General features: G+C 44.0%; 3 protein-coding genes and 1 non-coding gene across 4 annotated transcripts; 2 read left to right on the top strand and 2 right to left on the bottom strand.

Annotated features, from left to right (window-relative positions):
* Positions 1-15,555: 15,555 nt before the first annotated feature.
* TBC1D22B (TBC1 domain family member 22B) lies at positions 15,556-81,159 on the bottom strand. Its single transcript, XM_059076373.2, has 13 exons — positions 80,935-81,159; positions 68,090-68,146; positions 60,283-60,590; positions 57,800-57,979; positions 57,182-57,252; positions 55,648-55,776; positions 54,322-54,387; positions 50,405-50,519; positions 32,333-32,439; positions 31,567-31,642; positions 28,928-29,055; positions 28,567-28,662; positions 15,556-17,558 (listed from the first exon to the last, which is right to left on the bottom strand). The coding sequence occupies exons 1-13, from the start codon at positions 80,988-80,990 to the stop codon at positions 17,430-17,432; spliced, it is 1,518 nt and encodes a 505-aa protein (XP_058932356.1). The 5' UTR covers positions 80,991-81,159; the 3' UTR covers positions 15,556-17,429.
* Positions 45,745-45,863, bottom strand: LOC131764677 (5S ribosomal RNA). The gene has a single exon (XR_009337888.1). It is a non-coding gene; the product is annotated as a 5S ribosomal RNA (ribosomal RNA).
* Positions 81,160-106,486: 25,327 nt separating the features above from the next.
* On the top strand, positions 106,487-107,086 carry TMEM217 (transmembrane protein 217). The gene has a single exon (XM_059076483.2). It carries the CDS (start codon positions 106,511-106,513, stop codon positions 107,084-107,086), a length of 576 nt encoding a protein of 191 aa, XP_058932466.1. The 5' UTR covers positions 106,487-106,510.
* Positions 107,087-116,686: 9,600 nt separating this feature from the next.
* Positions 116,687-117,816, top strand: TMEM217B (transmembrane protein 217B). Its single transcript, XM_067043135.1, has 2 exons — positions 116,687-116,713; positions 117,236-117,816. Exon 2 carries the CDS (start codon positions 117,262-117,264, stop codon positions 117,814-117,816), a length of 555 nt encoding a protein of 184 aa, XP_066899236.1. The 5' UTR covers positions 116,687-116,713; positions 117,236-117,261.
* The last annotated feature ends 15,461 nt before the right edge of the window (positions 117,817-133,277 follow it).

Genomic DNA, 133,277 nt, shown 5'->3' with positions numbered 1-133,277 from the left:
ATGCAGGATCTAGTTCCCTGACCAGGGATCCAACTTGGGCCACCTGCATTGGGAGCGCTGTCTTAACCACTAGACCACCCGGGAAGTCCCTATATGTTCTTTTCTTTTCTTTTTTTTTTTTTTTGCTGTATGTGGGCCTCTCACTGCTGTGGCCTCTCCCGTTGCGGAGCACAGGCTCCGGACGCGCAGGCCCAGCGGCCATGGCTCACGGGCTTAGTCGCTCCGCGGCACGTGGGATCTTCCCGGACCGGGGCACGATCCCGTGTCTCCTGCATCGGCAGGCGGATTCTCAACCACTGCGCCACCAGGGAAGCCCCCTATATGTTCTTTTTCATATTCTTTTCCATTATGGTTTATCACAGGGTATTAAATATAGTTCCCAGGGCTATACTGTAGGACCGTGTTGTTTATTTTATACATAATAGTGTGTATATGTGAATTCCAAACTCCTAATTTATCCCTCTCCCCCCCTTCCCCTTTGGTAACCATAAGTTTGTTTTCTACATCTGTGAGTCTGTTTGTTTTATAAACAAGTTCATTTGTGTTATTTTTTAGATTCCACATGTAAGTGATATCATATGGTATTTGTCTTTGTCTTTCTGATTTACTTCACTTACAATAATCTCTAGTTGCATCCATGTTGCTGCAAATGGCATTATTTCATTCTTTTTTCTGGATAATATTCCATTGCGTATAAATACCACATCTTCTTTATCCACCAATGGATGAATTTTATGGTGTGTGAATTATCCTCAATAAAGCTGTTAATTAAAAAAAAAAAAAAAAAAAAAACCTCAGACTCTTTCCTTTGATTCTGCAGTATAGTCTGGTAGCTGTTCCCTGTAGCAACTACTTCTGTTAATAACTCAATGCCCCATTTTGTCTTTTCAATTTTCCAATATGTGGTTAACAATTTTCTCTAATTCTGTTGGCAGAAAATATATATACTAAATGAATCATACAAAGTGCAATAGTAAATAGCTAAATGCCAAGTACTAGGCCAAGCACCCTACATACTTTATCCTATTTGCTTCTCACAAACAATATAATGATGGTGGTTACAAGTATAATTTCTACTTTAGGGTTGATGAGAAAAGAGGCACAGAGAGGTTTAGTAATCTTCCCAAAATAACAAGTTAAATAGTGGAGGAGGCTGCCAATTCAGGTCTGTTTCCTAACCATGGTTGCAATCCCAGCTTGGAACATTTTGTCTGTGTGGCATTGTCAGATCAAGAATTTCAGCCTCTGAGTCAGGAAAATTGGTGGGAGCTGTACCTGCACTCATGGAGATGCTTCCCTAAGCTTTGGATGAGTGTCTGCTATGCCTCCACCCTACCTTAGTGTTCTGTCCCAGGAACCGCAAGTGCACCTAAGACCATTTAGTTGGCATGTCTCCTTAGGCTCTTCTTGGCTGTGACAGTTTCTTGGACTTTCCTTGTTTTTGATGACTTTGACAGTTTTGAGGAATACTAGCCAGGTATTTTGTAGAATACTTCTCAACTGGAATTTGGCTGATATTTTTCTCATGATTAGACTGGGGTTATAGGTTTTGGGGAGCAAGACCACAGAGGTAAAGTGCCATTCTCATATCACATTAGGGGTACATGCTATCAATGTGAATTATCACTATTGATGTTAATTTTGATCACCTGGCTGAGGTGATGTTTGTCAAGTTTCTCTACTCTAAAGTTACTCTTTCCCCCCTTTTCCATACTGTGCTCCTTGGAAGGAAGTCACTGCACAACACACACGAGTTGAGAGTTACGCTCCACTTCCTTAAGGGCATGGTAACCACAGAAATTATTTGGAATTCTTCTGCATGGGAAATTTGTCTCTTCTTCCCCATTTATTTACCAAGTCATTTATTACATCAGTATGAACTCATGGATGATTATTTTATACTTTGTGCTATAATCCAATACCACTTTATTTTGTTACTCAAATTGTTCCTACTTTGCCTGTTGAGAGCTCTTTCAATTGGCTACATTGTCCCTTTGGCATACTCCCATCATTGTGTTTTACTGAGCACTTCCTTACTTTCTAGACCTGGTATGAGCCATTTCTCTAAGGAGCCCTGGTTCCTTTTATTGGAAAATGGTATTAGAAACCAAGATCTAGCCACTGGGTGTGCTCATTGCTACTGGGATGTTACTGGTTTTCTCAACAGGCAGAGCAGTGAATACATGTGTGAATACTGACCCCTTTATATCCATACATTGATTAATATTTATGTAGGTATGCATGCATGTATATTGTATGTCTGTATGTAATAACATGTGTATATATATAAACATACATATATACATAAACATACATATATATCTCCACCTGCAAACTAAACATGTGCATACTGATGTCTTACAACCCTAATGCATTATTGCTGGATCATTCTTGCTTACCTGTGACCTTCCACCACTCCAAAAGTGAGAAACCTGGCTCCCACCATCTGTCATCCATTTACTTAGTCATCATTTCCAGTATACATGTATGGTGGTTATAGTATTGATAACCCATACACTCATGGAAAACAACTTTATCAGTTAGAGTACACAACTTATACACAGGTCTTTTGCCTTTAGTCATACAGATTATTTCCAGACTTACTTAGGTCAGCACCCTTTTTCCCCACCCCCTTCAAAGAGGTTGTTTCATAGTTATATTCTTTTGCCACTATCTGCATTCTATCTGAAATCCCCTGACTTCCTAAATGGTTTTTTTAAATTATATACATTAAGCTTCATTCTCTTGAATGTAAAGTTCTATGGGTTTTGGCAAATGCATAGTGTCATGCACAGTATCACAGAGAATAGTTTCATCACCCTGAACAAATCCCCCATTCTTTACCTATTCAACCCTCCCCCACGCCTGCACCTTGCTTGTTTTATTTAACAATATATCATGGGCATCACTCCATAGCAGTATAAACATATAGTCCTCCTTCCTCTTTTCAGATGTATATTACTCCATTGTGCTGATGTACTATTGTTTATTGAACCAGTCCCTTATTGATATATGGTTGTGTTCTTTTCAGTCTTTCGCGATCACAAGTACCCCTCCAATGAATTAGTAGGTACCACTTTTTCGTATCTATTACAAAATTTTCACATATTATCTTACTTGATTCTCACACCATTCTGCATCCATTTACCTGTGAGGAACCTGAGACTACTGAGTTGCCCAAGGTCTCATTACCATGAGCTTCTTGAGGGTTATGCCTTGTTTTCCATTGCATTCCTGGCGTTTTTATTGAAGGAATGAATGAAACTCTATAGTAAATGGCAGCACAGGGAACTGAAGCCAGGGCTGGAGACCGGATCTTTCTAGCCCCAAAGTTGCATCCATTACTGTCTGGCAGTGGTCTCTAAGGTGGAATGGCCATATCCCAGGGAGTGCACAAGGTGGCCCATTTGCTTGTGGAAAGAATATGTCAGGATGTCTAATTAGGATTTTATCCTGTTCTTTTTAAAATGTCCAGTTTTGTGAATATTTTTTACTTACATAAAAGAACATAGAGAATATGTATAGACTTTTATGAATAAATAAATATTCATATATCAGGCTGTATGCTCAGACTTTATTTTGACGCCAAGAGTGCATGATGAAAACAGTTTGGAGTTACTGCCTTCTCAGATTTGGGGATTTTATTAACTCCACCTCCCCATATCTTCCCTTATAACAATGATTCCCAACCGGGGGTGATTTTTGAGCCCCAGAGGACATTTGGCAAAGTCTGGGGACATTTTTGATTGTCATGACAGGGACAGGGGTGCTACTGGCATTTAGTGAGTAAAAGCCAGGGATGTTGCAAAACATCCTACTAATCACAAGACAGCCCGCACAGCAAGAATTATTCAGTCCCAAATGTCAGTAGTGGTAAGGTTGAGAAATTTTGCCTTATACCCATCTCAAGAGGGAAAAATGGAGGCACAAGAAAGAGCAGGATGCAGAAAAGGAAGTAGGTTGTTATCTATATCTGTAGATCTAACATCTATCTCATTACATATGCCCAATTAATGTTAATTGAAAAGAGCCAAGGCATGTTAGAGTTGGCAAAGGAGAGGCTTGGGGAATGGGAAAGGAAAATGGCAAGCAGAAAAGGAAGCACAGGGCAGGAAGAAGAAAGGGAAAAGGAGATGAACAATATGGGGAAAGTGCAGCAGATCATTTTCCAAGATGATTGCAACAAGATCCCCATGCCACATGCTCTCACAGTGTGACACTGACATTCCTCACATTGCAAGATGGCATCTGTATTTCCTACCCTTGAATCTGAGTGGGTATATGACTCCAGCAGAATTGATGCTATGCCATAAAAGGTGATAAAGTTTCCACATGGCTTTTTTTTTTTGCGGTATGCGGACCTCTCCCTGCTGTGGTCTCTCTTGCTGCGGAGCACAGGCTCCGGATGTGCAGGGCCAGCTGCTCCGTGGCATGTGCGATCTTCCCGGACCGGGGCACAAACCCGTATCCTCTGCATCAGCAGGCGGACTCTCAACCACTGCGCCACCAGGGAAGCCCCCACATGGCTTTTTTGGGATGCTCTTAGAGCCCAGTCCACCACGACGAAGTGGAGAGGTCACATGAAGAGGCCACATGTACATGTTCTGGCCAATAGTCTGAGGTCCCAAATAACATGGCAGATTTATGAATGAAGGTACCCCTAGAGGATACCAGCCTTTGAGTCATTCTGCTGAGGCCCCAGACATCGTGGAGCAGATCTAAACCATTCCTGCTGTGCCCCATTTAAGTTCCCTACCCATAGAGTTTGTGAGCGTAATACAATGGTTATGTTAAGCCATTTAGTTTGGGGATGGTTTGTTACACAGCGATTAAGAACTGGAACAGGAAGGGTGTGTGTGGGGGGACCCTTGGAGAGTTGTTGGTTGTCTGCTTTATATACTAGTTAGGGTAGTGCTAGCTGCTGTAACATACAAACACCAAATTTCAGTGGCTGAACACAAAGAAGTTTATTTCTTACTCACATAATTATTCAGAGCAGTGTTCCTGGTTGGTGGACAGCCTTCCATTAAGTCACTCAGGAACTCCGACTACTATCATTCTGTGGCTTCTCTATTCCCCAGGGCTTGGAGTCCTCTTCATCCAGAAAGCAAAACAGGGGAGGAGAGAATGGAGAAGGCACACCTGCTTCTTAACTGTCTTGTCTCAAAAGTGATATATATTTTATCGGAGAGAACTAGTCACACGACACCACCTAGATCCAAGGAAGTTTGGGAAATGTAGTGCCCGGTTAATCAGCCAATTCCCAGAAACAGCTGTATACTATGGAAAGGGGAGCATGGATTTTGGTAGATAGCTGTCTCTGCAGACTTTAGAACTGAAGTTAATGAATTAAAATGATGATCATGACAAAGCTTTCTCTTTTCCTCTCTCCCATTTCCTTTCTTTTTATCTCCCTGGAATAGAGGTGGCATAAAGGGATGGAGTACAAGTGATCACATTTTGCTCACTCTGTGATTTTTGTGGGACCAGCCCTTACTCAATTCAGTGGTAAACCAGAGGCTACTGCAGCATGGTAGTGAGGTGTGTGGAGTTGGAGCTAAGTTGCCTGGGTTCAAATCCCAGCTCTGCTACTTATGATATGAGATCATGAGCAAATTACTTGACCTCTCCAAGCCTGTTTCCCCATTTATAAGATAAGGGTAATGATAAGGATAGCATTTAACTTATAGGATTGTTGTGAAAATTGATTTGGTTAATTCCTGTAAGATAGTTATGCTCGGTACATAGTAAGTACCCAATAATTGCTAGCTACTGTTGAAGAATGGATTGTCAGCTTCTGCAGAAGCTACCTCCTGCAGGTATAAACTCTATCTCCCTATGCCTCTTCTATGCTCCCTTGTCCAGGCATGAAAACAAGATGTTTTCTTCTCTTTAATTTGGTGAAGTTTTAAAGTAGAAATCCCTTCAATCAATTTTAAACTCTTTTATTACCTGTCTCCAAGCAAGATGGGTTTTTAAAATGTCTAAACAAGACAGCTCCCTCTGTGAGCAAGGGTTGATTCAATCTGGGGGCACATCTCTGCCAATTGATTTGAAGCATGGTTCCTCTTTGTGAGGTACAGTAAAGGTGAGGTGGGACTTTTTCACTGTGTTTTTTTGAAAGATAGAGCAGAGAAGAAAGGTGTCTTGATGTAGCATCTCAGGTGAGGTCCTGTGTTTCTCCTTAAGCACTCTCTAACCTTGAGATCACAGACTAATTTTTCAGTAGACTGCTACAATTGGGGGTGGGGTGGGCAGTGAGTACACAGATGGGTCTCTTAGACTTGGAGGAATTCAGGGTAACTGAAGGGAGGTAAAATCCCAGAAGGGGTGATCCAGCCTTTGCATCTGGGGGTGGGGGTCAGAGGTGGAGAGTTGAGGCTGACGCTCCACATTCTTGTTCATTCTACCCTTTCTCGTACTCATTTATCCTCCCACCTTCTCTCCTCTGCCCATCTCCAGAATGGAAGACTCTATGCTGAAAGAATCAAGGAAAGATGTCTTTTATTTTTGAAAGAGAACTGTTTTAGAAAACAGGAAGTAGGTGAGGAGGAAAAAAGGGACCAGCTGCTTTGAACAGCTTGTTTACTAAGTGCTATTTTATGTAAACATAGGGTTTCAAGTATAGAGTCGTAAGATATTTCTGATACCTTCAATTAAGTTTATTATATTTTGGAAGTACTTATAAGTCATCGAATTTATTATATTCTGGAGTATCTGTAATCAGTAATAAAGGTGGATGATTTGGAGGTACTTGAAATTAGTACTGTAGGAAACTACCTTCTTCCTTTTTTGTTGGGGCCCTGGCTATTTCTTTCTTTTTTTTTTTTTTTAAACATCTTTATTAGAGTATAATTGCTTTACAATGGTGTGTTAGTTTCTGCTTTTTGTTATACATATACATATGTTCCCATATCTCTTGCGTCTTCCTCCCTCCCACCCTCCCTATCCCACCCCTCTAGGTGGTCACAAACCACCGAGCTGATCTCCCTGTGCTATGCGGCTGCACCCGGCTGTTTCTTTAAGCATTTATATCCTTTAACTTGCCAAGGATCAGTATCCGGTTCAAATATTTATTACCCATCTGATTTTATTAAAGGGGGTGCGGGGTGAGGAGGTAGGCAAGAGGGAAGGAAAGAAGGCAATGGGAATCAGGTAACAATAATTACTGCCTTGTTTTCCTCGCATTGCAGAGTTGGCTTCAGACTGTTTATTTTGCAAGTAATACATGGTATCAAGCACCTAATATAAAATCAGGCTTAGGGTGACTTACAGTTGAATCATATCACTATGAATTGGCTACTTTGGGACTACAAAAACCACAAAGATCCCTAACTCAGTTCACTTTCATCCGGGGTTGGGGAAAGGGGAGAGAGTGGGGCTATTTCTCATTTGGAGAACCCTGAGTTCTACAATCCAAGGTAATAATGCAATTTTCATCACATTGCTTTGACTCATAAATTCATTGCACTATCAGCTTTAGTATTTATTATTCAGGACTTGTTGAAATGTGCTTACATTTATTACAGCTAGTAGAAGCCTTCTCTCTCTCATTTCCGTAATAATGTTTGGACCTGTGTTTTTCAAACTCAGGTTAACTCAGCATTTTTGAAAAATGGAATACAATAGAACAGGTCAGAGGCCATCACGCACAGGGAGGGTGGGCACTCTTTGTGAAACGCTGTTCATATTTGTGTGTGTGTCTGTACTGAGTCTCAGTGTAAAATGTGTTTTTTGTTTTGTTGTTTGTTTGTTTTTTTGCGGTATGCGGGCCTCTCACTGCTGTGGCCTCTCCCGTTGCAGAGCGCAGGCTCAGCGGCCATGGCTCACGGGCTCAGCCACTCCGCGGCATGTGCGATCCTCCCGGACTGGGGCACGAACCCGCGTCCGCTGCATCGGCAGGTGGACTCTCAACCACTGCGCCACCAGGGAAGCCCTAAAATGTGTCATTTTACTGTAGGTTGTGATCAAAACGTTTGAAGGGTTTTGGGTTCTGGACAAGATGAAATAAGCCCATTGCAGACTCTCTGCCAACAGTTACAACTAAATATTCTCGACAAAATACAACTACCTGAGAACTCAGCAAAGTAAACAAGCAGGTAAATTAGGGAGCTTGGAGAAGCTATCTGTATTGAGTAAGTTTCTCAATTTTTTTTCCTTTTTTTCCTCTCAGCTTTGACCGGAGAGTAGGCCCCAGTGGGGAGCTTCACAGTAGCCAAATCAGCAAAAATTGAGAGAAACCTAAAAGAAAACTCTTGTTTCTTCTACTCTACTCACAACTCCACTTCTGACACCAAAAGTGTATGGGTTTTTTCCACACCAACCAATTCTCTTAACTCTTCAGACACCGACTGTGTGTCCTACAGCTCAATTCTGACGTTAACTACCTGGAGTTAGTGCAGACCTCAAAGGTTAAGGGCAGGCTTCCCTGGTGGCGCAGTGGTTAAGAATCTTCCTGCTAATGCAGGGGACGCAGGTTCGAGCCCTGGTCCAGGAAGATCCCACATGCCACGGAGCAACTGAGCCCGCATGCCACAACTACTGAAGCCCACGCGCCTAGAGCCTGTGCTCTGCAACAAGAGAAGCCACCACAATGAGAAGCCGGTGCACCGCAACAAAGAGTAACCGCCGATCACCAAAACTACAGAAAGCCCCGTGTACAGCGATGAAGACCCAACACAGCCAAAAATTTTAAAAAATTATTAAAAAAAAAAAAAAAATCGTTAAGGGCTCAGTCTCGCAAGATTGCCCGTTTCAGATGCCAGTCACAAGTCCCAGGTTGTCACCTATATTCTGACCAACTAGCTATAAATTGGGGGTTCCCATAACCTACCTCTTCCTCAGGTTCGATAATTTGCGATATCAGCTCACAGAACTCAAGGAAACACTTACTTACATTTACCGGTTTATTATAAAGGAAGATGAAGAGGTACATTAGGTGAGCTCTGGAAGGGTCCCTGTGAAGTTGGGGAGAACCACTCTCCTGGCATACCAACTGGAATCTCTCTGAACCTCTTTGGTAAGGGTTTTTTAATGAAGGCTTCATCATGTAGGCATAATTGATTATCAGTTCAATCCCCAACCTTCCTCCCCTCCCCAGAGGATGGGAGGTGGGGCTGAAAATTCAAAACTTCTAATCATGGCTTGGTCTTTCTGGTGACCAGTGCCCCCATCCTGAAGCCACCCAGGAGCCCACTAAGAGTCACCTCATTAGAACAAAAGATGCTCCTATCACTCAGGAAATTCCAAGGGATTTAGGAGATCTGTGTCAGAAACGGGGCGGGGGGGGGGGGGCGGGCAAAGACCAAATGCTAGAAAAACAGATACTCCTAACACCCCTATCCCTCAAAAAATTACAAGGGTTTTAGGAGCTCTGTGTCAGGAACTGGAGACAGAGACCAGATATATATTTATTATGTCACAAACCCCATCTCTCTGACCAGAGGACTTGGGAAAAGGGTTCTTCCAAGTCAGAATTCTCATTAAAAATGTTTTCTCTCTCTCCCAGACCTGTCCCAAGGGCAGACCTCAATTGTGGGGCAGTGGTGGCAGCAGTATAGGCAGCTAAAATTTCAGGAGAAACACTGTCATTCTGGTTAATTGACTAGGAAATGGAGCCCTAGTGAACCAGAGAGTATAGGGAGAATCCCTGAGAGGAGCCAGCCAGAAAGGGAATCCCCTAATTCTGTGTATGAACTAGCACAAGCTTTACATGGTCAAAACAAACCCTAAGCAGCACAGAAAAGCCTCTGAAAAACTGAAAGACATCAGAACTACAGCTCATAGAAGATGAGACAGAACTTGCAGTTTGAACCTAACTGGATTGCCTGATAAAACAAAACAAAATCAACGCAGGGGTCAGCAAACTTTTTCCATGAGGGAACAGATATTACATAGTTTGGGCTTTGTGGGCCATACAGTCTAACACAACTATTCAACTCTGCTGCTGTAATGCCAAAGCAGCCATAGACAATATGTAAACAAACAGGCAGGGCTGTGTTCCAACAAAACTTTACTTATAAAAGCAGGAGGGGGGCTTCTCTGGTGGCACAGTGGTTGAGAGTCCGCCTGCCAATGCAGGGGACACGGGGTCGTGCCCCAGTCCGGGAAGATCCCACATGCTGCGGAGTGGCTGGGCCCGTGAGCCATGGCCACTGAGCCTGCGCGTCCAGAGCCTGTGCTCTGCAACGGGAGAGGCCACAACAGTGAGAGGCCCGCGTACCGCAAAAAAAAAAAACAAAAAAACCAGGAGGGAATTCTCCGGCGGTCCAGTGGTTAGGACTCTGTGCTTTCACCGCTGAGGACCTGGGTTCAATCCCTGATCAGGGAAATAAGATCCTGCAAGCCATGCAGCGTGGCTAAAACAAAACAAAACAAAACAAAACAACAGGAAGAGAGCTAGATTTCAATAAGACCCAGTCTCACACACAGTATTCTAAATGTCCAGGATACAATCCAAAATTGCTCAACACAGAAGACTTAGGAAATGTTAGAACCGAAAACCACAATATCTGAAATTAAAATTCACTGTATGGGTTTGATAGCAGAATGGAGATGACAGAAAAGGAGCCAATGAACTTGAAGATAGATGAAGACAGATCTGAAGAACAGAAAGGAGAAAAAAAAGATTAAAGAAACAAATGAACAAGAGCCTTAGAGACTGTGGGTCCAACATTCCTATAATCAGGGTCCCACAGGAGGAGTAGGAGATTGGTGCAGGAAAAAAAACAAATTTGAAGACATAGCTGAAAGATTCTCAATTTTGGTGAAAGACATAAAATTACAGATTCAAGAAATTCAGTGAACCCCAAACAGGATAAATGCCAAAACAAACCAACCTTCCAAAAACCAAAGAAAGAAAACAACCTACACTCAGACGCAAAAACCCAAAGAAAAAGAAAAAAAATCTTAAAAGCACTCTGAGAAACAATATGGTGGTTCCTCAGAAAATCAAAAATAGAATTACCATATGATTTGGCAATTCCGCTTCTGGGTATATACCCCAAAGAACTGAAAGCAGGGTCTCAGAGAGATATTTATATACTCATGCTCATAGCGGAATGTTCACGATAGCCAAAAATGGAAGCAAGCCAACTGACAGATGAATGGGAAAACAAAATATGGTATATACATACAATGGACTACTTAGCCTTAAAAAAGAAAGTCTGACATATGCTACAACATAGATGAACCTTGAGGACATTATGCTAAGTGAAATAAGCCAGTCACAAAAAGACAAATACTGTGTGATTCCACTTACATGAGGCACCTAGAGTGGCAAATTCATAGAGACAGAAACTATAGAGAATGGTGGTTGCTAGGGGCTGGGGGGAGGGGAAAATACGGAGCTATCAATGGGTACAGAATTTCAGTTTTGCAAGATGAAAAGAGTTCTCGAGATGGATGGTGGTGATGGCTGTACAACAATGTGAATGTACTTAACACTACTGAACTGTACTCTCAGAAACGATTAAGATGGCAAATTTTATACATAAAATTTGCAGCTTGCAAGATCTTAGCTCCCCAACCAGGGATTGAACCTGGGCCCTGGCAGTGAAAGTGCCAAGTCCTAACCACTAGACTACCAGGTCACCCTTCCAAAAATGCTCAAGATGGCAAATTTTATATTATGTACATGTACATATTGTTACAATTTTTTTAAAAAGCAGTCTGATAAAAATGATTAATTAGATATAGAGCAATGATTTCAATGGCTGTGGGTTTCTCATTAGAAACTGTGGAAGCAAGAAGACAGTGGGACATCTTTAAAGTGCTGAAAGGAAATAACTATATCCAGAGAGAATAAATTCAGGAATGAAGGCAAAATAAAGACAATTCTCAGATGAAGGAAAACTAAGAGAATTAATTAGCATACTTGCTCTAAGAGAAGTGCTCAAGGAAGTTTTTCAGGCTGAAAGGAAATAATAGCAGAGGGAAACTTGGAACTTAAGGAATTAAGAAAGAACATAAATTGTTAAGTATCTCCTCTTAAGTTCTTTAAATTATGTATAACTATTGAGATCAAAAATTATAACAGTATCTGGGGTAAGGTTTTCAATGTACCTTGACATAATTTATACAACAACTACAGTATAACATAAAAGGGGGAGGGTAAAAGGATCTACATAGTTGTGAGGCATCTACATTTTACTTGAAGTGATAAAATATTAACTGTAAGTAGTTAGATATGTATATTATAATCCTGAGAGCAACCTCTTAAAAAGTATAGAGATATAACCAAAAGTCAAGATATATTAAAATGAAATACTAAAAAATATTCAAAGAATCCAAAAAGTTGCAGGAAAGGGGACAGACAGGAACAGAAAACAAATAAAATGGTAGACCTAAATCCAACCACATCCATATCATTCATAAAGTCTATTTTTAAATTTTTTTGGCTGCACTGTGTGGCATGCAGGACCTTAGTTCCCCAACCAGGGATGGAACCTGTGCCCCCTGCAGTGGAAGTGTGGAGTCCTAACCACTGGACCTCCAGGGAATTCCCTGTAAATGGTCTAAATGCAAAAATCAAAAACAAACAAAAAAAGAGAGATTATCAGACTGGATTGGAGAATAAGACCCAACTATATCCTATCTCTAAGAATCCCACATTAACTATAAAGACATAGGTTAAAGGGATGGAGAAAAATTTTGGAGACCAGTGGCTTGAGGAGAAGATCTGGGTTTTCCTCTCTCGGATAGCTGGGTGGAGTAGGACAGGTGTGTTTCGGCCACTACAGAGACAAGTGTGGTATCCCAACAGCAAAAGCAGTGAGTCCCCAGAGTCTGGCTCCCAGACTCCCCACCTCAGCTATCAGTTCAAGCAGGGACTTTCACATTCATCACCCAGAAGCCACAGTTCACAAACCACCTGCTGAATCAAACTCAACAGGGAATTCTCCTTGCTTCCAATAATTCTAATTCAGCCTTTGCCAAAATAAGGGCATGCTCTGATCGGCTGTAGCTGTGGCTATCTTGGCAAGCTGGCACAGGCTCCAAAGAGTCTGGTCTTGTACAATGTGCTTTATGTTCTCTGATCCTCTGTGAATCTCATCTTTTCCATCGTGAGTCTAATAAATCAAAACTGTCTCCAACTGGTAAGGGAATATTGGAAGTCCTGAAGAGAGGTATGAAGAGCTCAGTTACTGGGCCTTAGGCTCTGACTCCAATCCTTGAAGCTTTACAAAGCTGTTTGACATGGAAAGTCCAATCCAAGACAAGCCAAAAGCTCAAAATGAGATTCATGCCTCTAGGAGCAAATGAGGTCACTATTCCAAGAATCTGTGCCACTGTCCCCTCACAGATGAATAAAAACAGAGGTAAGGCCTACTTAAGTAGAACCGTAGAGGTTTTGATCGCAGAAATAATAGATAAACTACAGGACAAAGTATGCCAGGATTAGTTTGAAAGTTTTCACCGATTTCCTAATCATGATCAAACATATTTCAGGGGCTTCCCTGGTGGCGCAGTGGTTGAGAGTCCGCCTGCCGATGCAGGGGACAGAGGTTCATGCCCCGGTCCGGGAAGATCCCACATGCCACAGAGCAGCTGGGCCCATGAGCCATGGCTGCTGAGCCTGCGCGTCCGGAGCCTGTGCTCCGCAACGGGAGAGGCCACAACAGTGAGAGGCCCACGTACCGCAAAAAAAAAAAACAAAAAAAGAAAAACAAAAAAAAAACATATTTCAGAAAATGATTAACTTCCTACATAAATGAAGAACAGAATTTTTGAATGAAGGCTAGTCCAGGTCAGTTATTTTCTCTACCAGCCTCAGAAACAATTAATGGTCTTGTCCAAATAACACCAAGTAGAAATACTGTCCATGTTTTGTTTCGTTTTGTTAATTTTTATTTATTTATTTATTTATTTATTTATTGGCTGTATTGGGTCTTCATTGCTGCGCACGGGCTTTCTCTAGTTGCAGCGAGCGGGGGCTACTCTTCTTCGCGGTGCATGGACTTCTCATTGCTGTGGTTTCTCTTGTTGCAGAGCTAGAGCTCTAGAGCGCAGGCTCAGTAGTCGTGGCCCATGAGCTTAGCTGCTCTGCGGCATGTGGGATCTTCCCAGACCAGGCCTCAAACCCGTGTCCCCTGATTGGCAGGCGGATTCTTAACCACTGTGTCACCCGGGAAGTCCCGACTGTTCATGTTTTACGAAAAAGTTTAAATTCTAAGATTAATCGTGAACAATCACTTGAATTTCAGTCAGATCTACCCCCCACCCCCATATGCTTATGGGAAAGTCTGGTCTCCATTTTCAACTTATTTTCGTAAGTTCTTATTGTACAGATTGCTACCTGAATCCTAGTATCTGTTCTCCCCTTCCTCCGTGGTATAGAATCCTAATTCTGCGTCAGGCAAATGGTGGCCTGGAATAGACTAATCCCCCAACCTCCCTTGCAACTAGGTGTGACCTACCATGGGACTAAGTCCTAGCCTGTGAGTTGTAAGAGGAGATATTACAGAGCAGCCTTCAGAAACCTTCTATAGAACACTGCTCACACATTTCCTGCACTCTTTTTTGTCTCCTTTCTTTAAATCCATCTAGTTGCTTGGAACGTGGATGTAGTAGCTGGAGTGCTAGCTGCCACCTTGACCATGAAGACCTGGAGGAGTCCAGGTTCCTAAAGACTTTGTGAAACAGACTCATCACACCAGCCCTGGGTTGCCTACTTTTGGACTTTCATGGTAGGGAGAAGTAAATTCCCATGTTGTGTAAACCCTGCTGTTATTTTTGGTCTGTGTTACATGTAGCTGAATCTAATCCTAATATAGCTCCTAACGACTGAAGCCAAGAAACACTCTCCAGGGATTCCCGGGAAGACGTTCTAGGTGGAGAAACCACCATTCCAATCTATTCTTTGTAGAAGAAAAGTGCCGTCAACTGCCTTTCTTGAGACATTTCACAGTAAGGTTACCAAGAGAAAAACCAACCAACCAACGAAACAAAACAAAACAAAACACAAACAAACAAAAACCACCGACAACCCCCAAACCAAAACCTTAATGAAAACCCTAAATGGAGGCCCAGTCTTTGAAAACATTTTACTTCTGCATGATTTGGTCGGAAAAACACAGGGCAGGTAAGCTGGAAGGCCTGTCCTCTAGTTCCCATTCTGATGTCCCCTTCCTTGGCCTTGGGTTGGGTTTTCCTCTGTGAACAGTGAGGGTTGTTGAGCTAGATATCTCTAGGCTTTCATACAGCACTGAAATTCTAGTCCATTTTCTAACCTCCATTATGTTATATACTCCTTTTTGGATAAATTAAATAATCCTCAAGTGTTTTTCACAGTGCTTGGCACACGGCAAGGCGCCCTATAAACGTCAGCTAGGAGGGACCACGTTACTCACCGGTGTAGTTTCCACAGTGTCCTGCACAGAGGAGGTGCTCATCGAGTGTTTGCCGCATCCTCCGAGGCTGCCTTATCTTCTCTTGGTCCCCTGCCTGCCCTACAGAAAGCTTGTCCCCCGTACTTACTGGCGTCAGCACGGAGAACCTGAGAAAAGGAGACGTTAGGTTCCAGGTTACACAAATCCATGGCAGAAAAATCAGCAGTGGAGGAGGAAATACACTGTTTATTTACAATTCTTTCACTTTATCCACAATTTCCCATACAAACATAAAAACTAAAAAAATAAAACCACCACTTGGGAACACAAGTGTCTTTCTTTAATTAGTCCATCGAGGGAGGGTCACAGCCCTCTCACTCTGTGAAGGAGACTATTGAGGCACACTGAAGGGGAAAAGGAAAGGGCTAGAAAGAATGCCTGAGAAACAGCTCCCGATGAGAAATGTAACATGCCAGCGTGGTGGGCTTTGCTGGCAGACTCAGGGCGTTACCCACAGGGGAAAACTGCCTGGCTTTCCAAGAGGGTGCCGGCTGCCTGCCACCTCTTCACTACCAAACACCCAACATCCAACACAGGTCACACATCTCATGAGCTGTGTGGGGTGTGATGGTGACAGTGGGGGACACCGAACACCTCTCTCTGGGAAGAGCCCCAAGCCCCAGGGACACACAGGAACCCCTCTCCTTGGCACTGACAGTCAGTCATAGCTTCTGTCTTGAATACAATGCTGACTTAAAAATGTAAAAACAAAAGCCCTCCCCAGCTTCCAGGGGAAAGGCAGGGGCTAAAACATGCAGAAGGGCTTCTGCCTCTGTAGTCCTCTCTCTGGGAGGCTGCTAGGGGAGAAGGGTGGGGAGCTCTGACCGCTGAAGACGTGTAAGGAGCACGGCAGATGCTCCACAAAGGCCTGGGGCAGGATTGAGGCGTGGGGGGGGGCGGGGAGAGAAAAACTCTGAGACACTGATGCTTGGGTTGGCTGCCACCCGGTCTTCAAAGCAGCTCCATATGCTTGGCTGTGCTCACTCTAGCAGACTCCCATTCACTTCCCTCACAGGAGGGCACCCAGAAACCAACCTGGAGGTGCTGAAGCCACCTGCCTGGCAACTTCATTTGTGCTAGTGACCTAGATTGCTTTCACATGTTGATGCACATTATAAATATAAAATCATATCTGCTACAAAGAGGACATATATTTATACATCTTTACCCATATACATAATAACACAATTTACACATAATATCTTGGAGTGGGTCATCATGGAAAAAGGGTCTGGAGAGGTAAAAAGCCCCTTCTCTCTCCCCTGCCCTGATCCTTCTCCAGGGATGCTTGTGTATGTGGTCACTGGGGCCCTTCCCAGCTGGTTGCAATGGGGATAGTCTGGACACAGACATTCAGACATGTAACTAAATGCTGATGGGTGTGTATACCCACATACACACACAGACGCAGGCACACATACAGATGTCTGGTGAGAAAAGGAAAAATGAAATTCCTAGCCCTTGGGTTAGGCCTCTTCCCAGAGTTATAAGCATCAGTGCCTCCTCTATCTGAGAACAATGGTCTTAAAAAGCTGCCCCTCACTGGCTCAGACTTGGGCAGAAGGGGAAAGGCTAGGAATTGGCGGTAGAGGGGAGGGGCCAGGAGTCTTTTGAAAACATAAGGCGTTTCTGACCTGTGAGCAAATCAAACTATGTCACAAAAAAGCAACAGTATCAGTTGGAGCTGGGAGGCAAGAGATAGCCAGTGCATGTAGGGCAATGTGACTTGAGACCCTGAGCCTTCCCCTTCTTCTGTCCAGTTTCTTTTAAAGGGGCAGACAACCCTGTAGCTCCTTTTCTGTCCTCTCCCAGAGCTGGGCCCATCCACATGTCATGGAATACTGATAGTGGTCCAGGAGAGCCATCTGGAGACATGGAGTGGTGGACAGGCACGCCAAAAAGTTAAGACCTGGGCGGCGGATGTGAGCTTTTTACAGCAGGAGTGGTTCCTGGCCAGGGTCCACGGCTCGCACAGTGGCCACAGTGATCAGATTGCCATCAGAGATGGGGGCAGTCTGGGTCCCCATGGGGAGACAGCACCTATCGGCGGTAGTGATTGGGGGCGTCGGCAAACATGTACTTGAGTCTATACGCCTCAGCGAGGAGCAGCCCAATCTCTTCGTTGCCCCAGTGTATCGTAGGTAGGTTTTGTAGCAGCATGAGGAGACCCTGGAATGCAAGAAAGGACTTTCATCATTTTATTACTGACTAAGGGACCGGCAGGCCCTGGAATGGAGCCCCTTCTCCTGGGTCATGCATCCCAAGGGTCTGATCTCCCTCCTCCCAGGCGGCACATAGCCCTTGGCTCCTAGTTCACCTTCAGGAAGCCTTGAATAGCCTCTGCTGAGTCTCTGATCCACTAACACCTGCTTCTTTAATAATATTATAAATAGAGAATGACAACAATAAATAAGGATCTTTAAAAGAGAAAAATAATCACTCATCATCCAAATATACCTCTCTTAATTTCAAAGTATTCCTTTCTAGTCTTTTTTCACATGCGTATTTCTTTAAATAGTTGTGATCATAATTATGATTTTACATGCTTTTTAACCATCCTTTTTTACTATAATTTTTGTGTTTTCCCATGCAGCCTTCAAAAGTGATTATTCTCAATGTCAGTATTCTAGTATGTGGCTATACCCTAGTTGACTCAACCGTTTCCCTTTTTCCCTTTTATTAGATACTTAATTTGTTTCCTTTAAGGAAAAACAAAACAAAACAAAACCTTCATTGATAAGGCTGCTATGTACCCTTTTGCATTTGACATCTTTCTCTGAATCCCAATGTTCACTTGTAATCACTTTATTTATCCTCTGCCCTGTTCTCCAAAGACTCTCCTCAACCTACCTGTCCAGCTGATTTCCCACTGTTCCCAACATATGAGCCTCATCCAGCCAGGTCCACTTCAGCCACATTTATCTGTGCCTTCAGGGTTTAATTTAGGTTGTTCCTTTCACTTGAAACACTTCCTCTTTTCTCCTCTCCCTATCTAAATCTTATTCAGTTTTCAAAGCCCAGGTCCCTCAAACAGCTCCATGGAGATAGCCTATTAAAGAGGATATTAGAGTAAAAGATGAATGTGAGGATCTCCCCAGTGGCGCGGTGGTTAAGAATCCACCTGCCAAGGCAGGGGACACGAGTTCGAGGCCTGGTCTGGGAAGATCCCACATGCCGTGGAGCAACTAAGCCCGTGCACCACAGCTACTGAGCCTGCGCCCTAGAGCCCGCAAGCCACAACTACTGAGCCCATGTGCCACAACTACTGAAGCCCGTGCGCCTAGAGCCCGCGCTCTGCCAACAAGAGAAGCCACCTCAATGAGAAACCCACCTGCCGCAACAAAGAGTAGCCCCCACTCGCCACAATTAGAGACAGATCGCGCGCAGCAACGAAGACCCAATGCAGGCAAAAATAAATAAATAAAATAAGTAAATTTATAATAAATAAATAAATTAATTAAATTTTAAAAAAATGAATGTGAGACTTTAGGTTATCTCTGTAATTTAGCTACCCATGCTTCTGCTGCTACTTTGTGTTCTTTCTCTGTCTTCTTTCTGAACTGGATATTCCTCTTATTTTTCTGATTATTAAAGAAATAGTAGCAAGACAAAACCCAGAGACAAAAAGAGACAGACAGATTTGATACAATTTTGAAACCTCAATATGTGGAGGCACAAAAACAAGGTTAAAATATAAGAAACTGACTATAAGAAAATGTAACACTTATAAAAGCCAAAAGGTTAATATCCACAATAAAAAAAAGGAGTACCCACAAATCAGTAAGAAAAAAAGGAAAACCACCAAATGGAAAAAAACGGATGCAAATAGATATATACAAAATATCAGTGGCCCACGAACATGCTAGAACCCCGCCTTTGGCTGATTTGTACCATCCAACAATGCTTTGTAGTTTTCAGTGCAGAGGTCCTGCATATCTTTTATAAAATTTCTTCCTTTAGTAATAGAAATTTAGTGGGGCACAAAACTGCCTCAGCACATCAAGGCTATGTATGGCCAGCATGATTAAGTTCTGGCCAATTTTGGAAACAGTGTAACTCCTGGGATCTGCCCTAAGCTTATCCTTCTCTCATTCCTAGAAAATGGCTATGAATGGAGGAGTGGAAGTGGTCATCTTAGACCGTTAGAATAAAGCTATGTGTTGAAGATGGCAGAGCAACATGAGAGAAGAAATCCAAGTCCCTGCTACTCTGGAGCCCTGTTAGCCCTGGACTCTTACACTCAGACTGTTAGTTGAAGAGAAGTAAACAACTACCTTGTTTTACGCCACTGTTACTCTCTGGTCTTGGTTTCAAGAGACAAGTTTACATCAGCTTAACAAACACAGGCCACATCTATCAAAACAAGAAATGCAGGGAATTCCCTGCTGGCCCAGTGGTTAGGACTTGGAGCTTTCACTGCCAGGGCCCGGTTTCGATCCCTGGTCAGGGAACTAAGATCCCACAAGTTGTGGCAGTACGGCCAAAACAAACAAACAAACCAAAAACCAAACAAAACAAAAAACCAGAAATGCACATGGTCTCTGATCCAGCAACTCAACTTCTATGTACCTCTCCTCAGGAAATATTCCCACTCCTGTACAAGGGTCTGCACTGCATCATCGCTTCAAATAGTGGGGAAAAGGACACGAGGGAAGTGTCTGTCAGTATGGGGCACTTAGATAAACCAGTTATCCAAATCATGAAACACAAGGCATCATCTGTAAAATGAAGTAGGCCTACATGTGCCAAGGTGCAAAGATATCAAAGACATTTTAGGGGGGCGGGGGAACAAGCAAGTTGCAGAAAAATACTCATAGTACTATCCCACTGAGGTAAAAGAAAAAACACAACTATATGTTTGTATAGGTACATAGGTATATAAAATTTTTAGAAGGCTAGGTGGTGGTAAGCTGTTAACAGTGGTTACCTTTGGGGATGGGAGACTTCCACTTTTTCTCATCATACGTCCCCTTGATTTCATTTATTACAATAAAGTCTTTGTATATTACCTACTTATAAAATTTTTTTTGAGTAATACACATTCTCTGGAAGTTTAAAGTTTTGTTTACTTTGTAAAAAGTAAAAAATCAGAAAATAAATTACCCTTAACTTTATAATCAAGAGGAAGCCACGTTTAAATGTTTTGGCATATTTCCTTCTAGTCCTTTTTCTGCACATTTTACACAGTTGAAATACTTGCTCTAAATAATTTTGAATCTGTTTAGCATTTATCATAAGCATTTCCTCTAATATTAAAAACTCCTTTTAGACATTTTCAACAGCCAAAGAATTTTCCATGATGCAGATATACCATAATTTACATCTTCCTGCTTTGAGTATTTAATCATTTCTGGTTTTTCACTATAATGAAATTATAATGAACAGCCTTGTGCAAAAAGCCATATTTTAGATGATTTCCTTGGGCTAAATTCCTAGGAATGCAATTACTGTATCAAAGGGCATGAACATTTTAAAGGTACTTAAAGCTCATCCAGAAAAATGCTCATTTCCCTAGATCTCTACCAGCACTGAATACTCCCATTCAATAAACTTTGTTAATTTTAACTCCTGTCCCTGAGAATTCCAAGCCTGAGAACAGAACTCAAAGCCATAAGTCAAGGAAATTCCCTGGTGGTCCAGTGGTCAGGACTCCGCGCTTTCACTGCCACTTTCACCGCCAAGGGCCTATGTGGCGCAGCGAAAAGAAAAAAGATAAATCTGTAAATTGGAAAACCCTGCACTCAAGTTATTATTTTAATGTTTTCACAATTTTTGTACAAGCATGTACATGTATTCATGTAATGTGAAAAAAATACAAAAATGGGGAAAATCATATAGATCTATGCTTTCTGACATTATAAACACCCACTATATTTTGCACAGTGATAAAAAGAGGTTACAAAAACAACGTATACAAAATGTTTCCATTAACAGTTACGTACATACAATATGTTTTTATTCCTATGGATTTGCATGGCAAAATGTCTGGAAGAAGATATATCACCTTTGTGTGGTAAGATTTCAGGTAACTTTTTTTTTTTCTTTTTGCTTATTGGTATTTCTAATTTTTCTCTAATGGTTACACACACTTGCGTAAATGACAAGCAAAAATAACCAACAAAGGGGTGGCCTCTCTAGAAGAGAATATTCTTTGATAGGAGAAGCTCTACCTGTAATTTCCAATTCTTCTAGTCTTGCTAGAAACCTCCCAGAAGCCTTGAAATATTTCTTCCCCTGACCAAGTCAACCTCCCACCTCTCCCAAGGGCAGGGAGGCTTAGGCTTAGGTGGAGGAACCATTCTGCCACCTGGTGGCCATGCCTAGGAACTGCACCGTCCACACAATGCTGTAACAATGGGAACCCTGCCCGTGCATTAATAAATTAGGGATAAAGAAGTAGAAATCAAATTATCACGTGTGGGGAAAGAAGGTGTTAATCACAAATCAGGTGCTTTAACCAAAGGGTAGAGAAGAGACGCTGCTAGAGTGGGGAACAACTGAACATTTGTTACAAAGCCAGCTCATGGGATCACTAAGCATAGCATGCAGTCAGGTGAAACACCACAGTCGTGAGAAGACAGCTTGTGGGGCAAACAGCAGAGAGTGTTTCCATGTTAACAGAAGGGGGCAACGGCTTTCAGAAAAGAAAAACTCGAAATGGCTGAAAAAGGTACCTTCTGAGAATCCACAGATTCCAAAGGCAATGGAATATTGCAGAGGAAGGATCTGAGCCATGTGTGAGGGGGTGGGGGGAAGACAACAATTAGACAAGGGGGCCAAAGGAGAAGGGATAGTAGGTAACAAGCAAAGAGGCGTTGGTAAGAAAAAAATGCAGGGGAAAGTCATTAGAGAATGTCCAACAGACGGAAGAATTGATGAGGAAGAGGGGGACCATGAAAGATAACAGTCTTCATAATGGTAATTATCATTTTCTGAGCACTTACTACTCACCAGATGGGGTTCTTCACACGTACTCTACTACCACATTTAATCCTCACATCAACTCTATGAGGTACATATTATTACCTCCATCTTACAGATGAGGAAACTGAGGCACAGAAGTTAAGGAAGTTGCCTGGGGTCAAGAGCCTACATAGTGCTAGGCTGGGATTTGAACCCAGGCAATTTGGTTCTCGAGCTTGTGCTCATAACCACTATACTATATGCTGCATGCCTGGAGTAAAAGAAAAGTGGGGCATGATGGAGAACGAATGAAAAGAAAAGAAGTCACAGAAGAGGCTGTTTGAAGGAAATCTGGAAGAGCTGATTAATTTTACTCGGTAATTTTACTCAGTAATAAGGACAACCAAAGAGGATGAGTAATAATTAACAGCAAAGAACCTACAGGTCACATTAAAGATATACTATTAAATATGACACTGTGTACAGAATCACCTAGCAATACTAGAACATTCTTTGCAAACGTTAAGTGCATTCAGGCATGTAAAAATACTTTCCTAGTCAAATAAGTATTTTGAAACAAATCCCTCTGTTTTGAGAATCAGTGAGGTAGCAAAACAATTTCCTTGGTCTCAATAAAAACTTTCAAAAACAGGTCCTTGTATGTAAACATTTTCAGTCAAACGTATTCATAGGCTTCCCTGGTGTCAAAGCACCTAGTACTTTTAGCAAGTTCCCCCACCACAGAAAGCCAAGTCCCCCTCTCCAATGTTTGTTTTGTTTACATGTTGAGGAATCGTGCCCTTTCTCACACACACCAGCTTGTTCTTGGTGGAAGATCTTTAGGTCCCAGGGTTGTCTCTGAACCCTTCTTCTGGGCAGGATTCAAACTGGCAATTTACTGGGTATCTGTGAAGATGGGGCCTGCATTTGGGCAATGTTTCACAATCCTACCCTTGAGTTCCTGCAGAAGTGGTGGGTGGACGCCATCTGGTTCAAGGGATTTATTTACATTTAGTTTGTTATTTAGGCCTGGAACATCCCACGGGCTTAGCACTATTTCATTTAATAACTCTGACCTATCTCCTACAAAAGTCACTTTCAGAGTGGGAATCTCTCCAAGGTTTTCTTCCATAAGATGAAAGCAAAGGATTCTGAGACCAGCTGCTACTCTAGTTTAGAGTCATCTCCTCTGCCAGTTCCCTTTTTATGTATTTAAAGGAACTGTGGTTATTAGTCTTAGAGTTCGCTGTGCGGGGCTTCTCAACATCACTTCTGAGCCCTCTGTGGGGTCCCACACTCTCCTAGACTCTCAAAGATGCTGCTTCTCCCGAGGGGACATTTTAGGCTGCAGGTGACCAGGCATTTGCTCAAGTGCCTGTTCTGACTTACATAAAATAATGTATCTAGGAAATTATTACCTCCATAATAATGGAGGAGGGGGAGGGGGAGGAAGAACCATGCCCATGAGCAGGTACCACATAAACCGAGCTCACATGCCCCAGGAAGTGCCTGGCCAGGCCCTGAGGGAGAGGCATCAGAGCATAATCCATGCCCAGAGCACAGATTCCAGGTCTCTACACTTACTCCCTGGGTGATCTTGGCCTAGTCAATCTCTCTGTGACTCAGTTTCCCCATTTGTGAAATGGAGGTAGGAATTACAACTTATCTTGTGGGACTGTTGCAATGAATTAACACAGAGAGACATTTAGGATAGTGCCTGGTACATTAAAAGTACTAACAGGGCTTCCCTGGTGGCGCAGTGGTTGAGAGCCCGCCTGCCGATGCGGGGGACACGGGTTCGTGCCCCGGTCCGGGAAGATCCCACATGCCGTGGAGTGGCTGGGCCCGTGAGCAACGGCCTCTGAGCCTGCGCGTCCGGAGCCTGCGCTCCTCAATGGTAGAGGCCACAGCAGTGAGAGGCCCGCTATTAGATTGAACCTTATTAAATTGCCAATACTTGTTTTGACCTATAAAAATAATTTCATAAGATGCAACCTAACATTATCACCATTATTCTATTACGCCAGCCCAGGCTGAGGGCCATCTACCATGAAAGAGTCTTGGTGCAGCTCTGCTGGAAGCTCTCATCTGAAGCAGCCTATGGCCCAGAGGATGGGGCCACTCTGCCCCTACAGTGCGTGTGCATGGACACGCCTGAGGTTCCTTTGCTCAGAGGTCTCAGGAAGGAAACATCTCTTTGTTGTTGTTGTTGGCCATGCTGCGATGTGGAATCCTAGTTCCCTGACAAGGGATCAAACCCGTGCTCCCTGCAGTGGAAGTGCAGAGTCCCAACCGCTGGACCACCAGGGAAGTCCCAGAAACCTCTTAAGGTGAGCCTCCTGTGTCAGTTTTTGGTCCCCTCTCCCAGGCAGACTCCAGACAATCGGCCAGCTAGGGAGAGGCAGATGCCTTTCTTCTGGGTACTCTCACCACAGCTGGGGCACCGCCCTTTGCCCCTGCACCCTCTGAACACCTCCTCTCCAGACCCATTTGGTCATCCAGCTTGGTTTCACCCAGGATTAGCCTAGCACGGTTTACTCAGGTAAGTTTAAAACCACTTAGAGACTTGCTGTCTTCACTTCACTGCTCCCCGGACTCACAGAGTACACTGCGGGAAGTAACATTAGTGATAATAAGCTCACTGTTTTGAGGGCCATATGCAAAGTACACCAACAGCTTCGCATGTAGTGATTTGTATAATCCTCAAAATAATCCTAGGAGGTAAGTACTCTCATCCCCATTTTACAGATAAGAAAACTGAGGCATAGAGGGCCAATTTACTTGCTTAAGGTTGCACACCTAGAAAAATGGCAGAGCTAGGATTTGACCCCAGGCAGACCGGCCCCGGAGACCATGGCTTAACCACTATACTATTCTGCATAGTCCCCAACTTTAGAAGGAGGGTTGCTGCTTCACCCTATACCCTCAGCTGGCTCCCCTTCTCTGCTCTTTAAGGGTGATACATCGCCAGTCTGCTGAAACTGCCACAGCTCTAACTTTTATATCTGCAGCTACTTCACCTGGTTTTTCTTCGAGTCACTCAGCTTTTAGTCCTAAAAGCTTCTCTCCCACAGGCTAGGCCTGTTTGGCTCTCTGGGATACCTGTATTCACTGACAGAGCTTCCTCTGCAGTGATTTAATTGCAGGCAGCCCTTTAGCAGTTAGGATTAGTTAGCCTTCTTTCTCTACAGAGGTCACAGAACAGCATCTCACAACCCCACACAACACTCTTCTGCCCTTGTTCCTCACACCCATGCCATGCTTCTGTCTCCTAAGGGACACCGCTCGTCTATCCTAACACAGCCAGGTGCAGTTTTTCTTTTATTATTCATAGAATTACAGAACTATGGAGTTGGAAGGAACTTTAATCACCCATTCTGTTTTGTCTAAAGGAAAGAGGGGAGACTCCTCTATGAGTAGGACTAGCTGAGGTACTAATAAGCTGACAAAAAGTCCACTGTCATTCTGTGGGTTAGTGCAGAAAGACCTCAGGTCCATCAGATAATCGAATATGCTACCCAGCATAGAATACCTCCATGTCTACCAGAGTTTTAAAGTCACAGACTACTGTCCTGTACTCTATCGATATTGTGAATCGCTAAAAGCCATTCCAGAAATCACGTCCACTTCCCTGAGCTAATCTCGGAAGCACTTTTATCACATATGACAAGGCCCTCTGAGGCTGGCTCATGATAACCAAATTCGACTTCGTGCTCTCGATATCCTGCTCCACCTCAACCACATTATCAAAACTGACAGCTCGGGCTTCCCTGGTGGCGCAGTGGTTGAGAGTCCTCCTGCCAATGCAGGGGACACGGGTTCGTTCCCCGGTCCAGGAAGATCCCACGTGCCACGGAGCGGCTGGGCCCGTGAGCCATGGCCTCTGAGCCTGCGCGTCCGGAGCCTGTGCCCCACAACGGGAGAGGCCGCAACAGTGAGAGGCCCGCGTACCGCAAAAAAAAAAAAAAAAAAACCTGACAGCTCGCCCAGTACGTGGCCAGTCCAGGCCCTTGTCCTCATTTATCCTAGGGCATCACACATGCTGCTGGTTGGCAGAAGCTGTGGCTCTTTATCCGCTGCCTGCAGCCTCGGCCCCATGGCTACCACCTACTCACAGAAGCCCACTCTTTGCTTTTTTCTTCCAAAGCCATTTCTTGGGCAAATTGGGTCCTGTCTTTCCTTTTATCTGCTGAACAGGATTCTGTGCTTTAACCAGCTAACACCAATTATAGAGTGGGACTTCCTCGGGGGTCACTTGGAGATGCTGCTGTTCTTGAGAACACCTACGGTATCAGTTAGAACTTAGAAAAACATTCAACCTCCTCTGGCTTTTTCCCCTCCTGTTTTTAAAAGGAATATATACCCATTAAAACAAAAACAACCCCCAAACCCCTCAGTTCAGCAACGTACAAAGCAGAAAAACAAAAGCCCACTGCCACCTCCAGAGATTATGACCATGAACTGCCTTCAGGCCTCTCTCTCTGCAGATGGCAGAGCCTGGCTACCTGTACCTTCAATCCCCACTCCCTGTCCCCCTGTCCTGGGCCCCCTGCAGCAGCTGCCTGGCTTCTGCCACCTCTTCAGTCTTCTTCACATCCCCGCCTCAGGTCCCAGGACGCTGGGCTCCCACTGGTCACCCCCCTGCCTCCTTGCCTGTCTGCCTCGCCTCCCTGACCTCTTGTGTAGGAGGGTGCAGGGCTCAGGCCTGGCCCTCTTCTCTCCTCTGTCCACTCCCACCTCCTTTGGATCTCATGTAAGGCGCTGGCTTTAAAGACCATCTAGCCAAAGGCTCCTAAACATACATGCCCAGTCCAGATTGCTCTCTCTTTTGACTCCAGACCCCTAAGATTTATCTCCCTATTCTACCTCTCCATTCAGATGTCTAATGGCGTTTAAAATTCGACATGCCCAAAACTGAACTCCTGATCTTCCTCCGTAAACGTGCGTAAAGCCACCCTGACTCATCCCTTTGTAATACTCGACACACAATTCCTCAGGAATTCCTGTTGGCTCTATATCCAAGCTTGGGCCGCTTGTTACACCTCCACTCCACCATCCAGGTCCAAGCCACTCTCATGTGTTACCTGGAGGACTTAACACTAGCCTCCTGGGTGGTCTCCCTGCTTGCACCCTTGCCCACACCTGCAGCCCACACCAGAGTGAACCTCTGAAACCGTAAGTCAGATCATGTCCCTCCTCTGCTCAAGACCCTCTTGCGGTTCCCCTTCCACTCAGAGTAAAAGCCAAAGTCCTTACTCTGGCTACAAAGTCCTCCATGATCTGGGTCCCTTGTGACTTCTCTGGCCTCACTTCTTCCTACTCTTCCCTTTGGGCCACTCTGCTCCAGGCCACACTGGCCACCATCATGGTTCCACCAACAGCCCAGGCACATTGCGACCCCATGGCCTCTGCAAGCCTGTTCCTCCTGCCTGGACGCTCTCCCCGCAGATCCCCAGATGTCCACATGGCTCGCTCCCTCACCTTCTCCCAGACTTTGCTCAAATGTCACCTTCTCAGTGAGCCTATCCTGACTACTTTGAAATTGTAACCTGTCCCTCCCCTACCACCTAATAATCCCTTTATCCTGCTCTACCTTTAAAAAAATTATATTTCTATCTCCTTCTAACAGTCATTTTAATTTACTATTTACTAGGATTTTTTTTTTTTTTTTTTTTTTTTTTGCGGTACGCGGGCCTCTCACTGTTGCGGCCTCTCCCGTTGCAGAGCACAGGCTCCGGACGCGCAGGCTCAGCGGCCATGGCTCACGGGCCCAGCCGCTCCACGGCATGTGGGATCCTCCCGGACCGGGGCACGAACCCGTGTCCCCTGTATCGGCAGGCGGACTCTCAACCACTGCACCACCAGGGAAGCCCTACTAGGCTTTTGTTTACTTTAAGTCTCTCCCCAACTAGTATGTAAGCTCTACAAGAGCAGACTTCTCTGTTCTACTTTCTGTATGTCCTACTCCCTCAGTGGTGCCTAGTATGTTGCAGGCATTCAACCAGTGCTGGTCAGTGAATGACTGAAAGGTCTCTTAGACCCGCCCAGCTGCTCTGCAGCCTTTCTGGCACTAAGACCCGTTCACACGGAAGAACTCTGGGCCCCAGTGCCTTCCTGCCAACTGGGAAGGGCACCCTCTTGGGAGCATCCTTTCTCCTTTGCTCTTTCCAGCCAGGTACCTGCTGTGCTAGCTTCTACGTGCACAGCCCCGCTAGCGGGATGACTCCCATTCTGACACTCATCCCCAGTGCAGGCTGAGCTCCAGGCCACTCACCTGAAAGTCCTCCTCATCCAAGATCTCTTTCCTCCACTTGATCAAGAAGGCTGCACACACGTAGAGATGAAAGTGGGAAAACCCTTCCGGTTCAGACTGGGAAGGGAAAAAACTGTTAGGTCTCCAAGCCCTCTCAGAGCCAACCCTTCTGCAAGGTGGGAAAGCAGAACAGCACCCCTTTAATGGCTGGGTGAGCAGAGGCCTGAAAAGATTTAGCAGAGGTCCTGCCTATGAGGCTAAGGCAGACACAGAGGTAGAAAGGAGGTGGCGGGAACTTCCGAGCAGCTATACTGCACACCCGGCAGGGAGCTGGGTGCCTCAGGGACAGCCTGGCATGCAGAGGGCAGGGATCTCCTCATACCTGGTATGTGTCCCACAGGCGGATGGTGCAGCGAAGGGGAAGCTCCCGCATAAGCAGGTTGTTCATCCAACGAAAGGCAAACTGTAGGTATTCGACCTCGTACCTCCTGAAGTGATTATGTACCTGCTCTGAAACAGAAAGTGTCATTGGCCCCCTGAGAGTAACCTAGGGGACTGGACCCTGAAAGAGTCACATGAGCCAAAAAGGTGGTTTCCATTTCTTTTCAGCCACTGTCCCTGGAGAAGCCAGACACAGAGGGGCCAAACTGGCATCTGACCATCCTTTACGTTTGATTCCACCACCTCACAGCAACACTGCATGGTTACTACTCAGCCCTGCATGTAGTAGAACTATTTGAACACCCCATAGTGACATTCTAGGGACTTTTCTTCCTTCGCACGGCTGCTCGAGCCATAGAGCAGGAGACATAAGGCTCACGTGGCTGCTTGACCTTGTTACTCATCAGAGAAGAACCCAGAATAGAAAAGAATGGTGCGGGTCACCTTGGCCATCCTCCCACCAGTGAGGATTCCTCTTCAGCACCCCTGACAGATGGCAGCCAGCAGGGACTTAAACCGCCAGTGAAAGAGGTTCACCGACTCCACTCAAGGGCAGCCTCACCCACTGATGTATTAAGTGGTTCATCAGAAAGTGCCTCGTTGACACTAGCAGACACTAGCTCCCTCCCCACTCCCACCCCTTGGTATTGGTGTAGTATTCTGGAGCAACCCAAACAAACCTGACCCCTGTTCTACATGACAGCCCCTCAAATACGGCTTGACAGGATTAAAAAAAAAAATCACTATCCTCCTCAGTATCCTAATCTATAAATGGAGATGATCATCCATATCTCGGAAAGTTTGGGGGAGAATAAAATGAGAAAATAAAAGTGCTTACAATAGCACCTGCATGGGGCAGATACTTAATACAATTTTTGAAAGAGTAACTATCAGTAATGGTTATTTCTGGGGAGTAGAATTTAAGGAAGGGGAAGGATTTTTACTTTTTATTCTGTGTTTTTCTCAAGTGTCTAAATGTCTATAATTCAAAGCATAAAGATATATACATTTGGGGCTTCCCTGGTGGCGCAGTGGTTGAGAATCTGCCTGCCGATGCAGGGGACGCGGGTTCGTGCCCCGGTCCGGGAAGATCCCACATGCCGGGGAGCGGCTGGGCCCGTGAGCCATGGCCACTGAGCCTGCGCGTCCGGAGCCTGTGCTCCGCAACGGGAGAGGCCACAACAGTGAGAGGCCCACGTACCGCAAAAAAAAAAAAAAAAAAAAAAAAAGATATATACATTTTAAAATCCACCATCCTAAAGCACTGTGCCTGTATTTTTCAGGTATTTTTGAGGGCTGGAAAAAGGAAACAAACAAACAAAAAGGACAGGCCAGACAGTGGCAAAAACCACAGCTCAGACCCTCTGGAACCTGGCCCTTGTCAGACAGCTTGGCACAGGCCCTGTACCAGGATCCAAGTGAGGGATGCAAGAGAGCTGGATGTGGGCCCCACCATGGAGCTAACAGCTGGGCCAGAGCAATAAGGCAAAGAGGCTAAAAGTATCCCACATATGATGCACAGGATAAAAATAGTAAATAATCAAACATGCTGGGAAGACTGAAATCCTAAGTCATAAAAGGAAGCTGGAGTGAGTAGAACAAATCAGGGAAGGTTTTCATGGAAAGAGAACCTGGGAACAGAGAAAGATATACATATCTCTATACTGGCGAAGGGAATGCTTTGGTGAAGCAGAAAAATCCGTGATAGAAAACCAGACAATGGGACTTAACAGTTGTGTAGTAATTGGTGGAATTAATTGGTGCTAGAGATTCCTCTTAACAGAAGACCTCGCTGTCAGACCTCTACGTGATAGTAATTCCGACTTCTCTCCCTAGGCCTCAGTTTCCTCATCGGTCAACAGCAGGGCTTCCTGAGTTGCCTTCAGTTCTAACACTCCATGATTCCATGCCAGAGCCAAGGACTTACTGTAGGGCTCCTGTTCCTCAAAGACATTCTGCTTCAGGAAGCCACGACTCATATTCCCCACCCAGACAAGGTCACAGGGAGCTATGGGACGTCCTGCTGGGGTATCAGCCAGACCTGGGGACCCGGCATGAAGCCCAGGAGTCCTGAGTCACATCACAGCATGAAGGACAAGGTCAGACTACAGACTTGATGCTAAGAGCAGTGGAGAGCACAGTAGGTCTCAGAGCAAAAGAGGGACATGACCAGAACAGTGCTTTGGAAAGATGCAGGTGTGTGATAGATGGTGTGGAAGAGCAAAGAGTATGGAGGAGGCAAGTCCTTCTAGGAGGAAGCTGCAAAAACCCAAGCAAGGCTGGACCAGAGCTGTGGCTATGGACATCGAGAAGAAAGAGTGAATTTGAGGAGATATGCTGAAGGAGGACTGAGAGACCTCAGTGGTAGAAAACTAAGGAGAGAAAAGAACTTGACATAACAGCAGAGTTCTCACCTCGCCTTCCGGTTGAGATGCGGAAGGATGCCAGTGCCGCCAACAGCACAGAGTGAATTGAAAAGGGTCGTGGCTAGGAAGGGGGCTGAGTTATGCCCACAAGCATAACTGGCTTGTGTCAGAATCACACTGTGCTATTGCTAGAGAATTCTTCCTCTGAACCTACCATCAATCCGACTGACAAGCTCTTCTAGTGCCTTGACCTTCTTCTGGATCCCTGGTTGTGCAAAGGTGTAGTTATCCTGCAAACAACATAGGACTCAGGATGAACAGGGATACCAAACAGTCGTGCCACCATCCCTCAAATTCACTGAAATACATTTATAAAACACAAGCTGGGCTTCCCTGGTGGCGCAGTGGTTGAGAGTCCGCCTGCCGATGCAGGGGACACAGGTTCGTGCCCCGGTCCGGGAGGGTCCCACATGCCGCGGAGCGGCTGGGCCTGTGAGCCATGGCCGCTGAGCCTGTGCGTCCGGAGCCTGTGCTCCGCAACGGGAGAGGCCACGGCGGTGAGAAGCCCACGAACGGAAAAAAAAAAAAAAAAAAAAAAAAAAAAACAAGCTGTTTTTCCGAAGCTGGTGCCAGTCTTTTGGGGAACAAAGGAATCTCACGGAACAGCAGAGTGTGAGGAAAGCCTAAAAGAGCCCTGTGCTGTGGAGGCAAACCGCAGGGCCCGGGAGCACAGAAGAAAGGAGGGGCACAGTCTGATGACAAAGGCAGGGCAACATGGAGACTTCCTTAGGCTCCAGGGGACACTAGACCATTGTCTTTTGAAAGCTGTAAAGCTAATGAACGAGGTAAAGATGGATGGACCAAAAAGGGGAGGAGCCATGCTGGGTGGGGGGCCCTGTCTGATGCAGAAGAGCAACAAGGAACCCAAAGGGCTGCAGGAAGCCCCAACCCAGGTGTCCCACAAGGGCAGAACCACTCACCTGTATCCCATCCAACAGTTTGCTCATGCACCAAAAGCTGTCGGCTTCTATGCTTCGCAGCATGTCCTGAGACAAATTGGTCACATCAAAGTTCTCCACGTCCTCTTCTGTAAAACAAAAGGTGAAGAAAATCCAGAGGTCTTCTCCAAAAAATGGAGAGAGACAGAGTCTAGTATCTTCAACAGGGTCCTTAAGGCCAGGAGAGAGCCAGGCTAACGTGATGCCAAGGAACAGGGGCCTGCCCTCCCCGTCCCCTCGTCAGGTGGGCAAACGTGTCCCAGAAAGGCTCTTGAGGATCTCCTTACAACGCCGAACAGGCCATTTCTCATACCAGTTTTGCTGGGTCCAACGTATCTTCCTCTTCCACTGCATTTGTTCATTTAGTTTGAGGAAAAAAATACTTCAGGCCTCCTGTTCAAAGAGCTATATCCAGGGGCTTCCCTGGTGGCTCAGTGGTTAAGAGTTCACCTGACAATGCAGGGGACACGGGTTTGAGCCCTGGCCTGGGAAGATCCCACATGCCGCGGAGCAACTAAGCCCGTGGGCCACAACTACTGAGCCTGTGCTCTAGAGCCAGTGAGCCACAACTACTGAGCCCGTGTGCCACAACTACTGAAGCCTGTGCACCTAGAACCTGTGCTCCGCAACAAGAGAAGCCACCACAATGAGAAGCCCGAGCACCGCAACGAAGGGTAGCCCCCACTCGCCACAACCAGAGAAAAGGCCGTGCACAGCAACGAAGACCCAAAGCAGCCAAAAATAAAATAAATAAAATAAAAATAAATGAATTTTTTAAAAGAGCTACATCCAGCCCCCTGGAGATGGTCTGGAAAAATTCTTTGATTTCAGAAATTCACTGAACTGTCTAGCACACTCACACAGGTAGTGAGAAAAGATGGGATCAGGTAGCCCCAATAGTTCATTTTAAAGATGGGATCCCCCAGTTCTGACAAGGAAGACCTATGGCCTCACCACTCAGAAGTGAAGATGAGTGTGTGAAGGAAGATGGCCCAAACTCATGAAAGCGCCCAGGATTTAATCTCACCAATCTGGTAGTTATCGAGATGGGTTCTGCAAAACCTCAATCCTATAGGATACTCAAGAAAAAAGCTTTCACAGACAAATATGATTGAGAAATGCTGCATTATATATCCTCGTCTTGGAGATTCACGAAGATCATAGCACACAAAAGGATTTGAGAAGTTATTAGACATTCTGCATTAAGTAAATCTCCTTAACCTTGCTTACCCAGCATTTCCCCAGCTTCTTTAGCCATGGGACCTCTTTTAAAGAGGATCGCCTATTAGCTTCTCATGGAAATCCCACACTAAATGACAAGAGTGAGAGGTTGTCTATCTGGTCTGAGATACAAGTGGGGAGAACGTAAGAGTCTTCTAGAAGAAGGAAGAGGCCATGTGATGTTTCCTTCCTGCCAGAGAGAGGTGGACAAGACAGGGCACTTCAACCTACAGGTCCCTGCATGCCTGTCAGAGGCCACACATGGAAATGTTCAGGCCCTTAAGTTCTGTGCCAAACGCAGCTTATCACCTTGGAGCCCTCTTTTGAAAACAGGGTGTTCACTGCAGTCCCTGGTGCTGCAGAGAGACACAGGCATATGATGAAATGTATTCTCTTTCATTTATGAGAATTATTACTCTATTTAGACCTACATCTGGACCTTCTTGGGGGAAATGTGTAACAACTCTCAGATTCTCATCCTATATAAACAGCGTTTTTCTTTCTTTCTTTTTTTTTTTTTTTGCGGTACACGGGCCTCTCACTGTTGTGGCCTTTCCCGTTGCAGAGCACAGGCTCCGGACGCACAGGCTCAGCGGCCATGGCTCACAGGCCTAGCCGCTCCACAGCATGTGGGATCTTCCTGGACCGGGGCAGGAACCTGTGTCCACTGCATCGGCAGGCGGACTCTCAACCACTGCGCCACCAGGGAAGCCCCAACAGCGTTTTTCTAATGGACATCAAGGGCTGTAATAACCCTTTTGGGGAGGGCGGGGTGCTTTGGTCAGAAAAGCTATGACCCTGGGAACAGTGTAAAAGCCCACAGTTAATACAAGTAAAGTGTCAACAACAGCGCCTGGCACACAGTAGGCACAATATAGTTTATTTTAGATGAAGTTTACTAGGAATTTGTAATGATATGGGAAAACATGTCACAGCATTGAGGGAAAGGAGTAAAGTACAAAATTATTTATAGTTTACTCTCAACTACTGCACATACAATATTTATGTGTTTAAATAATCACAGAGGAAAGACAAAATATATCACAAAGGTTTACAGTGCTTATTCCTAAGGTGGTAGGGATAAAGAATTTTTATTTTCTTTAAGCCTTACTGTTCAAAATTTCTACAATAAGCATAATTTTTATAGTCAGGAAAAAATGCACATGATTTTAGAAAAAAGGGGCTACCATTGACTACATCTACCTTTCACTACCAAAAAACAAACAAGATTTTGTAAAACAACACTAAGCCTGAAGAAATGAAGACTTCAGATAATATATAAAGGTCTGTGTGAGAAACCACGCAAAAAAAAATCCTTCCAAAAAATACCATCTTTCTATTTTTCTAACTTAAACACTTATTGTATAGTGGGGGCTTGTGTGTGTGGGGGGGTGGCCATATATACATACTATTAATTTAATTAAGTGATACTGGGCTCTAAGACCCAGCTCAGAAACTTCCTTTTTCCTGTTGTTTCATCTTACATTTCTAAGATCCTTCCGTGTTGCTGTGCAGGCCTCTAGTTCACTGCCCCACACAGAGCACCACCCCTTTACATATCCATTCCCCCCATGGATGGATACTCAGGTGCCTCCAACTCCCACTACCGTGAACAGTGGCCAGAGGAACCATATGAGAACCACTCTGGGCCACAGGTTCACGTGATCTAACCTCAGGTACCACCAGACCACTCTCCAGGACCAGACCCCCAGGAGTGCGCTAGGGAAGCATGTGTTTTCCTTTTTAGTGAGCGAAACTGATCACACCAACCGTCCAAGGCAGTAGTTTCCTCTTTATGAAAATAGGGTTGTGGAACTTCCCTGGTGGTGCAGTGGTTAACAATCCGCCTGCCAATGCAGGTGTCAGGGTTCGATCCCTGGTCCGGGAAGATTCCACATGCTGTGGAGCAACTAAGCCCGTGCACCACAACTACTGAGCCTGTGTTCTCGAGTCTGTGAGCCACAACTACTGAGCCCATGAGCCACAACTACTGAGCCCACATGCCACAACTACTGAAGCCCGCACGCCTAGAGCCTGTGCTCCACAACAAGAGAAGCCACTGCAATGAGAAGCCCGTGCACCGCCACGAAGAGTAGCCCCCGCTCGCCGCAACTAGAGAAAGCTCGCGTGCAGCAATGAAGACCCAACGCAGCCAAAAATTAAAAAATAATAAATTTATTAAATAAAAAGAAAATAGGGTTGTAAGAAAAAAAATGAAACCCACAAGGAAGGCTCAAGACAAAACCACTCCCACTAATTCTTACATATTTCCCAAAAGAAAATCCAGAGTGCCACAATAATTTGAAGGGTCTTTTCCTACCTAGGCATTCTACCATTCCGGAACATTGCAGCGGGAATGTCACTGGGAATGGAAACCACACACAGCAGAGTAACAAGGGAGAAAGAGTCTGGGTCCCCAAGTAGACTGGGGAGCACAGCTGCCACATCAGCCCTGGTGACCTGTGGCTTTTCTGTCAGACAAAAGAGCACGTGGCTAAGCACAGACTCTGGAGCCAGACTGTGTGGCTCAAATCCTGGCTCTGTCACTCACGAGCTATGTGGCTTTAGGCAAGTGACTTTACCTTCCGTGCCTCAACGCCTCATCTGTTAAGGTGGTAATATCTTACCAGTGTCAATGCACATTGTAAGGATTAAACAAGTCAATAAATGGAAAGTGCTAACAATGCCTGTCATAAAATAAGCATTATGCAAATGATAGCTAGTATTATTGCTATTATATGAGGAACAAATAAACTTCTACCTTGTTTAAGCCACTGTTATTTTAGATCTCTGTTATTCACAGCCAAACTTAACCTAATTCCAAACGTACCTACAAAATAAAAGTCAATTTTCAAAGCTTCCCATTTCCACCTTCTGGTCTCAAGGAAGAAAACTGAACATGAGGTTTAAGTTGGTAAGATACAGCTCTCAGTAACTGTGCCAGTTCCAAACCTTTAGCTGTCCAGGGGGAAAAGGGACCAGACAGGATGCTGAACCCTCTCTTGGGGCCTCGAGTTGGGGGTTGTTGTTTCCCCATGTTCTGCCCTTACGCCTGGCCTGCCCGTTAGCCCATGGCTTTCACAGTCAATGGCAGAGCTCACCAGCATTTCAGAGAGTGGGAGGAGAGTTTAGTTTTAGTGTTCTGGCTGCTGGGAGGATAAAATTCACACATTCAGTCAAAAACTGTGAGCTGAGTGCACCATCAAAAAGCAGCAGAGAAAGGGAGGCCCAAATGCTCTCTGAAGGGCTTCATTCAGCATAAACAGTCTGTTCAGAAGGATCATTAAACGTCCCACTTGAGAAAATTCAACATATAATTGAAGCTGGAACGGGAAACCATGCCAGCAACACAGTCTCCAATGAGGGCAGCGTCTCTGGTTGTCATTATGCAGTGTTCGGCAGCCAGGACTCAGACTGGAGGGAATGAGATTTTAAGGGATATTTTATGGCTGTTTTAAGAGGCAAAGCATCCAAAAAGAGGAAACCCAAAAGCTCTCTATAAAAATCAAATTGCCCCTTCTGGGCTTGACAAGAACATGCTGTCAAGCCCGGCATTATTAGCTGATAAAATGTACCACCTGAGTGGTAGCCCCAGTCAAGTATTTATTTTTCTGAGAACTCCAGATCTCGGGCCTAAAATCAGCCTCATCTATGCCTCAAACACTCCCTTACAGCTTCAGGAAGAACGGCTTTTGCTTAAACTGACAAGAGTTAACTTGTCCATTAACTGCTTTAGGCATTTCCCAGGAACCATCTGTGATCGCAGGGCAATTTCTAGATTTTGTGATCTGTTGGGTCAGAATTAATCAGCCCGACTGGCAGGCATGAGAGGATTCAAGGCATCAGACTACAGACAGCTCTTCTATTTTCCAAAGCCTCTGGCTTACCTGATTCCTGTCTTTCATTTTTTTTTAAACTGGACTCAAAAGAATACCTTACATAATATTTTCTGATCACAAAAGTAAACTGATTGAGAAAAGGAAAAAAAAATCTTTTCAGCTATACATCTAAAGAATTTCATAAAATAAGAGTTAAATATTTCATCCAGAAAAACACAGTTTTGGGCTTCCCTGGTGGTGCAGTGGTTAAGAATCTGCCTGCCAATGCAGGGGACATGGGTTCGAGTCCTGGTCCGGGAAGATCCCACATGCCGCGGAGCAATTAAGCCCGTGCGCCACAGCTACTGAGCCTGTGTTCTAGAGCCCGTGCGGCACAACTACTGAGCCTGCACACCACAACTACTGAAGCCCATGCGCCTAGAGTCGTGCTCTGCAACAGAAGCCACTGCAATGAGAAGCCCGCACACCACCATGAAGAGTAGCCCCCACTCACCGCAACTACAAGAAAGCCTGTGCAGCAGTGAAGACCCAACGCAGCCAAAAATAAAAAGTTAAAAATATATATATATTAAAAGAAAAAGAAACACAGTTTTAAGAAAAGTGTCAAGGAATTCATCTGATCACCTGTATGTAATAATTTTTAAGTGGTTCAAGTGGTATAGAAACTTATTGTTGGGTGTTATTCATCTGGTATTTTCAGGCAAGTATTTGATAGCAGCAGCTGAGACAAGGTCACCACAGCTGAGCATGGACAAAGTAGAGGGGCCCCGGGACTTCCCTGGTGGTGCAGTGGTTAAGAAACCACCTGCCAATGCAGGGGACGTCAGTTCGATTGCTGGTCCAAGAAGATCCCACGTGCCGTGGAGCAACTAAGCCCATGTGCCACAACTACTGAGCCTGCACTCTAGAGCCTGCAAGCCACAGCTACTGAGCCCACATGCCACAACTACTGAGGCCCACGTGCCTAGAGCCTGTGCTCCACAACAAGAGAAGCCACCGCAATGAGAAGCCTGTGCACCACAAAGAAGAGTAGCCCCTGCTCGCCGCCAACTAGAGAAAACCTGCGCAGCAGCGAAGACCCAATGCAGCCAAATAAACAAATAAATATTTAAAAAAAAAAAAAAAAAAGTAGAGGGGCCCCTCGGCTAAACCCAGAAAAGTCAAAACACCTGACAAAGAAAGGGCAGTGAGGACAGGGAAGAGGTTAGAGGAAAGACTTCTGAGGTTCCTAAAGAGCGGAGACCCATGCGGGGCCTTTCTGCTTCATGAGGACCATGTTCCAGTCTGAGTGAGAGGAGACGTGCTGTTTCTAAGACACAGAGAAGCAGCTGACCATGGAGCCCTTCCCGACGCTGTGCCTGTCAATCAGGGCAGTGACTAAAAGGTAAATATTAACTCAAAATGATCCCTGGCCGTCCACCACTCAGTGTGGGGCAGCCTGGCTAAAATTAATTTTTAAAACCAACATATCACTAAACCATCTCTACTTTCCTGAGGTTCCTGGATTACTTTTACTTTTATTTAACAAACACGAGTGGCTGCTGGCTATGACCTCAGATTACATGAACCTGAACTATATGAGTACTCAGGTTATGAGGCAAGGGAGGGGCCAGGTCCAGCACGCGCTTCACCTCCTAGGACCTGCCCAAAGACTACCCACAGAGCCAGGCAGCATGTCACCAAGACACTGTGTATGTGAACAGGCTCTAGGGAGTCCAAGGTCCCCAGTGCCAATGTCAGCTGCCCAGAGGCTCCTCATCTAGGCTCAAACATCTTGACTATGTTGCCTACCTCAATTTCTCCTCTGTTATAATTTCTCATTTTTTGCGGGGGTCAGATGAGAGAGAGAGCAAGTGAGCATGCATGTGTCACTTGGTTTACCACCAGGAAGAGAGCAGGCCGGGTCCTACAGTGCCGGAGATGACAAGCTACAACTCGCCCTTGGAGAGCTTACCTCCTACAGGGGAGAAAATCCAGCACTGGACATCCCACCAAACGCTCACATTGCTCTCAACTGTCCGCTGAAAGCAGCTCAGCTCAGCTCAGCTCAGCACTCTGACTGGGCGTCTCCACATAACATGTCTGTTGCTGGAAAGAGTCTCATATTCTCAACTATCACATATAAGGCTGCTGCATCTATGAAGACGGGGCCAGGAGGCACCTTGAAGAAAGGGGTAAAGTCCCAAACAGGGTGAGTGCTAAAAATTCAGCATCGGTCTCACTCCCAGTTCCCTCCAAACCAGTAGCATGAAAATGCAAAGTGGAATATCCTTACTCTATGATTCAATTTACATAAAGTTTAGAGATAGGCAAAACTAATCGAGGTGTTAGAAGTCAGTAAAATAGTTACCCTTGTAGGGGTGAGGGGAGGGACTAGAAGGGAACACAAGGGAACTTCTGCAGTGCTGGAAATGTTCCACTTGGGTGCTGGTTATTTAGGGGAAATTTATTGAGCTGTGCATGTAATGACATATGTACTTTAAAAAGTGTATGTTATACTTCAATACGAAGTTTACCTTTTTTTTTCTTTTTGTGGTACACAGGCCTCTCACTGTTGCGGCCTCTCCCGTTGCGGAGCGCAGGCTCCGGACGCGCAGGCTCAGACCATGGTTCACGGGCCCAGCCGCTCCGCGGCATGTGGGATCTTCCCAGACCGGGGCACGAACCCATGTCCCCTGCATCGGCAGGTGGACTCTCAACCACTGTGCCACCAGGGAAGCCCACAAAGTTTACATTTTAAAAGGAAAAAAAGGAACGTCCTCTTAAGACAATGAAAGACTATGGAAGTCTGTCCAGTTTCATCTTTGGCCTCCACACTTTGCCAGGTGGGGAGGAACAGGATCGGCAGGGCAGAGCTGGGTGTGAGATAGACAATGAAGCCTCCCAGGATCTAAGAGCACGGAGCTGGAGTAAAATCCACAGCAGCCCAGGAGCAAGACTCGGCAACAGGGGCCATGGTACCTGGGCATGTGGAGAGTTATTAACAACAACTCCTTTCCTCTGAAAATCTGAGTGTGAACTACCAAAAATTAACTGCATGGCTCACCCCCTCTCCTCCTTCAGGACTTTGCTCAAACATCGTCTTCTCAGTGTGACCCCGGCTCACTACCCTGATTAAAACCTGCTCCTGTTCCCACTCTTGCCAACAGGGCACAACTGTGTCCTTCTTTCCTCCTTTGTTCTCCTGCATAGCACTTATCACAGTCAAGGTAACAAATACCCTACTTATTTTTCTATTTATTGTCAGTTTCTGCTCATCAGAATTTACACTCAGTGGAAGGGATTTAGTTTTATATATAATTTACATACATTAGACTACACATAAGCACACGGTTCTGTTTTGACACATGTATACATCTGTGTAAAAAAGTGTCCCAGTCCAAATAGAGAACGTTTCCATCACCCTATAAAGTCACTTCTTGCCTCTTCCTAATCAATCTCCCACCAAGAGTCGACCATCATTCTGACTTCTAGCACTGTAGACTATTTATGAACTCCATTTAAATGGAATCATACAATGTGTACTTTTTCAGTATCTGGCCTCTTTTGTTCAACATAATGGTTTTTGAGATGATTTCTTCCATGTTCTTGCTTTTATCAGTAGTTCATTCTTTTTTATGGCTGAGTACTATTCCATTGTGTGACTATCCATTCTCCTATTAACAGATATTTGGGTTGTTTCCAATTTTTGTCTATATTAATACAGTTGTTATGAATTCCTATGCAGCCTTTGGGGGACTATACGCTTTCATCTTCCTTGTATAAATACCTAGAAGTGAAAGGCAGGGATTTTCATCCACTTTGTTTATGGTCGTATCCCCAGTGCCTAGAGCAGTGCCTGGCATTGTGTAGTTCCTCAATAAGTATTTGCTGAATGAGTTATGGAACTCCATCTCCATCCCTTACAAAAGAGAAAACTTTTGACTTTCTCAGCACAGTAGCAGAATACTGTAATTCACTGCCCTCCAGTGGCCAAGCCCAGCAAAACTGCACTATTTCCTGAATATCTAGCAACGTTATGAAATTTTCATTCTTTCATTCATCTAGACATGTATGGAACGCCTATTTTGGACACCAAAATAAAAGCACTGGGAATATAAAGATGTTTAAAATAGTCTCTGGCCTCAAAGAATCATACAGTCTGGTGGGAGAGGGTAGGAGGGAAACACACAATAATTGGTGTGGTAAAGTCCTACAAAGGGGAAATGCACAGGGTTATGGAAAGAGTACCACTGGGGTGGTGGGGGCAGGGAAGAAGTCTCAGGGCAGGCTTCCAGGAAGAAGGGGTGTCTTAAAGGATGCACAAGGATTAGCCCAGGGGATAAAGAGGTGGTACAGGACAAGGCTTTAGATTAAAACTGTCAATTTGGGATTTCTGAGTTTAAGAGGTGAGACAGGAAGTAGAGCACACAGGGCCTTGCACAAGCTAGAGAATCTGGACTTTTTTTTTTTTTTTTTTTTTTTGGCTGTGCTGTGTGGCTTGCAGGATCTCAGTTCCCCGACCAGGAATTGAACCCGGGCCATGGCAGTGAAAGCCCAGAATCCTAACCACTAGGGCACCAGGGAATTCCTGAGAATGTGGACATTTTAACTGTAGGTGATGGGATGCTAGTGAAGGGTTTTAAGCAAAGGAGCTGCACCGACAAGTCTGTGTTTAAATGGTGTGAAAGATGGGAAGAAGGGGACAAAAACCAGAGACGGGAAAACACACTTGGCCATTTCAGCAATCCAGCGCTAAGCTAGGGTAGTCATAGGAGGAATAGAGAAGGAAGCAGATTCAAGAAATATTTAGGACGTGAAATCATCAGAGCTCTGTAACTGATTGGATATGCAAGAATGAGAAAAAAGAATTATGAACAAGTCTTAGCATTTCTGACTTAAGTGACAGGAAATGCTGGCAACTGAGAGAAAAGGGTGGCTGGGTATGGAGGAGTTAGTAAAACACTGAGTCTGAGGAGCCTAGGGATAGCAAAGATTGTCACTATGCATAAATAACTATAACCCACTCCTCCTTGGTGAAAGGACCCGTAAGGGTACTGGCCACCTGGGATACAGACTGTGTTTTCCAGGCTCACCTGCAGATGGGAATGGCCGTAAGACTAAGTTCATACAAGAGAGATTCAAAACCAAGTGTCATATACTTGGGAAGTGTCCTTCAACAGAAGGAGTATGCCTTTCTTCCTTTCCCCCTCCATACTGGCTGGAATATAGATGTGATGGCTACAGCACAAGCAGCTATCTTGGATCATGAGTACAAAAACACATGCTGAGAATGGCAGGACAACAGAGAGAGGAGGCTGGATCCCTGATACCATGGAGCCCCAGACTACTTACCTCCTGACTTTTAATGGGAGAGAAGTAAGCTTTTCTCTCTTGCTTAAGGTCTTGGTTCCCTGTCAGTGCAGACAAGCTAATCCTAACTGGTCATTTATGACATATCTGAGTGTAAATGTCACGCAGGGAACATGAGTCAGGGGTATGGGAAAGACTTCCCTTCTGGGAGTTATACTGCTGTAGAACCTAAGTAAAACCTGAAATGAAAATCCTGCTGTACTACTTCATGCAGAGGAGAAGGGGGAGAGTTATTTGACAGTGTTTCATTTTGTAACGAAAGGAATCACCAGGCACCACTCTTCTTCTGAAAACAGGATATGTCATGAGCCCCACTTTTCTATACGATTTCCTCATTTGCATCCCTTAAACAGTTGCTGTTACGCAGCTTAATTTGGTGATGGCCACATCATCAATTACATTTGACCTTAATATGTTCCAAGCTAGATCAATAATGTCATCTAAGTCCAAAAGGTTTTGGAGAGGAGAGTCTAAAGGCATTCCACCATCTCAGGGGTCACAGTCCAGAGACTGTATCTCCCCACGGGTGACCCTCCAGCATTGTCACCTCTGGACCCAGACATAGCTGGCTTATCCACAGAGGACCCACTTCTATGTGAGCAGCTGGTTTCAGCAGATAAAGAGGCTACTGGGGGGCTAAGCCAGCTACAGAAAAATCCTCTAGCAACTCAGAGGGGAATCACTGGTTCTCCCCGTTTTCAACTATTTTACCACAAACATGACACAAAGCATGAAGCCAGCTCAGGTACCAATTTATAAAAGTAATAAAGAACAGATAGGGGAGGAGATAGGAGAGAGGCCAAACAACGTCCTGGTGGTATGTGGATCCCACAGCTCTACTAGGACACATCCACGCTACAGCTCAGTAAGATGGGGCAGTGGGCTAAGGCTGCCTGATGATACCTGCCTGGGATGATGAGGGCAACTGCCTGGCCTGTTCCATGGCTGAAGGATACCTGAGGCCTCCTGTGGTAGGGAGAGTCATATCAGAGAGGTCATAACAACACACCTCTCACAGCAGCTGCCTTACTAGGATATGGCACTATTAGAGAAGAGAAGAAAAGCAGCATTATTACTCAGACAAGAGAACTATTCTTGAAGGCCACAAACAATGTTGAATCTATGTTCAGGAAAGGTCTTGAGGCTGGAGGGAAGTCTGTATGCCTTGTTTCTTTGAAGCTTAATTTATACGCAGCAACCGATAAACAGACAAATAAAATGTGGTATATTCATACAATGAAATATTTATTTGACCATAAAAAGGAATGACCATTTTTATGAAATGTCCAGAAAAGGCAAATCCATAGAGACAGAAAGTAGATTAATGGTAGCCTAGGAATAGAGGGGGTGCAGAGGCTTGGGGGTGATGGCTAAGGGGTACAGGGTTTTGTTTTTGGGCTGATGAAAATATTCTAAAATTGACTGTGCTGATGGTTACACAACTCTATAAATATACTAAAAACCACTGAACTGTACACTTTAAATGGGTGAATTGTATGGTATATGAATGCCATCTCAATGAAGCTGCTATCAAAAAAAGAAAAAAATACCCCACCAAACTAATTTGTAAATTTACTGCACCTCCAATAAAAATTCAAAAGGGTTCCCTACATCCTGAATTTGGCAAGTTGATTCTAAAGTTCACCTGGAAGAAGAGCCAAGATAATTTTTACAAAAGGATGATGAAAGAGACTGGCCCTGAAGTAATAAAACACACTACAAACGTCAAAAATCCAAGCTGTTGGTACATGCATAGAAATGGAGATACAGGGAACAGAAATAAGTAAACCATATAAATAAAGAAATTTATATTATTTTATGAAAAGGGATTTCACATGAGTGAAGAAAAGATGTCCTATTTATAAATAGTGTTGAAAAAATGAACTATCCAGTTGGAACAGTAACTTTAAATCTCAGCCCCCACTGTACAGGAAAATAAATTACTAATGGAATTTAAAAAGCTAAATGTAAAATCAAAACCACAAGCGTATTAGAAGAAAACATGGAAGAATATTCTTATAATATTGGGGTGGGGAAAGACTTCCTAAGCAATATACCAAATCTAAAAACCATAAAGGAGGAGGTATTTCCTTTATGTCCTTCTCACACTTTGCAATGACTTGTTTAATTTTTGTGAGCCCCTTAACCCCAACACTAGATGGGAGGCTGCATAAGGGCAGGGCCCACATCTGTTATCTTAGTCACTCTATCCTCTGGCACATAGGAGGAGCTCAATAAATACCTGTCGAATGGACAGATTTGACCACATAAATATTAGGAAGTGCTACATAAGGAGACACAATAAACAAAGTTGAAAAGACAAATGATGGTCTGGGAGAAAAAAAAAAGAATTAGCTTGAACTATATAAAATTCCCATGGAGGGATATGTCAAAAATTGTTGAATATTAGCAATTTCATGTGGTTTGACCTAATATTTTTAACACATAGCAGATGAAAAATGAATGTATCTAATCCACATAAAGCTCTTACAAAACAAGACAAACAGTCCAACAGAAAAAACTGGATAGGACTTCCCTGGTGGAGCAATGGTTAAAAATCTGCCTGCCAATGCAGGGGACATGGGTTTGATCCCTGGTCTGGGAAGACCCCACATGCCACAGAGCTACTAAGCCCGTGCACCACAACTACTGAGCCTGCACTCTAGAGCCCACGAGCCACAATTACTGAGTCCACGTGCCACAACTGCCGAAGCCCACATGCCCTAGAGTCCAGGTGCAGCAACTGCTGAGCCCGTGTGCTGCAACTACTGAAGCCTGCGCAACTAAAACCCGTGCTCCTCAACAAGAGAAGCCACCGCAATGAGAAGCCCGCACACCACAACGAAGAGTAGCCCCCGCTCGCCGCAACTAGAGAAAGCCCGCATGCAGCAACAAAGACCCAACGAAGCCATAAATAAATAAATAAATAAAGTTATTTTTTAAAAAACGAATTAACTGGATAAAAGAATTCTCTTTCTTTTAAGCCTACAGCACCCGGTATTCCCAGGCGGTTTCCCATCCGGGTACTAACCAGGCCCGACCCTGCTTAGCTTCCGAGATCAGACAAGATCGGACGCATTCAGGGTGGTATGGCCATAGACTGGATAAAAGATTTGAACAAGCAGATGACAAAAGAAACAAATGCTAATACACAAAAGAAAAGATAAACCACCTCACTGATGAGCAAGTGGAAATAAAAACTGAAACACAAACCATGGTTTATTTGCCAAATTGGTGAAACAGAGTTAGACTAAAATACCCAGTTTTGCTAAGGATGTGAAGAGTGCACCCAAACATTAGTGGCTGGAGTATAAACTGCTGTAAACCTTTTTGCAGTGTAATTTTGGAGCGCTACCTATTTGGCATGCTTTTAGGACTAGTAATTTCCGTTCTATGGGCTCTCTTTCAGCGAAACATGTATTTTAACACAAATGCATAAGAAAATATGTAAGAGGATATTCACTGAAGTGTTCTTTATAATAGCTAAAAATTGTAGATTATTTAAATGTCCTATTATAAAAGAATTGTTTACTAAACTATAGTAAAATTTGATGAAAGTAAATATAATTGCTAAAAATGATGAGGTAGATCCATATGTCCAAACTTGGAAAGCTGGCCAGATATTTGTGAATGAAAACAAGCAGGATAGAGAAAAGTATGGATAAGTTTGATCCCAGTTTTCTGGATACAACAAAGAAAAATATAATATATGCAGCTCTATCCGCACACAGGAAAAGGACTGGAAAAACACACACCAAGAGGTCAATAGTAGTCATCTCTGGTGATGGGGGGGTGGGGTGAAGTAATAACAATTCTATATTGTTTTTATTTTTTTAAATAAATTTATTTATTTATTTATTTTTGCCTGTGTTGGGTCTTCATTGCTGTGCGCAGGCTTTCTCTAGTTGTGGCGAGCTAGGGCTGCTCTTTGTTGTGGTGTGCAGGCTTCTCACTGCAGTGGCTTCTCTTTGTTGCAGAGCACAGGCTCTAAGCACCTGGGCTTCAGTAGTTGTGGCATGTGGGCTCAGTAGTTGCGGCTCACGGGCTCAAGAGCACAGGCTCAGTAGTTGTGGCACACAGGCTTAGTTGCTCCGCAGCACGTGGGATCTTCCCAGACCAGGGCTCGAACCCGTGTCCCCTGCATTGGTGAGAGGATTTTTTTTTTTTTTTTTTTTTTTTTTTTGCGGTACGCAGGCCTCTCACCGTTGTAGCCTCTCCCGTTGCGAAGCACAGGCTCTGGACACGCAGTCTCAGCGGCCATGGCTCACGGGCCTAGCTGCTCTGCAGAATGTGGGATCTTCCCGGACCAGGGCACGAACCCGCATCCCCTTCATCGGCAGGCAGACCCTCAACCACTGAGCCACCAGGGAAGCCTGCAGGTGGATTCTTAACCACTGCGCCACCAGGGAAGTCCTTGAATTTTTTAAATGAGTATGTACCTCTACTGTATTTTTTTTTTTTTTTTTAAGAAAAGGAGCAATAAGAAATGTGCTGCCTGCTTTGGAGCAGGGAATGGAGAAGAGGGAGCCACTAGATAGATCTAAGTTGAGATACCACCAATTCTTATAAAGAGCACAGGTATTTAGGTCAAAAGACCTAGGTTTGAGTTTGGGAAACTCGTTTAAAATAGGTTGATACATCTACCTTAAAGAGATACTGCGAGCTACTAAATGAAATCAGGTAAGTCAAAGTACTTTGAAAACAGTAAAGTGCTTTAAAAAAATCAGGGTTATATTACTGGTTGGCCTGGCAAGTCCTAGTTTGAAAACTGGAAAAATAAGGGCTAAAGGTACAAACTCCTAAGGAAAAGAGACATGGATGGGAACTGATAGATTAAGAGAGACTTAAGAGACATATCAACCAGTTAGTAGAATGTGTGGACCTCATTTGAACCTGATTCAAACAAACTGTTAAATATATTTACAGGAATCAAGAAAATTTGAATAGTGTTATATATTAGATTATATTAAGGACCTATTATAACTTTTTAGATGTAATAATTGCATTACAGCTGTGAGTTTCTTTAATCATTATCTTCAAAAGGTACATATGGAAATATTTTTCGATGAAATTATATGGTGCTTGACACTGAGATGTGCTTACTCACAAAGATGAGTGGGTGAAGAATGGACAGAGTTATGAAGTTGGGTGGCAGGTATATAAGGATTTATGGTATTATTTTTTCTACTTGTACATATGCTTGAAACTGAAAAGTTTTTGTAAAAAAAAAAAAGAATGGGCCCCACCTTTCTAGTTCTAGGAGGAGGTACCAAACACCCATCTGAAGTCTGCTGCAGAGGTGAAACTGAGTACAGCCTTGCCAAGAAAGGCTTCCTTGCTGAGGAGGGGCAGAGAAGACCACGTTTCACTGTGTAAATGCTGTGGGTCGGCAATGGTTTCACTGGTCAGCAGGTGAGACTGACAAACCAAACACCCAGATCAGAATGCAGTCATATCTATCAAAGAAAGGCGGAGTGGACTTCCCTGGTGGCGCAGTGGTTAAGAATCTGCCTGCCAGGGCTTCCCTGGTGGCGCAGTGGTTGAGAATCCGCCTGCCGATGCAGGGGACACGGGTTCGTGCCCCGGTCCGGGAAGATCCCACATGCCGCAGAGCGGCTGGGCCCGTGAGCCATGGCCGCTGAGCCTGCGCTCCGCAACGGGAGAGGCCACAACAGTGAGAGGCCTGTATACCAGAAAAAAAAAAAAAAAAAAAAAAAAAAAGAATCTGCCTGCCAATGCAAGGGGACACAGGTTCGAGCCCTGGTCTGGGAAGATCCCACATGTCGTGGAGCAACTAAGCCAGTGTGCCACAACTACTGAGCCTGCGCTCTAGAGCCCTCGAGCCACGACTACTGAGCCCGTGAGCCACAACTACTGAAGTCCACACGCCTAGAGCCCATGCTCCGCAACAAGAGAAGCCACCGCAATGAGAAGCCCGCACACCACAACGAAGAGTAGCCCCTGCTCATTGCAACTAGAAAAAAACCCGTGCACAGCAACGAAGACCCAGTGCAGCCAAAAATAAATAAATAAACAAATTTATTAAAAAACAAAAAAGAAGGCACAGTGCTTGGTGGGGCTGATGGTAACAATGGGATGGGCACCTATAGAAGGTAAAGGAAAATTTGGTACAAAATATAAACGACAGCTAGCAAGATAGTTAATATACAATTAGAACTGCAGCTGCTGAGGATTTCCCTTAATTGGCATAAAAACTGGCAATGCCAGTGTTCAGACCTCAAATGTAGATTAATGAATGGATTAATACCTTCCTAGGCTCATCCTTGAATACCATTTCAGAAAAGCACTACTGCAAGAATCAACCCCCAAATCCCAACAGACCAGCTGCACGCACGCTCTTTAATAAAGTTAAACCACACAGAATTAAGGTGCCTCTGAAAACTGACCTATTAATGTGAGGGGAAAATGAAAGTTCTCCAGCAAAAGCTTTATTTATATGCTTTTGCTTAGGGTAACTGGACAGAGTGGACAAGATAGAGTGTGACCTTCCACCCTTACTCCCAGTTCTGCCCTGGCTGCTGTCACTTAAGGGGAACAAGGAATGGCATCATTAGGTTGCCTTACGTTTTGAGTAGTGAAAAATAAAAAAGGCTGCCTCATGAAAGACCAAAACACCACGCCTTTGAGTCCCACCAGAAAACCTGAATGGGAAGGATCACGTGAGACATTTCTTATGCCCTTCCCCTCCAAGGGGCTCCACTCCAGTCCCCTTCTCATTACCATCCTACCCCCTGCAATGGCTTTCTACAAAAAGAATAACCCACCACCCCCAGAGTCTGAAGAAGAGGGTTCTGGTCCTAGCCCTGCCACTAATAAGGAGGCAAGGAATCTCACAATCCATCTGTGAAATGAGGGGAGTAGACGGATAGTTTTCTAAAATCCTTTGCAATGTTCTTACTCCCACATGAACCTCTCTTTGACTAAGAGAACAAAGCATCAGGCCATGACAGGCAGGTTTTCCTATGAGTCTTGAAGCACAAGTGACTGAGGAAACCAAAAAAGTGGAGGATCCTCAATGCCTTTTAAGACTCTGCCTGATTTAGGCCTGGCTGGAGCTGTAAGAAAACCTAACTGCTGCCGTGACAGCGAATCACTCTGTTCAAAGTGACAAGAACCCAGTGTGGTAAGAGGTGAAGGAAGAGGAGGAGAAACCAAGGTCCCGGAGTTCTCCTCGGCCCATTCCATTACCTCCAGTGTGAGCTGGATTCTGGCACCTTTCCTGCTCTATACGTCCACATCCTGCTCCTAAGATACAGCATATGAACTGAAGTGTGAAGGCCTGATGTACAATCTAAAATTCCAGCTTTCACAGATGAGGGCCTGCATTTGAGATGAGTTCAAGATAATCCAAAAGGAACCTCAGTCAAACCATCAAACCATCTGTTTATGGCAGAACATAAATATATCAATTTGGTCATTCTTTGGCAAAGGTCTTCTTAGGTGAGATCTGTGACCATCTCAAGAGAGAAATTCCAGGCTACTGCTGCGGCTGCTGTGTATTCTAAAGCCACTATCTCTTTTTCAGCAAGACGTGCCCACTGGCTGCACTCTTGGGAAAAACAAACAGACCACAGATAAGAAAGAGCAATAGCTTGTTCAACTTCGTACTCATGCTTCTTACCGACATATTCTGAGAGGAAGACGACAAAGAACGGAGTGACCAGGTCATTAATTCCTTGGACATACCCACTGGCAGGGTGTCGGATGGCCCAAATAAATAGAATTCTTTCGAAGATCTAGGAAAATGAGAAAAAAAGACGACATGATGTTAAATCACGGGGATACTCTCCCTCCCTCCATTTACCTACCTCACAATTTAACTCAGCGTTGCTACAGAATTTGTAGAAAAATATTTAAAATATTGTGGACAAAGGCAGTCAACAAATATAAAAAGTTTCTGAGACACTAACTGTTTTTAAACAGGGGTAGGTGCTTCTTGCCCTTTCTCTTTTCAGTATCTAGCCAACGTGATATAAAATTGGGAAACGCAAAGGTGACACAAATGGCTTAGAAAAAGGTTTGTTGTGGATGTCATTAATTCAGGCCACCATGCTCATTTGTAGATGCTGTTTCTCTATTTCCAGGAGGAAGATATCAGAATATCTAAGTTCTGATACATTTTCTAAATCTCTTTTGGTCATTACAGGATTTAAAGAGGAAATGCCTTCTTTACCACACTCCCCTTTCTCCCTGCTGAGGCGGAAGGAGATCTAGATCTGGATTTAGTTCTAACCCAGCTTGACTAGGAACCAGTGACAGACTCTAAATGCAGGAAGTCATTTCACACATCAGGATGGAACCCAGACGTTTACTGGGGACAGGAAGTCAAATAAACCAAATCCTATGGACTCCTACAGCCAGGAACTTGAGAACAGAGAAGTCAGCCAGGGCCTCCATGGGGAAAGCCTCTGGGGTTAAGTACATTAGCCACAAGAGGCCAGAGGACTAGAGTGGGGAGAAAGAAAAACTCGTTTTTTTTTTTTTTTTTTGGCCGCACTGCACAGCACGCAGGATCTTAGTGCCCCAACCAGGGATCAAATCCCTGCTCCCTGAAGTGGAAGCATGGAGTCCTAACCACTGGACCACCAGGGATGTCCCTGAAAAGATCCTTTTACAGAGTCCGGCCCTGTCGCATTCTGTTACTCTCCCCTCTGTTTTCACTATGCCCTTGGAGCTTTTCCCCTGTCTTCTCTCAGCTTGCTGATATTCATCCCCTGGCTTCATCCTGCTGACCACAACTCCTGGGCCCAATACATTCCTTAGACAGGCTTTGACTGGGCTGCCTCAGGTCTCTGAACCACACCAGAGGGATGACAGAGGTGTTAATGACTACATGTGGGGGACAGGAGATTAGGGGCCTCCACAGCACCTGGCTCTGCAGAGCCCAGAGTCAGTCAGCTCTGCGGGCAGATTGAAGAGGCCCTCTTGGAGGTCAGGTGCAAGAGAGAAAAAACCTCCCATGGGGAAAAGTAAAAAGGAAGTAGTCGTATGGTTTTGGAGTTGGTTAGCCAGTGTAGGAGAGACGTGGAGAATCTAGATACAATAAAGGATGTTTCCCAGCCCTTGTGTTGAGTCTGCCTTCCAGCTGGCAGAGAGAGCCGAGAAACACTCCCACCGTCAACACCCCTGCCCTCGCAGGCAGTGAGAGCAAAGCCCAGCCTGGAAGGAGCTGGCCTCTGCCTCCACTAGATGGGCCCACTTGCTCCCCAGGGCTGAGGGAAGGGTGTGGCGTCCTCATTTGTGTTAGGCCCAACACTCCAATGGGACCCCACTTACATTCTTTGCTGCTAAATACCCTCCTCCCTCCCTTGAAACTGTGGCTCAAGCTAGACCCACCACATTCAGGGAGATCTCAAGAGTCCCCTGCTCCACTCTGTCTCCTCACACCTCCTGTGGCCTGTGTCTGTCTGGATGTCTCTGTTAAAAGCTCTTCCAGATCAATCCTTCTGAAGGACTTATCAGGACTTCTACTTCACACTATCAGCTCCTTGTGAATACACAAATCCCTGGTGACTGGCTTAAACAATGGCCAAGCGCATGGAAGCTAACCATTCAGAATCAGGAGACCTGCAATAATCCCTCTCTAGTAAGGATGTGACAGTGCAGACACACTCACACTGTACAAGTGAAAATGCCAAAGAGATGGAAATAGATGAGCACCAAGCCTGGTTACCAGGGGAGACCTGGAATCTTCCCTACAGAAAAAGCCTGGGACAGTCTTGTCTACCTCTGAGACACCTCTTCTACTAGTGTGGGTAATTCTCACTTACGATGGTCAATTCTCAAGTACATTTAGGTTTATAAAACAAGTCTTTCAATATTCAGTGTTACTTAATTTTCTGCTCCTTGGTTGGCAATTTATTCTGTTTATGATAACTACAGTCTGCTAGATGGAAAGGTGATTCAAGAAAAAGTGGAAAGTCTACAGTTTGAATTTCTTTCTCTGTAGGCAGGTTCCACTACTAGGAGAAGCCTTTTAAATAAACTACTTTTCCTGTCTCCAAATTTAAAGTAACCATGCACAGGTCAGAGAGAAGAACCTGAACATCTTCCAGTAAAAATGAGGAATAAGCAGGGCTGAGCCATGGGAAACTGAACAGGAGACACAAAGGGACCCTGGGTGGTTTTTAGCTTCCTCTGAGCTGACTCTTACAGGTAAAATAATGGTGTCACCCTCAAAATCTTCTTTATGCTAGTGGTAAATTATGAGGGATCCCATCAGTAGACACATCTATATTTAAACAGAATTATGAGTATAATCTAAAGTCAAACAAATTATTTTGAGCATTTTTTATCACATTTTCTCTATTATGAGGATGAGTGAAAATATAATTCAAAGAACACTTACATCCAGTATCCTAGCTACTATGAAGCTGCAAAGGAAATCCCTAATCTTGAGGAGTTTATATCAATACTCACTGCTTGGTCAAAAGATTAACAATCCCACTGAAACCTTTCATGTGCTTTGCCAACTTGTTAGGTCTCAACATATCACTACTAATTTGACTTCTGGGTAGGTATCCGAAAGAATTTAAAACAGGGACTCAGATCTTTGCACACCCACATTCACAGCAGCATTACTCACAATACCCCAAAGGTGGAAGCAACTCAAGTGTCCACTGAAAGATGGCAGATCAACAATATGTCTTACACACATATAATAGAATATCATTCAGTCTTAAAAAAGGAAGGAAGGGGACTTCCCTGGCGGTCCAGTGGTTAAGACTCCGTGCTTCTGATGCAGGGGGCACAGGTTCAATCCCTGGTCGGGGAACTAGGATCCCGCATGCCGCGTGGTGCGGCCAAGAAAATAAATAAAGGAAGGAAATTCTGACACATGCTACAACATGGATGAACCTTGAAGATATTATGCTAAGTGAAACAAGCCAGTCACAAAAGGACAAATACTGTATGATCCCACTTATCTGAGGTACCTGGAATAGTCAAATTGATAGACACAGAAAGTAGAATGGCCGTTGATAGGGGATGGAAAGTTATTGTTTCATGCGTACAGAGCTTCAGTTTGGGAAGATGAAAAAAAGTGTAGAGATGGACTGTGGTAATGGTTGAACAACAATATGAATGTACTTAATGTCACTGAACTGTACACTTAAAAATGGTTAAAATGGTAAATTTTGTTACCTACGCTTACTACACACACACACACACACACACACACACACACACACAACACTACCAGTTACATAAAGCAGAGCAAACACAGGACAAGGAATTCTAGGGTGTAGTTTCTGTCTTCATTCTGTCACCAGATAGACTCAAGATGCTGGGCCAGTCCCGTAGCCTCTCAAAGTGCTACTCAGCCCACAGGTTTGTTACGAGGATCGAATGAGAACGCGTAAGAAAGTGCTCTGAAAGGACCAAAGCTCCATATGCGAACACAAGGTACTATCACGATTAACCATAAACCTGCCCATGCCTGGAGGGAGGGCTAAGCACACATCCACACAGATGGTGCCACAGAAGGATGGGGGGGGGCGGGGGGCAGTGGGGACCGAGAATGTTGAGCACTTCCCTCACCTCCTGTACAAGTGGTTGCTGGAACAATGGAATGAGAGGATTCGTCCTTGGAATGTCGATGTGAATCTGAAAAAGAGAAGCCGTATCCAAAAACACAAATGCCAGTTTGTTCTTTTGAGAAGTTATTTTCTTAGGAACCGGAAATCAAGGGAGTAAGAGTGAGAGCACAATTTATCTTTAGAAAAAAATGGACTGACATACAAAAATAGTCTAGTTAAACCTACCTACCTGTGCATCTGGAATACATTCCCATGACAGCAATAGCTTTTTGAACACTGAGGAAACCTTCCCAAAGAAAAACCACTTACACCAAACAGCAATAGGCTTCGCAACTTAAGAGAATCACCCACTTCTTTTTCCTATTGTCTGGAATCTGTTTTACTCTGGGCCGGTACTTATTTAACAGGTATGATCAAAATGTGTACGCCTCTTTCAGATTCTTACTCAGCATTTCCCAAGAAGTAAAAAAGCTCTGAAAGCTGCAAAAACATGCCAGGATAGAGAATTAGAGGGAGCTGGCCTTTAATAACTGGCACTGAAAGTTCTGACTTCTGTTACCAAAGAAGTCACGATGACTGGTTTTGGCTTCGGGATTTCCCAATGTCTAACAATGCTAAGGACTGTGTCAATAGCCGCAGAGGCTACTTCAATTCTTGGAGCTTGTTGTAGACAGTTGCCTCCCCCAGTATTTTCCCCTCTGCAATCACGAGACTCCCCTTCACACCCTCCACCTTTCCGCAGGCTGTGGGGACCACTATGTGCAATGATAGAACACTCCCTGATAAGGCTGCTGATGGCTACGGCTCCTGCAGACAGACAAACATGGTTGCGAAAGAGGCACTGCAGCTGCCAGAAGGACACACTGATGTTACAGTCCAGAGGGATGGACCACAGAGTGAACTCATCTTTCAGCTTGTGTCCCATAACCCTTACTACTCTCTGTGTGGTCTGTGGACCAGCAGCAGGTGGCATCACCTGGGAGCTCATTAGAAGCGAAGGTCTCACCCCAGACCTCCTGAATTAGAGTCTGCATTTTACCATAATCCCTAGATGGGATTTTATCATAATCCTAGGTGACGTGTATGCACATTAAAATCAGAGAAGCACTGCCACTGACCAGGACCCCCCAGAATCTATCTATTTAAAATGGCTAAGATAAGAGCTACTGAATTAGAAAGAGGGGAAGTAGTTCTGGGAATAAATTCAATTCCTAACCAGCACACTGTAGCCTGAAGACTTGGAAAACTCGCACCCCAAGAGCACTTCCAGGAGCCAAACCTTAAGATTATGACTAGAGAGCAAAAGGGCAGCAGGCGATGACTGTACCTGTCTGTAGGTATCCTGGTGATGTTCCTCATTTCGAGAGTCATAATACTGTTCAATGAAGCCAAAATACTCCTCCCGCTTCCGCTGCAAGGTCAACTTCCTCCTCTCGGTGTTTGCTGGGAGATAGCCCTGTAGACAGGACTGCTAGTCAGATGGGGACAGGCACTGGCTGGATGAATCCTTAATTTTTATTTTAGCCTGAGCAGTGGCTTGGAAACTATCAAAGGAACCGAAAGAAAGCTGCCAAGACACGAGCGTAAATCCCATCTTGGTTCTGGCCACCCAGTGTTTGCCCTCTCCTCATTCAATGAGATGCACATGTGGGCAGATGAAACACGGCCAACCAGGGTTGGCCTGCACCCCCTGCACTGCGCTAGGAGCGGGTACTGCTGGAGCACTGCGGAGCTCCGGAGCTGGCACAGTAGAGAAGCGAATGTAGGTCAGTGGGAGGGAACTGGACCCGAGTTAGGACCTCCTGGGGCTGCGTGTGCACGAGGCAAACCTTCCCAGGGTCACAGGGAGGTGGCCGCCTCTGTGGCATATCTCAGTGGTGTGCCACGTGAGTCGGTGCCGGTTACACATTCTTTTCTACGGTAGCATTCAGAATTACCAGCTTAGGAACCTGAATGGAATCTGCGACACAGCAGCTGCAACGTCCAGACACAGAACTGCTGGCAGCGGCCCCCCTCCTGGCCCCAGCTCCAGGCCAACTTACATTCTTATCCCTGGTCTAGATCCCACTCTCAATTCTTACATCTCCTGTTCCCCTTCCATTCTCACCACATCAACTTCTAATAGCATTCAAACTTAGAAGAAGCAGGGGCAATGATTACACGGCTGCAAGACTGGGGGTGGGGACAGTCAGGAGAGAGCCACGTCCTCTTGCAGGCAGCTAAGGGATACATTCCACAGCGAGCAAGCAAGCAAGCGCCTGGAGAGCAGGGGCTGTGCCGTCTTCACTTCCATATATCCTCACAGCACCTGACACCATGCCAGGCAAACAGCAGGCCCTCAATAAATCCTTATAGGATTTATTGAATGAATGAATGAATTTTACAGGCTCAGGAAATCAAAGTGTTCCTATCACAGTGACAGGCACAGTGCTCCGTTACTTAGTGAAAGTGGGACTAGTGCAGGCTTCTGAGGGAGGCCCGTTTATCAACTCTTCACAGTTGCAAAGTGGGTTTCAAACACCTTGGTTATTCCTACTGAAAAAGGAGGGAGGCCCAGGGAATGTGGGAGCCTGTTCAAACAAGTGCTGGCTCACCCAGCCTCACTGTGTTCTTCCTCCTCGGTGCCGAGAAGGCAAGATCAGGACTATAGGCACAAACGTGTGCTCTTCTACATGTGTGGGAATAAACTCTCAAGAATGTGTTTCTTTATGCAAAGAAATAGGACTACGGTCCCACAGGTCTGCCACATCCGGAAGGACTAGAGAAGTCTACGGAGCAAGACTCATGTGACCAGACTAACCTCAGCAGGTAAGAAGGGCTGTGTGAGGTTCACGCTTCTCTACACAGTGGGTAGAACTCACCGACAGGAGTCTCCAGGTTACAGGCCGAACCTCCCTGGGAACCCCTGGCCAGCTACACTTCCTCAGTTCATCTGCAAATAGATAAAGGCTTTGTTGGATTTAGCCCTTCCCACAGATGCCCTAAGACAAGCCTCAGCCAGCGCTGCCTGGTGCCTCCCACCGTTCCAGTAGGACGATTGCCATCGCCACCGCCACCACTGCCGCTGCCACGACCGCCACCAGCTACCGACAAGCACAGGGAAAAAGCCCAAGACACAGCCCTGAGCAGCAAAGTGCCAAGGTCACGGCTCTGCAGCAGTGATCCAGTCAGCTCAGAGATTAGAGTTAGAGGGGAAGGGAAAGGCCAGTAGGTGTGGATTTCAGTAAGAATCACCTGGAGGTAGGGGAGACCAAAGCCAGAATAGCTACAGGCCACAGAATCCAGTCCCACCTAATTTAGTCCCTAATTCCTAGTAACACATTTCTGACTTAATACCTGCATGTCACTTCAATGGGCACCAGATCAGGAGATGCTGGAAAAGTAAAAGAAGGAAGAATAAAGAGCAATAGCTTCCAGGTCTCTGAGAATTCCAGTCACCAAGGGGTCCTAGCTTTTGCCCAGGGCTCACGGGGACTCACCTAAGTCGGTGTTGTGGCTGGAGAGAAGCTGACGGAATTTTTCTAGGCGGGTTTTCTCCCGGACAGTCATCGGGGGTGCCCCAGAAGCATTCTGGTCTGAGATCCGGGCAACAAGGGGGATGATGGGTCGGAGAGGGAGTGACTGCTGTTTGTGGAGTGGGTTCCTCAGGCATGTATCACCTAAGATAATTTGAAAGAGAAAGAGAACAAGCTGTGTGAAGAGCACAGATTCTGAGAAACCTTAAACCTGACTGTTGAGCACTGGTCTCCACCACCAGAGCTGTGGCTTCATGGTTTGTGCGCTGCCTGAAGGTGCTCGGTGTGGAGCAGCCAGGGGATTGGAAACCCAGCTGCGCTCCATTCAGCCGCCCAGGGGAAGGGCTGCATTTTTATCATACGTACCAAGGCACCTTATGTGCAAACAGAGACTCCAGCTGCGGTAGCAAATTTGACAACTTTTTTTTGTGACTTCAGAGGAATATCAATTGTTTTCTTTCTGCCCCAGCCTGGAACTTTTCTTGGTGCCAAATAGCAAGTTTTGGGGCAACGCAGTCAAAGGCAGTGTTTGCCTTCCTTTTCCACGTCACAGAGCACAGAGAAAATGTCACTGTAAAGCACACCGCAATGAAAGGAGGTGGCTGCTCTCCTGAAGCCCCAGCCCTAGCCAGCTGCCCCAAGGGCCGAGAAGGCCAATACCTCTGGCACAACTCTCACCTGTTCTTGGCCCACTAGTTGTGCTCTGCACACGGGTGAGAGGCTCTGGCCTAAGGCAGGCTCCTCTGTGCTCCCATACTTCTCACCAGCCAATCACATTTCTCTAATTGAAATAACAGGAACACAGACTCAAGCTGAACTCTGTGTCCAGTTCTAGATACTTCTAAACTAGACGGTAGGTAGGAGAAATGAGCAGTATAGGACTAACGTTTATTGAATGCTTATTAAGGCACTGTGCTGGTCACAGTTACCTATGACCTCTCATTTGATCCTTACAACATACAGTAGGAATTTATCACTATTTTAGAGATTAGGAAACTGTAGCTCAGAGAGGTTAAGTAATTTGCAAGAGAGAGCTGAGATACCACCTTAGGTCTGCCTGACTCCAAAACCCTTATTTATTTTACTACCCCAAATGAAACTCAGTTTCAAATTCTGACTGTCCTTTCATGACTGTTTCATATTCTTTACATATTAGGGCCTTAAAAAGTAGTAGTCACAGTAAGAATAAAACAGTGAATACTCATCAACCAGCATGACAAGAAGGTTTACAGAAACAACTGCCACGGAGTACTTGGCTTGGATGCCTAGTGTAACACGGGGCCTAGAAAACGCAGACCACACGCTGCAGAGCTCAGACCAGTGTGCACTTTCGGAATCGGTGACTGACAGACAGATGCTCCCAGGAGGGAACCTCACAACAGGAATGCTCTGGGCAGTCCCGGCTGCACAAGGGCAGCTCATTAGGGATTGTGGTGGGGCCTTCCCTCACACTGGGACCCTGTGGAGACCCTCAATCACGTGTGAAGACACTTTCCACAGCCTGTAGCTGTGGCCACCCCGTCAATGGACACTGAATGGCTGTCCTGGGCACGTCATTGAAGGTTCGAGCTGGGGCCTGAATCGGCAACGGAAAATGACTATGGAATGATTTTAAAGGCCTTTCAGCCTAATTTCCTGACCACAACCTTAGTCCGAAACTGTAAAAGAAGTTCTCTTAGAACATGAGCCAGGACACATGCCAGGGCTCTGACATTCTACTGTCTTTTCATCCTTTACCAGTCAGCTGTTTTAACTTTCACTAGCTTGAGGGCACTTCCCCCTCCAGCTCAGAATAAGTGGCTTCCATAAAACCCTTCAGGGCAACATTAAATACAGCAATGGATACTTAAAAGAGTACACCCGGCATCCCCAAACATCTGATAAAACCACCATCATCTCAACCAGTTACTGCTGCCTGTTTCCTGAAAAGATGGGGTATCTCCTCCCGCCCCACCCAATCTGGTGGGCAGGGAGCTGTGACACAGGGATTCCGTACCTCAGGAACACGAAAAAGACAACCTATGCTAGTGGCTGTTTCCCACAGGTGAGGAGGTCAACCAACAGTGCCAAACATTTGTGAAATTCAGCCACTAACAACTGTAACTACATATAGTCAATAGTCTTCAACCTGACCAGGCCTAAAGCAGTGTGAAGCAACCAAACCATAGAGGTTTTGGACCCCACCACAGGTAAAGGAAGAAGAGAGTGGCAGGCAACACTCAGGTGTCAGGAAGTGAAACCCCGGGTCCCAGGACCAGGCAGCCATCCAGGTGGGAGGAGCAAGTACAGCTCAGGACCAGGTAGGCTCACTGATGTCCCTCAGGCTTGAGCTCGCCTATTTATCATCCAGTGGAACATCTAAGGGAGGCCCTAAAAAAACCTGCTTTTATTTAAAATGCACTCTGCTGAAGAGGCTGGGCCTAAGGAGGGGAGCTGGACAGACTTACTGGAATTTCTGGACAGCTGGGCGTCACTGCTGGACTTTATGACCTTGTAGCTGGCAGGAACATCGGATGTCGTTGACTGGGACCGTTCTGGTTTCACCCTCAGCTTGCTATGGTTTTCTAACACTTGGGCAGCAGTTGCCAAAGCAACTTTTGAGTTCAGAGTTTGGAAAGAAGGGGAGGAAAAGTCCTCTTCCTCATCATCGCCAATGTCCCAAGCATCACTGGTGTTCTGGGCAAACTCATGAAAACTGGAGGCCTTCTTATTCTTCAGAGGAACCGTGCTGACTTTTGACCGTTCTTTAATGAAGCTTTAAGAAAGGAGACACCGTTACGAAGGAATGGTCTGACACATCTGACCATCTTCACTTGCTTAATATAATATTAACAGTATTATAAACTATCTCATGCACAATCATTACCTTCTTCAAACAAAAAATATCCATTTCCATTCCTCATCTGATGCATCCAGACCACCCCTATGCTGCAGAGCCAGACAAAACAAGGACAGCAACGCTCTCCAAATATTCCATGAGCTCCTCTACACTTTCCAGCCCCCTGCACTTAGGTGACGCTACATGACTAGTTCTGGCCAACGGGCTAAGGAGAGATATGAGGCAGTCCCTTCGGAGCCAAAGTATAAAAGAACAGGTGTGAGTTCTCTATAAGCTTTCTTCTATCATGACAACTCCAGATGGTGGCGCCCCCCTCAGCCTGGATAACAGAGTGACTACGTGGAACAGAGCCTGCCCTCCACACCCACCTGACTCTACTTTGGACCGGTGGTGTGAGTGAGAAATCAGCCTTTGTTGTGTCAATCCACTGAGATTTCAGAGTTAATCTGTTATGACAACATAACCTGAACTATTTTTTAAAGCAGGACATCAACTCCTGGTAGAACAAGAGACAATTTTAGGTAGCCCACATGTACTATGAAACACTGAGTTCCAAAATGAACAAGTTGTTCCCTCTTTATTCTGTTAAAGTCCTGCTGCCCTTGAGGAGAGATCTGAGTTTGCTGCCACTCTGTCTTTACGACTATTTTTTAACAAAGTGAGGGCAGTCTCAGGATCAACATTTTGTAAGAACAGAATCTGGCTTAGAATTGAATTAATAAGATTGTTTTGTGTTTCACTGTATTTATTTTTAAGGTTACTTTCTGTTTTTGGCAGATGATACTGGTTTTCCACTTAGGAAACTAATAAGGTTTATTTAAAAAATAAATCTAACTGAGTACATATGAGTTTATTTTTTCAAATGTATTTAATAAATAATAGTGTAGAATACAGCAAAAAAATCGTGGAGACAGTACATGACTGAATAATAGAAATAAAGTGCACAATAAATGTAATGCGCTTAAATCATCCCCAAACCATCTCCCCACACCGCCCCCCAGTCCATGGAAAGACTGTCTTCCATGAAACCAGTCCCTGGAGCCAAAAAGGTTGGGGACTGCTGATGTAGACCTTTCCTACTTTCCTGCACTTTTCCTCTTCTTTTTTTTTTTTTTTGGCTGCACCATGCGGCTTGTGGGATCTTAGTTCCCTGACCAGGCAGGGATCGAGCCCGTGCCCCCTGCAGTGGAAGTGTGGAGTCTTAACCACTGTACCACCAGGGAAATCCCCCTGAACTTTTCCTCTCTGTGAACTCCTTAAGGTCTGGGGGCCCTTATTCTGGTTCCAGGGGCTAAGTAGTTGGGACATTTCTAATTCAGTCTTAATTAGCATCCCTGAGGACTGGAATGCAAGGGGTAAAAACATCATTAAAATGCCTCACTGTTTCCCTCAGCAAGGCAGGACAACTCTAGACTAAAAACAAGGCTCTGCTGGAAGAGCTGAAGTTCCCCCATTTCTGAGAGATGTTTCTTCCCTTTGGGTAGAGGTGGGTGCTCTAATACCCATCCCATCTCCCTAGATACGTCCAATAGTTATTCTGAAAGATAATTGTTCCTAACACTGATAAATACAGACTCATAACTCATACAGGTCATCAGAAAGTCCCTATTATTAACACCAAAAAAGATTCAAAAAAGATATCACTGAGGCATATTTTCAAACACTAGTCTCGCACAGAGTAAAGGAAAATATATCACTCTATCACTCAGGATGCAGGAGATAAGGTAAGATTACAAGAAGTAACAGTTCAAACGTGAAGGAAACAAGATACCATTCTCCACCCACTAAATCAGTAAAGATTTAAAGATGCATCCTCTTTGGTGCTAACTAAGGTGTGGTGAGACCAGCTCTCTAATACTGCAGGTGGGGGTGTATGTTGTATCACCTTCTGGAAAACAATCTGGCAACATACACACCATGAGCCTGAAAATGATTCATAATTTCTGACCATAAGAAAATAATCAGAGACTCAAACAAAGGTGATCTAAAACAGTTTATAATGGTATTATTTATTTTGGTTATAAACTGCAAACAACATAAACATCTAGAAATTGCAAATGATGAAATATGTTATGTTTCAGCCACCAGATGGAATGCTATACTGCTTATCGAAAATCACATCTTGAAGGCTATTTAATAACACTAGAAAATGATCTCAATAAAGTGAAAATTGAACCAAAATTATATATTTTTTATGATCTCTATATTTCTTAGAAAGTATATGCACAGAAAAGACCAGGAATAAAATGCATCAAAATGTTAATATTGCTTATCTCTGGGCTATGGAATTATAGGTGATAAATTTAATTTTTATACTTCTCTGAATTATTCATGTTTTCTACACTGAGCATATTATTTTTATTAATCACTGGAAAAGGTTGTTTTGTTGGCTTTTGTCAATCCCCAAAGTAAGAGTACTGAATGAACAATCAAAAATGAACAAGAGCCCAAATCAAAGAAAACAAAACTGAGGCAATGCAACGCAAAAATCTGCATGTCAAAAATCCATGAGCCAGTAAAGCAATTATACCCCAGTAAAGATGTTTTTTAAAAAAAAAAAGCCTCTGGAAATATTTTTTAAAAAATCCATGAGCCAGAGGCAAATTACTTCTCTGCAGACCTCTTGAGGCTGTATGTTCTGGATTCATCACTATGCTTCTCCTCTGTGAAAGGGGATCCAGGATCCACAACCTGCAGTACTCACCTCAGTGGGTTCACTGTCAAGAACAAACAGGCGGATATGTAAGAAAGATGTGCCATCAAAAAAATGCTGCATAGGAGTATGTGGCTATTGTTATTGTTTTCCTCCTTAGAGACCACGTGTACCTCAAGATTGCACACTACGTGGGCTTCCCTGGTGGCGCAGTGGTTGAGAATCCGCCTGCCAATGCAGGGGACACGGGTTCGTGCCCCGGTCTGGGAAGATCTCACATGCCACGGAGCAGCTGGGCCCGTGAGCCATGGCCACTGAGCCTGTGCTTCCGGAGCCTGCGCTCTGCAACGGGAGAGGCCACAACAGTGTGAGGCCCGCATACCGAAAAAAAAAAAAAAAAAAAAGATTGCACACTACGATTCCAATGGAGTGATATAGAGTACTTTGGATGCCAAGGTTTTTTTTTTTTTTTCCTTGGTTGATGTTTCTTAAATACCCTCTTGATGTCTTTAGAATTCTTTAAATAAACCATGAATCAAGAAGCTGAATTTTAACTCAGGTCAAAGAATTGACTAGATGCTATTAGTCTAACATTGGGTGAAGCATATGCACACCCTGGAGTGGATCAAAACACTGCACCAGGGACTTCCCTGGTGGCACAGTTGTTAAGGATCTGCCTGTCAGTGCAGGGGACACAGGTTCGAACCCTGGTCCAGGAAGATCCCGCACACTGCGGAGCAACTAAGCCTGCAAGCCACAACTACTGAGCCTCCGCTCTAGCGTCCGTGCTCCGCAGCAAGAGAAGCCACGGCAATGAGAAGCCCATGACCGCAACGAAGAGTAGCCCCCCTCGTTGCAACTGGAGAAAGTCCGTGTGCAGCAAAAAAAACCCAATGCAGCCAAAACTAATAATAAATAAATTTTAAAAACAAACAAACAAACAAAAAATACCGCACCAAGAGATGGGCCATGGTGAGTGTCAATAAAATATTAATCCAAGTAATTCTAGCTGGGGGTGCCTCTGGCTTATAGACTGCCTAATTTTAACATGGTCCCAACTATTCTATAAATAACCTGAGACACAATAATGCCACAGTGTGGCTGGAAGTTTAACCAAAATTACTTAAACAGAACTATATCAAAGTTACAACCAACCTGGCCTCACATAGACACCTTCACCATACCTCCTTACATCTGTATGCCAAATTATAGTTTGTTTGTTATATGGGTTAGGAAACAAAAGATCAATCATTCTGTGATTTGATTAATACTATGTTGTTTTACTGAGACAGCTGTTCACTTAATAGAAATACAACACAAATTTATTCAGAAAAATAACGTTTGACACTGGTAAGGGGTGTGAAGCAAGTGGGGAATATGCTAAATCCAGTCATATCAATGACTAGTGTGGTTTCACATGAACTAGATTTATAACTCAGAACTAGGATATCAATTCAGAAAACAATAAATTTAGAAGTTTATCATACCATCAAGTGGCCAATGGGGCCGCTCTGCAGTAAGACTAGTTTTATCTGAGCTATAAAAATTACTGCAGGCAATATTATCACTAATGGTAATAATGTGGCAAATGGAAGTCAATATATACAGACGGGTAATGACTTGCTGTGCTCGTGCAGTTTAGATATTGAAGACCCAATGTAAAAACTTCCGCTGTGATGTGGATTAACCACACAGTAATTAATGGTAGCCAGAAGTGGAACGGTAATCAGGTAGCAGAGAAAGTAATAAAAATGTCCCAACAAAGGTACTCAAATAAGGGCAATAAATGTTTTATAGCAACAATCTGGAATTGTAAAATGGTCCAGTGCAGACCTAGATGTTGTCCCAGATTGTAGAGTGGTAATACCAAACCACCACATGCACGAAAAAGGGATGCAATTTATTCAGTGACAATTATATTCCTCCCAAATTGCAGAGCTAAATAACTACTTCTACTGAAAGTATGAATGCAACTCTGCTGAATGACCAGTGGAAACATTCATGGTTTTATATCATTAACAGGTGGGAAAAAGGAACTTCCCTGGTGGTCCAGTGGTTAAGACTCCGCGCTTCCACTGCAGGGGGTGTGGGTTTGATCCCTGCTCGGGGAACTAAGATCCTGCATGCTGCGGCACAGCCAAAAAATGAACATAAAAATAAATTTAAAATAAAATAAAAATAGGTGGGAAAAACAAGAGTATATAAAGTTTGCCTTGGCAGTTTGGGATATGGTGATATTCCTCAAGACCTGCCCTAAATACAGAATCAGGGAAAACTCAGTTGATGACAGATGCAGAGTAGGTATGGTGACTCTGACCCAAACATAAAATAGGATAGTACATCCCACTGCCTTATGTACAGGTGGATGGCAGATTTTACGTTAGCCATGTGTTTATAAAAGGCCATTATAAATTATGCTGTAATGGATCTGTTACCAATCAACAAATCCTGGCTGCGAACAGAACTGGCTACAAGGAACAGAATACTCAACTATGATGCTTAAGTTGTAAAGACCATGATGTCAGGGCACTGAGCTGGTGTCTCTGCAATTCTCTTGTCTTTCCCTCAGGGTACAAGTTAACTGTTACAGTTCTTTGCACCTCATTTTCTTTATTTTTTTCTTTAAATTAATTACTTTATTTTTGGCTGCGTTTGGTTTTCGTTGCTGTGCGTGGCCTTTCTCTAGTTGTGGCGAGCAGGGGCTACTCTTCATTGCAGCGTGCAGGCTTCTCATTGTGGTGGCTTCTCTTGTTGAGGAGCATGGGCTCTAGGCGCATGGGCTTCAGTAGTTGTGGTACATGGGCTCAGTAGTTGTGGCATGCAGGCTCAGCAGTGTGGCTCGTGGGCTTTAGAGTGCAGGCTCAGTAGTTGTGGCGCACGGGCTTAGTTGCTCCGCGGCATGTGGGATCTTCCCAGACCAGGGCTCAAACCTGTGTCCCCTGCATTGGCAGGCGGATTCTTAATCACTGTGCCACCAGGGAAGTCCCTCGCATCTCATTTTCACACTAACACATTGAAAAGCAGGAAATTTGAGTGGAGGCAAAACGCAGCTTTCTTCACAAAATGATCTCTCTCTGGTCAAAAAAAGAAAATCCTTCCAAGAACCCTCCTTCAGGAGATTTTCTTTTACATCTCATTGGCCAGAACCAATGAGATGAGCCCATCATAGACCAGTCACTGGTTATTACCAAGGTATTATTATGAAAGGCTTAAACTAACCCAGATACCTACTCTAAGTACACTGTCACCTGCTCAAGAACTGAATAGAACGGTGGTTCCTGAGCGAGGACGAAGCAGGTGCAGGGAAGACTGTTGGGAAGGTAATTAACAGTGCCTGTTACACTGGCCAACAGACCAGAGAGTCCACGGATGGTAAAACAAGGAAATAAAATTCATTATACTTAATGAAAATATCACAAAAATACCGCAGAAAACATGTTTCCCCTTAAGAAGATCTAATACAAGTACATACTAAGAAACGTTAAAGAAAAACCCATTGTCTAAGTAAATGCAGGGACTTCATTTCTTCATTCCATAAATATTTACTCAGTGCCTACTATGTGCAACCTGCTGGTCTAGGTGCTAAGGGTACAGTGGTGAACAGAGAGCTTACACTCTAGCAGTTCCTGATATAAAAATTGTGCATTTTACAGAAATGAACAGCAGTCATGCCTCTATATCTACACATTGGCCAAACTGCAAAAAGAATGAGTTGGTAGAATTATAGAAAGTTCACCACACATTAAGTTATTAAAAGAATATTAAAATATTGATAACGCACATTTGATAAGGTATTTTTCTAGGTATTCAAAATATTTTAATGTACATTATCTTTACTTCCCCGTTGACTATGAAGAAAGAAAGAGTAGATATTATCACACAGGTCCCCGAAGGATGAGAACCTAGGTCTCCTATACCTCTCAAATCATTCAGCTTTCACTACAAGCAACAACTTTCCTACAAATAAGTCTCTAAGATTAAGCCTGCTCAAAGACAGAGGCAAAAGTTCTTAGAACATGCGAGAAGACGACCCATCTCCCCATTTAAATTTATTGTGGCTGAATGATGGCCTATGAGAGAAAGAGGTGATAAAGTGATAATTGGGGGTACAAATACACACCCACACATATTGGATTTAATTAGGGTCTCTGTTGTGTTAGAAAATAATTTACTAGAATTTTATTAGAAGAAATAGCCTTCAGGACAGGGGGTGGAGTGGGATTAAAAAAAAAAGAAAGAAAAAAGAAAAAAAGAAATAGTCTCCAGGGAGCTTTTAACTCCATTGTCTGGCTGGGTTTCCTTGAGTGTGTCAAAGAGAAAGAGGACATGTAAACTGCCAGCCCCACAGTTATGTTCTATTTGCCTCAATTCTCAGAGAATAAGGAAGAGGGCAGACCTATATATATATATATATATATATATTCAGAAGCAATGGGCCCCAGAAACCAGAAGAAGGTCATCAATCATTCAATTTCAGGACAATATTTAATCAATAAAGACCTTCTCACAGAACAGAGAATCCAACACCAAACCCCTACATATACCAGCTTCCAATATAAGAAAAAAATCTCTGATGTAAGTTAATTTTCTACTTAATAATGTACTGCTTAGAGGTAAGAAGATTGCTCATCTTCTGATCCAAAATAGAGCAGAGGAGACACTAGAAAAGGTCCAAGTGGAAACTGTCATTTCAACGAAGTAGGGGAGGGTTTCAGGGTTTTAGGAGAAGTACATGCATGAAAGGAAAAATATCTTGACTTACTTTTTGGTGAGCCGAGGGTCCAAAGGAGGGTGCTGTGCTCCATACACAGGCTGGATGCTAAAAGCAAGGAAAAAAGGAAGAAGCAAGTTGTCAGGAAAGTAAATATGTTGGGTGAGTACCACCTGAATCACAACGTTGGAAGGGACTTTGAGAAGCAGGTTGCCTCCAAGAACAACTATACCCAAGCCAAAGGATAGCACCCTACTCTTTAAAAAAAAAAGTTCATCTTCCCTGGTGAGGTTTCAGGGCCCTACATAACTGACTGTCAGGAAGTTCTATCTGTAAAGAAGGCAGCATGAAAAGGCTTCAGAGTTGGAGAGAACAGAGTTCAAATGCCAGTTGTGGCATCTACTACCTCTATAAACTTGCATTAAATTACCTGACCACTTTGAATATGCGTTCTCATCTATAAAATTGGAATATCACCTACCCCAGAGGACCACTTGGACTACAAGACAGTGAAGCAACACCACAAATCAAGAGTAGGGTGACCCACGGGACTCTCACACACTGCTGGTAGGGGTATAAAGAGATACGACCATTTCAAAAAAGTTTGGCTGTATCTAGGAAGAACAAAATATGCATACCCTAAGACCCAGTATTTTCACTCCCAAATATATATCTTTAGAGAAATATATAGATATGTATATCAAGAGATACATATAAAAGTGTCCATAGCATTATGGATCATTTTAGCCCCAAACTAGAAATAAGCCAAATGTCTATCAACAGAGAAATAAACCATCATGTGTTCACATAATAGTATTTTACAACAATGTAAATAAATGGAGTAAGACTGAAAGTAATGTGAATGGATCTTACAAATGTCATGTTGAGCAAAAAAGCAAAGAATAAAAGAGTAGATAATGTATAATTCTATATATACATATACACTTCAGAAACTGACAAAAATGATTTCTGTTGTTTAGGGATGCATCCATAGTAGTAACACTATAAAGAAAGCAAGGAGTGATTAACATAAAATGATGTGGTTATCACTGGGAGGAAGGAAGGTGGTGTGAGAGAGAACAGACACAGGGGGATTCTGGGGTGTTCACTTTGAGGTTATTTATCAAGTATTATACCAAACAATTGTTTCATGTCCTTTTCTGTAGTAGTTCACAGTTTTTTTAAAAAAGAAAAAAAAGAGTGACCTGAAAATAATTGTTTATCAAGCCAAACTGTTAAGTACAAAGGTGACAGAAAAACATGTTTCAATATGTAAGAACTCAGGGAATATGGTCTCCCTGACTCCTTCCTGAAGAAACTACTAGAGGAAAAACTTCTATTAATAATGAAATAAATGGAGAAACTATGGCAAAAGGACTGATGGAGAGCACTTAATTGATTTTACCTTAAGCATGAGTCTTAAATTTGAGGCTTTATGGTTGCAGAAGAGAATGTAAAAATAATGTAATTGGCAAATGTTAAAGTGGGATGGAGGAAAAAGTAGATTGAAATAAGTAGACTGATTTCCTCATCTTTTACTGACAAGGCTCAAAAGATATTTAAAGCTGATAGCTCAAGTAATATAGGTATAAGTATGTTTCAAGATACAAAATAAAACTAAGAAAAATAATATAATCAACTAAAAGCAAGTGAGGAGGAGGCAGGAAATATAACTACTAATTTCATCATTACTCATGGCAGGGAGTCAACAGGTACTGTCTGAAGGAATATGGTAAAAAGTTATATGCAATCACTAGAATAAAAAGATAAACCTTTCAAATCATCAGAATATACACACGCACACCCACCTCCCAAAGCAAGTACTGTCCTGATAGTGAACGATTTTTTTAAAAGAAAATATTAAAAATAGAACTAAAACTAAATATACCAGTCTTTCCAATAAATATAAATGGGCTAAACTTTCCTATTAAAAGAAAAAGGATTATTATCAATGGGCCTGGTTAAATAAATTACAGTACATCTGTTAAAAAGAATTAGGCAGTTCTATATCCACTGACATGAAACATTCATTGAAAAAAGATGCAGAGGGATCTTCCCTGGTGGTGCAGTGGTTGAGAATCTGCCTGCCAATGCAGGGGACATGGGTTCGACCCTTGGTCTAGGAAGATCCCACATGCTACGGAGCAACTGAGCCCGTGTGCCACAACTACTGAAGCCCGCGCACCCTAGAGCCTGTGCTCCACAACAAGAGAAGCCACTGCAATGAGAAGCCCGCACACCACAATGAAGAGTAGCCCTCGCTCTCCGCAGCTAGAGAAAGCCCACATGCAGCAACGAAGACTCAATATAGCCAAAAATAAATAAATAAATAAATTTGTTTTTTAAAAAAGATGCAGAATTATATGCATAATACTTCCATTTTTGTAAAAATCTTTAAAATAAAATATATCCACATAATTATATATGATTATGTCTATGTATTTATAGACTATCTCTGAAGGAACACACAAGACACCAGTAGCAGTGGTAAGGAAGTAGAACTGATGACTGGAGGGCCCTGTGAAAGACTTAGTTTTCAGTGCAAACTTTTCTGTACCTTTCTGAATTAGTATTGAGCACATTATCACCTTTTTAAGAAATAAATTAAGCAATCTTAAGAGGGTTGGGAGGTTTAAATGGGATAATGTGTAAAAATCCCTTCAGCACAGTTCCTGCAGGTAGTAACACTAGCAAGTAGTGAGATGAACGCTGCCTGGCACACACTCAGCGCTTAAGAAATGTTGGTTTTCTTCCTCCTTCCAATTTTTGTAATTTATTCCTTACCTAACATTTAGAAAATAAAACAAGTACCTACTTTGACATAACAGATGTGATCCTAAAGTTGCTTTTAAATAAAAATGTAGCCAATTCACATTGATTTCCACTAAGATTCCAAAGGGAATATTCTTTATTTTTTAAAACATCTTCATTGGAGTATAACTGCTTTACAACGGTGTGTTAGTTTCTGCTGTATAACAAAGTGAATCAGCTATACATATACATATATCCCCATATCTCCTCCCTCTTGTGTCTCCCTCCCACTCTCCCTATCCCACCCCTATAGGTGGTCACACAGCATGGAGCTGATCTCCCTTTGCTATATAGCTGCTTCCCACTAGCTATCTATTTTACATTTGGTAGTATATATAAATCCATGCCACTCTCTCACTTCCTCCCAGCTTACCCTTCCCCCTCCCCACGTCCTCAAGTCCATTCCCTACATCTGCGTCTTTATTGTGTTAGCATGCGGTATTCGTTTTTCTCTTTCTGACTAACTTCACTCTGTATGACAGACTCTAGGTCCACCCACCTCAGTACAAATGACTCAATTTCATTTGCTTTTATGGCTTAGTAATATTCCATTGTATATATGTGCAACATCTTTTTTATCCATTCATCTGTCGATGGACACTTAGGTTGCTTCCATGTCCTGGCTACTGTAAATAGAGGTGCAATGAACATTGTGGTACATGACTCTTTTTTTTTTTTTTTTTTGTGCTAGGTGGGACTCTCACTGTTGTGGCCTCTCCCGTTGCGGAGCACAGGCTCCGGACGCACAGGCTCAGCGGCCACGGCTCACGGGCCCAGCCGCTCCGCGGCATGTGGGATCTTCCCGGACTGGGGCACGAACCTGTGTCCCCTGCATTGGCAGGCGGACTCTCAACCACTGCGCCACCAGGGAAGCCCACATGACTCTTTTTGAAATATGGTTTTCTCAGGGTATATGCCCAGTAGTGGGATTGCTGGGTTGTATGGTAGTTCTATTTTTAGTTTTTAAGGAACCTCCATACTGTTCTCCATAGTGGCTGTATCAATTTACATTCCCACCAACAGGGCAAGAGGTTCCCCAAAGGGAATATTCTTGTGTACAATCTTTAGTTATGACTATGTCCCTGACCTTTTTAGTTGTAAGATTCCCTACTCCCTAAACTTCTCTGGAAGGTTAAGTAATTTGTAAATTAACCATCACATGCAGGACCACAGAAATACAAACAGTACTACTTGAATGTATTTATAGAGTTTCCTAGGCAGAGGAAAAGAAGAGAGAAAATACAAGGGATTAAAGAATACAGGAAAGTTTGGCTTAGAGAGAGAAAGCTTAGACAAAACAAAAAGCACAAACAAACTAAAAAACCCAAAGGGCCACTGATTTCTATTTTAATGTTTGCAGATATTCCTGAGTACACCTGAACTCTCCAAGTCCATAAGCCTCTATGTTAGTAAAATACAAAGATCAGAGAATAAACTTTGCAGGAAGATCTCAATGGGCAAGTTGGGTTGGGTGACTGAGTAGAAAAATATGAGAGAATCCTTAGGTTTTCTCCATAAATGAGTATTACCACCTGCTAGTAATCCATGCAGAAAAAAACAATTCTAATTGTGCAGGTTTAAAGGCCAAAGGCCATCAAATACCATCCAGGAAAGGGATCTTAAAATCATGGTAGGCTATTTTTTAAAGATGTCAGCTGGCACAGCCAGAAAGACCAAGATAAATGATGCACTTCATCAGCAAAGGTATCAGAGCATAAATTGAACTTGTTAACATATTCTTGAACTAAACCATGATGTATCTGTACCGGGAACACTTTGTATAATTTATCAGTTTACTGAATCTCAAAACGGAGAAGCAAGAAGTTAGAAAAGGAAGAGACGCCCAGATGATCACAGAGACTAAATGAAGACAGACGGAAAGAGCCTGGTGATTAAGGTGCTCAATTTCCTGGCATGTATAACTCACCTATCAACCTGTACCATCCACTCCTCCCAAACCCAAACTCAACTCTAGAGCAGGCTGGTCTCCACTCCACCTTCCAAAACACCTTAAATACTAAACTGGGCTCTTCTGCCTACGCTATTTTCAAAATCTTATCCATCCTATAATATTCCTTCAAATTCTACACCCACTGCCCCACGAGACCTTCTCTGAGCATCCACTAACCCATTCCTTCTCTGATTCCCTAAAATGCAGACATCAGGGCTTATATTGCTTTAAAAAAATAAGCTATTTTTAAAAGTAAACTAGATTTAGATCATAATATAGGGTACACCCAGGTAGGTGCTTAACACCTACATAAGAAATAAGACATTATCGGACTTCCCTGGTGGTTCAGTGGTTAAGACTCTGTGCTTCCAATGCAGGGGACGTGGGTTTGATCCCTGGTCAAGGAACTAAGATCCCACATGCCGCGTGGCGCAGCCAAAAAAAAAGAAAAGAAATAAGACATTATGGTGTTGAAACCCCAACACAACCCTTCCTCCCTTCCTAGGAAACCATTTTATTGAATCTGGCATTTTTCACCCTCATTTTTGTTTTTACATTTTCTATGTATGTATCCCTAAACAATATATAGTGTTGCTTTGCATGTTTTAAAGACTTTATATAAATGACATCATACTGTATTTATGACTTACTTTGACGCTAAATCATAAATGCTACTTTAAATACTACTTAATTTCATGGCTGGCTGGCTGATTTCTCCAACCCAACTTTAAAAAACATTTGCTCTACCACAAATGTAAAAGGTATTTAATTCACATTTTCAAACACAAAGAAAAGTACAGAGAAAGATATAACATCCATGAACCCATCACTCTGACTTAATAAATATTAACACTTGTCACATTTCTTTTTTTAAGAAAATAAAGCGTTAGAGAGACTCCTGAAGTCCCAGTTGCAGTCCCCAGACCCATTCCCCTGCCTCCCCAAGAGATAACCACTATCCTGAAGTGGGTACAAAATCCTTCCCATCTGCTTTTATACTTTACATATATTCATGTATCCATAAACAACATATAGTATCTTTTTTATGTTTTAAAACTTTACATAAAAGACTACATGTACATATTGGTCTACGTCTTGCTTTTCTCACTCAACAATGTGTTTTTACCCAGCTCTGCTTTTTAAGTTTTTCTGATTACAAAAGTAACATATGTTAAGTGGAAAAACTGGAAAGGCAATAATATGCAGCATCCTCACCAGGGGAAGCTGTGCTGCCAAGGAGATTCTCAGCTTCTACTGAGCAGTGGTGGCACCATGTCTTTTTCTGTAGTCCCCTCACCACCTGGCAGAGCATGACACACACCAAGCAGGCACTTAACAATCCTTAGTGAGTCAAGGCTGGAACTATACAAAACCCAGGCCTCTGTTTAAGCTGACTCTTGTCTAGCTAGACCTAAAAACAAGAGGCAATCACACTACCTCTCAGAGAAATCACACTGCACACACAGAGAAAAGAATGCCACAGGCTGTGCTACAACGAAGACAAAATGAAGCAAAAATCTCGGTCAACCTCCGTTGTTCTCTTCAATAAACCAACGCCAAAGGATGTATTGGCATAGCTGGTTCACGTAGTTGGAACGGTGCAAAAAGTTTGGCAGGAAAAAATCAACAGGTGTTTGTTCAGCACTGACAGAGGAGCTAAAGCAAACATGGGAACAGAGCTATCCAATTTAAAGCCAAACATGCTGGCAATCAATGCAGGGTCACACACTCACTTGATGGAAGTCTTCCAGAACTGGCTGTTTCAGGGATAATTCAGTATCTCCTAGTCACTGACTTTATCAATAAAGCATTTCCAAGCTAAGAATAGGTTGTAATGTACCTGCCCAGATAGGCTGGGACCATTACACCGAGTCTACTATCAGATTCATTAGTGTTATGAAAAATGACCAAATGACAGAGACGGTTTCAGTTAAAAATCCAAGGGCTCCTAAGTAATTCAAGTGATTAGACACTTTTCTCAACTTCACTGAATGTTAAAAGAGCTCCTTGACTTTCACAATAAACACTTTTGCTTAAAAAGAGGGAGAAGCCCTTCCCAGAAGGATTGGAAATAAGAACGTGGGAAATGAGCCAGGCTTTGGCTCACATTTGTCTCTCCTACTCCAAGTCTCATCCACATGTTTTCAATGGCAGCGTCCACACCCTTGGACTGGATGGGGTGCTTGGACAGATGGTGTCTAAATCTTAGCAGAGATTGAGGGAAGGAGGAAGCAGCAGCAGAGTGTGGACCAGGAGTCAAGAAATTTACAGTGTCCTTTGGGGCAAGTCACTTTCCCTCTCTGGCCTCAGTTTCCTCACTGGCAGTGCTCTTAGGGTGGAATTCGAACATTCTACAATTTCGTGACACTCAGATGTTCAGTGGGGTCAGTGATACACTGCTTTCAAAAGCACAAGATAGAAAAACCCACTTTCGGCGCCCCCCACTCCACCCAAATCTACTCTTACCTATCAATCATGCTTTTGTGAGTGACAGAGCAAAAGAGAAATATCCAGTGACACGAGTTGGAGTTGGCAAGTTTAACATTCAACATCAGAACTGGTAAGAGCCTCAGAGCTCACTTAATCCAGACTTCTCATTTCATAGATAAGAAAACTGAGCATGGAGTAGTTAGTACGTTGTCCAAAATGTGGCTTTTTCTGAGGATAGGACACCACAATCTTACCTGACCGCCCAAACCAGAAACCTGAAGGTGACATCTCTTTGGCATGTCCTTCTCCCTTACTCCCCAAATCCAATGATTTAACAAGTCCTGTGGATATTCCCAAACTTGTCCTTTATTGCCATTGCCCTAGTCCAAGCCCTCTTAACCTCTCCCTCTACTAACTGCAGTAGCCTCCTAACTACAGCTGACTTGAACAACAGGGATTAGGGGCACCGACTCCACTCACAGCAGGGAGACCAGTTAGCAAGGTATAGCAGTGGTCCAGGCAAGAGAGGACTCAGTCTGATCCTGGTAGTAGGGGGAGAAGTGGTGAGAACAGCTCATATTCAGGATATATTTTGACAAGCCAACACAGGACTTGCTAATGAATTGGATGTGGCAGGAAGATAAAGAGAAGGATGAAAGACATTAGGATTTTTGGTCTGAGGAACTTGGTCAATGGGTCATTAAGTGAGATGGACAGAATAGCTTTGCAGGAGTGGGCAGATGTGGAAATCAAGAGTTCTGCTTGGATGTGTTATGTGAGAGATGCTATTAGACATCAAAACAGAGATGCATTAATTGTTCAGTATCCAGGGACTTCCCTGGCAGTCCAGTGGTTAAGACTCCGCACTTCTACTGCAGGGGGCACAGGTTCGATCCCTAGTCGGGGAACTAAGATCCCACACGCCTCATGGTGTGGCCAAAAAAAAAAAAAAAAAAATTGTTCAGTATCCATACTGCAAAAGCATCCAGCACTAGGAATCAGGTTTCTTTCCATCTAATTCAGTGCTATTTTTCTCAGTGGTTCTCAAAGTGCAGCTCCCAGATTAGCAGTAGCGGTATCCTTTGGGAACTTCTTAGAAGCTCAACTTCTCAGGTTCCACCTCAGACCTACTGAATTAGAAACTCTGTAAGTGGGCTTCCCTGGAGGCACAGTGGTTAAGAATTTGTCTGCCAATGCAGGAGATATGGGTTCGAGGACTGGTCCAGGAAGATCCCACATGCCGTGGAGCAACTAAGCCCATGAGCCATGGTCGCTGAGCCTGTGCTCTAGAGCCTTTGAGCCATAGCTACTGAAGCCCGCGTCCCTAGAGCCTGTGCTCCGCAACAAGAGAAGCCACTGCAATGAGAAGCCCGCACACCACAATGAACAAACATGCAATGGAGCCAAAAATTAATTAATTAATTAATTAATTTAAAAAGAAACTGGAAGTGGGGCCTGGCAATCTATGTTTTTTTTGTTTTTTGGGTTTTTTTTTTTTTTTTTTTGCGGTACACGGGCCTCTCACTTTTGTGGCCTCTCCTGTTGCGGAGCACAGGCTCCGGACGAGCAGGCTCAGCGGCCATGGCTCACAGGCCTAGCCGCTCTGCAGCATGTGGGATCTTCCCAGACCGGCGCACGAACCCATGTCCCCTGCATCGGCAGGTGGACTCTCAACCACTGCGCCACCAGGAAAGCCCTGGCAATCTATGTTTTAATGAGCCTTCCAGGTGTCTCATTAAAGTTTGAGAACCATTGCTCAAAATCATACTCTTCATCGCTGATGAACACCTGACAGCCACAGAGACCCTGCATTAGGCTTCTCTGTGCCTCCGTAAACCCTCTGCCTAATTAATAGGTGGTATTTTTTTCCACCCAGGACTCACTGGGGGCTCCAGACACACCACTGATCAAAGTTTCTCAATTCCAGTTTCAGAAACTAGAGCAAGTAGGAGAAACAAATAAAAATAGGAGCTACTGTAATCACAACTATCATTTTCATAATGGCTAATATTAGTGAGTACCTTCTATGCATTATCTCATTTAATCCTCATAACAGCCTTATAAGGGTAGACAGTCTGTTCCCATTTTACAGATGAGGAAACTAAGGCACAAAGAGGTTAAGTAACAGCCCAAGGTCACACAGTCAGAAAGTGGCAGAGCTGGGATTTGAAACCAGACAGTCAGGTTCCAGAGCTTGCATTCTTTTTTGTTTTTTCTCCTTTTTTGGAGATATAATTGACATATAACATTGTGTAAGTTTAAGATGTACATTCTGTTGGTTCAGTACACTTACAGTTGCCCTCCTAAGTTTGATCCATGGTTGGCTGAATCTGCGGATGGATGTGGAACCCACAGATATTGAGGGCCAACCATACTGCCATTTCATATAAAGGACTTGAGAATCTGCAGATTTTGGTATCTGAGGGGTCCTGGAACCAATCCCCCGCCAGACACTGAGGGCTGACTGTACTGCAGTATGATTACCACTGTCACATTGGCTAACACCTCTATCATGTCACATAATTACCATTTCTTCTTTGTGGTTAGAACAATTAAGATCTAGTCTCTTAGCTACTTTGAAGTTTATAACAGTGTTGTTGACTATAATCACTATGCTGTCCATTAACTCTCCAGAACTTATTTACCTACTAGTTTCAAGTTCCCAGAGTCTGTATTCTTAACCACATGATACATACTATGTCCTGTCTTCCTAGGCATCCACACAAGGACCATTTGATGTATTAAGTACATGGGGCTCTTACGACTAACTGAAAGAACTTTAAAAAGATGTTTAATTCCATCAAAATACCATATGACCCAGCAATTCCACTCCTACATATACTCAAAAGAATAGAAAACATACTTTCACACAAAAACCTGCACATGAATTTCATAGCATTATTCATAATAGCCAAAAAGTGGAAACAACCCTAATGTCCATCAACTAATGAATGGATAAACAAAATGAGGTACTTCCATACAAGGAATATTATTTAGCCATTAAAGGAATGAAATACTGATACATGCCACAACATGAATGAGTCTTGAAAACATTACACTTAATAAAAGAAACCAGGCACAAAAGGCTTCATATCACATTATTCCATTTACATGAAATGTTCAGAATAGGTAAATCCATAGAAACAGAAAGATTAGTGGTTGCCAGGGGCCAGAGGGAGGAAGGGATGGGGAGTGACTACTAATGGCTATGAGGTTTCTTTTCCGGGTGATGAAAATGTTTTGAAATTAGTGGTGATGGCTGCACAAAACCATTTATACTCTAGATGAATATACTGAATACCATTGAATTATACACTTTAAAAGGGTGAATTTTTATGATATGTGAATTATCTCAATAAAGCTATTATTTTACATAAGGATGTTTAATTCATTTTGAACTTGAGGCTATTTTACTACATAAAATTCCTATTTGTTGTAATTAAGGTTGCTAGATCATGATAAAAGAAACTGAAGGTAATCTGCCATCTCTGAATTTTTACCTTTCAATTTGCAAAGAGTAAACTAGTTTCACTTCTAGGTTGCCATGGACCTAGACACAGTTATCTGTGTCATTTCCCCAACCAGAGAAAGTTTTTCTTCAGTATGACTGAAAGAGTACAAATGCAAAAGTTCTGTTCTTGAGAAAATGTCCTAATACTTTCCTTAAATCAAAGCACTTTCTATCTAAAAGAACTTTAGTTTTCTCCCATAACCGGGGGCTCCTGGGGCTTCCCTGCTAAAAGCACACAGCTGAACAATATTTGTCTTCAACAAGCAAGGTACTATTATGAATTTTGGCAACATTTTAATGTCTTAAGATAAACAATGAAAATAAATACCTAGCACTGGAGTAAGGATCAGAGAAACATTCTTTTAAATGTTTACTTTATCTAATAATAACAGTAATACTAATAACTAGTATTTATCGAGTAACTATAATGCGCCAAATAAACACTGTCCTAGGTTCTTTACAAATACAGTGTTTAATTCAGTCCTCACAGGAACCTTTAAGAAAGTATTTTTATCCTCATTTCATAGATAAGCAAACTGAGGCCTAAAGAGATTAAGTAAATCATTTGCCCTTGATCACACCATAACAGTCCCATAATAATCCAAGTCTTTCAGAACTCAAATGTTCTCTCTTCTATTCCTGTATATTCCTCTTCAAAATGAAAAAGGAAGCCAGAAACTTGAAGAAACTGAAAAGACTCCTCTTCCTATCTCACGAAAGTAGTGCTTTGCAAAAAAGATGACTGTTTCTACAATCCAAAAGAAGAAATATGAAAACAAAAATGGTTAATAACGACCAGCAGTCAGTAGGCACAAAATACTTTGCCATGTCCCACATCTCAAACACTGCTTCCTGATTTAACAGTTTTCCCATAGGTTCTGATTATAACCTGCAGATGTCAAAATTTAATGATCTCACCATGGAAATCCCCAGAGAACAGCAGTTAGCGAGACTGGAGAGCTCCCTAGACCAGGAAGGAAAAAGAATCAGTTGGCAGGAAGTGGTGCCTATCTAAAAACATAGAAGTCTTTAGCATTAATATTAACACTGTGATTCCACAGCACTTTAACCTGAAGCTATTTCTGCATTCCCTTGTATTACTTAAAGTTGATCCCCAGATATCTAACAGGATCCTAAATAAAATAAGACTGCTGTATAGCAACCACTGACTCTCATTTCTCTCTTGCTATTAAAAAAAAAAAAAAAAAAAGCCACAGGTTTAAAGGATTATCCCTGAATCAATCAATAAGGAAGGGTAGCACGTGGGGCACAACCAAACATGAATTTCATTATCAAGTAGACTGTGGCTGTCAGAAATCTTAAATTTAAGACTGAAATATACACTCCTTTTACTCCTTAGGACTACCCCCAAACAAATTTAAACTATAAACCAACAGTAGACTGACCAATGTACAACTGCTAAGAGACTCAACATATACCAAAAAGGGGGTGACGGTGGGAGTGGAGAGTAACTTAGAAAGTCTGTTCTCCTACTAAACAATTCAATGCAAGAAGTACATTACCAGGCAGAGGGGAAGAGGTCACTTGGGGTTGATCAAATCCTTAGAAAACGCTAAAGAAATATTCTCAACTCTAGGTCACCCTGTAATAATTCCTAACGGGAAAGGGCCAACTCAAGATAAAGTAAGGTCGAGCTTAAGAATTTTCCTCACTTTTCTTGTCCCCCCGCAGACGCTCCCACCAGAACTTTTTTGGGAGTCCAGGAGAAAAATTCGTACTCGCAGAGCTGGGGGAGCAACGGAAGGGGCCATCCTCGTGCAAACAACCACCTGTGCACGGTGGAGACCCCCCCTCCCCCCACGAAGGAGTTCTGTTTAAAGTGAAAAGCAGCTCTGCGGATGGCCTTCCAAACCCAGGACCGACACTTGATTATTCACCCAATTCCACTGTCCCCTATCCCCGAACTCCGGCCACCTCCCGGCCGAGGGGAGCCCCTCCAGAGCCCTACGCCCCCAGTCCCGGGTCTGCTCCCACACCCAGCCACCTCCAAAGCTCGGTGCCCGCTCCTTTGCCTGACAGCTGTCCTCCCACCATCAGGCAGCCCCAGCTCCCCCCGCCCAGGTTCCGCAAACCAGGCTTCTTGGGTTGCTGACGCCCCAGGCCCGCGGGATTTAGGGCTTAGGATCTGGAAGGGTTTGGTCCAATCCCCTCTTCTCAGCGTCCTAGGCTCACCTCCCCGGTAGCTTGGCACTCCTCTTCCAAAACTGCTTGCTGTTCTCGGCGGCCATTGCTCCGGCCCGGGGAAGGCCTTGTAGGCTGGCCAGGGGGGTACCCAGTGAGATGCCCCCAGGACCCCGCAATCGCAGGGCCAGCCCAGGCCGCTTCCCCGCTGCCGGTCACCCTCTCCCAGCTCCCGGGGGCGCCATCTTGGATGTGGGCACCCTCCCACCCAGCGCCGCTGCCATTGGTGGGCTCCGCAGGCTGTGGTCAGACAGACCAATCGGGAGCTGGAATCCTGCAGGCCGCTGAAGCCGAACGGTAACGTCAGGGGCTGGGCACACAGGTGAACCGGGCAGGCGGAGCTTGGACGAGCCGGGAGGCGGGGCTGAAAGTTCCTTAACCCAGGCAGGAGAAGAAGCAGGTAAAGACAGGGACCTATGGGAAGGAGGAGAGGGTGCTGTTTTCTTTGAGGGTAATGAGGTTCCGGAGTCTAATATTTTTTGGAAAGAGAGAGCATATATATTTACATACATAAATCTTTGACCTAAAAATAAAGGCCCATGTGTTGGTTGCAGCCCATTTTTAACATCTCCCAACTCAACGACACTCTAGTTATTACCTTCTCCCCTCCCGCGTTCCGTTCGGACCCTGATATATTTTAATCTGTGGAGGAAGATCGATACTGACCCAATGGCCCAGAGTTGCTAACTGTTCAACACGTGAGTAACGGTTGGTTCACAAGAGCCTCGCTCTCCTCAGGTAATTGATCACTATTAAAGGACTTGTGCTGTAGGTGAAATTCAAATGATCAAATCTCTGTTTCAACCAATAACTGTCACTTTCTGACTATGAGAACCCAGATGCTGACAAACTGTTTAGGAAATATTCTTATTTTATCTATCCAGTTCAGACTACAAAGTAACATTTCTTATTTATTTACTTATTTATTTTTGGCTGTGTTGGGTCTTCTTGCTGCGCACAGGCTTTCTCTAGATGCAACAAGAAGAGGCTACTCTTCGTTTCAGTGCGTGGGCTTCTCATTGCTGTGGCTTCTCTTGTTGTGGACCCTGGGCTCTAGGTACGTGGGCTTCAGTAGTGGTGGCTCACAGGTTCTAGAGCACAGGCTCAGTAGTTGTGGTTCACGGGCTTAGTTGTTCCGCGGCATGTGGGATCCTCCCAGACTAGGGATCGAACCCCTGTCCCCTGCATTGGCAGGCGGATTCTTAACCACTGCGCCACCAGGGAAGTCCCGGAGTAACATTTCTTGAGAGGACATAATGCATCTCCAAGGCATGAATCACAAAGATTAAGGATGTACCCTCAAACATCCTTAATGTCCCTTATTAATCAATTATAAATCCTTCACCCTTGAATTTATTTTCAACCTAGTTTTGACTCAGAATGAGATTTAATATTAGCATTTTGAATCCTTTGAATGTCTTGTTGGTGTTTTTTGCTCTTTTTGAGTTTCTGTGGTTGTATACCACAGTGACTGAGGTGGGGCTGGGGAGGGTGCGCAGGGAGCACATCCTAGTCCAGAGTAGTTTTTGTCCCAAGGAAGGACTGATGAGATAGGCTCATCGTTCCCCACCCCCACTCCTGGTTACTGCTAGCACAGTCCTTCCACATGTTGGAAGGTCTAAAGGACCTTCTTTTATATGCCCTCTGATGGCCCCTTTCTACACAGAAATACCTCCATTTTCAAGCTTCTTTTGTCCCCTGATTTTACAATCATGAGATTGTATGAAAAGGGCTATTTTAATTTTCTCTGAATTTCTCATCTTTTTATAGACTTTCATCTTATTTTGTCTCATAGTCACCTTTATGGGCATTTGCTCCATCAAACAAAAGCTGCTCTATCCTTTTAATCCTTTAAGCTGCCTTTCTTTGGCTCTTTTTCTTAGGATGCGGTGGCTAGCACTGCATACTGAGATCCAAAAGGGATTTCCTGAGGTTTTTGTTGAAACTGATGTTTTGTCTTTACTCTGGACCACCAGAACTTTTACTGGCATTTTGGATTTTACAAAAGCTGATGTCTTGAAGGGCTAATCTACAACAACTTCTGATCCCTTTCCTCGGTGGCAGCTGGCAGTTCAGAGTTCATTATCTTAAAGATGTCACCTGAATTGTCTCCCCCTATGTGAGCTGCCTTACACTTGTCCACCTGGCAAGGGACCTGCCACTTTCCAGCCAATTCACATAGCTTTAGAAATGTTCCAGGAGATGCCCCCTGTTGACTTGACATTTTCCTATGTGGAAAGCAGAGTATAATTTGTGTATCTAGAAATGTCTCAAAGTATTCCTTTTTCTTAATCATTTATGAAATGTTAAATAACACTGATTCTCAGGGGATGCCTTAACATCGTTCCACCCAGAGAAGCCCTTAATATTCTTACTCTTTATTTTTTACATCTAAGCCATTTTCCCATCCAAGATTTTTAAAAGTTTACTTGTCTAGCGATAACTTTAAAAATACTCTTTGTTAGGGAAGTTGAGACTGTTGGGCCTTTTTTCACCACCACCATGACCACCCAAATTGAAACCACCCACATCTTTACAGCAGCCTGCTATTAGGCCTCTTGCTTCCACTCTTGCCCCCTTAGAGTCTGTTCCCCACACAGCAGAGAGAGAGCCTTTTAGAATGTCAGTCAGATTATGTCACTCCTCTGGTCAATATCTTGCAATGGCTCCATCACACTTGGCATAAAATTCAAGCTCCTTAAAGACCCTATATGATTTGGTTCCATAATCTTCCTTGCTTAATCCGCTCCAACCACACTTATTGCCTTTTTGCTATTCCTTGAACACTCCAAGCATGTTCCTACCTCAAGGTCTTTGTATATGCCATTCCTCTGCTTGGAATTCTCTTCCCCCAAATATCTGGATGGCTTGCTCCACATTCCATATTCCCAAGTGTCTTCACCTTGGGGATACCCTCCCCTACCACCCACCTTAAATAGCGGGCTCCACCACTCTATTTTTCTTTAAAGCACTCTCCCTACCTTCCGTACTATATACCTGTTTCTTGTCCATCTCCACCCCCTAGAATGTAAATTCCACTAAGGCAAGGATTTTGTCTGCTTTGTTCTCTGCTCTTCTCTGCTATTCTCACCTAGAATAGTGCTTGGCACACAGTAGGTGCTTAATATTTACTGAATGAGAGAATGAAGAGTATAAACTATTCTTGTCTTTGGGTACTATGTTGTTCACACACATTTTTTGTTGGAAAAGATGATAGGAACCATTTTTCTCACCCCTAGCAGGATGTGTCCACTTTACCAAAGAGTCTATAAGCTTACCTAGGCTCTTGGTTGAAGAACAGTCTTCCTTTCTTGGGAAAGATCGTCCTCTTCAAACCCTTTTGCATCTTCACAGGGATAAACCTGTACCTAAAATGATGAAGGAGGGAGGCCACACACCTAGCCACCTGTCCATCAAAGGGTGATAGCTGTGACAGCAAGATCACCGTCACACCAAACTTTGCCCAACTAAAGGTGAAAATCATTGGTTTGAGGTTCCCAAGGGGTCCTTGGAGTACTTTTGATGGAGACTCTTAGTGATAGGCACTCACTGGTCCACTATACTGGTGCTTCTTATACGTTAATGTACATGTGAATCACCTGGGGATCATGTTAAACATCTAGATTCTGATTTAGTAGGCCTGGGATGGAGCTTACAGTTATGCATTTCTAACAAGCTCCCAGGTGACACTGATGCTGCCGATTTGTGGACCTCACTTTGTAGATCTTCTGTTACTTGGCACAATATGGCCTATGATCCTTAAATTTATCACAAAGGCTTGATTATTTTGAAACTATAAGTAGAAGACTCTCAATATTGTCTGCCTGCAAGCTCTTTGGAGCAAAGGGAATGAGCTATGTCTGGGTTGAATGCCCACTCAAAAGAGTGGGCGTAACCCAATCCTTAGAGAAAGTTCTATGGAAGAGAGAAACTGTGCCTGGAGACACATGCAGGCAAAGAAAGAGAAAGACCTAAAGGACCTTTCAGAGTAGCAGCTCCAGGGGGAGATAAAAATCAAGAAAAAAGCCTTGGGACTAAGTTACAAAGAGATCACTGGCTGACTTTAACCTCAGTGTAGGAGTGGAGTGGACCCTGTGCTAAGAGGAAGGGTTAAGAAATGAGAGCAAGAAGCAGCCCTCACAATGCACTGCAGAATGTTGCACCACCAAAGGGACGGTGAGGTCCAGCTGGGATCTAAAAGCAAGAGAGCTTTTGCGGTACCTAAACAACCACTAGACAGAGCCAACTGAGAGAGATCAGTTATGTTAGGGAAGGCAAAGGGCTAAGCAAAAAGACTGAAGAAGCAAGGTTATAGGAGTAAAGAAAGGAAGAGAGAGTAGTTTGAAGGAGTGGAGGGCAGGTTAAGAATTTCTTTCCTAAGAACTTATTCTAAGAAAGTAAGTCAAAAGGAGGGGGGAAAAATGCTCTGTGTACAAAGGTATTCTTTGCCTAGTAACCAATAATAAACGGGACAAATCAAAAGAATATAAAGGTTTAAACATGAGAAGGCAGTTACACAAATTACTGCATGTGGTTGTAAACTTGAAGCATGCTAGGTCATTAAATCGTGCAAATTTGAATGCTACATTGTGCGTCAAAAAGGTTTATGAAGTGAGGTACAGCAGGGAAAAAGCAGAATGCAAAATGTCTTTGCCCGATTTCAATAAAAATATATGGGTTTTGTCAGAGTAGAAGAAAACATGGAGAAATTTAGAAAATTTTGTTAGATAGTAGAATTATACATCATTTTATTTCCAGAATTCTTCTCTAATGCTACCATATTTTTTATTATTATGAAATATATGTCACATAATAAATTAGGGGGTGGCAAACATTTTTCTATAAAGGTCCAGGCTGTAAATGATTTTCGGCTTTGCAAAACTAGCAAGGCTGTGTTCCAATAAAACTTCATTTGTGGGCTTTCCTGGTGGCACAGTGGTTGAGAATCTGCCTGCCAATGCAGGGGACACGGTTTCGAGCCCTGGTCTGGGAGGATCCCACATGCCGCAGAGCAACTGGGCTCGTGAGCCACAACTACTGAACCTGCGCGTCTGGAGCCTATGCTCCACAACAAGAGAGGCCCGTGCCCCGCGATGAAGAGTGGCCCCCGCTCGCCGCAACTAGAGAAAGCCCTCACACAGAAACGAAGACCCAACACAGCCAAAAATAAATAAATACATTTTAAAAAACAAAAAAAACTTCATTTGTAGCTACAAAAATTGGGATTCTATATGATTTTCATGTCACAAATTATTCTTCTTTCAGTTTTTTTCCCAAATATTAAAATATGTAAAAAATATTCTTAGTTCACAGACCATACAAAAACAGTACACCAGATTTGGCTCACGGGTGGTAGTTTGCCAACCCTGCAGTGAAGACTAAAGAATAGGGAATTCCCTGGCTGTACAGCAGTTAGGACTCCACACTTTCACTGCCGAGGGCCCAGGTCCAGTCCCGGGTCAGGGACTAAGATCCTGCAAGCCGCAGGACTTCCCTAGTGGCGCAGTGATTAAGAATCCGCCTGCCAATGCAGGGGACATGGGTTCAATCCCTGGTCCGGGAAGATCCCACATGCCGCGGAGCAACTAAGCCCGTGAGCCACAACTACTGAGCCTGTGCTCTAGAGCCCGCGAGCCACAACTACTGACATCCACACTCGTAGAGCCCGTGCTCTGCAACAAGAGAAGCCACTGCAATGAGAAGCCCGTGCACCACAATGAAGAGTAGCCCCTGCTTGCCTCGACTAGAGAAAGCCCGTGCGCAGCAACAGACCCAAGGCAGCCAAAAAAAAAAAAAAAAAACAACAAAGATCCTGCAAGCCAAGTGGCCAAAAAAAAAAAAAAAAAGAATAAGAATAAAGAATAAATAACAAGATTAAGAAAAAAAAATAACAAGATTAAGAAACAAAAAATCTTGTAAGTGCCCATTTTGCCCCTCCTTGATCCCATTCCCCTCCTTCTCCAGTGGAAACCAGGATCCACTCTCATCCATGTTGTCGACTTTTACTATATATGTGCAAATCTATAAACATGTTTTTCGTGTTTTGAAACTTTATAAATAGCAACACACTGTACATATGGCTTCAGCAACTGGGTTTTTTCACGCTGCATTCTATTGACACAAGGAGCTCTAGTTTGTTCATCTTAACTGCCCTATTGTGTTCCACTATGTAAATATTCCTCAATTGTCATCGCCAGTTATTTTTACTTTGAACAGTGCTCAGTTAACATTCTTGCACATTTACCATGTGCAAAATTTTCTCTACTGTGGTGTTTTTCAAAGTACAGTTTGTCAACTACTAGTGAGTTGACATTAAAGGTTGCGACCTTTAATGAAATCAAATAGACAGGAACATTTATATCTTAAAGTTACATAATGTGTCAATTATATCTCAATTTTTAAAAATAGACAGGATTAGAAAAGATCAGATCGTGTTACATGTAACAGGAAAAGGCACTGTTGTGCAAAATTTTTATTTCAACTTTACACGCACTTATACATACGTGTGTTTGTGTGCGTTTATGTGTACTTGATTGTAATGTGAAATGTATTTCTTAGTAAGCGGTTGTCACAAAGTTTGAAAAACCCATTGCTTTAAGGCGCCTAGGGACACTCAAGAAAAATATTGCAGGATCACAGAATATGCCCAGTTTCCACTTAACTAGACTCTGCAAAATACTCTCTGAAATGGTTTTTCCAATTTATAGTGGTCCTCACAGCAATGAATGAGTTTCCATTGCTTCACATCCTCACCTGTAGTAGGTTTTTCTCATGGAATGTTAAATATACCACATACACGAAAGAATGTATAAAACTAATGTGTATCCGCCTGCCAATGTAGGGGACACGTGTTCATGCCCTGTTATGGGAAGATCCCACATGCCACGTAACAACTAAGCCTGTGAGCCACAATTACCGAGCCTGCACTCTATAGCCCACGAGCCACAACTACTGAGCCCACGTGCCACAACTGCTGAAGCCCGCATGCTTAGAGCCTGTGCTCCATAACAAGAGAAGCCACCACAGTGAGAAGCCAGTGCACCACAACGAAGAGTAGCCCCCACTCTCCACAACCAGAGAAAGCCCGCGCAGCAATGAAGAACCAACACAGCCAAAAATAAAATTAATTAATTAGTTAATTAATTTTTTAAAAATTAATATGTATAGTTTGATGAATAATAATAACATTTGGGGCTTCCCTGGTGGCGCAGTGGTTGAGAATCTGCCTGCCAATGCAGGGGACACGGGTTCGAGCCCTGGTCTGGGAAAATCCCACATGCCGTGGAGCCACTGGGCCCATGAACCACAATTACTGAGCCTGCGTGTCTGGAGCCTGTGCTCCGCAACAAGAGAGGCCGCTAGAGTGAGAGGCCCGTGCACCGCGATGAAGAGTGGCCCCCGCTTGCCACAACTAGAGAAAGCCTTCACACAGAAACGAAGACCCAACACAGGCATAAATAAATAAATAAAATAAAAATTAAAAATTAAAAAATAACATTTGCCTGCATGTACCCACTCCCCACCCTATGCAACAACAGGACATCACCAGTACCTTAGATGCCTCTTGGAGGTCCCTTGCTCTGGGCATTCCCCCTTTCTCCCCCTTTCAGGTGGAACCACTGTGCAGAATTTTGTATTAATCATTCTCTGTGTATTTATATTTTTTAACCTACATTTGTAACCGTAAGTAAAGTATTGTTTATATTAATGATATTGTATGGTATCCATTCTCCTGTTGCTTGATTCTTTTTTTTTTTTTTTTGCGGTATGCGGGCCTCTCACTGTTGTGGCCTCTCCCGTTGCGGGGCACAGGCTCCGGACGCGCAGGCCCAGCGGCCATGGCCCACGGGCCCAGCCGCTCCGCGGCACGTGGGATCTTCCCGGACCAGGGCACGAACCCGCGTCTCCTGCATCGGCAGGCGGACTCCCAACCACTGCGCCACCAGGGAAGCCCATGTTGCTTGATTCTTTAGACAACAGGATGGTTTTGAGATTTACCCTCATTTTCCACTGCTGTATAACATTCCATTTTATAAATAGCACAGTTTATCTATGTTACTACTGGTGAGCATTTAGTTGTTTCAGGCTGATCTGCAGCCTGAAGCAAGAGTGAGAAAAATAGATGCTTGTGGTTGTAAACCACTGGGTTTTGCATAATTAGTGTGGCCATAAGTGATAATTATACAAGTGGAATGGAAGAAAAGTAGAAGAGAAAAGTCAGCTAGGTGTACTCTTTAAGAAGCTTAGCTGTGGGGGAATTCCCTGGCAGTCCAGTGGTTAGGACTCTGTGCTTTCACTACCAAGGGCGTGGGTTCAATCACTGGTTGGGGAACTAAGATCCCACAAGACATGTGGTGCAGCCTAAAAAAAAAAAAGGAGAGAGAGAGAGAAAGAAGAAGCTTAGCTGTGAAGAGATTGAGAGGCTAGTTTCCTCCTCTTCCTCCCCCTCATCACTGTTGTTCTGTTTTAGTTCTTTAGTTGCCTGTAATATAAACCCCTTTCCCCTGTACAGAGAATTTTTCACTCTATGAAACTTTGTGGGAAGCAGAGCTCACCTACCAGTATTGCAGCTAAAAATGGCAGCTCCTCAGTTTTCCATCCTTCCTTATGAACTAAGTCATATGCACATGTCATAGGCTCTGCTAATAAAATTTTCCCAAACTAGACTTTGAATCAGGAGGAGCTTATGAGGCAAAGAAAAAAGAGAACAAGAAAATCCATTCTTGGTGGGCAGTGCCAGCTGTGACAGCAACACCCAGTTTGGGGGAATAGCTCTGGCAACAGCAACATCTAGAGTCTGGTGCTAGAAGGCCTCTCTCTCAGTGTAACTATGGCATCAAATGCTCATTGCTGGCAGCAGCAGTGTCTTCAGTGGCCCAGCCCTGTGGTGTGATATTGGCTACCATCCTGTAAGCAAAACCTCTGAATGTGGTGTGGTAGACTGATGGCATTCATGCCCCAATTCTTCACTTCTCCCTGCATCCATATTATCTTGTGGAACCTTCTCTCATTCTTTTTTTTTTTTTTCCAAATATTTATTTATTTATTTATTTGGCTGCACTCGGTCTTAGTTGCAGCATGTGGGATTTAGTTCCCTGACCAGGGATCGAACCCGGGGCCCCCTGCATTGGGAGCACAGAGTCTTAGCCACTGGACCACCAGGGAAGTCCCATGGGACCTTCTTATTCTGACTCTGGACTGACTATTGTGACTTGCTGTGATCAATGGATGTTTGCAAACATTACACAAGCAGAAGCTTGAAAAGCACTCGGGTGGCTGCACTTGCTCTCTGTCTTAGTCTGTGATTCTATAACAAAATACTACAGACTGAGTGGCTTGTAAACAACAGAAATTTATTTCTCACAGTTCTGGAGGCTGGAAGTCCAAGATCAGGGTGCCAGCATGGCCGGATTCTGGCAAAGGCTCTCTTCTGAGTTGCAGACTGCCAACTTCTTGCCATGTCCTTGCATAGTGGAAGGAGCAAGGGATTTCTCTGGGACTTTCTCTTCATTCAGGAGGGCTCCACCACCATGACCTAATCACCTTCCAAAGGCCCTTCCTTCTAATACCATCCCATTGGGCATTAGATTTTCAATGTATGAATTTGGGGAGGACAAAAGCATTCAATCTGTAGCACTCTCACTGTTGTCCTCTGCCATTGCCATTACAACATGTCTAGGGTAGCCTGTTGGATGATGAGAAACATGTGGCTCTAGGCCAAGTCTCCCTGAGTTATCCCAGCTGAGGCCATCCTAGATCAGCCAACAGCCAGTTGACCCTCAGGCATATGAATGAGCTCAGCCAAAATCAACAAAACTGTCTAGCCAACCAACAGTTGACCCCAGACACTCGAGTGAGTCCAGCTGAAATCAGCCCAGCCCCAGATAAGCTGAACCCCACAGACTTGTGAACTAAGTACTGTTCATTGTTACATGCCACTGAGGTTTTGTGGTTGTTTATGTAGCATCATTGTGGCAATAGATAACTGGTCCTTTCCACACATCTGTGAGCTATGCCTTTTCTGCTTAAATCAGCCAAGAGCCAGTATCTGTTGCTTGCCCTAACACAAAGCCTGAATGTAAATCAGAGAGAGACACAGGGTCAAAGGAGAGATTGTTTGAGCTGGGAGGGACTTTGGCATGCTTACAGGCAAAGAATTGGAGGCAATTGTGTTTATTAGGATATAAGTTTGGCTGCAAAATAACAGTGCATTAAACATGATAGGAGTTTATAGTTTCCCTCTCTCATGTAAGAGCCTAAGTAAGTGGGCAGCCCTGCTCTGGGAATCTTCAGAAGTCTAGATCCTTCTCTCTGTGTTTATCATGTCCTTGCCCAGCTGGTCTGAGATGACTTCCTACTCCATCCACATTTCAGCCATTGGGAAGAGGGAAAGGGAAGACATGACTTTCTCCTGAACACCTGGTGGTTCCATTCATTTCCTCCCCCTTCCAATCCATTCTCAGAGATTGGTCACACAGTTACACCCAACTGCAAGGGAGGCCAGGAAAGGCAAACCTTATTCTGGCCAATCATGTGTATATCTAAAAATCCTGCTTCTGTGGAAGAAGGGGCAAACAGAGAGTAAGAGTTCTTGCCATGTCATTGGGGAAGAAGAGATAATTCATGGAACAGGATCTCTGTGGTAGACTTTATTAGCCATTTCCTTCCTTCTTCCCCGTTAGGGGTACTCATCTTTTGGAGAGGTGAGACAGCTGTGTTCCCAGTCTGGGCATAACTCATGATATGTCTAAACTAATGATGGCAATTCTACTCAGCTTTGTCAGGAACTGGTTTCCCCAACCTCCCCTGCAGCTGTGGGTGACCATGTGACCCAGTTCTGGCCAGTGAGCCATGAAGGGAAGGCTGCTGGGGGGGTTCTGGGAAGTGGTTTCCTTCCCATGGAAGAGACAAATGCAGAGGAGAGCTTACTGTCGCACTCCTGTTTGTGATACTGGTATGAGGCTTATAACCATGAAAGAAAGGCCAAGAGAATTACAAATGCCAAACTGGAGCCCTGGCACCTTCTTGAGGATTTCAATGACCGTGAGGGATGAGTATGAGTGAGCCAGGTGGAGAAGGGGAGAAAAGATATTTGAGAAAGTAAGAGTATTATAAACATGAGAAGGAATGCTCAGAAATGTTCCTGGAAAGTTGGACTGGAGTCAAATTGTGAGGACTTTATGCAGCAGTGTGATTTATTGTCAGAATTGCCTCATTCAGAGTTGGGGCTGGTTTCCTGCTTGTTGGTTGATACACCACCAAAGCATGACAGGCATTTTTCCTTTGTAGGTTTAAGATGACTGAGCATCTCTTCCCCCGTTGGAGAGTTAAAATACTTTTGTTTTGGAAAATCTAGGCTCTCAAAGGCAGAGATCTAGATGATGTGGGTGGGTTGTGGGTGTAGATTTGAAAAGATGAGGGAGAAGGCAATCATTCCCAACCCCTACAGCAAGTGGGATTTCCCTACCCTTGGGGGATGGAGAGGTGCCTGGCTCTGACCACCTCGGGGCCTGTTTTTGACTCCCTCCCAGACCCCAGAGTGACAGGATGTCTGTGTGGACCCCAGGCTGGGGACTGAGCTGTGAACCACAACATTCGGGGCTGTGGACAGGAGGACCACTGAGGCTAGGACATCAAGCCTCTCACAGTGAGCAGCCATACCAGCCTGAAGTCTAGAGCCCTTCCCTGAGTTCCCAGGACTGGGTGAACTTGGGAGTTCTATGTGACTCCAGCAAGGAGAGAGGGGAGTGAAAACAAACAACAAAAATAACTGATTGGGATAGAATTTCTCCCTAACTCCTTGAGGAAGACAACTGAGTCGGATTTGATATTATTATTATTATTATTTGCGGTACGCGGGCCTCTCACTGTTGTGGCCTCTCCCGTTGCGGAGCACAGGCTCCAGACGCGCAGGCTCAGCGGCCATGGCTCAAGGGCCCAGCCGCTCCGCGGCACGTGGGATCTTCCCGGACCGGGGCACGAACCCACGTTCCCTGCATTGGCAGGCGGACTCCCAACCACTGCGCCACCAGGGAAGCCCCGATTTGATATTATTTTTTAAAAATAAAGGGAATTCCTTCCTGGTGGTCCAGTGGTTAGGACTCTGTGCTTCCACTGCAGGGGTTACAGTATCAATCCCTGGCTGGGGAACTAAGATCCCACAAGACATGCGGAAATATAAAATAAAATAAAATGAAATACTGCTTTCTTGCATTAGAGTGTCCAATTATGGTACGAACTAATTCTGTGGTATACAAAGCCAAAGGAAAAGGAGTAAGAAGAGGTCATAAATTATCTCAGTAGCTTTTTTTTTTAAGTTGATAGATTTTTTTACAAGAGACTGTAGAAGATGTGTCTCTAAGAGCTCAAGCTGGTACATATGCAAAGTATTCATTTTCAGTTTTTTACAGGTGTTTTTCTTTGTTGCTTTTTTTTTTTTTTTTTTTTTTTTGCGGTACGCGGGCCTCTCACATTGTGGCCTCTCCCGTTGCAGAGCACAGGCTCCGGACGCGCAGGCTCAGCGGCCATGGCTCACGGGCCCAGCCGCTCTGCGGCATGTGGGATTTTCCTGGCCCGGGGCACGAACCCGTATCCCTTGCATCTGCAGGCGGACTCTCAACCACTGCACCACCAGGGAAACCCTTCATTTTTAAAAAAATAAATTTATTTATCTTGGCCTGCATTGGGTCTTCGTTGCTGCACGCAGGCTTTCTCTAGTAGTGGCGAGCGGGGGCTACTCTTGTTGCGGTGCATGGGCTTCTCATTGTGGTGGCTTCTCTTGCTGCGGAGCACAGGCTCTAGGCGCGCAGGCTTCGGTAGCTGTGGCTCGTGGGCTCTGGAGCGCAGGCTCAGTACTTGTGGTGCACGGGCTTAGTTGCTCCGCTGCATGTGGGATCTTCCCAGACCAGGGCTCAAACACGTATCCTCTGCATTGGCAGGTGGATTCTTAACCACTGCACCACCAGGGATGCCCCTCATTTTCATTTTTAAAAATACAATTAAATTGGCTGGACACTGCCAGGCTAGAAGGAAATCCAATCTCCATTATTACCAGGGCTCCTCTGGCTCTCAGGGATACCTCAGAATCCAGAAGTAGAACTTGGTGCCAGAAAAGGGCCAGCCTCGTACTCGTGACCATCATAGGGCCTGCTGACAGCTGCCTCGTGCAAGCCCATGGAATGGAGCCTTGAAGCCCACCAGCGCCTGCTTCAGGCCCCACATAAGGTATAGGCATTTTTACTGAGGTGTTAAAGAAAAACAATTATTCATGAAGTAATTCCCTAGTGGTCCAGTGGTTAGGACTCTGCGCTTTCACTGCCAAGGATGCGGGTTCAATCCCTGGTCGAGGAACTAAGATCCCACAAGCCACGTGGCACAAACAAACAAACAAACTATATATATATATATATATATATATATATATATATATATATATATATATATATATATATTCATGACACTTGTTAAAGATTCTAAGGACAACTTTCTTCAAAAGGGACTATTGCAATGGAGGTTTTCTGGTAGGGGAGAGAGGGGGCCCAACTCTGAATACAAAGATAAGTAGAGATTTATAGCTAAGTAGCAGGGTGGGGAGCAGTACATGGAAAATGACCAAGAGGAAACATCAAGGCTGGAGGATTCTTGCTGAAGGCAGGCCAGGGTGATCAGATACCAAGGGTAGGGGATTTTTTTTTTTTTTTTTTTTGGCCATGCCTTGCATCATGCAGGATCTTAGTTCCCCGACCAGGAATTGAAAAAAAAAAATCAGTAACATCCTAATACATGAATGTATCAGGTAAAGGATATAAACAGTGTAAAAAGGGCAGTAAAACTAGTTAACAAATACTTTAAAAATATTCAGCCTTGGGCTTCCCTGGTGGCGCAGTGGTTGAGAATCCACCTGCCGATGCAGGGGACACGGGTTCGAGCCCTGGTCTGGGAAGATCCCACATGCCGCGGAGCGGCTGGGCCCGTGAGCCATGGCCCGTGAGCCATGGCCCGTGAGCCATGGCCGCTGAGCCTGCGCGTCTGGAGCCTGTGCTCCGCAACAGGAGAGGCCACAACAGTGAGGCCTGCATACCACAAAAAAAAAAAAAAAAAATATTCAGCCTTAAGAGTAGTAATCAATAAGATGAAAAAATTAAAATACGATTTTTTACTTACTACATAGGTTAAATGGAAAGAGTAAGTCAAGATGGAAAATAATTTTAAAACAGTAATACCAAATTATGACATATATGTCCTGAAACAGGTATGTACATTTACTTTTGGTGGAAGAGTGAATTAGTAACAGCCATTTGCTGTTTTGCTTACATATAGTGTTTTTATAATTGTTTATTTTCTTGTTTTAAATCAACTATGCTTTTACTATATACATATGTATTAAAAACACATAGTTTGGGGCTTCCCTGGTGGCACAGTGGTTAAGAATCTGCCTGCTAATGCAGGGGACACATGTTCGAGCCCTGGTCTGGGAAGATCCCACATGCAGCAGAGCAACTAAGCCCGTGTGCCACCACTACTGACCCTGAACTCTAGAGCCCGAAAGCCACAACTACTGAGCCTACATGCCACAACTACTGAAGCCTGTGCACCTAGAGCCTGTGCTCCGCAACAAAGAGTAGCCCCTGCTCGCCACAACTAGAGAAAGCCCGCACGCAGTAACAAAGACCCAATGCAGCCAAAAATAAAGTAATTAATTTAATTAATCTATAAAACAAACAAACAAAACACATAGCTGTGGTAGGCATTCCAAGCTGGCCATCAATAATCCTTGCCTCCTGGTGTTTACACCTTTGTGCAGGTATAAATACCTCATAGGCCCCTCCAGAGTTGGTTTGTGTGACCAACTGAATGCAGCTGGAATGACAGATGTCACTCTTGAGATTAGGTTATAAAAGTTACTGCAGCTTCCATTTTGGTCTCTCTATCTCCTCACTTGCTCTGGAGGAAGCCAGCTGCCATCTTGTGAGAACATTCAGGCAGCCTATAGAAAGACTCATGAGATGAAGAATTGAGGTCTCTAGCCAAAAACTAGCAAGAAACTAAGGCTTCCTGTCAACAACCACGTGGGTGACTTTGGATGAGGATCTCCTCCCCACAGTAGTGCCTTCAAATGACCACAAATGAGCCAACAGCTGGACTGAACCGCATGAGAGATCCTGAGCTGGAACTACCCAGCTAAGCCACACCAAAATGATCAGATAATAAATGTTTGTTATCATAAGCTTCTAAGGTTTGAGGTAATTCATTACAGGGCAATAGATATCTAATATAATAGTTCGGAGGGGGATAGTAAAATACACTTAAAGAGTTTTTTTAAAAAGTTTTTTATCCTACCTTTCATTATCCACACGGACATGCCCCTCAGAGGCCAATGCCCAAACGCTGGACTGCCACTGCTAGACTTTTTGTTATAAGAAGAAAATAAATCTCTCTTTTTTTAAAAACTACTATTGTTCGAGTCTCTGTTCTCTGCAGCCAAATGTACTCTTAACTGATACAGGTGCCTTAGGCTCTTATAATGTGCTCATTGACGTTGGTATTTTCCCTTCTCAACCCAATAATGCAAAGAGATCCAGCTGAAGAGAGCTGGCTGCAACATTCACTGCTGGGATCACAAGTCAAATTGTGAAAGGAACAGAAAATGTAAAGTTTTTACCGTAACTGTGTAAATCTAAGATATTATCAAATGCAAGATGCATTAATATTCCAGGTATCACTGAAAGAAAAATGCTATTAGTTAAATTATGCCTTAATGCTTTCTCATCACTTTGTATTTTTATTTTCTACTTATCAAAATAATTTTCTAGACTTATTTAGACATAGATTTTTAAATCACATATCAATACTTATAAGAATATTTAACTTCAGGACTTCCCTTGCAGTCCAGTGGTTAAGACTCCATGCTTCCACTGAAGTGGGGGCACACGGTTCCATCTCTGGTCAGGGAACTAAGATTCCACATGCTGCATGGTGCAGTCAAAAGAATAAAAATAATATTCAACTTCAGAAGTAATCAATAAAATGCAAAAAGACTTTCTTTTTCAATGTTGACATCCTTGGCATATTTGCTTTTGTCTTCATGCCTGTTGCCTCATAGTAACAAATGACTCCTGAGGCTCTAGGCAACATAGTATATTCAAGCTAAGAAGAAAGAAGATGTAGAGATAGTGTTACCCAAAAACTGGGTTTGCCTCTTGGTGGGTGTTGAGCCAATAGACACAACCAAGCCAATAGACACATCCAAGCCAAAGAAGGAAGGATTTATTAATACTTGCAGCAAGTAAGGAGAACACAAGGGATCTTTCCCAAAGTAGTGCTTCCCCGAACAGCAAAATTGGGGAAGTTTTAAGCTAAGGGTACATGCATATTCATGAGAGGACTTAAGCAGAGGAGAATTCAGCATAGAATTGGGGCAAAGGTTGACAGAGTCCAAGCTTTAGTTGACGTAAAGTCAGGAGGGTCAACATCACCATCCTATCCTCCACCTGGGTGGGGGCCTTAGTTCCTGCAAAACTCAAAAGATTTTGTTATGCAAATGTTGGAGAGGATGTGGAGAAAAGGGAACGCTCCTACACTGTTGGTGGGAATGTAAATTGGTACAGCCACTATGGAAAACAGTATGGAGGTTCCTTAAAAAAACTAAAAACAGAGCTACCCTATGACCCAGTAGTCCTACTCCCGGGCATATATCCAGAGAAAACCATACTTCAAAAAGATCCATGTACCTCAATGTTCACTGCAGCACTATTTACAATAGCCAAGACATGGAAACAACCTAAATGTCCATGGACAGATGAATGGATAAAGAAGATATGGTACATATATATAATAGAATACTACTCAGCCATGAAAAAAGAATGAAATAATGCCATTTGCAGCAACATGGATGGACCTAGAGATTATCATACTAAGTGAAGCAAGTCAGAAAGAGAAAGACAAATACCATATGCTATCACTTATATTTGGAATCTAGATGTGGTACAAATGAACCTCTCTATGAAACAGAAACAGACTCACAGAGAGAGAACAGACTTGTGATTGCCAAGGGGGTAGGGAATGGGAGAGGAATGGAGTGGGAGGTAGGGGTTAACAGATGTAAGTTATTATATAGAGAATGGATAAACAATAATGTCTTACTGTATAGCACAGAGAACTCTATTGAATATTCTGTGATAAACCATAATGGAAAAGAATATTAAAAAAGGTATATATATGTATAACTGAATCACTTTGCTGTACAGCAGAAATTAACACATTGTAAATCAACTATACTTCAATAAAAATTTTTTAAAAAAATTTTATGTATATTGTTATACATATCCCTTCAGGAACCAGGGCCCTGCCCCAAGGCTGCACTATTGTTTCTTGACTGCTCCTCCCTTGTTTCTGCATTCCCTCCCTTAAGATCATTAATTACTGAGACCTGTTCAAGGGCAAGCGTTGTGGCCAGGCTTAGATCACAGAATGGCTTAGGCCAAAATGGGTTCTCTTATGTCAAGAAAGCCATCCCTGGTTCTCTTTCTCTGGGGAACCCTAACCTATCTGTTTACAATAGTGCCAGCCACATCATCCTCTTTTATCAGAAAAAGAAGCAAACGTCATCCCAGCAGATTTCTGCTTGTATGTCATTTGCCAGAACTATGTCCCATGGACACTCTTGATACAAGCAAATATTAGAAAAGCAAATATTTAGCCTGTGTCTAAGTTCACTGGCATTCTAGACAAAAGAAGACTTCTGTCAGCAAAGAAGACGAAATGGGTATTAGGGGGGAAGCTGATGGTGTCTGTTGCAATGCAACTTAATAAATAGTAGTTTCACATTTTTTTTTCTTTTTTGGCCGCGCCTCTCAGCATACGGGATCTTAGTTCCCCAACCAGGGATGGAACCCATGCCCCCTGCAGTAGAAGCATGGAGTCCTAGATGAAACCATTAGCTGAAACCATGTAACTCAGATTGGGACTTGAATCCAGGCGGCCAGGACTCGAACCTGGCCAAAACCCACAGTCTTTTTTTTTTCTTTTTAAGAAATTTATTTATTTATTTATGGCTGTGTTGGGTCTTCGTTGCTGCATGCGGGCGTTCTCTAGTTGCAGCGAGCAGGGGCTACTCTTCATTGCAGTGTGCGGGCTTCTCACTGCCGTGGCTTGTGTTGTTGTGGAACACGGGCTCTAGGCACTCAGGCTTCAGTAGTTGTGGCACACGGGCTCAGTAGTTGTGGCTCACAGGCTTAGTTGCTCTGTGGCATGTGGGATCTTCCTGGACCAGGGCTTGAACCCGTGTCCCCTGCATTGGCAGGCAGATTCTTAACCACTGTGCCACCAGGGAAGCCCTCCACATTCTTCTAACTGAGATCACACACCTGGTTTTAGCACTTAAGGAAATTCAGGTTCTTGATGTCTCATTGCCAAAAGAATTCAGTGAGAGACAAAGTGACAGGTTAGAAGCGGATTTATTTAGAGAGAAACACACTCCACAGACAGAGTGTGGGCCATCTCAGAAGGCGAAAGTGGACCCAGGATGTGGAGTTGTCAGTTTTTATAGGGGTGGGTAATTTCATAGGCTAATGAGTGGGAGGGGTAGTCCAGCTATTTTGAGGAAGAGGTGGGGATTTCCATAAATTGGGTCACTGCCCACTTTTTGACCTTTATGGTTGGCGTTGGAACTGTCATGACACCTGTGGGTGTGTCATTTAGCTTGCTGATGTGTTACAATGAGCGTTTATTGAGGCTTAAGGTCTAGTGGAATTCAATTTGTCATCTTGGACCTATTTGGTTCTAATCAGTTTATGTCGTGCCCTTGGACTATGTCATTCTTTTAAAGGTTGTGCCCTGCCCCCTTCCCTGCTGTTTCATAACTACTGGACTGCCAAGGAATTCCCAATAGTAGTTTTACATGCATAATAAATAGTGGTTACCCCTTGGCATAAAGCAAAAATGATGATAGCAAAAACTCCTACATAGTACAGTGCTTACCATTGTTCTGAGTGTTTTAAATATATTAACTTGTTTAATCCTCACAGCAACTTTACAAGGTAAATGCTATTATTATCCTTGTTTTGTTTTAGTATTTTTTATTGTTCTTCATATGCTCACAATTAGAGACATCATAATCCTCGGTGCATGACATATTCCTCACTGATCCATGCATAGCTCTTTTAATTACTTTTTAAAACACTAGTTATTTTTTTTGTTTGTTTGTTTTTTTGTCTTTTTGCGGTACGCGGGCCTCTCACTGCTGTGGCCTTTCCCGTTGCGGAGCGCAGGCTCCGCGGCCATGGCTCATGGGCCCAGCTGCTCCGCGGCATGTGGGATCCTCCCGGACCGGGGCACGAACCCGTGTCCCCTGCATCAGCAGGCGGACTCTCAATCACTGCACCACCAGGGAAGCGCAATACTAGTTATTTTTAATAAAGTAATATGTACCCTCAAATCCTCTACCCAAAATAAAATTAGGATCTTGTCAGTAATTCAGATCTGAGTATATGATCTGCCCAACCCATTTCACTTCCTTCCCCTGGCCCAAGGTGATCGTAATTTAGAATCCTAAATTCATCATTCCTTTGTTTTCCTTATATAGTTTTATAGCTTTTATATATACAGTCCAAAAATTGTGTGTGTGTGTATAATATGTATCTATAGTTGTTTTTAACTCTATATCTTCTTTTGGTACTTTTTTTTACTTACTATTACATTACTAAGATTCATTCCAATTGTTGTATGTTGCTACAGTCGTTCATTTTGATGACCGTTTAACATCCCATTGTGTGAATATGTAGCAGTTTATTCATCCTCAAACCATTCTTTACTGAAGTACCTATTATATTCTCAGTGTAAAAGTACCTATTACATTTTTCTTTTCTGGTTATTAACTGGACTAACTCTGTCACATCCAGGTTTGCTGATAGCTTCATGTGATTTGAAGCTGTTCTTAATATTGATGCCTCCCTTACACTGTCTACAATCTATTTCTTCCCTTTCCTTTTCAGGATACCGTGGATGGCTCAGAACATGACTAATGAACTCGCTCCCCCAAGGTTGAACCTCCCTACCCCTGAGGTTGAACCTGGTAGGGCAGAGCTTCCAAAGAAACAAAACATGGAATTCCCTGACAGTCCAGTGGTTAGGACTCTGCGCTTTCACTGCTGAGGGGCTGGGTTCAATTCCTGGTCTGCGGGTAACTAAGATCTCGCAAGCTGCGCAACGTGGTCAAAAAAACAAAACAAAGACACATGCCGATGCCCTAAATATAGCCCCACTCAGAAGGGACTAGACTGATCTGCAGACTGTCAAATGAGACCTGACCAAGTAAGATAAAAGCTTAGTTCAGGGCCTAAAAAACAGAATTTTTTTTTCTGGCTGCTCTGGGTCTTTGCTGTGGGGCACTGGTTCTTCTTTGTTGCAGCATGCAGGCTTCTCTAGTCATGGCGCATGGGCTCCAGAGTGCGCGGGCTCAGTAGTTGTGGTGTGGTGTGCGGGCTCTCTAGTTGTGGTGTGCAGGCTCAGAAGTTGAGGCACTCGGGCTTAGCTGCCCCGTGGCATGTGGGTTCTTAGTTCCCTGACTATGGATTGAACCCGTGTCCCCTGCATTGGAAGGTGGATTATTAAACACTGGACCACCAGGGAAGTCCCAAATAACAGAATACTTAAAAATAGGGCTTCCCTGGTGGTGCAGTGGTTGAGAGTCCGCCTGCCAATGCAGGGGACACGGGTTCGTGCTCCAGTCCGGGAAGATCCCATATGCTGCGGAGAGGCTGGGCCGGTGACCCATGGCCGCTGAGCCTGTGCGTCCAGAGCCTGTGCTCCGCAATGCGAGAGGCCACAACAGTGAGAGGCCCGCATACAACAAAAAAAAATTTTTTTAATAAATAAATAAACATTACTCACTTCTACTGAGTTCATAAAGGATGATGTTAAAGTGAAGTGGGGGCTTCCCTGGTGGCGCAGTGGTTGAGAATCCGCCTGCCCATGCAGGGGACACGGGTTCGTGCCCTGGTCCGGGAGGATCCCACATGCCGCGGAGCGGCTGGGCCCGTGAGCCATGGCCGCTGGGCCTGCGCGTCCGGAGCCTGTGCTTCGCAACGGGAGAGGCCACAACAGTGAGAGGCCCGCGTATCGCAAAAAAAAAAAAAAAAAAAAAAAGTGAAGTGGGAGGATAAAAATCAACTCTTTCTTTTACAATATTCTGTTATATTAATTTTTTTATTTTTCTAGTATAGTTTATTTAAAAATCTACGTAGAGATATCTTTAACTTAAAAACCATTTAAAATGTTGTAACTATTCAAAGATGGAATCAGAATCTCTTCTAGTTTTGTAGTAGTTGAAATGATGTATCATTTTCAAAAAATTTCATAAATAAACAGCAAAGACAGACTTCCCTGGTGGTGCAGTGGTTAAGAATCTGCCTGCCAATGCAGGGGACATGGACTCAATCCCTGGTCTGGGAAGATCCCACGTGCCTCAGAGCAACTAAGCCCGTGCACCACAACTTCTGAAGCCCGCGTGCCTAGAGCCTGTGCTCCGCAACAAGAGAAGCCACCGCAATGAGAAGCCTGCGCACTTCAACAAAGTGTAGCCCCCTCTTGCTGCAACTAGAGAAAGCTCATGTGCAGCAGCGAAGACCCAACACAGCCATAAATAAATAAATAAATAAATAAATAAATAAATAAATAAATAAATAAAATAAACAGAAAAGACTTTGCACTATCACGAACTACTTTCCATGGTAACATTTTTAGCTCTTGGTTCAGACTACAAGAGTTATCCAGCAAACCTTGCTTCCACAAGGCCAGCAAACCATTTCTGGGGCTATGAACATATTGTAACATAAAGTTACACAAGCCAAAAGGGAGCCAGTGGGATTTATTTAATGATCTGGATTTATTAGGAATTCATGGAACAACTATATTTTCATAAATTTATTTTTATTAAAATTATATAAGTGTAGTAATAATACTTAAAGGCTTATAATAAAAACTTCAGTCCTCTGTACTCCCCTCACCCCTAGTCATACTTCTCACAGGCAACCACATCAATTCTTCTATTTCCCCTCCTATGTACCTCTTTATCTCTAAATTATATACTTATACTGTTATTTCTTGATTAATCATTTTTAGACATTATCTATTGACTTCCCATCATGACAGTGAGGAGTTCTTATCCCACACACACATACGCACTACCTTTCCTCCCAAACTCCCAACATGGCTGGGTCACCATGCATGATTTTATCAAGACTACAACCACATAAGTAGTGTTAATCACAGAGGAGACATGGTGGTGATTGGACTAAGGTGGTGGCAGTGGAGATGGGAAAAACAATGATTGATTCAAGAGATATGTGGGAGGGAGGGTAGATGGAACATAGTGTTTTTGAATGTAGGGGATGAGAGAAAGGCAGGTACATGGGGAAGTGGGCAGGTAGACTCTGATACTTACTGAAATAAGAAACACTGTCGTAGCAGCAGGTGAGGGTGGGGTGGGAGAAATTGTAAGCTCAGTTTGGAACATATTGAGCTTGAGCAGTCCAAAGAGAGTTCCCAAATGGAGGCAGAAGAGTTTAGTGTGCAGGTTTGGATCTCCAAGTAGAAGACTGGACTGGATTTGGGAGTCATCAGTGTGTAGATGGCAACTGAACCATGGGAATAAGTGACGTTAGCTAGGAAGAGAGTATAAAGTAAGAAGAGTGTCTTGGTTTGTGCACTGAGGAAGACTAACATTTAAGAATAAGCAGAAGGAGGGACTTCCCTGGTGGTGCAGTGGTTGGGAATCCGCCTGCCAACGCGGGGGACACGGGTTCGAGCCCTGGTCCGGGAAGATCCCACATGCCGCAGAGCAACTAGGCCCATGTGCCACAACTGCTGAGCCTGTGCTCTAGAGCCCACGAGCCACAACTATTGAGCCTGTGTGCCACAGCTACTGAGGCCCGTGTGCCTAGAGCCCATGCTCTGCAACAAGAGAAGCCACCGCAATGAGAAGCCTGCGCACCACAACGAAGAGTAGCCCCCGCTCACCGCAACTAGAGAAAGCCTGCATGCAACGACAAGGACCCAAAGCAGCCAAATAAATAAATAAATATTTTTTTTTAAAAAAGAATAAGCAGAAGGAAGCTAGTAAAGGGTCTGCTCTAATCAAGGCTCTTTTCTAGTCAAGGCCCTCTGTTAGGAGCTGTGGGATAAATAGAGTCTCTGAGCTCTCTGAGCTCACAAATCTCTGAGGCAGATAAGGCACAAGTGGGTTGAGTGTTAAGACTGGTTTTAGAGCCAGGCAGGTGTGAGTTCAAATCCTCATTTTGCTACTGACCAGATGTACAGCTTTAGGCAAAATAAATTACCTTCTCTAATTCTAATGTCCTCATTGTTAGCCACTAGGATGACTGTTGTAAGTATAAAATATTTATACTTTAAAATGGTTAAGATAGTAGGTTTTATGTTATGTGTATTTTACCAAAATTAAAAATAAAATAAAAATTTTAAATAATTCAAAAAAATGTCCTAATCATAATTGTGGACAATTATGGTATTTTTGCAGTTCTGTTATTTCTGCTGGTTCTCACAGTGCCTTGTTCCTTGTATGCTCAGTTATTTTTCACTATGTACTAGTCATTGTCCCTGAAAAATTACTGATGGTGATACTCTGAGGACCAGCACAGAGATGTATCCTTCCAGAGAGGGTCTGAGTTTGCTTCTGCCAGGCACTTAGAGACACTTCAGTTTAGGACTACTTTAAACTAGATTTATGACTTAAAAGTTTTTTTGAATACTTCATGTAATTTGGGCTACAAATCTATAAAAAGGTTAGTTATGGTTACAATGTCTCAAGGAGAGTTCCCCCCGCCCCCCCACATATGTTCAGTGTAGTACTAAGTTCACTTTCCTTGGAGTCTTTTGGCACAAGATGTGCAGGCAAGTTTACTTCTGATTCCCCTTTACTCTGATCATAGACCTTTGGGGCCATGACTAATACAGGGAAGGCCTTCTAATAGACTCCCCACCAGGACTTCCCTGGTGGCTCAGTGGTTGGTAATCTGCCTGCCAATGCAGGGGACATGGGTTCGATCCCTGGTCCGGGAAGATCCCACATGCTGCAGAGCAACTAAGCCCGTGCGCCACAACTACTGAGCCTGTGCTCTAGAGCCCGTGCTCCGCAACAAGGCAAGCCACCACAGTGAGAAGCCTGTGCACCGCAGTGAAGAGTGGCCCCCACTCGCTGCAACTAGAGAAAGCCCACGCACAGCAATGAAGACACAACACAGCCTAAATTAATTAATTAGTTTTTTAAAAATAGATTCCCCACCTTGGTGGACCCTGAGCTTTAACTTCATTCCTCCTTACCCTAGAGTTCTCATAATGAAATTCAAGTTTGCCCAGATTGGCAAATACCCTCAGAGCAAATTTGACTTTCATGTTTGCTTACCTGTCCCAATTCCTGAATTCCTATAGTCTTTGGTCTCCTACCTCTTATCTTGTCAGCTCTTCTGTGCTTTCAAGAACATTTTAAAACTGTTTTATACAGCAGTTTTTAGTTGTTGTGGTTTTTTTTGGCAGCAAGTTGGCCCCAATAACCTTAGCAATCAGAAGTCCCTCTGCTTTATCTTTTCTTCCTTTTTATTGATTTCTGTTCTTTTATTTATTTTCTCCCGCCTTTTTTGTTGTTGTTGTTCTTATCGTTGGTTGCTTTTTTTTCCCCCTTGCTTCTTGTGTTGAATGCTTAGTTCATTATTGCCTTTTCTTTTTCCATGATAAGGCTATTCTATTCTAAGGTTCTAAATTTCCCTTAAAGTACTCCTTTCACTATATTCCTTAAGTTGGGGTATGTAGTGGAGGAGTGATTGCTCCAAGCCTAATTGTGTTCATCAACTCACCCCAGCAGGGCTATTGCGCTACCCTGATTTTTTTCCTGAGATACCTGCACTCAGTGTCTGGACAATGTGGCCAATTTTCCCCATCAGGGGGCAGCAATGGTTGACCAAAGCAATGCTGGAAGAGATAAGAGCATAATTTAAACTAACTTTTTCTGGGACTTCCCTGGCAGTCCAGTGGTTAAGACTCCACGCTCCCAATGCAGGGGGCCCAGGTCTGGGAACTAAGATCCCACATACTGCAACTAAGCCCACGTGCCTCAACTAGAGAAGCCTGCAGCCAAAAATAAATAAATAAATTTTAAAAATATGTAAACTAACTTCTTCTATTCAATACTGCCTACATATGAAAATCACAGGGAGGTTTTTAAAAATACTGATACCTGGGTCGTACCCAGAGAATGTTCTCATTGGTGTGGGGTGCTGACTTTCAGTGACTGTAATGTGAAGCCAGCATTGAGAGCCACTTCTCCAATTTATCTGCTCACTGCCACCAAGCCCCAGACTGCAACTCCCTCCTCCCCACTCACACTCCCAAATAATTGTAAACAGTCTTCTGTCTTTCTCAGAGCTGTTATTCCATATTTTTCTCTATTGTTTCTCCAAGTGAATTCGGGGAAGGAGGCAGAAACCCTGGTAATTTACCACATCGGCAGGAATCCGAATTTTCCCCCATATTATTTGTCTTCACAGGAGGTCTCAGCATGAGACAGCAGCACTGGTGTGGGATGACCGCCAAAATGGGCTCTGTGTTATCAGGGGTCTTTACCATCATGGCCATCGACTTGTACCTCATCTTTGAACAGAAGTACTTAAGGAGAAGCAATTGCACTGAGCTTACCCCACAGACCAAGAGTACAAGTATCCTGATAAAACAGTTCATGATCTGCTGGAGTTTGACCATCGTCTTCTTCCTATCTTTCATCACCATCATCATCTGCTTCTTGCTGCTATACTCAGTATACGCCCATATGTACAAGGGCCTGGTGATCTACATCATCTGGATCTTCTTCTATGAAACTGTAAACATTGTAGTACAAACACTTACCAATGATGAATCTAACATCGGAGAGGTCAGAATCATGCGCTGGTTTGGTTTGGTGTCCCGTATATTGGTGCACTGTTTTTGGATGTACTTTGTCATCACCTATGCCTACATGATCTACAAAAATCAAACCAAGGGCAATATCGTTTCCTACAACAGACGTATTTCTACAGGCAGTGGAGTATTCCCACGGCGGAAATCAAAGATAATACACTTTACCCACCGGCCACTATAGTGAATGACATTGGCTCTTTTCCGTGATAGGCAGATCTCCCAGGTTCTCACGGTAGTTCAGTTTCCATCTCTTTCACTTTTCAGCAAGCAGAGACTCTACTGCCACTCTTTTGGGGGGCTACGGAGAGAAAAGTGATTATAGTCACAACTGGAACATGCTGCTCATTAAGGATGTTTAGTTAAAGGACATTGTTATTAACAAGCACTCTTTGAGTTCCTCTTTCCTTGTCTTGTCATTACCTCCTTATTGGTCAAAACGAAGAGGGTGAGGAATGAAATCAAACTGAATTGCAGTCTGGCAATCCTTTCATCTTGGTATATCTTCATCAGCCTTCAACCCACAGCTCTCTGATATAACCCAGCGACAGACAAACCTGTATTTATATCTGAGTGTTATAGCACAAAGAATAGTGTTGGGGCCTTGAGATTGCTTTATGTTATGGTTTTTCTCCCTATGTCCTCTATACTATGTTCCAGATAAGTAAAATAAAAATAGAGAAAAATCATACTTCATTTTCTGTCTTGAATCCCCGCCCCCCCAAATTTTTCAAGGAGCACAAAAGACACTTGTGGTTAATCAAAAGGTATTTGTTAAACTTTTCTGTCTGTCACTGTGCTGGACACTGCAGGAGGGTACAGAAAAGTATAAGATATGAGGCCTGACCTTGAGGATTTTTCAGTTTAGTGGGAGAAACTAAATCATGTTTATGAATCAATTAGCCAACCACATAAGACAGTACAAGATTACACACTATCACATAACAACAAACTTCACTTTGAATTCAGGTTCAGAAATTGTCAGAAGCAGTTTAAGCCAGAATGGAAGACAAACCGAGCAAACCTCTGCTTCAAACATTAGACATTATGTTAAGTGTTTGTTTACTTAATAGCTTTCTTGAGGTATAATTGACATACAGTAAACAGCACATGTCTAAAGAATATAATTTGATGAGTTTTGACACTAGTATATCCCAGTGAAACCATCACCGTAATTGAATTGATGAACACATGTATCACCCCCAAAAGTTTCCTCTTAATCCCTGTCTCCTGCCCCTTCTTGCACCACACCACCCCCGCCATCACAAGGCACTGATTTGTGTCCCTAAATATTAGTTTGCATTTTCTAGAATTTTACATAAATGGAATCATACAGTATATAATCTTTTTTTTTTTTTTTTTTTGCCTGGCTTCTTTTGCTCAGCCTAAGACCTTAAAGATTCACCCATGGGGCTTCCCTGGTGGCGCAGTGGTTGAGAGTCTGCCTGCCGATGCAGGGGACACAGGTTCGTGCCCTGGTCCGGGAAGATCCCACATGCCGCGGAGCGGCTGGGCCCATGAACCATGGCTGCTGAGCCTGCGGGTCCGGAGCACAGAGAGGCCCCAACAGTGAGAGGCCCGCGTACAGCAAAAAAAAAAAAAAAAAAAAAAAAAGATTCACCCATGTCATTATGTATATTGACAGTTCATTCTTTATTGCTGAGTAGTATGCCATGGCATGAATGTACCACAGATTGTTTATCCATTTGCCCACTGAAAGACATAGAGTGGTTTGTAGTTTGGGGCAATTATGAATAAGAACACTATAAGCAATTGTGTACAAGGCTTTGTGTGGACTTATGATTTCATTTATCTTGAGTAAATACCACTTTTACTTTTTAAGAAACCAGCAAACTTTTTTCCAAAGGGGATGTACCATTTTATACTCGCAGGGTATGAGAATTCCAGTTCCTTCACATCCTTGCCAGTACTTCATATAGACAATACGTTTTTCATTTTAGCCATATATATATATATATATATATAGAGAGAGAGAGAGAGAGAGAGAGACAGAAACAGAGAGAGAGAGAGAGAGAGAGAGAGAGAGTATATAGTGGCATCTCATTGCACAATAACAAATGATGTTGAGCATCTTTTCATGTGCTTATTTAGCATTCTTATATCTTTTTTGGTAAGGTGACTGTTCAAATCTTTTGCCATTTTTTTGTTTTATTCACTAGTTTGTCTTATTTTTTTATATTCCATATATAAGTGAAAACATACAGTATTTGTCTTTCTCTGTCTGACTGATTTCACTAATACCCTCCAGTTCCATCCATGTTGCTGCAAATGACAAATTTTCATTATTTTTTATAGCTGAGTAGTATTCCATTTTATATATATACATGATATATATGTATATTATATATACATAATATATATGTTGGAATATATAGAATATATATATTCCATTCATCTGTTGATGGATGTTTAGGTTGCTTCTACCTTTTGGGTATTGTGAATAATGCTGCTGTGACTATGGTTGTCCTCAAGTTTCATCCATGTTGTAGCATGGGTCAGAATTTTCTTCCTTTTTAAGGCTGGGTAATATTCCATTATATGAATATACCACATTTTATTTATCCATTCATTCATTGATGGGCATTTGGGTAGTCTCCAACTTTTGGCTATTGTGGCTATAGTGCTGCTGTGAACATTGGTGTACAAATATCTGTTCGAATCTCTGCTTTCAATTCTTTTGGTGGGTATATACTCAGAAGTGGAGTTGCTGGATAATATGATAATTCTATTTTTAATTTTTAGAGGAACTGTCATACTGTTTTCCTCCACAGAGGTACTATTTTACATTCCACCAACAGTGCACAAAGATTCTAATTTCTCCACATCCTCCCCAGAACTTATTATTTTGGTTTTTTGATAGTAACCATCCCAATGGGTATGAGGTGGTATCTCACTCTGTTTTTAATTTGCATTTCCCTAATGTTTAGTGGTATTGAGCATCTTTTCCTGTGTTTATTGGTCCTTGTATATCTTCTTTGGAGAAATGTCCACTGAAGTCCTTTGTCCATTTTTAATCAGGTTATTTGTGTTGCTGTTGTTGGGTTATAGAAGTTCTTTATACATTCTTATTTATCACATATTTGATTAGCAAATAATTTCTCCTGTTCTACGGGTTGCCTTTCCACTCTATTGATGTGTCTTTTTAAAAATTAATTAACTTATTTATTTATCTATTTTGGCTGCAAAGGGTCTTAGTTGCAGGATGCTGGATCTTCATTGCAGCATGCGGGATCTTTGGTTGGAGCATGTGGGCTCTTAGTTGCAGCATGTGGGCTTCTTAGTTGTGGCATGCGAACTCTTAGTTGCAGCATGCATATGAGATCTAGTTCCCCAACCAGGCATCGTTCCCGGGCCCCCTGCATTGGGAGCACAGTCTTACCCACTGGACCACCAGGGAAGTCCCTTGATGTGTCCTTTTATGCATGGAAGTTTTTCATTTTTGTGTGGTCCAATTTATATATTTTTTCTTTTTTTTCCCCTATGCTTTTGGTGTCATATTCAAGATATCATTGCCAAATCCAATGTCATGAAGCTTTCCCCTTAGTTTCATAGTTTTAACTCTCAGATTTAGGCCTTTGACTCATTTTGAGTTAATTTTTGTATATGGTATAAGGTAAGGGTCTAACTTCCTTCTTTTGTGTGTGGATATCCAGTTTTCCCAATATCCTTTGTTGGAAGGACTGTCCTTTTCCCCATTGAATGGTCTCGTCACCCCGCTGAAAATCATTTGACCATATGTATTAGTCTGCTCAAGCTACCATAACAAAATATCATAGACTGGGTGGCTTAAAAAACAGACTTTTATTTTCTCACAGTTCTAGAGGCTAGAAAGGTGCCAGCACCTATCTTCCTGACTTGAAGATATCCACCTTCTCTCTGTGTCATCGTATGGTCTTTCTTCTGTACACAGGTTGGGAGACAGAGCGAGCTCTCTGGTATCTCTTCATCTTTTTATAAGGATACCAATCCGACTGGGTTAGAACCCCACCCTTATGACTACATTTAAGTTTTATGACCTCCCTAAAGGCCCTCTCTTCAATTACAGTCACATTGGGGGTTAAGGCTTCAACATGTCGATTTTGGGGTGGGGGACACAATTTTGTCCACAACACCATATATGCAAGAGTTTATTTATGGGCTCTCTATTCTGTCCTATTGGTCTGTATGTCTGCCTTTATGCCAGACATTCACACTGTTTGATTAATATAGCTTTGTAATACATTTTGAAACCAGGAAGTGTGAGACCCTCAACTTTGTTCATCTTTTTTGAGATTGTTTTGGTCATTGGGGGGTCCCTTGAGATCTTATATGAATTTTAGGATGGATTTTTCTATTTCTTAAAAAAAATCCTATTGGGACTTTGATAGGGATTACATTGAATCTGTAGGTCACTTTAGGTAGTATTGTCATCTTTTTTAAAAAAATAAATGTATTTATTTTATTTTATTTATTTTTGGCCACGTTCAGTCTTTGTTGCTGCATGTGGTCTTTCTCTAGTTGCAGCGAGCGGGGGTGACTCTTCGTTGTGGTGTGCGGGTTTCTCATTGCAGTGGCTTCTCTTGCTGCAGAGCACGAGCTTAGGCGCATGGGCTTCAGTAGTTGTGGCTCACGGGCTCTAGAGCGCAGGCTCAGTAGTTGTGGCACATGGGCCTAGTTGCTCCACTGCATGTGGGATCTTCCTGGACCAGGGGTCAAACTTGTGTCCCCTGCACTGACAGGCGGATTCTTAACCACTGTGCCACCAGCGAAGCCCACTATTGTCAACTTTTTTTTTAATATATAAATTTATTTTATTTTATGTATTTATTTTTGGCTGTTTTGGGTCTTCATTGCTGCACACGGGCTTTGTCTAGTTGCAGGGAGCAGGGGCTACTCTTTGTTGCGGTGGGTGGGCTTCTCACTGCAGTGGCTTCTCTTGTTGCGGAGTTCTAGGTGCACAGGCTTCAGTAGTTGTGGCACATGGGCTCAGTAGTTGTGGCTTACGGGCTTTGTTGCTCCGAGGCATGTGGGATCTTCATGGTCCAGGGCTTGAACCCATGTCCCCTACATTGGCAGGAGGTTTCTTAACCACTGCGCCACCAGGGAAGTCCCTGAACTTCATTAAGTCTTGAGACCAGATGTGATCTCAGTTAAAAGACCATGGGTTCAAGTCCCAATCTGAGTTACACAGTTTCAAAACCACTTTCTTCTGCCCCTTTTCCAGCTCAGCCAGGCAGAAACTCTACTCCAGACTGGTGCAGCCAAGAATACAGGGCTCCCTTTCCCTCATCCCTCAGTCAGGGTTTTCTTCCCAGGAGAAGCCAGACATTGGCATTTCTCACCTTGTGTCCCAGATACCTGTTGCTGAGGCTAAGAGGTGGGGGCTCCCTTCGGATGCCTAGTCCCTACTCATAGGATGGAAGCATTACCTTAGGTGTGGCACCACTGAGGATACTGGGGCCCCAACTGCCCTTGCCCCATGTTGTAAGGTAGTGGTTCCAATGACAGGAGAGGCAAGCCTGGAAGACCTCAGACTACTGTCTTCCCTTTCCCACAGAGCACTCAGCTCCTAAAGCAGGAGTATCACTAAGACAGAAGCATACAGTTGTGTCCCCTCCCCCAATGCCAGAGCCATGGACCAGAGGTTTTGGCTGAGGCAGGGGAGAAGTAAGCCATAAAACAGATATTTGCAATCTCTCCCCCAAAGGAACTGGTTTTCTTTACAACAGAACAAGAAGTTCAAGCCTAAAGGTGCTCTAAATAGTGACAGTTGTGGCAAAAGGCAGTTGAGAGGAGATGTGTAGATCACACATGAAGATTCAGGCTAAACTGTAGGCTAGCTAGTCTTCAGGAGAGAAGTGGGGAAATAAACAATTGGAAGAAGCCCTCCTGGGGTCAGAACAAACATCAAACACTGACTTCTGGAAACATTACTTCAAAGGAGACTGAATTTGATTGGATGGTCTATAGAGCAATTTATGCCCCATGTCATTACTGAAAACAATAGGGCAATCAGCCAGCAACTAGTAGGCCTTAACAGCTGGGTGTGGTCAAAGAAAGAGGGAAAAGAGTTCTGGCAAAACCACTGTTATCTTAGAATCACTGTGGGCATATCCTAAGCTGCACCTCTATGAGAAGCAACATCAGAGGCTTCACATGTGGGTGTTGGGTGGTGAGGGGGGGTGGAGAATGTAATTTACTAAAATAATCCAGCCAGTGACACTGAGCAGGGCCCTGTGGGGCTCCTGGGCACAAAGCCTTTCTGTGTCCCCCATTTCTTTGATTACTGGAAATAGCCTTCATTCAGCCTCCATTATCTTTCCCGACTTCCAACAAGCAGATTCAAGCAGTTGTTATTTAGGGAAGGGAGGGGATGAGAGACAAGGGAGAAACAAACAGTCAAGAGAAACAATAGTGCAGCCTTGGGATAAGGTCACACAAAGACATCTTTCAGCTGTTTTTCAGATACTGAAACTCCCTCCAGGTGGGAGAAGGTAACGATTAATGATGGTATGCTACCTGCAAGCATGTGGACCCCAGACGAGTTGGAACCTGACGGTTGATAATGCTGATTCCTACTTACCTCACCATCAACCCATCAGAAGAATGAAAGCCTGTCACCGCCTTGATCCTTATCACCTACCCCCCACCACAAGCCCTGTCTATAAGACCTCTCCCTATTCCCCAGGGAAGGGGCACAGTTTTTGAGGCCTAGCCTACTGTGTTCCCTCTTTTCCTGGCAAAGAAATAAAGCTACTCTTTCTACTTCCTCTGAAATTCTGTCTCTGTATTACTATTTGGCACCAGGGTACAGAATACAAATTAATTTTTTATTTATTTTTGGCTGCATTGGGTCTTCATTGCTGCATGTGAGCTTTCTCTAGTTGCAGTGAGTGGGGGCTACTCTTCATTGTGGTGCATGAGCTTCTCATTGTGGTGGCTTCTCTTGTTGCAGAGCACGGGCTCTAGGCATGCAGGCTTCAGTAGTTGCAGCATGTGGGCTCAGTAGTTGTGGCACATGGGCCCTAGAGAGCTTGGGCTTCAGTAGTTGTGGCTCGTGGGCTCAGTAGTTGTGGTGCATGGGCTCTAGGGTGTGTGGGCTTCAGTAGTTGTGGCACACGAGCTCAGTAGTTGTGGCTTATGGGCTCTACAGCACAGGCTCAGTAGTTGCGGCGCACGGGCTGAGTTGCTCCGTGGCATGTGGGATCTTCCTGGACCAGGGATCGGACCTGTGTCCCCGGTATTGGCAGGCAGATTCTTAACCACTGAGCCACCAGGGAAGTCCCACCATGATTTTTAAAAGTAAAGGAAAATACAATGGCAATGTCACATCAAATAGAGAACATCAATAAAGAGATAGAAGTTATTAAAAAAAGAACCAAATGGAAATTCTGGAGTTTAAAAGTACAATAACTGAAATGAAAAACTCACTAGAGAAGCTCAACAGTAGATCTGAAGTGGCAGAAGGAATAATTAGTGAAGATAAGTGGTAGAGATTAGGCAATCTGTTTTTCTGAACAGAGAGAAAAAGAGGTGAAGAAAAATAAACAGAGCCTCACAGAAATGTGGCACATTATTAAGCATACCAACCAACATATGCGTAATGGGAGTACTGGAAGAAGAGGAGAGAGAGAAAGGAACTGAAAAAATATTTTAAGAAAAAAATGGCTGAAAACTTCCCAAGTTTATTGAAAAAGACTAACCTACACATCCAGGAAACTCAATGAATTTCAATTAGGATAAATCAAAGAGATCCACAAGCAGACACTGCACAGTAAAAATGCTCACGTCAACGTCAAGAAGGAAATCTTGAAAACAGCATGGGAAAAAAATCACTCGTCACTTAATAAGGGAATCCCAATAAGATTAACAGCTGATTTCTCAGCAGAAACAATGGAGGCCAGAGGGTAGTGGAATAATAGCATATTCAAAGTGCTCCGCCTGAACCACGGTTAATCAAAAATCCTATATCCAGAAAAGTTATATTTCAAAAACAAATGCTCAGATTCCCTCTGAGTTCCAGGTTGATGGAGGTGACTTCATGGTCGACATGTCTATTTGGATGTCCCAGGGGAATTCAAACCCACGATTTCCCAAGCTGTCCTCATCATCTTCCCCACCCCCATAATAAGTGTGTTCCTTCCTCCATGCTCTCCAGCTCAGTGCATGGGCCACCCTCCACCCAGGTGCTCATTCCAGACTCCTTCTCCCATAGTCCCAGGCCCCAAACACACAACCCCACATCTCTCTGTTGCCTTGCTTCACCCCATTTCTTTCAACAGCCTCTCAACTGCTCTGCTTGCATACACGCTTACCCCCTTTCTGACCCCTGGCCCCCACAGGATCAAGAAAGATTTTCCTTAAATGCTCTGAAAGCTGCTCTGTGAGTAGGGACGAGGTTTAGTTGATGCGAACAGAGAAGTATTGGTGCAGCTATCCACCAGCCAGCACGCTGCCTCTCCCACCCCACATGGGACCCTTCAGGGCCAGGGGTGCAGTGAGAGGTCTGTCTCTCAAGGACTGAACCATGGAGTCACACACAGTTGGGAGGTTAGTGGGGAATAAGGTGTAAAAACATTTGGGCTAAACCTTGAAAATACTACGCTGGTGGGGGAAAGGATAAACTGGGAGATTGGGATTGACATATACATGCTACTATACATAAAATATATAACTAATAAGGACCTACTGTATAGCACAGGGAACTCTACTCAGTACTCTGTAATGACCTATATGGGAATAGAATCTAAAAAAGAGTGGATATATGTATAACTGATGTACTTTTCTGTACGGCAGAAACTAACACAACATTGTAAGTCAACTATACTCCGATAAAAATTTTTTTAAAAACCTAAAAAAGGAAAAGAAAATATTATGCTGTGAAGTAAGCCAGACACAAAAAGACAAATACTGTATGATTCAATTTATATGGGGTACTTGGATGTAGTCAGATTTATAGAGACAGAAAGTAGAATTAACAGGGGCTGGCGGGAGACGAGGGAGGAAGAATTAGTGTCTGATGAGTACAGAGTTTTTTCTTGGAGGGTATGAAAAAGTTGAGGTGGGGGGTGGTGATGCTTGCACAACAGTATGAATGTACTTAACGCCATTGAATGGTACACTGAAAAAGGGTTAAAATGGTAAGATTTATGCTATGTATATTTTACCATAGCAATAAAACAATTGCTACTGACAAAATATATATATATATTTGGGATTGATAGAGTGAGCGAGGAGAAGGCTGGAGGGAGGCGGATGGCAGCCTGTCTGTGCTCTGACAGGACTAAGGAGGAGCTCTGTCCAGTGACCTTAGAAGGAAACCATGCCAAGCTTCCAACTGGCTGTCCCTCATTGGAAACACATCAGCCAGAGGCCTGCATGCCTCCCCCTCGTGTGTGACTGTTCCCCCTCTCTGCCCTCACAGTGGTAGCTGGCCAGTGTGGGGAATGAAGAGGAGGCAGCTTTGCTCTGGAGCTCTACAAACTGGGAGCCAGTAAGAAGGCGATTTGAGCTGGGAGGGACGATTGCTCCAGGGCCCGCCCTACCACAGCCTTGGGCCCTCCGCCATAAATATCTTCAACAGGTCTGCGTGGGCACTAGGCAGCTCCACCCTGGCTGGAGCCAGCCTCTAGAGTTCAGGTCTAACCTAGGTTGCAGCTGGGGGTCTGCCTGCTGGATTGCCGCCTGAACAACCCGGCTTATCGTCATGGCACCTTCACCCTGGGCAAACGAGATAGTCAGCCTTGGATCCGTAAACCTTCCCCCATTCCATTCACTGCTGGCTGAATCCTGTGACTTGGGACAATTCTGGGTCAGACCCAGGGAGTAACTCAGGGAAATTACATTTTTAAGGGCTTGGAAGGAAAGAAAAGGGGACCGAGGGGAAGGTCAGGGATGATTCTAGGCCCTTGAGGAGCCATGCTAGTTTTCTGAGAAAATGTGTTTCTTCGGAGAAATGAATATCCCAGAGAGGAGTCCAGAACTGACTCTATCATTATTCCAGATACAGGAACTTCCTAATTCCCACAAGCCTGACACCAACAGGAGTACCCTTTATGCCACCTTAAAGCATGGCTGCCGCTGGAAGAGCAGAGCTACCTGAAGATTATTCCAGGCCAGTGATGCCCTCACTTTCCAGTGATGTGCTCACCTGTAGCTAGTGAGGCCAGAGCAGGGTCAGAGCCCGTGTCCCTTGACTTCCAGCCCATTGTCTGTCTATATACCCTTATTACTCTTAGCTCTTCCATTTACATCTAGTGGCTTGAGGATTTGTCCTGGGCTAGCACTGCCCTCTTGTCAGGTATCTCCACAATTTTTTTTTTTTTTCCTGCAGCCGATACTCGGTAAAACAAGAATAAAATGAATGACAAGAAGGTCTCCTTCATGATGGGCATCTTCTGTATCCTCAACACCATCCAGTTCCTCATCTTTGAAGTGAACGAGGTTGCATACATCGGCTATGAGGACAGCTTCAGCATCTACAAGGAGACAAAGTCTGAGCTAGTCTCTTGGGTCACGACCTACAAGAAGCACATCAACATCTGCCTATCCACCATCACCCTCATGGTCAGCTCCTTGTTCCTCTATTACATCCACATCAGCAACTACGTGGGGCTGCTGTGCTACACCATGTGGATCATCACCTATGAGCTCCTCAGCTTCTCCGTGGTCCTGCTCACCAACGGGACCATCAAAGAGCAGTTCAAGGAGCTGAGGTACTTGCACTTGATTTTCCAGGTCTCCCGAATGATTCTGCACTTTTTCTGTCTGCCCTTCGTCACCAGGTATGCGTACTCCCTTTACAAGGACCTCAAGACTTTAAGCAAGATAGGCCGCTGCAAACGCTCCTCTGTCAGTACATTTGACACCTGGCCACCTGTCGGGCTGGGAACCTTGTGCCGCAAGTTAAACTAAACTGTGCCAGGAAGAAGGGAGAGAGAGGGACAGCGCTCCCCAGCGGAGGCTCCCCCTTCCCTGCCTGCTTTCTGCTGATTCTCCTTGCCTTTTCCGGGTTCTCGAGTTCTATGCACTTAAGAATGACCCTTGGGGGAGGGAGGGTTGCGTGGATCAGTTATTGTACATGTGTATTTGTGACTTGTTTTGGCATTTAATTATAGACCGTCTTTGTGCTTACTTAACCATCTCATTGGTGTATCCTGTTGTCTCTCATTGTACCCTCCTCTCTGCACATCCTTAGTTTCTGTGGATTGCCCCACTCATGCCTGGTTCTGCTGAATCCTTTATGAGCAGTGCTATTTGATAGAAATCTCTGTGCTGATGGAACCATTCTACATCTGTGCTGTCTACTAGCCACATGTGGCTACTGAGCACTTGGGACATGGTTATTACAATCTAGGAATCAAATTTAAAATTTTATTTGGTTTTAATTACTTTCAGTTTCAATAGCCACATGCGGCTGGCTTGTGGCTACCATGTCGCAGAGCACAGTAATCTGGGGCCTCATTCTACTCCTGCGTATAACTGTAGACCCCCTTTCCAACTTCATGCATCACTCTGCTTTCCTCATAATGTTCAGAAAGTAGTTCCTCACGTTGGTTCATAACACGGCAAGAAGAATCCCCATTTAAGAAAGTTCCAGGCTTCCCTGGTGGCACAGCGGTTAAGAATACACCTGCCAATGCAGGGGACACGGCTTCGAGCCCTGGTCTGGGAAGATCCCACATGCCGTGGAGCAACTAAGCCCGTGCGCCACAACTACTGAGCCTGCGCTCTACAGCCCGCGAGCCACAACTACTGAGCCTGCATGCCTAGAGCCAGTGCTCTGCAACAGGAGAAGCCACTGCAATGAGAAGCCCGTGTACCACAATGAAGAGCAGCCCCTGCTTGCCGCAGCTAGAGAAAGCCCGTGCCCAGCAACGAAGACCCAGTGCAGCCAAAAATAAATAAATAAAATAAATTTATAAATAAATAATAAATTAAAAAAAAATTTTTTTTTAAAGTTCCAAGATTTCTCAACTCAAGCACTATTGACATTTTGGACTGGATAATTCTGTCTCATAGGGGGCTGTCCTGTGCTTTGTAGGATGTCTAGCAGCATCCCTGGCCTCTAACCACTAGATGCCAGTAGCATCCCCCAGCCTTTTTTTTTTTTTTTTTTAGCATCCCCCAGCCTTGTGACAAACAAAAATATCACCATGCATTGCCAGTTGTTCTCTGGGGGGCAAAATTACCCCAGTTGAGAACCACTATTTTAAAGCAACACACCCCCAGTGCTGAGAGCTGGTATGCCACTACTATTAACTAATGGAGAGTACCTTTAATAAGAGCTCTTTACATTTACCACCTTGTATAGTTTTTGTTCTGTTTTGTTTGTTCATTTGTTTTGTTTTGCTTTTGGCTGCTCACGGGTTTTCTCTAGTTGCAGGGAGCAGGGGCTACTCTTCGTTGCAGTGCGTGGGCTTCTCATTGCAGTGGCTTCTCTCGTTGCGGAGCATGGGCTCTAGGCACACGGGCTTCAATAGTTGCAGCACGCAGCCTCAGTAGTTTTGGCATGAGGGCTTAGTTGCTCTGCGGCATGTGGGATCTTTCTGGACCAGTGATCAAACCCGTGACCCCTGCATTGGCAGGCAGATTCTTAACCACTGAGCCACCAGGGAAGTCCCACCTTGTATAGTTTTTAATTCTAATGTTCCCATTATATGGTTTGATGAAACTTGAGACTCAGGCCGCTTAAGTGATATGATCAAGGTCCCACAGTATCAAAAGCAGTATTTGGATCTAGATCATCTAACTTCTCTTTTTTAAAAAAATTTATTTATTTTTGGCTGTGCTGGTTCTTCGTTGCTGAGCGCAGGCTTTCTCTAGTTGTAGTGAGCAGGGTTACTCCTCGTTGCAGTGCATGGGCTTCTCATTGCGGTGGCTTCTCTTGCTGCAGAGCAGGGGCTCTAGGCGTGTGGGCTTCAGTAGTTGTGGCACTCAGGCTCAGTAGTTGTGGCTTGTGGGCCCTAGAGCACAGGCTCAGTAGTTGTGGTGCATGGGCCTAGTTGCTCCGTGGCATGTGGGATCTTCCTGGACCAGGGCTCGAACCCATGTCCCCTGCGTTGGCAGGTGGATTCTTAACCACTGCACCACCAGCGAAGTCCCTAGATCATCTAACTTCTTATATGACTGTCCTACTGGGTTCCCTGAAGCACTCTTACTTTTACCAAGATAAGAAGAGGGACCTCCTTTTAGAATAATTCCTTTTCCTTCAAAAAATGTTGGGAGTGAAGTCAGGGACACTGTTTTGACCATACTCCTCCAAACCATGAGCACAATGACAGCAGCCCAGTTTTACTGAACACAATTTGTGCCAGGTAGTATTCTAACAATTCCCTCAATTCTTCCCACCACCCTGTGAGGGACAGATTTAGATCCAGGACAGTTCCCCAAATGACCACCAGATGGCAGTCAGCAATAAGCTTTTGCTTAGTGCTGTTTGCCTTCTAAACCAGATCCTCCAGGGGTGGCTGATTTGGGGATTTAGGGAACCTCCAGCTGATGACTGAGGATTAATAGCATGTGTCTCCACCCTAGTCTCATAATGTGTAACTTGGTACCAGAAACAAAAAACAAAACAGGCCAACTTCAGGGTTCTAATCCCCTGTCCCAGCTGGGGTAGCAGTAGGAAGGTCGTGTGTGTGTGTGTGTGTGTGTGTGTGTGTGTGTGTGTGTGTGTGTGTGTGTGTGTGTGTGTGTGTGTGTGTGTGTGTGTGTGTATGTGGGGATGTGTGTGTGTGTGTGTGTGTGGGTGTGTGTGGGTGTGTGTGTGGGTGTGGTGTGTGTGGGTGTGGTGTGTGTGGGTGTGTGTGTGTGTGTAGAAGGGGTGGAGAGAGAAACAGAGTTCCAAGAATCAGCTCAGCTAAGAGTTACCTGCTGCCCTCAGATACAAGGCTGTGCGCGCCTCGACACCAAGAGTCCTTGGAAAGTGCTGTGTCCACCTCCACTTCCCAGCCTCCCATTCTCTCTGGAACTCCTTCCACTCCACTGAGACAGCTCTTGTTAAGCTGATCTCCACACTGCCCAATCCTGAGCTCAGCCTTCCCTTGCCAGACCTCACCATGGCTTTTGACCAGCTGATCCCTCCCTGTCCTGCAAACAGGTTTCTCTTTTGGCCTATGGGACACCAGGGCCACCACTCTCCATTCACCACCCACATCACTGGCCCTCCTCCATCTCCTTTGCTGGTCCCTCTGCATCTCCCTGACCTCCAAACACTGACGAGCTCCCAGGCTCAGTCCTTGGTCCCCTTCTCTTCTCTGTCTGGGTCACTCCCAGCTCTCCTGGCTCAGGCCCGTCATGGGTAACCCCCATATGGACAGCTCCTGTCTGGACCTCTCCCTGAAATCTGTACTTGTTGGTCCAATTGCCTCCTTGCTGTGGCAGGTGCCTCTACATGGTTCCCAAAGGTCCCTGCCAATTGATATTCACACTTGTCACCTCCCCTTGAGTGCAGGCTGGGCTAGCAACCCTCTTCTAATAAATAAAACACAGCAGAAGTGATAGGATGTCATCTCTAAGATTAGGTTACAAAACCATGATGACCTCAGGGTTGCTTGCTCTCTCCACGGGAGGCCAGCTGCCACACTGGGAGCATCTCGATGGAGAGGCTGGCATGGTCAGGAAGGGCGTTGCTAACCAACAGCCCCCAAGGACCTAAGTCCTACCAACAGCCTCCTAAGTGAGTTTGGAAGCAGATCCTCCCCAAGTCGAGTCTTGAGAGGGGCCACAGCCCCAGCTGGACACCTCCACTGCAGGTGGGAGCCCCTGAGTCAGAGGACCTGTGCCAGCTGCGCCGGGGTGTCTGACCCACAGAAACTGTGACATAGATGTGTGTTTTCTTAAGCTGCTATGTTTGGGGGTAATTTGTTACAAAGCAATTGATAAGTGATACATGTGCCCAGTAGCTATCTCAGAACGTGCTGTGATCCATACGTGTGGTGGTTTTCTCCCATAAAGCTGCCCTAACGCCCAGTCTTTCCCTCCTCCACCCTTCCAGTTGCTCAGGTCAAGGACCCAGGAACCATCCTTGGGTTCTCTCTCTCTCTCTCTCAGCCTTTACCCAACTCCTCAGAAAACCCTATCAGCCCCACCTTCAATGTGCATTTAGATCTCACCACTTCTCATCCCCTCCCCCACCACTGCCCTGGCCCTGTTGCTGTCACTGTCTTTTGCCCCAGCTGTTGCAGTAGCAGCATCCTAACTGGTCTCCCTGACACCACCCTTGCGCCTTCTGCAGTCAGTTCTCCACCCAGCAGCTAGAGGGATCCTGTTGAAATCTAAGTCAGATCATGTTCCTCCCTCTACTCTGCTATTCACATCCTGCCAGGGCTCCCCACTTACACTCAGAGGAAAAATCCTGAGTCCTCATCATAGAATGTTGGGTGCTAAGTGATCCAGTTCCCTGTCATCCCTCCAATCTCCTTCCTAACCATTCTGTCCTTCCTCCCTCTGCTCCAGCTGCCCTGGCTGCCTTGCAGTTCCTCTTACACACCCAGCACACTCCAGCCTCAGGGCCTTTGCACCTGTCTCTTCAGCCTGGGATGTTCTTACTCCAGGGGTCCACTGGCTTCGTCTCATTTCTTTTCTTTTTTTAAATATTTATTTATTTATTTATTGTATTTATTTATTTTGGCTGTGCCAGGTCTTAGTTACGGCACTTGGGATCTTCGTTGCATCACGTGGACTTCTTAGTGGTAGCATGCATGCGGGATCTAGTTCCCCAACCAGGGATCGAACCCGGGCCCCCTGCATTGGGAGCATGGAGTCTTACCCACTGGACCACCAGGGAAGTCCCGTCCTCTCGTTTCTTTCAGGGGTCTGCTCAAAAGCCATCACAGAGCTCTTCCCGACCAACCTACGTGAAGCAGCTCCTCCCCCCACCCCTCTCTAACCCACTTACCCTGCTTTACATTTTCCATAACACATATTATCACCTGACATACTATATACAGTTATCTCCCCCCAAAATATAAGCACCATATTATCTTCATTGCTATTTTCCCAGCACCAAGAACAGCACCCAACACATAACAGGTGCTCGATAAATATTTGTGGAATGAACGGGCCTGCACCCTCAGCAGAATAGAATGGCCTGTTGTTCCTTGTTTTCGAAGTGATGCTTACAGTAGCTGGGCTTACAATAGTGATGGGCAAATTACTACTGCTCTTTTGGCCTCCTCTTCCTACTCCTTTTTTTCTCTCACTCCCTCCTGGAGACTCTAGTGAAGACTGTAGATAGTTACATGTGGGAAAATACCCACAAAGGATACAAGAATATCAGCTTCCTTGTCCCTTTCCTCCTTCCCTAATCCTTTTCCCTGCACCAGCTGCTGACACTAGAAACACCACCTCATCTCCCAGCGCCACCTTATCAAGCCTAAAACAAGCCTTTCAAACAATGCAGGAGTCCCTGGGAAAGGCAATACTCTGAGAGCTGTCACCTACCCCTGCGAAGATCTCTGGCCTTCCATCCTCCGTTTCTTCACTAGGTTTGCTGAGTATCTACTGCATAGCAGGCCCTGAGCTAGGGAAGGGGGGGTACCCTGAAAAGTAAGACACAGCCCACGTTTCAAGGGGCTCCCAACCTAGTGAGGGGTGGGGGTCATTCAGGGACATTTGGACCCAGTATGATAGGTATTGATGGAAGCACTGGGGGCCAAAGAAGGAAGGAGGTTGGAGAGTCAGGGAAGTCTTCCTGGAGGAGGAGACCTTTAAGCTGAGTCCTAGAAGAAAGTTTGATTTAGCCCTGAGAAGGGAGGGGAGGAAATGGAAAGGTGGGAGCCTGAGAAGGTGCAGATATCCCTGGGACAGTAGAGCTGTGCACTCATATTCATCATTTCCACCTCAGGGTGAAGGAAGGGGCTCTGCACAGGGGAACGGTGGTGTCAAGAGGAAGCAAGCAGGCTCGAACGTCCCCAGAGAAAAGAGCGTCTCCCCTTTTCCCACAGCCTCTGCTGGCTGCTCCCGGAAGGTGCTTGCTCTTAAGCATATAACCCCTGAATATTTCTGAGCATCTTTCCCACCTCACTGCTGTCACCTATAAGTCCAATGTCCCACGAAGGACAGACTTCATTCCATGTTGACGTCTCCGCACTGGTTTCAAGGTGTGTAAACACTTCTGTAGGTCTTACTTCTTTTTTCCTCCTGGATTTGGGTCTCCATTCCCCCTGCGTTCTTTCCCCGGGAAGTCCCCACATCGATTGCTACTATTCTCAGCCTTTGAAGCCCTCATTTTTCCTGTCTTCGGTCTCTTCTGACTATCATCATTCTCTACGCACAGACTGACGCTATACTTTTCTTTTTCTAATCAAATTGCCCACCCAGCAAGTGGTTAATGAGGGCCCTGAAAGCCGGCCCCTAGGTGAGGCTGCTGTGGTGATGAAGCCTGAGCTCCTGACTTTTCAAGACAGCCTTTCACAGGGCGAGCTGCCTGGTGAAACCCTCCTAAGCTTCCTTCCTTTTCCCTTGGCCCCTCACCAGTTGTTAGTAAAATAGATTTTTACCATTTTCAATGCTTAATTTTTTTAAAAAATGCAATAACTTATGATTTTCTTCCCTGAGAAACAGGTCTTACAAATATCTTTTGACTGTATTAATTTTGTTTCATAAACAAAGGCTTTGCTTTAGGTTTGTGTGTTCGTGCATGTGATTCTGTGTGTCTGTGTATCTGTGTTTGTGAATGTTTGTATGTATTTGTGTATGTCATGTGTTTGCACGTTTTTGTATATGTAAAAGGCTGAGTTAAACAATTATTTGGTGATTGTCAGAAATAACTTACATATTAAAGATATAAAAAGATCAAAAACTTTTTTTTTTTTTTTTTTGCGTTATGCGGGCCTCTCACTGTTGTGGCCTCTCCCGTTGCGGAGCACAGGCTCCGGACGCGCAGGCCTAGCGGCCATGGCTCACAGGCTTAGTTGCTCCGCGGCATGTGGGATCTTCCCGGACCAGGGCACGAACCCGTGTTTCCTGCATCGGCAGGCGGATTCTCAACCACTGCGCCACCAGGGAAGCCCCAAAAACTTTTTAAGGCTTTATATTTTTCTAAAATTTTCTTTTGCCTCCTACGAAGGCTACCTTTTCCCTTCAGAAATCTACCCAATGAGGGGCAACACTGGAATGGACTTTTCTTTTCTTTTTTTTTTTTTGGCCGCACCACACAGCTTGCGGGATCTTAGTTCCCTGACCAGGGATTGAACCTGGGCCCTGGCAATGAAAGCGCCGAGTCTTAACCACTGGACCACCAGGAAAGTCCCAGAATGCATCTTTTTTAAAAGGGGATGTTTGGTTTTTCTCTTGCCCCATAGCACAACACTGACAAGATGTATTTTATGAATGATGTGGAGAATGGAACTTAGAGCCGTCTTGCTTCTCAGAGTTTTAGGGGGACAAAAGGATCCCATTCAAAGGAATTGGGAAAAAGTAGTTGTAAAAAGTGTCCAAGAAAAAAAAAAAAGTGTCCAAGAAGCGAGAGATCCTATCAAGTCTGCTAGTAGACACTTGGCAGCTTCTTTTCAATGATTCTCAGCTCCTGGCATCTTCCTCTGCCCAGGCTGAGCTTCCTGTTGGCTACCTTGAACTCAACCTGACCCCATCTGCTTCTCACTCTGATCTGAGGATCTCTTGCATTTTCTGGCCTGATTGAGATGATTTTATTTAGCCTTTAATCACTTTTCTACACTAGTCACCCTCCTTCCCCACTTTCTGACATCCTGAAACACACCCTTGCTTCCTTAACATGTGCATTCACGCCTTCTTTCTCATTTATCCATTCATCAAAATGCAAGGCTTGTCAACTATTTGCTGGGCATTATGCTAAGAAGTGAAGCAAAAATAAAAAAACAAGATACAGTCTTGGCTCTGAACCAAGAAGAGTGCCTGTGAGGGAGTAATTACAATATTATATGATAAATCAGGTAACAGAGGTTAAGTCCAAAGTGCTATGTTCTCTCTATTTTTCAGTGGTTTGTTCAACAAATGTTTATTGAGTGCATGATATATATCAGTTATGTTAGATGTTGGCCACAGGGATGAAGAAAATAAAGTTCCTACTCTCATAAAACTTGCATTCTAAGGAGGGAAGACAAGTAATAAACAAGTGAACAGATAAGTATATATAATAACTTCAGTTAGTAATAGGTACTAGGAATAAAATAAAGCAAGGTGATATAATAGAGTTTTATCCCAGATAGTGAGACTTAGCCTAGTAATTCCATCCTCTTGCAATTGACTGTTTTATTTTTTATTTATTTATTTTTTCAATTGACTGTTTTAGAAACAGGCCCAAGCCAGTGGAGAGGGGCATCTAAGAGGTCTTTGTATGAGGAATGTCTGTCTAGGGAGGTAAGGCCATCTAGGAGGTCTTTGAATGAGGAATGACTCTGGGGAAGTGATGCTTAACAAGACTTGGAAGATCTGTGGGAAGGGAAGATCCAAGCATGGGGGAAAAGTTTGGTGTGTGCTGACAACAGCCAGAAAGCCAGTGACTGGAGCACAGTGAATGAGGGCATGCGGGATATATTGATCAACTGGTCCAGCATCCCTCTCAATCTCTCCAGAGTACCTTCCTTAGTCTCAGAAGGGAAAGCTAAAACCAAATGCCCCAGCCTCCCTTGCAGCTGTGGTCCTACAGGCTGGACATGGATTGTGAACTTGAGAAGGTAGAAGTGAGGCAGAGGCCATCTTCCTGCTTCTGACAAACAAGGTCATTGAGTCAACCTTTTTCTCTGCAGCAATGTTCCAGTGATCGGTCACTAGCTTGTGGGCAGCTGTAGCCTCCTGATCCTTAGGTTGCTATTGTGGTGGTGTTTTCTGGAAATCAACAGTCCAAAGGCGGCCTCCTGATTCCCACCTTCCTGAGGGGAGTGGTGGCAGCAGCTCTCCTGGCAGGCAGGTTCAGCAGTGTTATTCCAGGAGTCATCACAGAGGCCTAGCACAAAGCCTCTTGTATTCTTCCAAAGATTTAGAAGGAACCAATTTCTTATTCAATCCCTTTTTGCCTCAAATACCTGGAAAGGTCTCTGGTTTCCTGCAGCTATAAGGGGTGCTGAGTTATATGGGGGTTTGGGAAACCCAGCTCTCCACTTTGGGATACCCCACATTTAAACAGAGAAGTACCCATCTAACCCTACTTGCTGTTTTCCAGGGCAGAGCCAACTTCATATTCATAACAAAACATTTTTTCCTCACTCAGGGTAGTTCAAACTTGGTCAAACAATTGTTGACAATCTTAATAAACAAGTCCACAAGTTTCCTTTTGTCTGCCATGCTTGATGAATTGCTCAAAGAATTTGAATAGATGTGTCAGGCTTGGTTTCCTTTGGCTATGTCTCCCTGAGTAAGTTACACTTGGTTAGATGTTCACTGACCTGCTCTTTATTACTAGGCTAGCCAGATATGGAAATGATACTGGTATGGATATCCAGGTGACTTGCCAATTAAAGTCAGCATATTTATGGAGTGCTACTTTGAGCAAGTCTTGTACAAAAAGCACCAAGGGAGATGTAAAGCTTCTCTTCAGGTCCTGACAATCTAGTAGAGATAAACAGATAGACAGACCATAATAACTTATGCTGATAGAGTGTTTACCAGGTACTGATTCAAATGAATGAACTCATTTAATTCTCACAACAATGCTATGAAGTAAATTGTATTGTTTTCCCCATTTTACAGATGAGGAAACTGAGGCCCAGGAAGGTTATGTTATTTTTCTAGAGTCACACATAAAGTGGCACTGCTGGGACTTTAACCAGGCAGCCTGGCTCCAGATGCCTGCAGTTAATCATAACCACTGTGTGAGGCTCAAGGAAAGCATTAGGGGAGCAAAGCAGAGGTAGAACTAATTCAGCCTAAGGGAATCAGAGCAGCCTTCCCCCTCCACCACCGAAAGAAATCTCCCATTTTTTGGTGAATTCAGCAAACGTGCACTGGACCTGGACTTTGTGCTGGATCTTGAGAAAGGTGCTGGTGGTATAAAGATGAATGAGACCTGCTTTCCTGCCCTTGAGGGGCTCACGAGGTAGGAGGAGAAGCTGACAGCTGAGAACATTAATTGTGAGAGACCTAACCAAGATGGCAGAGTAGAAGACACTGAGCTCACCTCCTCCCACAGGCACATCAAAATTACAACTATTTACAGAGCAATTACCTATGAGAATAACCTGAAGACTAACAGAAAAGATCTTCTACAACTAAAGATATGAAGAAGAAACCACCATGAAATGGGTAGAAGAGGCAGAGATACTGTATAGCCAAGACCCACACCATGGGTAGGTGACCCACAAACGGGAGGACAATCACGACAGCAGTGGTTCTCCCCCAGGAGCGAAGGGTTCAAGCCTCACATCAGGTTCCCCACTTCGGGGTTCCTGCACTGGAAGATGAGCCTCCAGAACATCTGACTTTAAAGGTGGGCAGGGCTTACTTTGAGGAGAGCTGGAGGGATGTAGGAAACAGAGACTGATTTTTTTAATATAATTTTATTATTTATTGGCCACACAGCTTATGGGATCTTAGTTCCCTGACCAGGGATCGAACCCTCGCCCCCAACAGTGGAAGCATGGAGTCCCAACCACTGGACCACCAGGGAATTCCCCAGAGACTGTGCTCTTCAAGGGCACATGCGAAATCTCACACACTCTGAGTTCCGGTGCACAGGCAGTAATATGAAAGGAGCTTGGTTTGGGTCAGACCCACCTTCTGACCTTGAGAGCCTCTCAGAGAGGCAGGAGGCAACTGGGACTCCTCCTGGGGACATAGACACTGGCGGAAGACATTTTAGGGAGATTGTTCTACCACAAGGATACTGGTGCTTGGCAAGCACCATCTTGGAGTCCTCTCTCTAGTCTATTAGCACTGGGGATGGGGGGAGGGAAGCACCAGCCCTGAGACACCACCCCCCAGGTCATGCAGCCAGCTGCCCTGGGACCCACCCCCCCTCAACCAGGAGGCCAGTAGTCACAGCTTGAGGCAGGGCCTGGCAGCCAGCAAGGCCAAGGGCCCAGCCCCACCTACCAGCATGCCCACAGTGTTCAGCCCCACCACAACAGAAGGACCCAGGCAGCCTACATAAGGGGCACCCCCAGAGCATATAGCTTTGGTGACCAGAGGGGAGTGTGCTGCTGGAGCCCATAGGACATCTCTAACATAAGGCAACTTCTTCAAGATTAGGAAATGTAACTAACCTAACACACAGAAATAAACACAGATTTTTTTTAAAAAGAAAGAAAAATAAATAAATAAATACAGAGAATTAGGCAAAATGAGGAGACAGAGGAATATGTTTAAACAAGACAACAACTTCAGAAAAAGAACTAAACAAAGTAGAGATAAGCAATCTACATGATCAAGGGTTCAAAGTAATGATCAAAAAGATGCAGAGTGAACACAGGAGAAGAATGGATGAACACAGTGAAAATTTTAACAAAGAGTTAGAAATATAAAGAAGAACCAAAGAGAGCTGAAGAATACAATGAGTGAAATTTAAAAAAAAAACACTGGAAGGAATCAACTGTAGCTTAGATGATACAGAGGAATGGATCAGCAAACTGGAAGTCAGAGAAGTGGAAATCACCCAAGCTGAACAGAAAAAAAGAATTTAAAAAATAAAGATAGCTTAAGAGACTTCTGAGACAACACCAAGCATACTAACATATGAATTATAGGGATCCCAGAAGGAGAAGAGAGAGAGAAATGGGCTCAAAACTTATCTGAAGAGATAATAGCTAAAAACTGTCCTAACCTGGGGAAAGAAACAGGCATCCAGGTCTAGGAAACATAGAGAGCCCTAAGCAAGATGAACCCAAAGAGGTCCATGCCAAAACATGTTGTAATTAAAATGGCAAAAATTAAAGATAAGAGAGAATCTTAAAAGCAGCAAGAAAAATCAGTTAGTTACATACAATGGAACTCCCATAAGACTATCAGCTGGCTTTTCAGAAGAAACTTTGCAGGCCAGAAAGGAGAGGCACAATATATTCAAAGTGATGAGAGGAAAAAAACCTACAACAAGAATACTTTACCCGGCAAGGCGATCATTTGGATTTGAAGGACAGATAAAGTTTTACAGACAAGCTAAAAGCTAAAAGAGTTCAGCACCACTAAACCGACTTTATAAAAAAATGTTAAAGGGACTTCTCTAAGCAGAAAAGACAAGACCACAATAAGAAATATGAAAATGACAATAGGAAAAGTTTCATTGGTAAAGGCAAACATAAAGGTAGTAGATCAACCACTGAGGAAGATAGTAGAAAGGTTAAATGACAAAAGTAGTCAAATCATCTTTATTCACAATAAGCAGTTAAGGGACACACAAAACAAAATGATGTAAAATATGAGGTGAAAAAAATTTTAAAGTGAGTAAGGAGGAGTAAGAATGCAGCATTGTTAGAATGCATTTGAACTTAAGAGATCATCAACTTTAAATAATCATATATATATGTTGTTGTATACAAACCTCTTGGTAACCACAAACCAAAATAGATACACACACAAAAAAACAGAAAGGGAACCAAAAGTAACACTAAAGATAGTCATTAAATCACAACGGAAGAGAGCAAAAGAAGAAAGGAACCAAAAAGAGTTGCAAAAACAACCAGAAAACACAAAACGACCATAAGTACATATCTATCAATAATTACTTTAAAGGTAAATGGACTAAATGCTCCAATCAAAAGACACAGAGTGGGCTTCCCTGGTGGCGCAGTGGTTGAGAGTCCGCCTGCCGATGCAGGGGACATGGGTTCGTGCCCCGGTCTGGGAAGATCCCACATGCTGCGGAGCGGCTAGGCTCGTGAGCCATGGCCACTGAGCCTGCATGTCCAGAGCTTGTGCTCCGCAATGGGAGAGGCCACAACAGTGAGAGGCCCGCATACAGCAAAAAAATAAAAAGACACAGAGTGGCTGAATGGATTAAAAGAAAAAGACCCGTATATATGCTGCCTACAAGAGACTCACTTCAGATCTAATGACACACAAATACTAAAAGTGAGAGCATGAAAAAAGGTATTCCTTGCAAAAGGAAATGAAGAGAAAGCTGCAGTAGCAATACTTATATCAGACAAAATAGACTTTAGAACAAAGACTGTAGCAAGAGACAGAGAAAGACATTACATAATGATAAAGAGATCAATCCAACAAGAAGATATAACAATTATAAATATACATGAACCCAACATAGGAGCCCCTAAATACATAAAGCAAATATTAACAAAAATAAAGGGAGAGGGATTCCTTGATGGTGCAGTGGTTAAGAATCTGCCTGCCAATGCAGGGGACACGGGTTCAAGCCCTGGTCCAGGAAGATCCCACATGCTGCGGAGCAACTAAGCCTGTGCTCCACAACTACTGAGCCTGTGCTCTAGAGCCCGTGAGCCACAACTACTGAGCCTGTGTGCCACAACTACTGAAGCCTGTGCACCTAGAGCTCCACAACAAGGGAAGCCACTGCAGTGAGAAGACCGCGCACTGCAACGAAGAGTAGCCCCACCTTGCTGCAACTAGAGAAAGACCTCACACAGCAATGAAGACCCAATGCAGCTAAAAATAAATAAATAAATAAAAGTGAGTAATTGACAGTAACACAATAATTGTAGGGGACTTTAGCACCCCACTTACATCAATAGATATATCACCTATACAAAAAAATCAATAAGGAAACACAGGCCTTAACTGACACATTAGATTAGATGGACTTTATATACACACACACATAGAGAGAGAGAGAGAGAGAGAGAGAGAGAACATTCCATCCAAAAGCAGCAGAATACACATTCTTTTCCAGTGCACATGGAACATTCTCCAGGATAAAACACATACTGGGCCACAAAACAAGTCTCAATAAATGTATAAAGATTGAACTCATATCAAGCATATTTTCCGACCACAGCGGTATGAGACAAGAAATCAACTACAAGAAAAGAATTGTGAAAAACACAAACGTGGAGGCTAACAATATACTAATAAACAACCAATGGGTGACTGAAGATATCAAAGAGGACATCGAAAAATACCTGGAGACAAATGAAAATGGAAACACAATGATCCAAAATCAATGGGATGCAGCAAAAGCAGTTCTAAGAAGGAAGTTTATAGTGATACAAGTCCACATCAGGAAACAAGAAAAATCTCAAAACAAACAAACAAAGAAATCTAACTTCACACCTAAAGGAACTAGAAAAAGAGGAGCAAACAAAACACAAAGTTAGTAGACAGAAAGGAATAATAATGATCAGAGCAGGCCAAAAGCCTGCCATAAGGCCCTGCCTCAGTGGATTTCTCTCTTCTAGAGGTCCTCAAAATATCAAGATTCCTGCACTTGCCAGAAGAGTCCCATTCACCTAATAAGGCTGCTCAGAACCCAAGAGTCTCCAGTTTCTGGGGGGACCAGGCAGAGAGAAAACAAAAATATCTCAATTCAACCCACAGGTGTAGTTTACCAAATTGCTGTAAGTCATAACTAACTTGAGGAAAAGGCTTCCCTATATCTGGAAAACACAGATCAAAACCAGTAATAGTCCAGACAAAAACCATAAAAATTATAACCATATTCACCAGTTCACTCAGTAACCAATCCTTTTGTTAACTTTTTCTGAAGCCATCGGTCTTCCATTAGGATTCTTTAATTTCTCACCCAGTTCAGCCAAATGATCTAAAATTTATCAGAGACCAGTACTGGTCAAAAGGTCTTTCCTACAAATCTTCTTAAAGATGAAGCACTTTTCAAATGAAAACTACAATGAGGCACCAACTCACACCCGTCAGAATGGCCATCATTAAAAACACTACAAATAACAAATGCCGGAGAGGATGTGGAGAAAAGGGAACCCTCCTATACTGTTGGTGGGAATGTAAATTGATACAGCCACTATGGAAAACAGTATGGAGGGTCCTCAGAAAACTAAAAATATAGTTACCATACGATTCAGGCAATCCCATTCCTGTGCATATAGCCAGATAAAACTATAATCCAAAAAGATACACGCACCCCTATGTTCATAGCAACACTATCCACAATAGCCAAAACATGGAAACAGCCAAACGTCCACTGACAGATGAACGGATAAAGAAGATGTGGTATATATTCACAATGGAATACTACTCAGCCATAAAAAAGAACAAAATAATGCCATCCACAGCAACATGGATGCAGCTAGAGATTATCATATTAAGTGAAGTAAGTCAGAAAGAGAAAGACAAATACCATATGATATCACTTATACATGGAATCTAAAATATGACACAAATGAACCTATCTACAAAACAGAAACAGAATCAGGGACATAGAGAACAGACTGGTGGTTGCCAAGGGAGAGGAGGTTGGGGGAGGGACGGAATGGGAGGTTGGGGTTAGCAGATATAAGCTTTTATATATAGAA

The sequence above is a fragment of the Kogia breviceps genome, chromosome 10 (assembly GCF_026419965.1).
Source record: "Kogia breviceps isolate mKogBre1 chromosome 10, mKogBre1 haplotype 1, whole genome shotgun sequence".
In the NCBI taxonomy this organism is placed as follows: Eukaryota; Metazoa; Chordata; class Mammalia; order Artiodactyla; family Physeteridae; genus Kogia; species Kogia breviceps.
This window is presented reverse-complemented; position numbering and strand designations above follow the sequence as displayed.

Bases quoted from the DNA above. Each gene is read 5' to 3' on its own strand.
- TBC1D22B (XM_059076373.2), bottom strand. From the start codon at position 80,990: ATGGCCGCCGAGAACAGCAAGCAGTTTTGGAAGAGGAGTGCCAAGCTA. The intron at 60,591-68,089 runs GTAAGTCAAGAT...CCTTTCTTAAAG, and splicing joins GACCCTCGGCTCACCAAAAA to CTTCATTAAAGAACGGTCAA. The intron at 57,253-57,799 runs GTGAGTCCCCGT...ATCTATTTGCAG, and splicing joins CAGCCACAACACCGACTTAG to ATGAACTGAGGAAGTGTAGC.
- TMEM217 (XM_059076483.2), top strand. From the start codon at position 106,511: ATGAGACAGCAGCACTGGTGTGGGATGACCGCCAAAATGGGCTCTGTG.
- TMEM217B (XM_067043135.1), top strand. From the start codon at position 117,262: ATGAATGACAAGAAGGTCTCCTTCATGATGGGCATCTTCTGTATCCTC.